This window comes from Hibiscus syriacus, unplaced genomic scaffold, assembly GCF_006381635.1.
Source record: "Hibiscus syriacus cultivar Baekdansim isolate YM2019G1 unplaced genomic scaffold, ASM638163v2 tig00112614_pilon, whole genome shotgun sequence".
NCBI lineage: Eukaryota > Viridiplantae > Streptophyta > Magnoliopsida > Malvales > Malvaceae > Hibiscus > Hibiscus syriacus.
This window is the reverse complement of record NW_024063369.1, coordinates 519,387-658,927: the sequence shown is the minus strand read 5'-3', so window position 1 is coordinate 658,927 and position 139,541 is coordinate 519,387. Positions and strand designations below refer to the sequence as shown.

At 34.3% G+C, this 139,541-nt stretch overlaps 19 protein-coding genes, 2 long non-coding RNA genes and 3 pseudogenes across 28 annotated transcripts in view; 7 read left to right on the top strand and 17 right to left on the bottom strand.

Moving 5' to 3' along the window:
* The window catches only part of LOC120182050 (WD repeat-containing protein GTS1-like), a 2,924-nt gene extending 2,602 nt beyond the window's left edge, over positions 1 to 322 (top strand). The window contains exon 8 of the mRNA XM_039187071.1: positions 1 to 322. This exon is cut by the window's left edge and continues 167 nt beyond it. Within this exon, the coding sequence (XP_039043002.1) occupies positions 1 to 196 (196 nt within the window). The 3' untranslated portion in view covers positions 197 to 322.
* A 137-nt stretch (positions 323 to 459) lies between these two features.
* LOC120182015 lies at positions 460 to 1,306 on the bottom strand. The gene is made up of 3 exons (XR_005521795.1): positions 1,266 to 1,306; positions 754 to 918; positions 460 to 627 (listed from the first exon to the last, which is right to left on the bottom strand). It is a non-coding gene; the product is annotated as an uncharacterized LOC120182015 (long non-coding RNA).
* A 1,987-nt stretch (positions 1,307 to 3,293) lies between these two features.
* Positions 3,294 to 6,227, bottom strand: LOC120182003 (annotated as a pseudogene).
* A 632-nt stretch (positions 6,228 to 6,859) lies between these two features.
* Positions 6,860 to 8,969, bottom strand: LOC120182094 (thiamine pyrophosphokinase 1-like). Of its 2 annotated transcripts, none has more exons than XM_039187110.1 (6): positions 8,687 to 8,969; positions 8,485 to 8,581; positions 8,048 to 8,120; positions 7,754 to 7,855; positions 7,359 to 7,608; positions 6,860 to 7,221 (listed from the first exon to the last, which is right to left on the bottom strand). In XM_039187110.1, the coding sequence occupies exons 1-6, from the start codon at positions 8,925 to 8,927 to the stop codon at positions 7,109 to 7,111; spliced, it is 876 nt and encodes a 291-aa protein (XP_039043041.1). In that variant the 5' UTR covers positions 8,928 to 8,969; the 3' UTR covers positions 6,860 to 7,108. The 2 variants fall into 2 exon arrangements, with proteins under 2 accessions (XP_039043041.1, XP_039043042.1); XM_039187111.1 differs by having other exon boundaries at positions 8,485 to 8,586; positions 8,687 to 8,830.
* A 2,009-nt stretch (positions 8,970 to 10,978) lies between these two features.
* LOC120182044 lies at positions 10,979 to 12,233 on the bottom strand. The gene is made up of 4 exons (XR_005521800.1): positions 12,071 to 12,233; positions 11,644 to 11,703; positions 11,218 to 11,306; positions 10,979 to 10,993 (listed from the first exon to the last, which is right to left on the bottom strand). It is a non-coding gene; the product is annotated as an uncharacterized LOC120182044 (long non-coding RNA).
* A 2,253-nt stretch (positions 12,234 to 14,486) lies between these two features.
* On the bottom strand, positions 14,487 to 15,538 carry LOC120182002 (stress-related protein-like). The gene is made up of 4 exons (XM_039187027.1): positions 15,412 to 15,538; positions 15,325 to 15,381; positions 15,012 to 15,239; positions 14,487 to 14,933 (listed from the first exon to the last, which is right to left on the bottom strand). The coding sequence occupies exons 1-4, from the start codon at positions 15,424 to 15,426 to the stop codon at positions 14,487 to 14,489; spliced, it is 747 nt and encodes a 248-aa protein (XP_039042958.1). The 5' UTR covers positions 15,427 to 15,538.
* Positions 15,539 to 22,235: 6,697 nt separating this feature from the next.
* LOC120182078 lies at positions 22,236 to 26,035 on the top strand (annotated as a pseudogene).
* A 784-nt stretch (positions 26,036 to 26,819) lies between these two features.
* LOC120182093 (heat shock factor-binding protein-like) lies at positions 26,820 to 28,473 on the top strand. Of its 2 annotated transcripts, XM_039187108.1 has the most exons (6): positions 26,831 to 26,913; positions 27,394 to 27,447; positions 27,677 to 27,700; positions 27,766 to 27,808; positions 28,175 to 28,321; positions 28,363 to 28,473. In XM_039187108.1, exons 1-5 carry the CDS (start codon positions 26,905 to 26,907, stop codon positions 28,318 to 28,320), a joined length of 276 nt encoding a protein of 91 aa, XP_039043039.1. In that variant the 5' UTR covers positions 26,831 to 26,904; the 3' UTR covers position 28,321; positions 28,363 to 28,473. The 2 variants fall into 2 exon arrangements, with proteins under 2 accessions (XP_039043040.1, XP_039043039.1); XM_039187109.1 differs by having other exon boundaries at positions 26,820 to 26,907; positions 28,175 to 28,473.
* A 2,381-nt stretch (positions 28,474 to 30,854) lies between these two features.
* On the bottom strand, positions 30,855 to 32,076 carry LOC120182001 (desiccation-related protein PCC13-62-like). Its single transcript, XM_039187026.1, has 3 exons — positions 31,754 to 32,076; positions 31,430 to 31,661; positions 30,855 to 31,360 (listed from the first exon to the last, which is right to left on the bottom strand). Exons 1-3 carry the CDS (start codon positions 32,074 to 32,076, stop codon positions 30,977 to 30,979), a joined length of 939 nt encoding a protein of 312 aa, XP_039042957.1. The 3' UTR covers positions 30,855 to 30,976.
* Positions 32,077 to 35,093: 3,017 nt separating this feature from the next.
* Positions 35,094 to 35,815, bottom strand: LOC120181999 (N-terminal acetyltransferase B complex auxiliary subunit NAA25-like). Its single transcript, XM_039187025.1, has 3 exons — positions 35,736 to 35,815; positions 35,385 to 35,526; positions 35,094 to 35,279 (listed from the first exon to the last, which is right to left on the bottom strand). The coding sequence occupies exons 1-3, from the start codon at positions 35,798 to 35,800 to the stop codon at positions 35,094 to 35,096; spliced, it is 393 nt and encodes a 130-aa protein (XP_039042956.1). The 5' UTR covers positions 35,801 to 35,815.
* Positions 35,808 to 37,852, bottom strand: LOC120182023 (N-terminal acetyltransferase B complex auxiliary subunit NAA25-like). 4 transcript variants are annotated; one of them, XM_039187047.1, is made up of 5 exons: positions 37,596 to 37,850; positions 37,353 to 37,509; positions 37,125 to 37,243; positions 36,941 to 37,011; positions 35,808 to 35,927 (listed from the first exon to the last, which is right to left on the bottom strand). In XM_039187047.1, the coding sequence occupies exons 2-5, from the start codon at positions 37,480 to 37,482 to the stop codon at positions 35,894 to 35,896; spliced, it is 354 nt and encodes a 117-aa protein (XP_039042978.1). In that variant the 5' UTR covers positions 37,483 to 37,509; positions 37,596 to 37,850; the 3' UTR covers positions 35,808 to 35,893. The 4 variants fall into 4 exon arrangements, with proteins under 4 accessions (XP_039042978.1, XP_039042977.1, XP_039042975.1 ...); XM_039187046.1 differs by having other exon boundaries at positions 35,818 to 35,927; positions 36,941 to 37,015; positions 37,596 to 37,849; XM_039187044.1 differs by lacking the exon at positions 35,808 to 35,927 and having other exon boundaries at positions 36,811 to 37,011; positions 37,596 to 37,852.
* A 2,869-nt stretch (positions 37,853 to 40,721) lies between these two features.
* On the bottom strand, positions 40,722 to 41,402 carry LOC120181998 (desiccation-related protein PCC13-62-like). Its single transcript, XM_039187024.1, has 3 exons — positions 41,206 to 41,402; positions 41,062 to 41,128; positions 40,722 to 40,853 (listed from the first exon to the last, which is right to left on the bottom strand). Exons 1-3 carry the CDS (start codon positions 41,400 to 41,402, stop codon positions 40,722 to 40,724), a joined length of 396 nt encoding a protein of 131 aa, XP_039042955.1.
* A 36,937-nt stretch (positions 41,403 to 78,339) lies between these two features.
* LOC120181997 (heavy metal-associated isoprenylated plant protein 36-like) lies at positions 78,340 to 79,517 on the bottom strand. Its single transcript, XM_039187023.1, has 3 exons — positions 79,489 to 79,517; positions 79,300 to 79,340; positions 78,340 to 79,194 (listed from the first exon to the last, which is right to left on the bottom strand). The coding sequence occupies exons 1-3, from the start codon at positions 79,515 to 79,517 to the stop codon at positions 78,554 to 78,556; spliced, it is 711 nt and encodes a 236-aa protein (XP_039042954.1). The 3' UTR covers positions 78,340 to 78,553.
* Positions 79,518 to 81,524: 2,007 nt separating this feature from the next.
* LOC120182045 (dephospho-CoA kinase-like) lies at positions 81,525 to 82,863 on the bottom strand. The gene is made up of 3 exons (XM_039187067.1): positions 82,713 to 82,863; positions 82,473 to 82,618; positions 81,525 to 82,020 (listed from the first exon to the last, which is right to left on the bottom strand). Exons 1-3 carry the CDS (start codon positions 82,818 to 82,820, stop codon positions 81,585 to 81,587), a joined length of 690 nt encoding a protein of 229 aa, XP_039042998.1. The 5' UTR covers positions 82,821 to 82,863; the 3' UTR covers positions 81,525 to 81,584.
* A 2,114-nt stretch (positions 82,864 to 84,977) lies between these two features.
* LOC120182047 (glutathione S-transferase PARB-like) lies at positions 84,978 to 86,022 on the bottom strand. Its single transcript, XM_039187069.1, has 3 exons — positions 85,802 to 86,022; positions 85,679 to 85,727; positions 84,978 to 85,601 (listed from the first exon to the last, which is right to left on the bottom strand). Exons 1-3 carry the CDS (start codon positions 85,949 to 85,951, stop codon positions 85,153 to 85,155), a joined length of 648 nt encoding a protein of 215 aa, XP_039043000.1. The 5' UTR covers positions 85,952 to 86,022; the 3' UTR covers positions 84,978 to 85,152.
* A 2,269-nt stretch (positions 86,023 to 88,291) lies between these two features.
* LOC120181996 (metalloendoproteinase 1-like) lies at positions 88,292 to 88,972 on the bottom strand. The gene has a single exon (XM_039187022.1). The coding sequence runs from the start codon at positions 88,970 to 88,972 to the stop codon at positions 88,292 to 88,294; it is 681 nt and encodes a 226-aa protein (XP_039042953.1).
* A 1,610-nt stretch (positions 88,973 to 90,582) lies between these two features.
* On the bottom strand, positions 90,583 to 91,245 carry LOC120181995 (metalloendoproteinase 4-MMP-like). The gene has a single exon (XM_039187021.1). The coding sequence runs from the start codon at positions 91,243 to 91,245 to the stop codon at positions 90,583 to 90,585; it is 663 nt and encodes a 220-aa protein (XP_039042952.1).
* Positions 91,246 to 95,605: 4,360 nt separating this feature from the next.
* Positions 95,606 to 96,287, bottom strand: LOC120181994 (metalloendoproteinase 1-like). Its single transcript, XM_039187020.1, has 3 exons — positions 96,281 to 96,287; positions 96,093 to 96,217; positions 95,606 to 96,040 (listed from the first exon to the last, which is right to left on the bottom strand). Exons 1-3 carry the CDS (start codon positions 96,285 to 96,287, stop codon positions 95,606 to 95,608), a joined length of 567 nt encoding a protein of 188 aa, XP_039042951.1.
* Positions 96,288 to 97,143: 856 nt separating this feature from the next.
* Positions 97,144 to 100,092, bottom strand: LOC120182031 (autophagy-related protein 18a-like). Its single transcript, XM_039187057.1, has 4 exons — positions 99,150 to 100,092; positions 98,664 to 98,862; positions 97,959 to 98,085; positions 97,144 to 97,357 (listed from the first exon to the last, which is right to left on the bottom strand). Exons 1-4 carry the CDS (start codon positions 99,942 to 99,944, stop codon positions 97,267 to 97,269), a joined length of 1,212 nt encoding a protein of 403 aa, XP_039042988.1. The 5' UTR covers positions 99,945 to 100,092; the 3' UTR covers positions 97,144 to 97,266.
* Positions 100,093 to 101,002: 910 nt separating this feature from the next.
* On the top strand, positions 101,003 to 104,476 carry LOC120181993 (annotated as a pseudogene).
* Positions 104,477 to 109,048: 4,572 nt separating this feature from the next.
* LOC120182022 lies at positions 109,049 to 113,353 on the top strand. Its single transcript, XM_039187043.1, has 5 exons — positions 109,049 to 109,206; positions 109,356 to 109,401; positions 110,169 to 110,618; positions 110,670 to 110,993; positions 111,151 to 113,353. The coding sequence occupies exons 2-5, from the start codon at positions 109,396 to 109,398 to the stop codon at positions 112,936 to 112,938; spliced, it is 2,568 nt and encodes an 855-aa protein (XP_039042974.1). The 5' UTR covers positions 109,049 to 109,206; positions 109,356 to 109,395; the 3' UTR covers positions 112,939 to 113,353.
* Positions 113,354 to 116,562: 3,209 nt separating this feature from the next.
* Positions 116,563 to 118,953, top strand: LOC120182083 (zinc finger protein GAI-ASSOCIATED FACTOR 1-like). Its single transcript, XM_039187104.1, has 3 exons — positions 116,563 to 116,976; positions 117,286 to 117,682; positions 117,810 to 118,953. Exons 1-3 carry the CDS (start codon positions 116,808 to 116,810, stop codon positions 118,819 to 118,821), a joined length of 1,578 nt encoding a protein of 525 aa, XP_039043035.1. The 5' UTR covers positions 116,563 to 116,807; the 3' UTR covers positions 118,822 to 118,953.
* A 1,131-nt stretch (positions 118,954 to 120,084) lies between these two features.
* On the top strand, positions 120,085 to 125,788 carry LOC120181974 (cullin-1-like). 3 transcript variants are annotated; one of them, XM_039187003.1, is made up of 20 exons: positions 120,085 to 120,326; positions 120,738 to 120,872; positions 120,987 to 121,086; positions 121,552 to 121,737; positions 121,835 to 121,882; positions 121,969 to 122,172; positions 122,271 to 122,348; positions 122,694 to 122,783; positions 122,887 to 122,967; positions 123,066 to 123,125; positions 123,463 to 123,492; positions 123,570 to 123,656; positions 123,746 to 123,895; positions 123,969 to 124,024; positions 124,148 to 124,268; positions 124,369 to 124,530; positions 124,634 to 124,777; positions 124,917 to 125,134; positions 125,233 to 125,400; positions 125,493 to 125,788. In XM_039187003.1, exons 2-18 carry the CDS (start codon positions 120,742 to 120,744, stop codon positions 125,121 to 125,123), a joined length of 1,935 nt encoding a protein of 644 aa, XP_039042934.1. In that variant the 5' UTR covers positions 120,085 to 120,326; positions 120,738 to 120,741; the 3' UTR covers positions 125,124 to 125,134; positions 125,233 to 125,400; positions 125,493 to 125,788. The 3 variants fall into 3 exon arrangements, with proteins under 3 accessions (XP_039042934.1, XP_039042933.1, XP_039042932.1); XM_039187002.1 differs by having other exon boundaries at positions 120,703 to 120,872; XM_039187001.1 differs by having other exon boundaries at positions 120,086 to 120,326; positions 120,693 to 120,872.
* A 586-nt stretch (positions 125,789 to 126,374) lies between these two features.
* Positions 126,375 to 135,420, bottom strand: LOC120182085 (cysteine-tryptophan domain-containing zinc finger protein 7-like). Its single transcript, XM_039187105.1, is given in 15 exon segments — positions 126,375 to 126,603; positions 126,768 to 126,848; positions 126,967 to 127,043; positions 127,139 to 127,910; positions 128,378 to 128,526; positions 129,206 to 129,366; positions 129,572 to 129,714; positions 129,801 to 131,566; positions 131,646 to 132,079; positions 132,262 to 133,208; positions 133,211 to 133,417; positions 133,544 to 133,945; positions 134,048 to 134,175; positions 134,285 to 134,357; positions 134,866 to 135,420. Coding segments are annotated over 12 exon segments (4,779 nt in total). The 5' UTR covers positions 135,040 to 135,420; the 3' UTR covers positions 126,375 to 126,603; positions 126,768 to 126,848; positions 126,967 to 127,043; positions 127,139 to 127,715.
* Between the last annotated feature and the right edge of the window lie 4,121 nt (positions 135,421 to 139,541).

The window sequence follows — 139,541 nt, the reverse complement described above, 5'->3', positions numbered from 1 at the left end:
ATTGCCTATGTCGAACATGCAAAGTGGACCTGCTCAAAATCGAGGCATTTTTGGATGGACGGGTGGCGAGGATGGTCGCTTGTGCTGTTGGATGGGCGATCATGATTCACCGGAGATCAGTCGGTCTTGGATCTCAAGTTCTTTGGTCAAGAAGTCACCACGAATTCGCAAAACCTGTAGGCACCAACCGTACTAAGCATATCAATTCCTTTGTTTCTCATGCTGCGTGTCTAATAGCCTTGTAACTTTACTTTTCCCACAGAAATTTTCCAGATTCAGGAAATGCTGTTAATTTTATGTACTGTAATATGAGAGAGTACTTGAAAATGAAAGCATTCTACATTAGTAGCACGAATTTCGAGTTTTGCAACTAAAATATTTAAGAAAAACAAACTGGTTCCAACAAGTTGACATGAGATTATAGAACTTGAATACAGAAATTTAACAGCAAACCGTTCTGAATTCTGCAATGTTACATAATATTGGTTCTTTGGACACCCATTCTGACAGAAAAAAAAACCAAACGATAGAAACTGATTTCGGTGGATTGGATGCAACCTGCTTCTAAAAATAGCAATGTTGCCCAAGATAAAGCAGCACGTCGTCAACCTTAACCTCGGCCACCACCTCTCACCACAAGGAAAAGCAGCAGACCATTAGTCTGAATATGTCGAAGTGTATAACCAACCATGACAACATTATTCAATGACAAAATACACACTATTGTGCAGTTGTTTGTTATAGCAATTTTACCTCTGCTTCCGCTGGTCTTTCCACCTGAGCCACCCCTGGCTCGTCCTCCTGGACCCTTGGCACCATCTTCAAATCCATACCGAGCTCCTTTTGGTTGCCTTCCAGGACCATCTTCTCTACCTCTACCTCTACCTCTACCACGGCCTAAAACAGGAGGCTTCCTATCTGAGAAGGTCAGTAAAGTCAAACAGCCAAGTTAATTACTCCAGTTTTCATATGCAGAAACCTCTAGTAGTATCAACTATCAACCTCAAGGTTAAAGTTATGATAAGTAGGTGCCCGAACAAAAACCAATACGTTGCAAAAAGGACAGTACATAAACAAAAATTACATCACTTTCAGCAAACAATTAACCAAGCACAATTTAATCTGCGACATATGCTTCAGAGATTGCAGTACATATGCTTGCAATCAACTCGTCAGAGAAACATATTACTTGTAAAATATTTTTATATAAATTGAATACCACAATAATTATCCCTCCCTTTTAATACTTGGGAAGAAAATCATACCTGCACGGCTCTTCGTTTCTTCCTGAACTTTATCAATTACCAGAAATTCAATGGTAAAGCTAATAAGATTAGCAGATTGGAGAAATAAGGTATCTAAAATGGTTGGGAGAACGCACAAGAACCATAATAAAAACCAGGCAACAATTTTTTTTGAGGAACTTAAAATTTGAGAAAGTGCAACATGAAAGTCAATAAGTAAAAAGATCAAAAAATTTGGTTTTCCTTAAGAGATGGCAGATGTTCTTATAAAACACCATTTTTAACACCACATTTTTTAATCACTAAAACAAATTATTACACAGCTAGCTCTAGATTCCTAGAATAGGAACACCCTTTTTAACACCAAAAATTTAAGTCACTAAAGATCCACTATAAACCAAGCATAAATTTAACAGACTGGATGAAATTAAAAATGTTATAAATCTTAAGTTCTTAACATAAGGAAACTAAACAACATATACAAGGAGCAAAAGTTACCTCATCAGGAACTCGAAGATACTTGAACAAGCATGCATGAGTTTTGATTTTTAAATAATTTATGTTTTCTATGTCATGTATGTTAAAAGATGTTGTGATTAACATTTTCTAAAGTTTTAATGATTTTTCATAAATGTCTGTTTCTCATAATGAATTTTAGTCAAAAATTGGTTTTAATGCTTTGTTTTTATAAATTTTATTTTTTGACATTAATTTAAATGTTTATGCATGTGATTTTATTGCCTATGATATCTCTCTAACAATTGATGTCAATATTGAATGCATAACATTTTTGAAATGCTTTATGCATATAAGTTATAATGTCTTATTCATGATACCGCATAAAGTAGTTAGACTTAAATATATTGAATTTCATGTGCTACTAACATGTTTGTTCATCTTATCGAAATTCAATATTTTTTGAAGTGTCTAAGTTTTGAGCTAAAATGTGTTTTCGGAATGCATTTGTTGATGGAGAACTTTTGATTTTTTTAAATGATTTTAATGTTAACATTACTACTTACTTTCCATCGTTATTTTATACCTTAAAAGTTTGAATTATTTTTTATATAACAAAAAGAGATAGAAGTATAGGTTTGAAAAATTCAATTTCAAGGATGAAAAAGGATGAATTTTAATATTTTTCTAAAATATTTATCTTTTCATTAAATGTTTTAATAAGGGGGAGCTTTTGCCAAAAAAATATTTTTCAAAGGTTTTGTTATATCAAAAAGGGGAAGATTGTTGAACTTATGTTTTGATATAACAAATAAGGGCAAAATGTTTGTTGGACTAAATTGAATTTATTCAAAGTTTTCAAAAATAATTTAAGGTCCAACTAAATTTGAAATACATGTGTTCAATGTTTTCTAAACTTTGTCAAAACTTTAAAATGAGTCTTTTAAGTTCAAATTATATTAAAAATATCTTTCAAATACTTTAGAATCATTTTCAAAGTTCTATATTTCTCAAAATTTCAAAAACTATTCTTTTAAATAAGCTTTGACTAGAAGTTTCGAAACTTTTACAAGAGTTTCGAAACTTTCCAAGACAGTAGCCCAAAAAGTTTCGATACTTTCATATAGTTTCGAAACTATCTCAATAGTTTCAAAACTTTCATTAAAGTTTTGATACTTTGGGTCCAACAGTCATATTTTTCTAACGGCTCTTTCGAAGAGTTTCGAAACTTTCCCCATAGTTTCGAAACTTTGTGTGCAGGTAACTTAAATGCACGAATTTAAGTCTTCCAACGGCTCCAAACCTTCCACAACGGCTAGAAACGCCTAGTAACTCGTTCCAACATATAAAAACACTCCAAGAACACTTGAAGAATGAGACTACACCTATCCAAGCTTAGAGATCAAGAGAAAATAATTTTCATTCCTATTTCCTTCATTTTTCTCTTGTACATAAGTGTATAAGCTTAATTGAATATCTTTTGTTTTTATTCTTATGAGCTTAAATCTTTGTAAATACCTAACTTGTGAGGTTTCTTGTTTACATTTCTTATCCTTTGTAAAAGGGGAGTGGTTATAGTTTAGGTTTGAATAACTAGAGAATTGTAAAGGTTACTCTTGAGCCTAGAAAAATAAAGACCAAATTAATGAATTTGTTGAAAGACTTAGTGTGGAGCTAACGTAGTGGATGTAGACTTTGATTGAGAAAGTCGAACCACTATAATTTTGAGTCTAATTCTTATCTTTTATTGCTTTCACGATTTTTAAAGGTCAATTCACCCCTCTTGACAGTTTTCGGTTGATCGTAAGAGCCAACAGAAAGTCTAAGTGATGCAGCAGTATAACACCTATTGACAATAATGAAAATCAAATTACTAAACAAGAACTGGATAACAATTTTGCTACTCGGATTGAATCTTTTCATTGACCTTTTCTTCTTCATGCTGAGGAATCTGTAACTAGTAAGCAATACTCTCGACATCCTCTGCTTCCTCTTTGCCAATAGGTCTTGAAATCTAAACCCAAAGATGGAACATATCTTTTTATCAGATGGAGGTATGGCAGAGAATAAAGACTCTAATGTTGGATCTGTCGATCCTTTTTCAGGTACATCCTCATGTTTCTTGTGGAATAAATCAATTAGTTCTTTTCCCGCAGAAGCCACTGTGTTTTCGTGATTCTGTAATTCATGTAAAGGAATTAGCTGAGATCAAAAGAGAGAACATTAACAACTGTTACACATTAAAGTTGATATTCATGGTCCTGAAGGATCGTACCACCATAACCATGATATCTACCTAGGTTTCAGAGCAATGATAGATGCATTGCACATAATTATGGTACATATCTTTTATAACTATAACTAGATACTCATGTTCGTTTGAGGCATCTGATATATGTTTGACTAGGATATGATGGGTAAAAGGAAGAATCGGGTAATAGTTTAGAAAAAAGGTTTTGAAACTGAAAAGCAATATGCAGGTTTTTCCTAAATACTGGTTGGAGTTACTTTTGTTATCAATATGGAATTTATCCACCTTAGTTTTTCTAGTCTTGTTTCTATACTGGTAAAGCAGGACTGAACGAGTTTCGAATAGATAACAGGACCATGTACCTCTCCAGGTTTTCCACCACTAGGAGTACTAGGATTTCCACTTTCACCCAAGATGCTATTTGCTCTGATAAACTTTCTAGGCTCATTCTCATTCAACTTGGTGTAATCATCAACTTGATCTCTTGGGCTCAAATCACACACGTTTGAATTTCTGTTATTTGATTGATAATGAAGACTTTGATTTCTTAAGACATGCCTTTCAGATAATACAGTACTAGTGCTTTCATGTTTCCTCTCAGAGATGATTGAACACAGCCTGAATGACTGTTACAATCTCTACTTATAAAAATTCCTTTCCCAATTGCAATTGAGGGAGATGAAGAATCCTTGTTGACTATACTGTTCATTTGAGTTGTCAAACCCCCATTATTAGATTCTGTAAAATCATCGATCTTATTAGTTCTGTGAACTTGTAAGATGAAGTCCTTCCTCAATGAATCCTCATGGTGTCTAAGGATTGATCATTCTGAAAAATCCTTGTTAATTGTACCATCCATATGACTTGTTAATTGCCCTGCATTAGCCTCTATAACAACATCAATCTTCTTTGCTCCCTGTTCTCCTAGAGTCAACATGTTCTCATGATCACTAGAAACAAATCCTTCTGAAAACTGCGAACTTTGAGAGTTGATTTTAACAGTTGTAAAAGAGGGGTCCCCTCCACAGAATGTTCCCTCGTGGAAACTTTCAAATTAACTCCAGCTGGAGGTAACTTTTCTAGTGAAGGGCAAAGCTCAGAGGATTCAGCTTCCTTAGTGTTCAAAACACCATTAACTATGTAACCAACATTACTCGAGGAATATATCTCCTGCAAACCCTCTCTCAAAGATCGCAAAATCATGCTTTCATCAGAAAAGAACACTTTTCTTTTTTCAGGAGTTAATATTCACATCACATTCTCTAGTTGGAATGATAAAATTCATTACGGCTATAGGATACTGCTTAGAGTTTGCACCTTTATATAATTCATTCACAAGCTTGCTCACCTTAGGCACATCCACAGGTCTACCATTTACAAAGAAGTATTGTCTGTCTCCCAGATTGCGGCCACAACCCTGTCCAGACTTAGAAACAAAACCTTCAATTTTGCAGCTGTCTGATATACCTATAGATACAGGTTTTAAGCAGCTAAATGTATTCACACCTAAAACTTGTGTGATGTTATCTTTGAGGGAATCACTTCCCTGTGTTTGAAGAAACACAGACTTCACATTTTTTCCACTTGTGTTGCTGCAGACTAACCTGACTCCTTTTGCTGTGAGTGCATATGCCTGAATTGAAAGAACATTAGAATAATATCCTTTAATCCAAAATATTCTAGATTAGTGAATGGATGAGTAATAAATTACTCAATGAATACATATCACACCGCTATGATTGAGTATCCCTAACTGTTAACAGAGAAAGGAGAAGAAGAAGAAGAAGAAGCCAAACGATAGTTGTCACAGTAAGAGACCCAAGAGATCACATTTTTTGACCAACAACATGCTGAGCAATACATAGATCCCAGTCATAGTTTATAGGCATTTTTAGTATCTTCTTGAAAATGTAGCAAATCTTACTATAAAGAGGTTCTCATATGAATTTTCCTTCTAAATCAAGGACAAGGACTCAAAAACAGATTGTTTCAAACCCATTTCACAATCTCCAAAGGCACAACAAATGAAGGCCAATCAAAAGTTGTTTTTACCCACACATCAAAATGTGCCGATATAACAAGTAATGAAGTATAAAGCTTTTGACACCCATGGATGCACTCACATTCAGCAAGGAAACAAGTTTGCCATACTCCTTGCGTATGTTGCGATGAAATTCCTTGTTTCGCACTGGTAGGTTCGAGAACAACTTCTTTACGGTGACTGTAGTACCAATTTGCCGTGCAATTTTCTTCTCAGCTATCAACACACCAGTGAAAGATTAACTCCGTAATCCGTATACAATTATACTCTGTAAAAAGGATTATGTTGCAAATACGAGGTTTTATTGATTTTTATAATTAAGAGTTTAATTGATTTACTTGTAAAAACTTTTAATGATGTTTTTTTAGTAAATTATTAATATTATAATATATATTAATATTATAATACTTTTTTAACCTTTTTTTTAAAAAAGTAAATGAATTCTTTCTTTTTAAAAAATAAATAAACTCTAACCGCAATTAAATATCTCCAATATCATAAATTATCATATCATCGTCATTAACCAATTACCACCATAGTTGATGGTTGTCATCTCTGGAGATCTCAAATTCATCTATGGAAATCTCAAATTCGAATACTAGAGACTACAAAAGTGATGAATTTTTGTTGTCAAATTACTGAGAATCTTTAGAATATATACTACATTATAATTACTTTAGACTAATGAGAAAAATATATACCACCATATCAATAAACTAGCCATTATCAGCAACTTTTATCGACCAAAAGATAATATTGATACACAAATTTTCAGAGTTAAATTGATGATAGTAAAGGACATTATTGATTTTGATCAACTAAGAAAATAAAATTAACCCTTAAATCAAAATAAAAGAAAAAATGTTACTGAAAAATAAATCTTTCTCCAACTCATCTTTAATTTGTAATCATTTTCGGATAACAATTACCACATTTTCAATGTGTTCTCATTATCCAAAATGATCCCACTGACACCGACGACAACGATAATGACAACGATAACAAGAACGATAATAACGACGACAACATTAATGAACCCTTCTACATTGCAAATTGCATACAAAATCAAAAGTGAAATTCGCATCCAATTCATAGAAAGCGTAACAGCCGCTACTACTACTTAAGGCAAATGGTCCACAAAAGATCACAATCAGATTGCACCGTCACCGTTTCTCCTTTAACCATATTCGATGTGCTTACTAGACCCCCAAATTTCATCTCCGTGTTATCTGCAAATCAGAGAATCAGACTCACAACAGCAGCAGCAATGAAATGAGTATGTAAGGATAACGAGGCATGATGAAAGGGATGGCATGAATAGAGCAAGATATTATGTCCGAGTAAAATGTAAATGATATATGCTTACTCAGATCCCACCGAAGCCCTGTTGTTGTACTGCTTTTCGATGGCATCCCGATTGGAATTAGTCCGCAATGCGGACCCTCGACAGAAGCTTGAATGTGTATCTCGTGACGGTGAGTCCTCGGGAGGAGATGAATGAGATTATCGTCGGATAAAAGGACTATTCGGAGGGACGAGAAACGACATATGGCATTTAGGTTTCCTATCTCATGGTCAAATCTTCCACCAATTGCTCCAGCAACAAGAATGCAGAGCTGCCATTAAACCAAGAAAAAGGAGAGAACTATCTAAGCACACTCTACAAGATGAAATGCACAGAATCTTTCAATGATGCTCAAACTCTTCATTGTTCTCTAAAATGCCTCTACATAAACTTCAGCACATTCAAGTTTAACTTACATTAGATTTATCCGAAACCGGAGCAAAATCGAGGATGCATGCTATGCATTTATGTAGATCAGTAGAGTCCTGATCATGAGTTTTATCAACAATCCTTGTCCCCTACAACAACACAGCAAGTGAAAACATCTCAGCACTAACAAATTTATGAACCAGAGAGAGCTAACACCTGAAATGGAATGAACAAGAGCCTGATAACATATGAAAACAACTGGTTCATAATCGGCAGTATGCATATATATATAGTAATATTACCAATCAAATTGTGGAAGGAAAGCAAATCTGCAAACTTACAAGGCGGGTATAAAAGTCGTGTACTTCTTTTCGTATCGAATCCAAATCTCCTTTAATTATATCCGGCTTGTATCTGCAACGAATCGAAGCGCCAGTGGTATTATAGCACTTAGTCTTTGCTTGGTACCAACGATGAAAAATTTGTTAATCAAATGATTAAGATTCATGAACACTTTCTTATTTTGAATTTAACCATTCGATTAACAAATTTCCCATCCCCCTAACTCTAAAAACTATAGAACTTGGAAGAAGCTATGTTCTAACAGTTCTACTGCTACCATTGCTTGGACAAAAACATTCGATCAAATTCAGTAGTTTTAACTAATATAAGAATTTAAATCACATACTAAGCTCTACGGAACAACAACTATAAGAGGAATGGAATAAAACCAACAAAAATCAAAGCCTCGAACAATATACGTAAAAAGAAAAGAGACCTGCGTCGAACATCGGAGGCATCTTCCTGAGGGAAGAGCAGAGGAATTTCATCGTACACACGATTGGCACCACCGTCAGCACAGAGGCGAAGCTGAGCTGCTCTAAACCAAAAAAATAAATAAAAAGGAACGCAACATATCATTCTCCAGATGACACAGAATAAAAATTCAAATAAACAGGGAAAAAAGATGCAGTAAAGACCGTGCTTCCATAGAAGAGGAGTGAATCTGGGGAGGTCGTGGTTAAGAACGATGAGGGCGTAGGTTAGAGAAGGGCGCTGGTTTTCAGGGATCGTGGGGAGAAGAAAAGCCGAAGAATGATGCATAATGTCCATGGTCGTTAACGTGCGCTTCACCGAGAACAGAGAGGAGAAGCGGTGGTAAACGGCGTTTTTAGATCGTATTCGACGCAAGTTTCGAAGGAGATAAGCTCTGCGCCACATTTCCCTGTCAGGGTGTTCGTACGGAGCTGTTCCATATTTGATGGATCATAGCGTTTGGCATTTGTTTATTTTTATTCCATTAAATTCAGGTAAACGTGGCCGAACCCAAAAGGCCAAATAGTTTGCTTTTAACCTAAATAATAGTTTAATTTCTTTAAATAAATTTATGAATGATTACTATATAACCGGTAAAACTCTCGAGATAATGTGTTAGAATTATTTATTTTACGAGATAACGTTCTCCTAAGATTAATTACTGAAGTAGGGCGAATTGCACAGTGTTGGCCGTAGGTCGCCATGCCTTTCGGGCGACCTACGACGTGGCAGCTTCAAGCGTCCCATGCACAACCCAACCCATAGGTTGCCATGCACTCCCAGCAACCTCCTAGGTCGCCATGCACTCCGAGCGACCAAGGAGGTCGCCATGTCTCCTTGCATGGCCATGTGATATTTCTGCACGTTCCGCTCTATGGATGCAACGCATGCATAAGGGAGCAGAGGGTTAAAGCTTGGTCGTCGGGCTGGAATCTCCCACCTATGACATGCAGGGCGTGCAGATGGTTAAAAGCTTGGTCGTCGGGCGTGCATGGCGACCTCCTTGGTCGCCCGGAGTGTATGGCGACCTAGGAGGTCGCTGGGAGTGCATGGCGACCTATGGGTTGGGTTGTGCATGTCCCATGCACACGATCATTCCCTCGTCGGAAGCTGCCACGTCGTAGGTCGCCCGGAAGGCATGGCGACCTACGGTCAACACTGTGCAATTCGCCCTACTTCAGCAATTAATCTTGGGAGAACATTATCTCGTGAAATAAATAATTCCAACACATTATCTCGTAGATTTAGCCATATATAACCCCTCTATTTATTATTTTTTAAATTAAACATTATTTTAAACCAGACCAAGTTGAATAAATTTTATACTCTAAAATTTCAGGTTGAATTGGATGGAAGATATTTATTTTTCGGATCAAGCGGAGAATATATAATATTTCAGGTCGGATCGAGTTCGGGTCGGATTGAGTTCAAATGGAAGATATAAACTTTTCAATCATATTGTATTGACCAAAAACCCGACCAATCAGACCCGTTGTCATCCCAACATCGAACTCAAACAAAGAACACAACTTTGTCTCCCCTCATCCATCTAACAATCATTTTGCAGTGGCAATTATTTCTTGGTTTAAGGATAGGATTAAGATTTTAAGATTTACTTCATAGTTATTTACTATTGCATCAACGTTTTACAAAGATGAATTACTATTGTCATCACCATCACAAATCAATGTATATTTAGTTATTTACTAAATAACTATGAGAAGAGAAAAAATTAAGTATATTAAACAAAGATGTAACATTTAGAATCCAGAGAGTTTCAGACCTAATGTTAATGACAAATATTTGGTCACAAACAATAACATCCTACTTCCATCGATTGTCTACTCTTTTTGATGTCCCGGTCTTCACTTCGTTACACCCACAGCCGCTTGGGGGCGTTAGCCTACTGATTCAGCCGACGAGTACCGATCAAACAATCATCCTATTACCGTTAACTACGAGGGAGAACTTCGCTTTTATTTTCATTTCTGTTGCTGTTACATGAACCTATCTAATAGTCGGGGGATGGTCTTTCCCATCTTGCTCACGAATGTGCCTTCGGCCGGAGACCCTTGGGAATGAAGGTATTTGCTCTTGGAGGCATATATTGCTCAGGGCAATGAAAAATGCTTTAAATAGAGTTTTTCTGCTTGTTAAATATATCGTAACATTTCTAAACAATAGAATTCAAGCGAAAAATTAGGGGGCACCTATATGCAACTATTATAATACAAAGAAAGAAGCCAGAACCTGCAATGGAATTCCCTCTCGAACTTGACCTTACCTTTCATGGTGAGAATGAAGAATCAAAGGAAAAAGGAACAAAAATACACCCCCCACCCCAAAAAAAAAAAACTCTACATGAAGTAGCTTAGAGCTTTTTTCTTTCTTGATCCACCTTCTCCATATAGTTCGTTCCACTGAAGAAGCTCACTCATATTTGTAGACTATGATGGCACACTTGCACAAACCTGCTTTCCAGTTCCAGTCAGCCAAATCAAATGTATGCATGTATGTATGTATGTATGTATGTATGTATGCTTGAAGCACAGTTTTTATAGAACAAGTACTCCATAAAAGATATGTTGCTTTCTCACATGCTGAATAAATCAAGGGGAAATTTCAAACTTCTTTGGCCATGGATAATCTGAAATGAAAGATCTAAAAATATAACAATCAAGACTGAATAAGATACCTGTTCATGAGCATATTTAAAGTCATCCATCAACAGAGAACGAATGCCAACACTGCTAGTCTATCCTCAGCCACTGCCAAAGCTCTCCCCTGAAATTTGCACGATATATCAGTCCATTCTTGTACACATAGTAAACTTCCATGAAAAAAAGGTATGCAGTAGATAACAGAATGCATACATAACCTATGGCAGGTGGGTTAAAATACGCATAAAAAAATCCCCAGATAGTAGCACGATTATATTTTACCATCTTGTGGCCTATGGATAACTGCTAGCTACCATAAAAATACAGCATCAGGATTATGCAATGAGCCCGTAGAGCATCTACATCACATATCCACTAGTTTTTAGCAGCAAAATCAACATGGTCTATATGGAAGTACCTGCAACCTATCCAAGAACATCTAAACTAAAATGTTGACTAACCTTCTTTTCCTTCTCCAGATTCTCTCGTATGGGACAATGTGCAGCAGTCACTCACAGGTTCTGCAAACAGAAATTTTATTAGGGGAACATAAGTAAACGATAAAGCCACTTACCCATTTGGATTGAAATAGAAGTTAGAAGATGACTCGGCTAAAAGGAAGAGGGAAGCCTTGCTAACAACCTTGATAAGTAAAAAATTTGTTTTTAACTGGAAAAAGGAAGTTCAAAATTAGTTTAAGCCAGAATTATAAACACCCATATATGAGAACTCATTAAGAATCAAATGTAGCTAAAAGATATAATAACCAATCTTGTTCAATTTAAAATTAGCATATGATTTGCCGTTGATTAATTTTCCTTCTTTAGTTAACAAACTTCACATTTTCAAACAAGACAGTGCATTAAGTAAAAGGATGAAGATATCAACCTTCATGTCACTTCCAGAATATCCTTCGGTCATATTTGAAATAGCTTCCAAATCAATACTGGGTGACAATTCCTCCTTGGCTAATGTAACTCTTATTTTTTTTCTCTATTTGGAGTATCTGGCAAATTAACCATCAGTCAACCTGCACAAAATATTCAACCAGGAAGTCAATGGTGCTTATCATAAGGTCAGACTACAGCAACTCAAACAAAACACAATAAGAAAGTTACCTTCGTGGGCGCCTCTGAATGACTGCTTCATCAAGATCAAATGGCCGGTTTGTAGCAGCAAGAACCAACACTCGTTCCTTATCCCTCGTACGGAGACCATCCCCATTACCATAAGTTCATTCTTCATCCTACGCATAGCCCCATTTTCACCTCAATTTTCCCGTCGTCCTAACATGCTATCAACCTAAAATAACCACCCAAGTCAATATAACTACATACCTTGCAAGAAACAGGAAGATTAAGGAAATAATAAAGGTCAAGCCAACAAAATATTAGTAGCAGTTAGTCTTCTGAGAAAGCAGAAAATACACAATAAAATTAATGAAAATATGAGGAAATAGCAAACCTCGTCAACAAAAATAACACTAGGTGCAATTTTACTGGCAAGAGAAAAAACGGCTTTAACATAGTTCCCTCCTTCACTAAACCACTGCAAGACATATAAATAGGCCATAAAATCTATTTTCTAACGGAAAGGAATGTGACACTGTTTCTTCACACGTTAAATACCTTCGAAGTAATGCTGGACGTCGATATGTTGATAAAGTATGCACCGGCTTCAGTTGCAACAGCTTTAGCAAGCATTGTTTTCCCAGTACCAGGAGGCCCAAACAGCAGTATTCCTTTGCTTTCCCTCATTCAACGATCTTAAAAGATATAAAATTAAAAAACAAACGAGTTAATCTCAACCTTTAATTTTTTCTTATTCAACGATCTTAAAAAAATAGAAAACTAAAAATTTTACACTAGGTTAAAGTGAATATTAACCTTTAATTTAAATTTAAACTTCAATGAACATTGTAATTTTTAAAAATTTCACAATAAAAAAAATAAAGTATTAAAATATAACATTGTGAAAACCGAAAAAATCATGGGATCTCATTTATGTAACGATCAGTTTATCGCTCATATATTATATAATAAGATGCAATATTAAATATAGTTAAACGTTTAATATTTTTTAATTTATAAGTTGAAAGATACGTGAGTAGTATGGATATTTAATTAAAATTATACGTTTAATAAGGTTTAGTGTGATAGAACTTAATCTAAATATGACTTCTAAAACTATATTTTCATCCATAGATATTGAAAACAAATATTCTTCTTAAAGAAATTAAATCCTTTACCACTTACATTATTAGTTGACCCTATTCCCAAATATAATAAGATAAGAGGAGGTAGGGTAGTAGGCTGCCCCCAACGCTAGGTTGAAAGCAACTTTCATAGAAGATCTCCAATTATGAATTGACAACCATGTGACTCGATCCCACGACCACAAGGTTAAGAGCCTTGTGTTCTACCAACTGAGTTGGACGGGAACGCTTTACCACTTACATTATAATACATATATCATATACATATTTATTCTTAAAGAAATATTCTTCTTTGAGGGCTACTTTTAACTTTGTTTGAACATTTAGGTAATTTGTTTACCCTTAAATTTCATTGAAGTTTGCCTCTTCCCACCACACTTACAGTGCCATGTAGGCATGTAAACAATTGAACAAACACAAATGAGAGTATGTTTATTTTTGTTTGTTTAACTATAATGGAACAAACGAACGAACACAAATAATTAAATGAAAAAAAAATATTATTTTTTTGTGTTCGTTCATTAAGAAATTTAGCTTGTTCATGTTCATTTATATTCGTTTGTTCAAATGATAAACAAACACAAACGAATGAACGTAAACAAACACAAATAAGATCAATTGGTTTTATATTTAAGAAGAGTTTTTTTTCTTCTTTTCATATATTTTTAGGATTTATATTTTATTTAATTGATTTGCATATTTTTTATTTAGGTCTAAAACTAATTGGGTTTTAAAATATTAATGAGTTTAAGGCTAAAATTTATTAAATTTTAATATTTCAAATAATTTCAGAGATTGAGTGGAATATTAACGAACGAACATAAGTGAACACATTATCAAACATTTAAGAACGTAAATAAATCAACAAACTCTTTATTAGTGTCTATTCATTTAATTAAACGAACATAAAATTTTCTTCCTAATGACACGTTTAATAAATAAACCAATAACAAACTTCGCGGAATGATATGCAGATTCGGACTAGTGCCACGAGATCGAAATATTAAACTAAAAACAGAGAAGGCCGACAACGGAGTCCATGACACCAGTTTTCAGGTAAGGAAGCTAACCACCTAATCCCCCAAAACCCTAGCTATTCCATTGCCCGCGAACCGATTCCCCATTACTCGAAGTGGAAACCACGTGTCCCTCTCCGAATACCTTTGCGAATCTATCAGTCGGAATCAACGGTAGATACGAAGCCACCGCGTATCCCTTCTCTCCGGAGAGACGGACCACCTGATTGTACTTCTGCGAACAGTAAGCACCCGCGGGGACGACCACTCTATGCGCCACTCGAGGGAAGAGCGGGAGACGGTTAAACGACCGCCAAGCTGAAACGGCGTACTGTTCAGCCACCGGTTCGTACGTGCCGTACATCTCCTTAGCCGTCGGTTCACATTTGGTGTAAACGTCCCTCGTGATCGTCTTAGCCGCGCCTAGAACACCGACTCGTCGGACCTCCGAAGCCATTGTTCGAGCTAGGCATGAAGCCTGCTTTACGATAGACGGCACGTGACGTTCCAACTCGTCCACCTGCAGATCACGTGTCAAGAATTACGGTTACTTACCAAAACGGACCTAATCGCGGGGCATACTGTTGAATGCACATACCTTGCGATCGAAAAACTCGAGGAGCCTGAACGGTACGTCGTGGAATTTGTCGTAAACGGGGCCGATGAAGGCCTTGACGGTTTTTTCGACGGTGTTTACTCCCGGTTTAAGTGGACCGGAGTTTCCTTTAACGTACTCGTAGATGCTTGATACACAAACGACAGCATAAATTGACGCCACTTGAACGAAATCTAGATACTTGAGCTTCTTCTGTATATTCTCTTCGATCTACATTAGAAGAAAAATAACTTCTTATCAATCAAAAAGAAAAGGAGAAATTCAATTATCAAGAGATGCTTCTTCTAGCGCTCACCGCCTCTGTTTGTTTAGGATCCGAATCGGACGTTGATGATTTGACGGTGGTTTCCGCCTCCTTTGGCTGTTTGAGATCTGTATCCGCCGTTGTTTTCACCATTTTCGAGAATACTACTGAGGAAACAAAGTTTTCTTCGAATATAACGGAAATGACAAACCCGAGCGTTGTAACAACTCCCCTTTTTATAGCAATTCCTCTATCTCGGGCGTTGATTCTTTTATACAAGATCGACGGTAGTGATGCATTACTATTCCATGTGGCACGATATTAGAAGGGTTATGTGATCAGGAGGAGTAAGACTTGACAATTTTGGAGGCTGCATAATTTAGGCCTAGGGCAAATGTGGCGAGCGAGATAACATAGCTTTTCATGGGCATTACTATTGGCATGCATAACGGACATAATAATTTGAGTTAGGGTTCAAATATAAATGAAATAATTAAATAAAATAACATGAATAATCGAATAAAGGGTTCGTTTATTTTCGGTACACGTTTGCTAATCCATTCATTAATTTATGCTCGCAGTTACGATTGTTTATATTAATTCGATTATGTTCAATTTAATCGTCAAATCTATTAATATTTTAAGATTTAGTTAATTTTAAACCAAAATAAAAATATCTAAACCAATAAACTCTAAAAAAATTTGAATTTTTTCCCTTACATATAAACTCAATTAATTCTATTTTCATTCTTTCTTAAATATAAACTTGGTTAATCTTGTTTTTGTTTTTGTTCGTTTACATTCATAAATTTTTATTTGTTTATCATTTCCATCCTCTTCTCTCGCCTGCTTTTGCTCTTCTTGGCGGTGGTAACGCCGGGATCATCCCTGGGGCTGGAACGTTGTCTAAGATTCTGGGAATCCATGGGAGAAAGCAACGGAGATCAATCGGAGCATGTAGTTTTATGATGGAAGATGGGATTCCGGCAGGGGTTTGTTGGATCATAAACTTGATCCATTATGGGAGCCTAAACCCAAACCCAAACTAAATTGATGTCATTACTTACATCATTTAATTAAAGATGTCATTGCTTACATCATTTAATTAATGATGTCATTGCTTACATCAATTTAGTTAGGTGAGAGTTAGATATTTGTTGAATTTGTAATGGTTTAAATTAGTTTATTTGTGTGGTGTAGGATTGTTCTTGAGTAGTATAAATACCCCTTCCCATTTTAGTTTTAAGCATCAAGAAAAATTAAGAGCTTCTAAGTGAGTGAAGAAGCAAAGTCTTATAAGAGTGAGTTGTAGTTCTTGTTTTTGAGTGAGAGTACTCTTGTAATATTTGTTTGAGTTTCAATAAAAGTTATTTGTGTGAGTGTTTTATTTCCAACAAAGTGGCATCAGAGAGAGTTGGAAAGATCGAAGGTCTCGACGAGAGGAATACGACGCCGCCAGAATTTTCTCAATCTGAGTTCTGACGCACCGCCACGCACCGCCGGAAGACTGCTGCCAGAAAATCGAGTTGACTCACCGAGTTGAGCCGATTCAGCCGAGTTGGAGCCCTTGACCGAGTTGTCCAAGTCCCTCCAAAGTTTTTTTTTTCATCGTTCCGGATTCATCCGTGCAATCGATTTTACAAAATCTCATTATATTGAGAGATATGGCAAATGGTATGGCACCATTCCAAGTTCCGACACTCAACAACAACAACTACGACAATTGGAGTATCAAAATGAAGGCACTTATTGGATCACAAGATGTGTGGGATATCATAGAGAAAGGCTATAATGAGCCTGCAGATGATGATGTTTTTGCTACTCTTACACCAGATCAAAAGACAACTTTGAAGGATTCAAGAAAGAGAGACAAGAAGGCTCTCTACCTCATCTATCAAGCATTAGATGATGATCATTTTGAAAAGATTTCAAGTGCAAGCTCTAGCAAGGAAGCGTGGGAGAAGCTGCAAACCTCTTACAAAGGATCCGAGCAAGTGAAGAAGGTTCGTCTCCAAACATTAAGAGGTGAATTCGAATCCTTAAACATGAAAGCATCTGAGTCTATTTCAGATTATTTCTCAAGAGTAGTAGCTGTTTCTAATCAATTAAAAAGAAATGGTGAAAAGTTAGACGATGTGAGGATAATAGAGAAGATACTCCGTTCGTTGGATCCCAAATTTGAGCACATCGTCGTGACGATTGAAGAAACTAAGACTTGGAAGAAATGAAGATCGAACAGCTCCAAGGATCATTGCAAGCATACGAAGAGAAGCATAAAAAGAAGCATGAGTTTACTGAGCAACTCCTCAAGCTGCAACTCAAGGATATGCATGAGAGCCAACGCAATGATAGAAACCAACGTGGCCAAGGCAGAGGTAGAGGCCATGGACGAGGTGGAAGTCGAGGTCGTGGACGAGGCTGGAATTACAACAATAACAATTCCAACAACAACTATGAGAAAGGAGAAAGCTCAACACGAGGCCGTGGAAGAATTAATCCAAACTCAAAGTATGACAAATCTCAAATTCGATGTTATAATTGTCAAAAATTTGGGCATTATGCTTCAGAATGTAGAGCTCCCAACAACAAAATTGAGGAGAAGGCCAATTACGTGGAGGAAAAGACAGATGGCAAAGAAACTCTTCTTCTAGCACGAAAGGAAACTGATGGTGGCCAAGCAAATTCCTGGTATCTTGACAGTGGTGCAAGCAATCACATGTGTGGAAGGAAAGACATGTTTGTGGAGCTAGACGAGTCAGTAAGTGGAAATGTTTCGTTTGGAGATGATTCCACAATAGCAGTGAAAGGGAGAGGTAACATTCTTATCCGTTTGAAAGATGGGAGACATCAATTTATTTCAAATGTCTACTATGTGCCCAATATGAAAAGTAACATTTTAAGTTTAGGGCAACTGGTAGAGAAAGGTTATGATATTCATATGAATAATTATAATCTTTCTATAAAAGATGATAAGAATAACTTCATTGCTAAAGTGCCGATGTCAAAGAATAGAATGTTCTTGATCAACATACAAAATGATGTTGCAAAGTGCCTGAAAGCTTGCTACAAAAATGCATCATGGCTTTGGCATCTTCGATTTGGGCATCTCAATTTTGGAGGTCTAGAGCTATTATCTAAGAAGGAGATGGTGAAAGGACTACCTCACATCAACCATCCTGACCAACTCTGTGAAGGGTGTCTAGTCGGGAAACAATTCAGGAAAAGCTTTCCAAAGGAGTCAGGGACAAGAGCTAAGAAGCCACTTGAGCTCATCCATACCGATGTGTGTGGACCGATCAAGCCAAGTTCTCTCGGTAACAATAACTATTTCTTCTCTTCATTGATGATTTTTCAAGAAAAACCTGGGTATATTTCTTGAAACAGAAGTCAGAAGTTTTGAAGTATTCAAGAAGTTCAAAGCAGCAGTGGAGAGAGAAAGCGGTAGAAAGATCAAAGCCATGAGATCCGATCGAGGTGGAGAATTTACTTCCAGGGAGTTTCAAGAGTTCTGTGAAGCAAATGGAATTCGTCGACCAATGACAGTTCCTAGATCCCCCCAGCAAAATGGTGTGGCAGAAAGAAAGAATAGAACAATCCTCGACATGGCACGAAGCATGCTCAAAGCAAGAAACTACCCAAAGAATTTTGGGCGGAAGCAGTATCGTGTGCAGTCTACTTGTCAAATCGATCTCCAACAAGAAGTGTATGGGGAAAGACACCGCAAGAGGCATGGAGTGGAAGAAAGCCTGGCATTTCCCACTTGAGAACCTTTGGAAGTATAGCCCATGTTCACGTACCAGACGAGAGAAGAACGAAGCTTGATGATAAAAGCGAGAGTTTTATCTTCATCGGCTATGATGCTAATTCGAAGGGCTACAAGTTGTACAATCCAGACAATAAGAAGTTTGTGATTAGTCGAGATGTGGTCTTCAACGAAGAAGGAGAATGGGATTTTAACTCTCATACAGATGACTTCAATTTCTTTCCTCAGTTTGAAGAAGATGAGCAGACAATGAGGGAGCAACTAGATGAATCTCAACAAGAGCTTGCAACTCCACCCACTTCACCAACATCAACCACTCAGGAGACTCATCACCTTCATCATCGTCAAGTGGGAGTCAAAGTGAAAGAGTTGTGCAACGCACAAGAAGCCTTAGAGATCTCTATGAGGTAACTGAACGACAAGATAATCTTACATTATTTTGTCTGTTTGCTGATTGTGAACCAGTGAGCTTTCAAGAAGCGGTACAAGAAAAGAAATGGAGAGATGCGATGGACGAAGAAATCAAGGCCATCGAGAAGAATGACACATGGGAACTTACCTCACTTCCCAAGGGACATAAGGCGATAGGTGTCAAATGGGTGTACAAAACAAAGCAAAACGCCAAAGGAGAGATTGAAAGGCACAAGGCGAGGCTAGTTGCTAAAGGCTATAGTCAAAAGGCTGGAATTGACTATGATGAGGTATTTGCTCCTGTTGCTCGATTGGAGACTATCAGACTAATCATTTCTTTGGCAGCTCAAAACAAGTGGAAGATACAACAGATGGATGTAAAGTCCGCCTTCCTAAATGGAGTTCTTGAAGAGGAACTTTACATTCAGCAACCATCAGGCTATGAAGTCAAAGGGCATGAAGACAAGGTGTTGAAGTTGAAGAAGGCTCTTTATGGGCTAAAACAAGCACCAAGGGCATGGAATAGCCGAATCGACAAGTACTTCCAAGAGAATGGCTTCAACAAATGTCCCTACGAGCATGCTCTATATATCAAGATCAAAGATGAAGATATTTTGATCGTGTGCCTCTACGTGGACGATTTGATCTTCACTGGAAGCAACCCAAGCATGTTTAATGAATTCAAGGATGTGATGATGAAAGAATTCGAGATGACAGACATGGGGCTCATGGCGTACTACCTTGGCATTGAAGTTAAGCAACAAAATGATGGAATTTTCATTTCACAGGAAAGCTATGCAAAGGAGATACTGAAGAAGTTCAAGATGGAGAACTGTAAGCCAATAAGCACACCGGCAGAATACGGGATCAAGATGACCAAACATGAAGAAGGCGAAAGTGTAGATCCAACATTCTTCAAAAGTTTGGTAGGAAGTCTACGCTATCTAACTTGCACGAGACCCGATATTCTTCACGCAGTTGGATTGGTTAGTCGCTACATGGAATCCCCAACAACCACCCATTTTAAAGCCGCAAAGAGAATTCTTCGCTATCTGAAAGGTACAATTGACTTTGGCTTGTTCTATTCAGTTTCTAATGATTACAAGCTTGTTGGATATAGCGACAGTGATTGGGGTGGAGACATAGATAATCGAAGGAGCACTACTGGATTCGTATTTTTCATGGGAGATATTGCATTCACATGGATGTCAAGAAACAACCGATTGTCACATTATCCACTTGTGAAGCGGAATATGTTGCTGCTACCTCATGTGTTGTCATGCAATTTGGCTTAGAAATCTATTGAAGGAGATTGGTTTGATACAAGAAGAGCCTACCAAGGTTTGTGTCGACAACAAGTCAGCCATTGCCTTAGCGAAGAATCCAGTATTCCATGATCGAAGCAAGCACATTGATATTCGCTACCACTATATAAGGGAGTGTGTTGCAAGAAAAGATGTGGAAGTTGAATATGTGAAGTCACAAGATCAAGTTGCTGATATTTTTACCAAGCCACTGACCAGCGAAGACTTCTTAAGATTAAGGAACCTACTAGGGGTCACGAGATCAAGTTTAAGGGAGGGTGTTGGATCATAAACTTGATCCATTATGGGAGCCTAAACCCAAACCCAAACTAAATTGATGTCATTACTTACATCATTTAATTAAAGATGTCATTGCTTACATCATTTAATTAATGATGTCATTGCTTACATCAATTTAGTTAGGTGAGAGTTAGATATTTGTTGAATTTGTAATGGTTTAAATTAGTTTATTTGTGTGGTGTAGGATTGTTCTTGAGTAGTATAAATACCCCTTCCCATTTTAGTTTTAAGCATCAAGAAAAATTAAGAGCTTCTAAGTGAGTGAAGAAGCAAAGTCTTATAAGAGTGAGTTGTAGTTCTTGTTTTTGAGTGAGAGTACTCTTGTAATATTTGTTTGAGTTTCAATAAAAGTTATTTGTGTGAGTGTTTTATTTCCAACAGGGTTTATGTAGAGGAGAGCAACATTTTCGGAAGGCAAACAAAGAATGACAGGTGGCGGAGAAAGTGTATGAAGGGTGGACACTGGAAGGCGATGGTCACACACGTGGATGAGGAACGTGGCCATCCGGTTTTGTGGGGACGGCTTATTTTGTCGACATAAATTAGCTGATCCTATTTTCATATGTAATGGGTAAGGAGAGGTAGGATAGTAGGAATAGTAGGTTGCCCTCAACGCCAGGTTGAGAGTAGCTTCCGGCAGTCAGAATTATGAATTGTCCATCGTGGGCACGACCACAAGATTAAAAGCCTTATGCTCTACAAACTGAGCTGGACGGGTAATTATTTTGTCGACATAAAGCGGGGTGTTAATCGGTGTGTAAGAGGACAACATTTGATTAACATAGAAAACGACTGGATAAGTTCTTCTGCACTTGCTACTTTTGGTTTTGTACGTCTTTTTAAGCGGTTCAAGTTTCGTTTCGGGTTTCGACAAGTATATATAAATAGAATATTGAATAAATTATTTATGAACCATCTATTTATATTTTTAATTAAATTAAATAAATGAATATAAATAATAAATTTATGTTCATTTAATAAATAAACAAATTTAAAAAATATTGTATTTAAAAGCTAGTTTATTAATTCATAATCAATTCTATTTTTTATTTTTTAAATATTAGTAAAGTTAAGGATTAAATTGTACATATTATAAATTATGAAGTTCAAACCCAAGCCACAATCAGACGGATCTATTTTTAGTCTAAAGCCCAAACCAGACGGTCCACAATCTAACTCGAGTATCCTACTACTTCACCACCTCCACTTTGCTTCGCCTACTCCAATTCCCTTCTTTCACCTCCGTCAAGAAACAAGCCAATACAAATTCCACTCTCCCCCCCCCCCAACCCCACAGAAAAAAAAAGCCATGGCAGTGAAAAATTCCGCATCAGTTCATGGCAAACGTTCGAGGAGAAAAGCTGATGCTTCATCTTCCCTGATCCCCAAACTTGTGAAAAACCCAAAAACAACAATGGCTTTAGCTTTACTCATCATTGACTCCCTCCTCGTTTCCTTCATCATCGCCTACGTCCCTTGTAAGATCCCGAAAATCCCACTCTCTTACTGTTATTTCCCGCTCTCTTCCACGTATAATTGAGCTCATGTTTTTTAATTTTCAGATACAAAGATAGATTGGGACGCTTACATTTCTCAGGTGTAGTATTTTTATCCTAATCAAGCTAATTTCCTTCCTGGGTTCACTCGTCTGTCTGTTTTTATTCAATGGGAATAATGTAGAATTAGTGTTTATCAAGATGACAGGTTAGTGGGTTTCTTGGAGGTGAAAGGGATTACAAGAACCTGAAAGGGGACACTGGGCCGCTTGTCTACTCAGCCGGTTTCCTTTATGTTTACTCTGCTATTTAGTATGTTACTGGAGGACAAGTTTTTCCTTCTCAGGTGATCTTTGTAGCTAGGCAAACTGAATTTTCTTGTCTATGACATTTGCTTATGTAAACCAGCTATGTATGCTTACAATTTTGTTTTTGTCGTTGGTTGCAGATTTTGTTTGGGATTTTATACACCATAAACCTGGGAATTGTCTTATTAATCTATGTAAAGACTGACGTGGTATGGAATTTAGTTTTGTTTATGGTTCAAGCACTAATATCATGTAAAAATCATAAAGCTGAGAAATAGATGTCTTTAACTGAGTGCTCTCAATGATGGAAACTTGTATACTTGAGAATTGGGATCACTTGATTTCAGTTATGATTCTCTGATACCATTTTCACACTTAAGCGCTGCTAAAGTTTGTATATTTTCTCGTCAGAAACGATCATATCTCTGGAAAAGGAAACTGTTCTTTGTTGTTAATGTTTCTAGCTCTATTTTATATCATTATTTCCTTTTTTTATTAGCATTTATTTTTTCTTAAATCGTCTTGCAGCTTCCATGGTGGGCTCTTAGCTTGCTTTGTCTTTCAAAGCGAGTTCACTCAACATTCCTCCATGCTGCAATGGCATCCATTCTTTTTGGATGGTGGCGATTCGGGTTGATTATTTTTAGGTAGTATGCTTAGTTTATCAACACAATTTCTTATTCCCTTTTAAGAAGGAATAGAAAGAAGTTGATCCTACTTTCTCTCTTTTTTATATGTAGTGCTGCATTTTCAATAAAGATGAATGTCCTCCTCTTTGCTCCATCTCTTTTTGTACTCATGCTAAAGGTGCATTAATGACTGCTTGCTTGATTATGTTTTTCTAGTAATTAACAACTAGATTAGTTATTTTACTTAAACAGTTGCATATTTCTTTGTTATCACCTCTTATAATAGGCTATGAATATCAATGGGGTAATATCAGCTTTAGCTGGTGCGGCACTTGTGCAGGTGTGTCTGCTATTCCTTTTTGGCCCTTGACGACTCATTATTAGAATTGAAATTTCCTGATACTTGTGACTTCTACTTCTAATTACCTTGCTTTACCGATAACACGGGAAGTAAATATAAATCTCCATGCATCTTAACTTATATTCAATGTGGTTAGGTGAGTTGGACTACTGCAAGTAATTTCGAGGCAGGCATTGCCTGTCAATATATTTATTGTTTTCTTCATGCTCAGTAAAAGGTTCTGCAGATTGTGCTGGGGCTGCCATTTGTAGTTTCATATCCAATTGAATATATATCACGTGCCTTTAATCTTGGACGCGTTTTCATCCACTTCTGGTAATTTTATAGTGTTGAAAATGCTTTCTGTTCTCCTTAGTTGCCAGTTACTAACACATTGACAGGATTAATCAGTAGCATCTTTTCTGAATGGTGGTAAATGGAAATATTGTTTATGTAATTTTTCTTGGATTATTGATATTTCAAGGAATATCAGCTTCATAGTTCATCAACAAGATTACACTTTAGATTTTCTTTTGCGCATGGGACTACAGATTAGATTGGATTGCTAGATCAAATTTGACCTGAAAGAATTCTGAAGTTGAGAAATTTGTTGTTTTTCTCTTTATAAATCCTTTTGATAAGAAATTATTATATTTGGTTTCCTCAAGGATTGTCACTTTGTATGTTGCAGTGGTATTTTGCGAATAGCTCTATACTTTATTGTTTTCCCGACAATGCTTTTTTTTTAACTTGCACAACAATGGGTGTTGTTGAGGTCTAACCTTGACTTTTAATTTTTGCCAGCTCAGTTGGTAGAGCACAAGGTTCTTAACCTTGAGGTCGTGGGATCGAGTCCCATGGAGGGCATTTCATAATTTGGAGGTCTCCTACGGAAGTTGCTCTCAACCTAATGTTGGGGACAACCTACTATCTTACCTCCCCTTACCCTATTACATATGGGAACAAGGGACAACCATTTTTTCTGTCAACTTCAAGTTCATTCCTGAACCAATTTTTGTGTCGAAGGAGTTTGCCTCTCTTTACTGATTGCTCAACTTGGTTTGCTTATAGTATTTGCTCATTATAAATGGTGCAAGTAAATGAAATGGCTTATGTTCTCTTGGTAGTAAATGCTGAATGCATGGTCACAGGATTTTTTTTTTCTAGAAAAAGAGTTAGTTTAGAGAATGTTTGTGCTGTTTATCATAAAATTTATAGATCCAACCTTTTAGGCAATATTTGTTGCCGTGTAAGTTATAGAAATAATTTTGGTTGCTCGTATATATACGGCTTGGAGGCATGAAGGTGGACTTTTTAAGTTTTTATATTCGAGGATTAGGTGTTGTTTGTCATTGTCCAGCTCAACATGGCCAAAACTCCTCAAGAAAGAACGTAAGCCCTTCTGTGAATTTTTCCTCTGTTCCTGTCCTCTTCATTGCAATATTAAATTTGGTGGAAATGAATCTACAGATATCGTGACAACCATGTTTGCTGGAAACTTCATTGGCATTATATGTGCTCGTTCATTGCATTATCAATTCTACTCGTGGTGAGTGTCCTGCTAGTACAAGTGCCTTGAATTTGATATTCATATCTTCGACACCTCCCATGATACATATTATTATGGGCAATCTAGATAAGTTCTTTTCTAGTTTGTATATATTCGATATCTGCTCTACACAATCGTTTATGTAGAATCATACTTTCAGATCCCTCATCTGGTCTTAACCAGTCTCTGGGTGCAGGTATTTCTACAGTTTGCCTTAACTGTTGTGGATAACACCTTTCCCTACATTGCTTTGGTAACTTCTTTACCCCCAACGCGGATTTGGATAAATATGGTGCAGTTAGTTGCGTATAATAACTCGTTAATCTTTCGCATGTTCAGCATGCTTATTTTCGTTGGAGTGGAGCTGTGATGGAATGTGTTCCCATCAAACTTGTATTCATCTCTTCTACTCCTTTGTCTACACTTAACTTTTACTGTTGGGTTTGTGGTATTCTACGCCCGAAAATCCTTACGCGAGCGAGAAGTCGGTTAGTCGAAAGGAAAAATGAAGCGCCCAACCCTTGTATGAACTTCCTTCATTTCATCTAATGGTGAAATGATGAATCCATTCATTTCTTAAAGGTTTAATTATACCCCCACCCCTTGTATTCTAAAGATCTAGAAATTTTAGTATGCTTTGAATTCCTGTGAAGTTGGTCTCTTGTTCGATTTGACGAGTAAAGTTTAATTAAATTCCATTGTGGCATTTTATTATTCAAATTAAAATCTAATGGCAGAGAGTTTGTAGTGTTGTTACTTGGATAGAAAGATTAAATTTTCGGAATAAAAGGTTAGGACTAAATTCAAAAGTCCTATTAGTAAGGGTACTGAGAGTATATTTAAACCAAAATAAAGTACAAAGGCTGATTACTTGTTTTTTGAAAGAAACACAAAACGCAGATGAGACTTTCTCTTGAAGGGATCCATTCCTGTGTTTAAATTTTGAATTCACTCGGCGCTCCATAACTCCTTTATATACCCTTCAATTTTCACAGTTAAAGATTATTTATACGAATTAAACGATCTCGTAAAAGAATTGTTGTTATTCTTTGAGGTCTCGAGTTCGAACGAAAAAATATTAGAGATGCGAGTTTTTTATATCAAATGATTAAGATTTATTTTTGAACACATTTTTATGTGTTTTAAAAATTAGTATAGTTGTATGAATCCAGTTATTTCAATGATTAAATGAATGATTGTTATAACTAGAAGTCTCGAGTTTAAGTACCAACGATTACTTTACATTCATTGTAAAGTGATTGAAAATCTTGAAAATAAATACTATCACTTATAATTATTTGAGATTAATAAAAAAAATTGATATATTATATTTTCATTCAAAAGATGTATTATATTTAAAAATAAAAGTTAAAAAAAGGTTGAAGAGTGGCATATAGGTAAATAAAGGTGTAAGCTGGGATGAAAAAGGAATAGATCATGCGCCTAAAATTTCCTTCAAACTTTCCCAGAATTTTGAATTGAAGCTAAGCGTCGGGTTAGCAGCTGAGGAGCACATCCAAGATCCACTGCAATGGTTAACGTTATTTCCTTTCCTTCTTCTTTCTCCATTTTAGCATCGTTGGAACTGATAATCTTCCTCGATATCACTTTGTTCCTATCCTTTTTAATTGCTCAGAACGCTACGATCTAAAAGTCATATAATTTTCTTCATAAAGGATTTGGAATAAACAGCGGCTTGTTTTAGATCCGTCCTTTTAAACTCGAGGGTCTAGATGATTTTTTTAGTTAGGGATTTTGATATTTTGTTTCTGATTCAATAATGTTTTTTGGGGGATTAAAGTTGTTTGGGCGCTTGAAATGCTGGCGTTCGGGTTTAATACATGGGCTCTGTTATCAGTCTTGGTGTATTTTGAGACTGAAACCTTAGTTAATGGCATGCAATTGCTTGTTCTTTCTGAGTTTTTTTTCATAATTCTTATGCAGTTTCTGTGATTTTTCATAACTCATATCAACTAATGATATGTGATATGAAAGCTGAATGCTATACTTTTTTTTTCAGGATGATCATAATTCGGACGAGTCAAAGCAAAACACTGCTGATATGACTGTTTTTGTGAGTTCCTAACCTTTTCTTCGTAAGATGAATGAACTGCTTTTAAAGTATGATGTTTATGCTAGTACCATGATGGCATAATCACTGCCGATTTTGATTCATTTTGAACTGTTAAGATTGCCCTTGTCGGACAAATCTCTCTAATGGATGTAAATCAGTAATCATTGGCTTTGGCTTTGTAATTTCCTTTATTATAAGCGTTTGATAACGATTTCTTTGGTTTTTATAGGTGCAAAATCTTCTTCAACAAATGGTGAGTTATAATTGGAGCCTCCTTTGTTAGATTTTTTATTTGTGTTGACGGAATTTTGTTTGCAGCAATCTAGGTTTCAAACAATGTCTGATTCCATTATCACCAAGAATATCCTTTCAAGTGTTCTTTCATAAGATACAAACTTTTGTCAACAATGTCTGATTATGTAAATAGTTTGTCATAAATGTTCTGAAAATATTCTCTCTTTCTTGTTGAGCTTCTAGTTCTATTGTTACGTGAAAAGATTGAATTGTGTAAAGTAGTCTTTAGTTTAGTTATACATTTGCAGGAATTCCTAGACTATAAGATTCTTTCTGAGATAGTGATGTGAATCTGTATCTAATAATTGCTATGATGGCCAGATTTGAAGAAGTTATGAAACTTTATTATGTTTCGATGGTTTAGCTCAAGTGAAAATAGTTATGCATTACTGTCAAGTATGGGACAGCTTTTGTTTACTTAACTCCTAAGCACTCGACGACATGGGAAACCGTATAAACGAGTTGGAGCAAAGCATCAATGACCTAAAAGCAGAGATGGGAGTGGATGGCTCCTCATCCCCGTTAGAACCGTCAAAGCAAAAGTCGGATGAAGCAAAGCATGATGAAGGCTCAGCATAGAACTCGGCCAAAGACTATAACTTCGATGTTGATTGTGATTTTAGTTGGTTATAACTGGTTTTGTTTGAGAAAACTATTGTCGAGAAAGGGACATTACTGGGAGTCCCAATTGTCCTTTGTACTTGTATTAAGTATTTATTCGATGAACTGTGATGGTTAACATTCCCACTTTATTCATTGGACTTGGCCAGTTGTTATGCAGTTCCTTAGCTTTTTTGGCCATCCTCTATTATGTGCATAATGATATCATGAGCATTTCTGATGTGCAGTTCTCATGGGATGCTGTGATCTACAATGCTTCAAAGCTCTTCACTAAGTTTTAGGGCAATAATCTGTCGGGAAAGTGTCCCGTTGAAACCTCTTGGAATCGTTCCACCGGCCTGGTCGTGTTGCGGCCAGCTGCAAATACGATCCAACCTCAGACCATGGGTTTGCAAGGTAATTGACATCAGCTGGTATGATGTTATTGGTCGTTCGATTCTCAGCTCCGAGTTGCACTCTACTATACCAATGCAAAAAAATGAATATCTTCATAAACATGTAACAATTTTTTCTGCAGTTCTTAGCCTCTGATCATTTCTGATAAATATTTGAACATGTTATGTCCCACACATGCTATTCCAAAATCTTCTATAATCTTATGGGTGTCGTTATCGAGAACGGAAAGGGTAGCTCTGGTCGGAACGAGACCTTGGACCAGACCTAGTGATATATGATTGATTCCACGACCAACCGAAGTACGCAGAAAAAAGTTCTGCTTTATATACGATCAAGTTAAGGAGGAATTGAAACAGCTTTGACGATGGAGCCGTTACGGTCTCCACTGAGGTCGAGAAAGAACAATATTAGTCTTAATCATGGTGGATTGAAATGCTATGAGTCAAATAAATGCATACAAACATGAACAACTAGCCATTTAGTTTGAATTTCTTGATTAAAATTCTGGTATCCCGTCATGCATGTCACGACGTACACATAGGTCAGGCGAGTGTGCCATTTAATTGAGGGTAAACTACTTGGATGACCACTAAGTTATGGTGTCGGTATCGAAATAATTATAATTTCAAATTTGTGTCAATATAACCATTGAACTATTTAAAAGGATTCAATAAAACCACTGAACTGTTTAAAAGGATTCAATATAACCACCATAAGTTAAAATCTAATGGGTGATGTGGCAGTTAACAGAAATTTGTATAATTACACATTTGATCTCCAATACTTGTATATTTTATCAATTTAGTCATAATTTTAATTTAATTCAAAAAAAAATTAACCTTCCATTCAGGATGTGTCACGTGTTAACCGATTATTGAGATATATTTTAATAGTGACACGTGTCAAAATCTAATTGGAGAGTTTTTAATTATTTCTAATATTTTAATTAAATGAAGTTTTCCTCTAAAAAGACGTGTCATCATATGATTAAAGGAAAAACAAACCAGAGAGAAATAATGCAGGTTCGGAATCTTGAATCAAGGGTGGGCATGCCCAAAGCACTAAGCCAAACACAATATTTGGTATTAGTTTATCGAAACTTTTATTTATTTTGTTCTAGATTTTACATAAACAATTAAATTATAATATTCTAATAAATAAATTATAGGATAAACTTCTTGAATGACTACCTAAATATGATAATTGAATTAAGTTTTTAACCTAATTAATAATTTTAAAATTTTATGTTGGTATATAACATTATTTTTATAAATATATAAAAATATTTTAATTTTTAATTTATTAATAAAATATACTTCAATCACATATGCAGAGATATGGTTATAAATAAATGTAAAATCTATTTTATTTTATTTTTATTCATATGTAAATTTATTAACTGGTGTTGTGATTAAAATAACTTATTAGAAAAAGGTGTTGGACTCAAATGATCTCTGAATTGCTTCCCTTTTTTTATTATTTTATTTTATATTCAAATTGGTAAAAGGTAAGTGTCTTTATTAATATTTGAATTTTGGTTAAAGTATAGTTTGAATAATTAAGTTTTTAATATTAATAATGTATTTTATTAGAAGATGCCGATTTCATTTATCAATTGATTCATAAATTTTATCCTTCAAGTTGATTGAATATGTGATGATGCAATTAAGGATGCAGTATAAGCATTTCAATTTAATCCTAGTCTTAATGATATTGTTTATAATCGAGCCTAATAAGTTTAGTTTCTTACAATTAGGTCCTTAATCCATTAAGTTAGTTAAAAATCCTGACAGGTAAGTTAAGCATCTTTCGAGTCTTAAATTTGATTAATAAGATCGACTTTAATATCTTAATTGATTTTGATTTGGGCCTTAATTATTAAGTTTTAGTTTTTATTCATCATTTTTACTAACTTCGTCCTCGTAGTCATTTTTTATGAGACCGCACAATATCTTTTGGATTTTGGACGCAGCGAGAGTGCTTTAACATTCCCAGAACGTAATCGGCTTATTACTCCATGCATAGAAAAGAAGAAAGAGAAGGTTCTTAGGATAACTACATGCATAGTTGATGTTTTTCTAATAGCATGCGGGTTTATTTCCAAACTAGAAGGTGACTTATTACTATAAGTCTCTCCATTTTATTTTTCGTCTACGTATGACTTGGCAAGCAGATATTATAAAAGCTAGCATTCATGATCCCCTATGCTTCAAAGCTGTTAGCTTTGGTTCAGGGCAAGAATCCGTTGATAAAGCGTCCCCGCGAAACCACGCGGATAAGCTCCACCGGGCCTGGTGGCGTTGCCAGTTGTAAACACGATCCTCAAGATTTCCCGTTCAGTCCGTTTATATGCAAGCGAGTTGACATCTGCCGCTATGACGTTAGTGGTAGTTCGACCCTCAGCTCCGAGTGGTGGCGGCACAATCAAACCTTCGTCTTTCACTCCGCAGCCCCCTAGTTGGTTCCCAATTTGTGCAGTGAGGTTGGAAACATTCTCCACTGTGAATGGATAAGGCTGCACTGTTGAGTTAGCCCTGTCGTAGAGTTGCGATCGCAGAGCACCATATGATGCAGCCTCGTAGAGCCCGATTCCAGCCGCCAACTAAATAAGTGAAAATTATTAAGAGTAACAATGATTTGAATAGATTATTCCAAAGAGGAAAGGAGTTACCTCTCGTTCAGTGTTGCCGACAATCGAAGACATAATCCCAGCGTAATATTGTTTTAAAAGATAAGAAAAATAAACAGCTGCGAAAAGAAAGCTGTTTGTGTTGGCGTAAAAATTGAATGGAGGATCCAAAGTGACATTTAAAACGTCGAAAAATCCGGAAAATACTTGTGCGCTAAAATTCAACAGCGGCCTTCGAAGTGGAGCCTCTAGTGATGTCAAGTTTACGATAGCCCTGCAAAATTTCAAAACTTTTTTACAACATATTAACTGCATATATATCTTAAAATCCCATATATAGCACGGAAAATATGAAACGATACGAACCTGATATGTCCGACGCTAGCTAAACCAAGTTCCTCTATAATCTTTCTGGTGTCGTTATCGAGATCAGCAACGGCAGCTCCGATGGGTGCGGGACCTTGGACCAGACCTGGTGATATATCGTTGATTCCACGACCAACTGAAGAACGCAAAAAAAGTTCTGCTTTAAGAATGTGCAAGTTCGAAGCGAATTCGAACTTTTCTCTTGTAGAAGCCAGTACTGGCCTGCAGCGAGGTGGAGGAAGAACAGTGTTGGCGTTCATCATGGCGGATTGAAATGCAACAAGTAAGAGAAGAAAAACACTTAAGCATGATGGAGTAGCCATTTTTGTTTAAATTGCTTGATCAAACTCAGTTGTAGGAGATTAGGGATGGGTTCTTCTCCTTTTATAGTGGGGGGAATCTGGTATCCGTTCATGTATGTAAGTTTGGTTTAACGTGAATTGCTTAATGACTTTTAAGTTAGGTTTAAAACATTTATTAGTTAGCAAATTGCATGTAGATGCTAGATATTTAGTCCACTTATCTTTTTTTTCAACTATAAATTTCTATAAGCTTATCCTAATAGGAACGTTTTTTTTCCCATTAGGCATCCTGATTTTTTATTTAGTCCGTTAGGGCACCCAGATATTTAATTTGGGATCTACGAATTTTTTTTACAGTATTTATGAAACTCGTCGTGTCGAGATAATGAGTTCCGATGAAATATATTTTTCCCATGTCACCTTGAAGTTTGAATAAAAAATATTTTATTGGAACTCGTCACCTTGACGTGATGAGTTCCAAAATATTTTTCGGGCTGCCTTATTGGGCCAAAAAAACCAACATGAATCGATATGCCTTGACATGAACCGGCCTGGGTTGTAGGTGGGTTAGCTTGGTATTGGTTCGGGTTAACAAGGTTTGAAGCGGGTTGGGATTTGGGCCGAATTTGGGATTGTGTTTTGGCTTATATTACAAATAAGTACTTAAAGTATATATTCTTTTACATTTAAGTACTTAAAGTATTTTTTAGTCAAAATAAGTACCTAAAGTTATATTTTTGGTTAAAATAGGTACCTAAAGTATTTTAGGTCAAAATAAGTATTTTAAAATGTAAATTTTTAAAATTATTTTATTTTTATTCATTTGTAAATTTATTAACTTGTGTTGTGATTTGTGATTTAAAGTTTCTTTGTAAATGAACATTTTCAGTTCATATAGTAATAAAAATGAAGGATATTATATTAAAAAAAATAGATCTAATTGCATCACACTTCCTTTAATTATGTCCCTTATTTTAAATCGGTCATTAAACTTTTAAATATTTTAATTTCATACATAAGCTATTATTATCATTCTAAATTAGTCCTCAAACTTTTGAACATTTTAGTTTCATCCTCAAACTATGATATTCATTCTAATTAGTACCCAAACTTTTTGAACATTTCAATTTTATCCCAAATTATACGTATACACTGATCGCATCCCCTGTTAATAAAATTGTTAAGCCAACTTATATTATTATATGTTTGAAAAAATTACAATTTAGGTTAAACTATGATTGAAACTGATTACATATTAGGATGAATTTTGAGATGAAATTGGAAGATTTGAAAGTTTGTGGATCAACTTAAAATGAGAGTCATAGTTTGAGGGTGAAATTGGAGTGATCAAAACTTAAAGAACTAATTTGAAATGAGTCATAGTTTAGGGATGAATTTAGAATTTTTAAAAGTTTAAGGATTAATTTAAAATGAAGATCCTAGTTTGAGGACATATGATACAATTAACTCCAAAAATTATATTTTATATAAATTGAGTTTACTTTGATTGGTATTATTGTTAATTCATCATACGAGAGAGGACATGAGTCGAGTTACTTCAAATATTTTAAATAATAAATTTTATATTTTATTTGTAATATCAATTAATAAAAGTCATTAAAATATTTTAAAACTAATCATCTTAAATAGTTTTGATTAAGACCTGAATGTCAACTCTGTTATTTTTTTTGAATTAATCATTGGTATTCGATCTATTAACCGATTAATTCAGATCGTGTACTGCTAAGACGAAGGCAACCCTCACAATTCAGTTTGCTCCATTCGCAAACGCCATGATTCGAACCCCGTGACCTTGCTTAAGGGACATAGTATCTCATCTCATTAGACCAACTGATTGTTGGTGTTAACTCTACTATTTATACACAATAATTTCACCATTAAACTTGGAAGAGAAACTGTGGTCCAAGAAATTAAATGTTTCCATAAAAAATCTTAAGTTCGAATCTGGATTTGTACAATCTTGTTTATATATTTTAATTAGTAATATATTTGTACATTATAATGATTATTTTAATTATTCAATAGTTTATACCATTTCCCATGGTAAACCTGGCCTCTTGTCAATGAAATCTTGGAATTGTTCAATTATTTGTTAAAGTTTTACAATTAATTCAGTGATTTGATTTTTCTAACTCGTGGAAAATTTGCAGCCATAGAAATTTATGGGTATTCAATGCACGTTAATTTCTTTTTCTAAAATGAAAATTAATAAGATAAAATTAAGAGAAAAAGTAGGCGGAGGCAACTCTGGGGGGGGGGGAAATATAGTATTAAGTAATTCATTTATTATTCTTAGACTATATTAAATATAAGGGTAAACTACATCAGGTACACCGAACTAAATAAAGAGAAAATTAGAAAGTGCAACAGTGCCGCAGCCCCCTAGTTGGTTCCCAATTTATGCAGTGAGGTAAGAAACATTATCCACTGTGAATGGATGGGGCGGCACTGTTGAGTTAGCCCTGTCGTAGAGTTGTGACCGCATAGCATCGTATGATGCAGCCTCGTGGAGTCGGATTCTAGCCGCCAATTAAGGGTCCGTTTGTTTTACTGAAAGCAGTTTCCGAAAAATAAAATCTGAAAAATGAATTTTATTTATGAAAAACATTTTCCAAATTTTTTTTTCAGTGTTTGGATGTTACATTGTAAAATGTATTACAATGTTTGATTAATTTTTCTAAAAACAGTTTTTAGAATCTGTTTTTAATAAAGAATCATACATATTCGATATTTTTTTATTCTTTACCTTTTGGTTTTATTAAGTTCATTTTATTTTTTATATAATTATATTTTATAAAACTTTGTATTTTTATAAGTATGTCAAACTAAATTTTTAGATAATATTAAGAATTTATGTTGATTGTGTTATAAATAGACTATTTTAGGTTTAAAATCTTCATGATGCTTATTCATTAGTATTTTTAGAAATGAATTTCAACGTACAATTAATGTCATGTAGGTTTATTTGATATAATATTAATAATTTATTAAAAATATATTATAAAAGTTTATAAATATTATGTAGGTTTAATTGATATAATCTTAATAGTACACCACATTAAATCATCATTGTTCTTCCTAAACAGGCATTTCCTCCTTTCAATTTCAAGATGTGCCAGGAATGGATTTCTTAAAGAATCATTACTAGTTTCTGCTTGTAACTTTTGTACAAATGCTGATGCATTTTCCACACAAGAATCGAACTGTAGAGAGACCAGATTGGATTTTATTACCATTGTACAAAACTACATGAGAACTAACAAGTATAAAATCCAGCAAGCAAAATTCAAAAGTTATAATTAATATACCACTTCATCTGTCAAGTGAGCAAGCTTGCATTCCACAAATTTTGGGGGATTAATTGAAACATTGATGGTTTCACAGGACCAACTGCTGTCATCCTCAAATAAACAGCCTAGATAATGTAGGAAAACCTCCCAATCATCCCCACCGACAGTTACAACGAAAAGAAAGAAATACCACTGTTAAAGACAAATGTTTAGGAATGAATAATTCAACTCAAAACCCAAGTCCACACTAGTAAACTGCCATAGTTACTCATGCAAAGTTGTGCTGTAAATTTCTGTAACATCCATAAGCATACCATAGTTACTCATGCAAAGTTGTGCTGTAAATTTCTGTAACATCCATAAGCATACCATAGTTCTAAGATTTTCTGGTAACATAGTTTTGATAAGAGAAGAAAAGCAGAAAATCTCCACATGAAAATAATGTTCAATCATTCACATAACAGTGGATTTTGAACAGGCGACATCAACGTCCAAAATATATTTCCAATATCAATACTAATATACTCTCAACAACTTCTCTCCACCGTTTCCACAAAGAACCTGAAGAAGTTCAGAGCCCACAAATTAAGCAGTAGAAGTAGACATATTCTACATTATAATTAGCTCTGAAACATCTATATCACTCTTGCAGAGGCATTCCAGTATATGAATCCTTGAGATAATCAAGTAGACTATAAATAATATCAAAAAATAAGATAAACCAAGAGGGCCTGAGCTGCAGCCTGACATACATTTCAAATAAACACGTGACATGTCTGTCCATTTTTTACGAATGATGTAAAAAAAATTATGGCCTTCATATCCCTTTGGATGATATGTTACTCAATAGTCTTCCAATGTTCTACAAACAAGTAACACTGCCAAAAAATAGATCTTCATATCCCTTTGAAGAATAGAACTTCCGTTAAACTATTGAAAACATATAAATAAATCCCAGCAGCCTCTTTATGCACACAAATACCAGAATTTTCGGTACATATTTTATATTTCTTAGCAACTGGTTTCTACAGAGGTAAACTTCACTTCACTAAACTGACACCATTCATCAAATCTTCTTTACAGAAGAAACTGCAACACTTTCAAACCTGAACCTAGATCTGACTGTTTTACCAGTGCAACCATCTACAAATTCAATCTTGGGTATGGAGACAGTAAGTTTTTGATGTAACCCACCTACATATAAGATATTCTTTCAAGATATTTTTATTTGAAAATTATGCTTTATTTTAAAATTTTAAATTGGAAAGATTATTTCCAATGTTTTATTTTTTACATGTTTAGTCATGGCCACAACTAGAAGAAACAATGTGCAAAACTTTAGTCAGGACCAATCAAGAATGGATGGCAGTTTGATTTCATTTCCAAAATTGGGTAAAATTCATCTTTCTCAGTAAATTGGAAAGATTATTTCAATGGTTTTATAACTTTTTCATTCTATTTATGAAGAAGGCACTAATTTCAATTCATATTTATTAAGACCAGTACCAATGGAAGACAGGCTCAACAAACTGGGGGAAAAGGAAAAATGGGGCATCAAAGGAAACCAGCAGAACCTGCAACCGGATGCTACAAATTGCCCAGAGTAAGAACCTTTCTTCGCCAACGAGCTTGTACATTTTGATGGCTGTCTGGCGGAAACATAAAAACCGAATAAGTAACACAAATTATGCGTTCGTCTTCATAGAGAGATATGCCCGTAAAGGAATGATAGAATTTAAAAAACAAGAAAACACGAACTTGTTGCTGCATTACAAAGGAATACTCTCCAACATAACAGTTGAAAAGCCCCATCATTAGTTCCAAATTGTTTGGGAATTTCCCGCAAGCATGCTCGTAACAGCTAGTAGCCAACTCCACTGAAAATTACCAAAAATGTCATAAAAAGATACTTATAGGCAACTGAAAAACTACGGGGAACACAATTAATGAGTCAATCGATTTAGCCAAAAAGAAAAGAAAACTAACGGTGATCGAGTCGTTGGAAAACAATCTGCAGAGTACTAAGAGTAAGATCGTCCATCAACAAAGACTCATTCTTATACAAAAGCTCTTTCGCATTTAAACAAACAGACAGTGCTTCATCGGGTTTTCCCATTCTTTCCAATATCAAAGCTTTTAGAGCCTGCAAATAATCAAATCCGAAAAATATGACTACTAAAGAAGAGATCATACTGCGAAAGAAGATGCTTAAACCGATTAAAAACGTACAAGAGCGTACGGAGAATTGGGATGTTTGGAGAGGAGAGTCGTAGTGATTTTGAGAGCATTTTTGAACTGTCGAGAATCGATGGCGTCCCAAATGGGTCGAACCCGACGCTCCGGAATTCCACCAGCTAAACCCCAAACTTGGAAGCCATCTTCTGCTCAATTCCGGGGAATCGCTATCAAATAAACGCCGGTGAGAAGAAGGCCACTTGATCGAATGATTTTGGGTGTGGATAGATTTAGGGAAGGGAAAATGACTCCTTTTTTTAACGGTAAGTTGTTTTACGGGGAGGAGGAGTTAATTTTATGTTGACCGTAAAACATTTTCAGTTGACTTCGTGTTTTTTTAACCAAACATAAGAAAATTTAGAAAATATTTTTCGTAAAATGTTTTCTCCATACAAACGGAGCCTAAATAAGTGAACATTTGTATACCTCTCGTTCAGGGTTGCATACCCAAACATGGTTGGATGTATGTGGCTCCCTGAAACTACTGTACATTCATTATTTTGAAAAAAAAATTCTTAAATTTAATTTAATCTGTTAATGAAAATAGAAAAATTGAAATTTTTTTGCAAACTCAAATTTTTTAGAATAATTTTGTAGACTAAAAAATTTGCATACCCAAATTGGGATTTTGCCGAAGTTGGGATTGTATTGTTTCGGCTTATATCACAAATAAGTAATCGGTATATATTCTTTTCATTTAAGTACTTAAAGTATTTTTTGTCAAAATAAGTATTTAAATTTATCCTTTTGATCAAAATAAATAGTTAACTATTTATAATTTTTAATCTAAGTTTTAAAAAAGTTGACATGTGACATTAATTAAAGAATAAAAATTAGCTGACCCTATTCCCATATGTAATGGGGTAAGGGGGAGGTAGGATAGTAGGTTGCCCCCAACGCTAGGTTGAGAGCAGCTTCCGTAGGAGACCTCCGGCAGTCAGAATTATGAATTGCCCACCATGGGACTCGATCCCACAACCATAAAGTTAAGAGCCTTGTGCTCTACCAACTGAGCTGGACAGACAATTCATTGACATTAATTAAAGAATATTTTAAGTATATAGATAAAAAATCAATACTTTAGGTAATTATTTTGACTAAAAAATACTTTAGGTACCTACCTATTTTAACCAAAAAGATTTCTTTAAGTTCTTATTTTAACAAAAAAATACTTTAGGTACTTAAAATAAAAATATAATATATTTTAAATACTAATTTATTATATAAACCTTCTGTTTTTAGAAGAAAAAAATTGATCGGCTTTTTTTTTTAACTAACCAGCCTCTTTCTTCAAAAAAACAAACCAATCCCAATTTCGGCCCAAATCTCAAACCGGATTAATAGGTCCGAACCGGATTAATTTGGTGTCTAAAAACGCAACTTACCACTAAGATAAATTCGATTTTTGGTTTAGGGTTAACAAGATTTTATATATAAGTTCAAATATATTAAATCACAACAGGTAGATATTAAATAAAAAATTATATTTTTTATGATTTACAAAAATTATATTTATGTTAAAATGCATCTGATACGTTTTTTTTAATATTTTTAAACTAAATTAAATGTTTTATCACCTTTTTAGTTTTACAATTATATACACACACACTAATATGATAATTGAATTAAGTTTTTAACCTAATTAATAATTTTTAAATTTTATGTTGGTATATAACATTATTTTTATAAAAATATAAAAATATTTTAATTTTTAATGTATTAATAAAATATACTTCAATCACATATGTGTAAAATTTTAAAATTATTTTATTTTCTTTTAATTCATTTGTAAATTTATTAACTGGTGCTGTGATTTAAAGTTTTAGATCGAAATAATTTATTAGAAAAAGGTGTAAGAGGTGATTTTTATTTTTTTACTGTTACAGTTTCTACAACTATTGCATAACGATCATTTTTAACAATACAACAACAACAACAATAAAACCCTATTCCCATATACAATGAGGTAAGGTGGAGGTGGGATAGTAGGCTGCCCCCAACGCCCGATTGAGAGCAGCTTCCGTGGAAGACATCCGGCAGTAAGAAAATTAAAAATAAAGATAAGATACAATGTCTGCATAAATAAATCAATAAATACATAGTTGAACAGTCTTCATATGATGTCTTCATATCTGCGTCTGTAATGGTTAGTAAATCCCTGCGAATAAATCCCTGCGTAAAAATCTCTGCTTATAGACAGAAACGTAAGTCCCGGTTAAATATAAAAAGAGGAAAAATGAAGATAAGGATACACAGGAGTTAGCGATAGCAAGCTACTAGAAGGAATAAAGTCAAATGGTTTAAAACCTAAACTAAGGCAACACTACTCCGTTATCCTAGTTCTAAGCCTTCATGAAATCTAATAACAGAAACGTATAAAAAGTAGAAGTCATGGAGATTACTACAAAGACATTAAAAGGATACAGAGATGCTACACCCTATGGTTGTGGCCCACACTACTCGACTACCCTGGTCTTAAGTCTCCATACTTTTCTATCAGAGGTCATGTCCTCGGTAAGGGCTAATTCCTTCAAATCAGATCTCAAACAGTCTACCCACTTCCTCCTTGGTCGTCCTCTCCTTCTGGCACCGTCGAGTGTAATCGACTCTACCCTCTTGACCGTATCCGACGTTTGTCGCCCAAGGACATACCCAAACCACCGTAGTCTTCCCTCTCTCAATTTCCCTCTCTCAATTTTTAACAATGAATATCATTATAAAAAAATTATGTAACAAGATTGAAGTTAAATTCTTATAATTTAATTATTAAAAAAAATTATCGTCTACGTATGACTTGACATGCAGACTTCCAGTTATTATAAAAGCTAGCATTCATTGGATACTAAGATCTCCAATGCTTCAAAGCTCTTAGCTTTGGTTTATGGCAACAATTCGTTGATAAAGCGTCCCCATGAAACCATTCGGAAAAATCCCACCGGGCATGGTGGCGTTGCCAGTTACGAACTCGATCCTCAAGGTTTCTCGTGCAGTCCGTTTATATGCAAGTGAGTTGCCGTCCGCCACTATGACGTTAGTGGAAGTTCGACCCTCAGCTCCGAGTGCAAGTGGCACGGTTAAACCTTCATCTTTCACGCCGAAGCCACCCAGTTGGTTAATAATTTATGCAGTAAGGTTGGTAAAATTCCCCACCGTGAATGTATAAGGAGGCACTGTTAAGTTCTCTCTATCGTTGAGTAGTGATCGGATGACACCATATGATGCTGCCTCGTAGAGAGCGATTCCGACAGCCAACTAAATAAAGAGAGTGATTTGAGATTAGATTATCTGAAAGAGGAAAAGGGTTCAGAGTTGCCGATAATCGAAGGTATAATTCCAGCATAATATTGTTTTGAAGTATAAGAAAAATAAACAGCGATTGCCCTGCAAAATATTGAATGGCGTAAATGTTGAATGGAGGATCCAAAGTAACATTTAAAACGTCGAAATATTTGGCAAAAACTTGTGCTCTTAAATCTAACTGTGGCATTAAAAATGGAGTATTTAGTGATGTCATGTTCGCGATTGCCCTGCAAAATATATCAAAACTAATTTATAAACTTTTTACAACCCTAACTTTTTACTTATAATATGAAACGATATGAACCTGAGATGTCCGAGACTAGCTAAACCAGATTCCTCTATAAACCTTCTGCTGCGGTTATCGAGATTGGCAATGGTGACTCCGATGGGAGCCGGACCTTCGACCAGACCTGGTGATATATCGTTGATTCTAAGACCAAATGAAGAACCCAGAAAAAATACAGCTTTATAAATATGCAAGTTCACAGCGAATTCGAACATTTCTCAGGTAGAAGCTAGTACTGGTCTGCAGCGAGGTGAAGGAAGAACGGTGTTGGCCTTCATCATGGTGGGTTGAAATGTAACAAGACAAGAAAAACACATAGAGAGAAACTTTTCTACAAAGTTTTGTGCAAGCAACCAGAAAACTTACAAAGAGCATATAAGACGTTCAACATCATTTTAAAGCAATTGGGGTACCTACTAGTTTGTCAGTTTTTATTCCATACATATATCAGAGGTGATTATCCCATGTAGTATGAGTTTAAAATATTTATCTTTATATTGTTAAAATATATTATTTAATTATTAAAAATATTATAAAATATATTATTTTAATTATTTTAAAATATTAATATATTCGGGCCAAGTAGGGGCATAGTTTTAGTTTAAAAATCGGGGTGGGTTCGGAGCAGTAGAAAAGTAAACAAGATCATGGCGAGGCAGGGCCAGGTATAAGCTGTAGATTTTCGGGTCGGGATCGGGGCAACCAAAAAACCAGCCAGCCCCACCCTGTCCCATGCCCATCTGTTGAAAACATTTTTGATATTTCGATATAACAAATTAAGTTAAATGAATTTTAAGATTTTACAAATGATTTTACAAATTATATTCGATTCAATTAATCGAATATCAAATTATTACTCCAAGTTTTTCAAGATCAATTTTAATCCTTACTAAATGTGTAAAATTGTGATTTGTACTTAAACTATTTTTGAAACAATTTTCACAGTATTTTGAACCAAAATCAAGCCTTAAATCAATTTTTCAAAGGCATGCACCGATGCATTAGTCCATGCATCGATGCACCTATGATTTAATTGAACATCGAATGCATTTCATGCACCGATGCACTCTCCATGCATCGATGCACTCTGGCTATTTTTCAAACATCGAATGCATTTTATGCATCGATGCATCCTTAGTGCACCGATGCACTAAGTGTCCCAACGGTCAAAATATTTGAATTTTACACTGATGCACTGATGCATCCTTAATCATGCATCGATGCATGAGACGCTCCACCCAGAAAAATTAATTGTTTTCACACTTAAACGGCTATATTATCTTCATTAATGATCCCCAACGTTCAGAAGTGATTCAAGGTGTATTTAAGCAAGCTTAGAAGCCATTGATAAAAAACAAGAAACATCAAGCAACTAGAATCAAGAGAGAATCAAAGAGAAAGCATCAAACCTCAAGTTTGAGCATTTCAAGCCTATTTTCATTCAATATTTATTTTGCTTTCAAGAACATATATTGTGCTCAATTGTATTCATCTTTGAGTGTTCTTTTCTTTGTTCTAGAATTGTGCAAACATCTTACCTTGTGAGGTTTTCTTGTAAGTTTGCAAATTTGTAATCTTCTCTTTGAGAAAAAAGTATTCTCAAGAATTGGGGTATATTCTTGAGGGAGTTGTAAGGTTATCTCTTTGGCCTCAAAAGAAAGAACAAATTAGTGAATTTGTTGGAAAATCCTTAGTGTGGATAGCTAAGGTAGTGGACGTAGACTTTGGTTGATAAAGTCGAACCACTCTAAATCGCTATGCAATTTCTTTTAATTTTCTGCAAAAGCTTCCACCAAAATTTTAATTGCCAATTCACCCCCTCTTGGCTGATTCCGTCAATCGATTAACTCAACAATTGGCATCAGAGCCTAACTCATTTGAAGGTTTAATCGCCTCTTGAGTCGATTCGGGAAGAGTTATATCGATAATCAAAGTCATCAATGGCCTCCGCTTCAAACTTCGACTCCGGTCTCGATTCGATGCCCGTCAACAAGCCTCCTTTCTTCAATGGGGCTAACTATGCCTATTGGAAGAATAGAATGATGTATTTCATTCAAGCAAGTGACATGGGGGCATGAAATGTCGTAGTAGAAGTATACATCAAGCCTCTCACTCATCCAAGATTGTGGAGTGAAGGAGAGACAAAAATGTTCCAGCTCAACTCCAAAGCCATCCATATCATTTTTTGTGCTCTTGGACCAGAAGAATATGGAAGAGTTTCTTCTCGTACAACCTCCAAAGAAATATGGGACAAACTTTATGTCACTCATGAAGGTACCGATGAGGTAAAGAAATCTAAAATTAGTATTCTAACGCATAACTATGAAAATTTCAGGATGAAACCAAATGAAGATATCAAAGCTATGACAGATAGATTTTCAACGATTGTCAATGGTCTCAAATCATATGGAGAGATCATTTCAAATGAAAATCTTGTGAGGAAGTTAGTCTACTCCCTCCCAAAATAATGGCAATCAAAGAAGACGACAATCATAGAGTCTAAGGACCTAACATCCTTAACTCTTGAAGAGCTAATCGGTTCACTCCTCACCCATGAAATGATGCTTGAAGATGAGGTGGACCTTGATAAGATTGAAGAGACACCAAAGGAGAAGGAGAAGGAGAAGAAGAAAAATATTGGAGTTGCTCTCAAATCCACAAAAGATGAGAGTGATTCGGATGAAGATGATGATGACGAGGAAATGACATTGTTTGCCAAACGGTTCAGAAAAATGATGAGACCTTACCGAGGAAGAAAATTCAAACAAAATGAAGGCCTCAAAAATGAACCAAAAGAAAAGGACCCAATCATTTGCTATGAATGCAAAAAACCAGGGCATGTCAAATATGATTGCCCACAATTGAAGAGGAAGGGCCAATCGAAGAATAAACACAAGGCTCATGTGGCTACATGGAGCGATGAAGAAGGTTCCGATGAAGAGGAACAAGAAGTAGCAAACTTATGCTTGATGGCATTCGGGGAAGATTCTAAGGTAACCTTTAACTCATCTGATTTTGATGATTTATCTTATGATGATCTATTAGAGGAATATAATGGGTTGGCTTCGGATTATGAGAAATTGTTTTTAAAATATAAAAATGATGTTTCAAAATTGAAAAATGAAAATAAACTCATATCCAAAACCAACAATGATCTTGAAAGTAAAATCAAAGATTTGCAAATCAAACTAGAAGAGTTTGAAAAGAAAATTTTAGATTTGCAAAATTTACTTTCAAAGGTCAATGATGATCATCAAAAGAAAATTGACGATCTTAAAACTTCTTTTGATAAAGTTGGAACAAAACGTTTTGAAATTGGAGAAAATTCGAAATCCAACTTTGTTAGAAAAAGTTTTAAAAACTACAATCATAGAGGTCCCCAAAGAGCCTCTAATGGAAAAATCGTTAGAAGTATATGGGTTCCTAAAGAACTCATTACTACTAAAGATAAGGATATCCTACACAAATGGATACCTAAGGGGACTAGAATTTTGGAAACTAATGAATATGGACCCAAAAGAATTTGGGTACCAAAAATTAGAAATTAATCTATGTTTGTAGGAAAAGGAGCATTGCTACAAGGCACGAGAAACAAATTCAAACTCATGGTACCTTGATAGTGGATGCTCAAGACACATGACCGGAGACAAAAGCCGGTTCATTAAGCTTAACGCCAAAAATGGAGGAGAAGTGACTTTTGGTGATGATTCAAAAGGTCACATTGGAGGTATTGGTACTATTGGTAATACCTCTTCCATACAAATTAAAAATGTTTTATATGTGAATGGATTAAAGCATAATCTATTAAGTATTATTCAATTTTGTGATAAGGGATTCAATGTCATGTTTGATATTAATGGTTGTAAAGTCATTGACATTGCATCTGATCAGATTATGCTTGTTGATCATAGAATAGGAAACATATACATGGTGCATTTAGATTCTATTGATATGACTAATTTGTGCCTAGTTGCTAAGGATGAACATGATAGTTGGTTATGGCATAGGAGACTAGGACATGCTAGTATGAGTGTTTTACAACGGCTAATTCAAGGTGATTTAGTTTGAGGGTTGCCTAAGCTTAAATTTGATAATGATAAAATCTAGGATGCTTGTGCTAAAGGAAAACAAAAGCGAGTTTCTTTTAAATCCATTAATGACGTATCAACTAGTAGAGTATTACAATTGATCCATGTAGATCTTTTTGGGCCAACTAGGACTACTAGCTTGGGTGGAAAACAATATGCATTTGTCTTGGTAGATGACTATTCTAGATATAATTGGGTTCTATTTTTAAGTACTAAAGATGAAGCATTAGAACAGTTCATCACATTTTCAAAAATAATCCAAAATGAAAAAGGTTACTCTATAACTAGTGTTAGGAGTGATCATGGTACTGAATTTGAAAATCTTGGATTTATTGAGTTTTGTAATTCTAATGGTATTAGTCATAATTTTTCAGCACCTAGAACCCCTCAACAAAATGGAGTTGTTGAGAGGAAAAATCAAACTTTAGAAGAAATGGCTAGAACCATGCTTTGTGAAAATAATTTGCCAAAATATTTTTGGGCGGAAGCCACAAATACCGCTTGTTATGTTGTTAATCGAGTAATGATTAGGCCAATTTTAAAGAAAACTCCATATGAAATTTTCAAAAATAAAAAGCCAAACATTAGCTATTTTCATCCTTTTGGATGTAAATGTTTTGTTTTAAACAACAGTAAAGAAAACCTTGGCAAATTTGATGCTAAAAGTGATGAAGGAATTTTTCTGGGTTATTCCTTAAATTCTAAAGCTTATCGAGTATTTAATAAAAGAACTTTAGTTTTAGAAGAGTCTATACATGTTGTTTTCGATGATAATCCCCTTCCAAGGAAGGATTCTTGTGTGAATGATGATGTAGATATTATAAATACAAATGACGTTAGACATGAAGTTGGAGAACTATCATCAAATGAAGAAACAAAAAATGAGGAAACTCATGATCCTCTTGAGAATCCAACCATTGAAGAAAGGGAAGTATCTTATCCAAGAGAGTACAACTATGTCAAGGGTGGTGAGATTATAGGTGATCCATCCAAAGGGGTAACAACTCGATCTTCTCTTAGAAATATTTGTAATTATGTTGCATTTATTTCATGCATTGAGCCTAATAATATTAAAGAAGCATTAAATGATGAATATTGGATTATGGCTATGCAAGAATAATTAAATCAATTTGAGAGAAGTAAAGTATGGACATTAGTTGAAAGGCCTAGTAATAAATCTACTGTAGGTACTAGATGGGTATTTAGGAATAAGCTTGATGAGATTGGTAATATAGTGAGAAACAAGGCTAGACTTGTTGCTCAAGGGTATACTCAAGAAGAGGGCATATACTATGATGAAACATATGCTCCCGTAGCTAGGATGGAAGCAATTAGAATGTTATTAGTATTTGCATGTTTTCATGAATTTAAATTATATCAAATGGATGTTAAAAGTGCATTTTTAAATGGTTTTATAAAGGAAGAAGTGTATGTGGAACAACCTCCAGGTTTTGAAGATTCAAAATTTCCGGATCATGTTTTTAAATTGACAAAATCTCTTTATGGTTTAAAACAAGCTCCTAGAGCTTGGTATGAAAGATTGTCAAATTTTTTAATTGAAAAAGGTTTTTCAAAAGGGAATGTTGACACTACATTGTTTTTAAAGCATAAAGGTAAAGATTTATTAGTAGTTCAAATTTATGTTGATGATATAATATTTGGTTCTACTAATGATGTTCTTTGCAAAGAATTTTCTAAGCTAATGCAAAGTGAGTTTGAGATGAGCATGATGGGGGAGCTCTCATTTTTCTTGGGACTCCAAATCAAGCAAAGAAAAGATGGCATCTTCATTAATCAAGCTAAGTACGTCAAAGATATGCTCAAGAAGTTTGGACTGGAAAATGGGAAACCTCATGACACTCCAATGAGCTCTTCAACAAAGCTTGACTTAGATGAAGGAGGTAAATGTGTAGATGTTAAATTATATAGGTCAATGATTGGCTCTTTTCTTTATCTAACTGCAAGTAGACCGAACATTATGTTTAGTGTTTGCTTATGTGCTAGATTTCAATCATGTCCTAAGGTATCACATTTACTAGCTGTTAAGAGAATCTTTAGATACCTTAAGGACACTCCTAGTTTAGGACTTTGGTATCCTAGAGACTCTAGCTTTAGCTTGCATGCTTTTTCTGATGCGGATTATGGAGGATGCAAATTAGATAGGAAAAGCACCTCCGGTACTTGTCAATTCCTTGGAAATATGCTGATTTCTTGGTTTTCAAAGAAACAAAATTGTGTTGCATTATCTACCACTGAAGCGGAATACATTTCAGCCGGTAGTTGTTGTGCACAAGTTTTATGGATGAAACAACAACTTTTTGATTATGGAATTGAAGTAGGTACCATTCCTATCAAGTGTGATAATACTAGTGCTATTTATCTCACTAAAAATCCCAACCAACACTCTAGAACTAAGCACATTGAAATAAGACATCACTTCATTAGAGACCATGTCACTAAGGAAGACGTAGCTCTAGAATTTGTTGATACTTTGCACCAATTAGCGGATATTTTTACAAAACCCTTAGATAAGGAAAGATTTTGGACACTTAGGAGAGAATTAGGTTTAACTGACCTATCTTCACTTAGTATTTAAAATAATTTTAGCACTTTTAATAAATATTGAAAAATGCTTATAATAATAATTTTTGATTGCATTCTTGCTATTGGTTAGGGGGAGCTTATGATTCTTAGTGAAAATTAATTTTATGTTCAAATAATGTTTAAAGATTAATTTAATTGATTGAACATAATTAATTTTTGATATATGAGTTGCCAATACCACTAGAGCCTATTAATTTAGCATTTTTAAGCGTTTAAAACGGATTTTTGACATTTTTGTGCTTAATGCACCGATGCACTTAACAATGCATCGGTGCATCCCTTTGAATGTGCATCGATGCATCCGCATGATGCACCGATGCATGCCTTGAATATGCATCGATGCATAAGACCATGCACCGATGCATCCGTCGGGTTTTAGGTTAAATTGCTTCATCTTCTTCATTATTCTAAAACCCCAAAACTCTCCAAACCAGACGTTCAACCCTTCTCTCCCTCAAATCTCTATTTTTGCTCAAAATCTTCGGGAAATCATCGGATTCTTCAAGATTTTCATCCTACAAACCTGCTACAATCATTAAATCGCGCAAAACAACTCCTCATTCCCCTCAAATCCAAATTTTTCAAGGTATTTTTTTTACAAAAACTCTATTTTATTAATTTTTGAACTTAGGACTAGTTTAGATTAGTTCTAGTTTGAAATAATTATCGGGCATTGGTTATATGATGATTATAAACTAGTTTCTACAACGAATTTCATCAAAAACACATAATTTTTCAAAATTATTTTTAAATTTCGAATTTTAAAAAAAAATTATTATTTTCGAAAATTAAGTGATAGTTTTGATTTAATTGTGTTGTTTTCATGAAAACTATACATATTATGATATTATTTTAAAATAGTTTTTCAAAACTTTGCCCATTAGGATTATGTTAGAGAACCTTGAATTATTGAGGACTCATTTGAGTTTTGGGATTGATTTTTGTGCATACATGTGTTTTTAAATTGCAGGTGATATTTCTTTTCCGATTTCCCTAACCATATCTAATCCCAAACGCCCTAGGTCATCCTCGAGTCGGTCTCACCAAAACCGTCCTCCCGCTCTTAGACCCCAAAATCCATCCAATATTCATTCATCCCTCATTAGTACTTGTTTTAACATGCCTGAAAACCGTAGGGATGAATTGTACTCTAGGTACATGAACTCCTTCCAATCCTATCGTATTAGGGAAGAACGTATTCCTTCTCTACAAGCTATGATAAAACTTGAATTTGAATAACTCTCAATTCTTCGCCGATGGAAGTTTGATAAACTCTTTTCTCTTCAACCCATCGTCTTTCACCAACTTGTCCGCATTTTTTATTCCAATGTGGTTTGTATTCAGAACACAACTCAGTGCGGTACTATAGCGATTAGATCCTATCTTTTAGGACAATATATCGCTATTACTTCTGAATATATCACATCTCATTTTGGTTTAGATGACGAGGGTTTATTTAATGAGAAGGAAGATGTGGAATATACATATCTCCCTAATGCTAGTGTCAGTACCTTTAGGTCTCACCACGATCGATTTCTTCACTTAATGATCTCTTGGTGGTTTAGACCATCCGCAGGTCGGTACTCCACACTACGTACTAGAGACTTATGGTGGATGCACTGTATAAAGAACAAAAAGAAAATCAATTTTCCACATATTGTCTTTAGCGCGCTTGTCGATATCATAAACATCATTCCCTCAAAGCATGTAGAAACCCTACCTTATGTTGTCTACTAAGCAATTTGTTTATCAAACTCGGCCTAGATGTCTCCCTCGACAATCCTATCCCACTCCAAAACCCAATCAATATCACATCCTTAAAGAAATCGGATTGGAAATTGGATGAGGACACCGGATTATGGTCTTTTCGACCCGGTAAGCAAACCCCGGGAGCTAGTTCTTCACGAGCTGCTCCTAGCTCTTCTCGTGTTCCACCTCCGGCTGCGGATGACGATCCCGAGCTTCAAGGGATATTTCAAGATATTGACGATCCAGCTAATGCACCGGAACCCGCTCGACAAGAAGATCAAACACCACCTTATTTCCGATCCTTTTTAGAGGCGTTTGATCTACGATTTGCTTCCATGGAGTCTCAGATTACTGAGTTTTAGAGGGAGATGCGTGATCGTATGGATGCTCTTACTCTTGAAGTTCGAGCTCATTATCCTCCTCCTCCCGATCCTCCGATGGAGTAGATTTGTATTTCTTGTCATGTTTTCTTAAAGTTAAAACCTGAATTGATTTTGATATTTTTGGTTTGCTTGTTTTTGGATACTTTAACTTTGTTGGTTGATGAATGCTTGGACATATGAATGCTTGAACTTAATATATATATATTTGGTTTGGTTAAATTTTCTTATTTTTTGCATCATTAGACATATATGACCAATTATCCATTGCATGCTATATGAATATTGATTTATGAAACTAATGGTTAATCTCTCTTTTGATTGTGATCTTAGCAGCTTAAACTTTATTCGATTGGCTACATGATTTCAAAACCTTGTTTAAAATCTTTTACGAGTCTTTTTGATTTAACAAAAAGGGGGAGAAATGTTAAAGTAAGGGGGAGTAATTTCAAAACTTGATTTTAAATCTTAAAATTACTAAAATGTTTTGTTATATCAAAAAGGGGGAGATTGTTGAAAACATTTTTGATATTTCGATATAACAAATTAAGTTAAATGAATTTTAAGATTTTACAAATGATTTTACAAATTATATTCGATTCAATTAATCGAATATCAAATTATTACTCCAAGTTTTTCAAGATCAATTTTAATCCTTACTAAATGTGTAAAATTGTGATTTGTACTTAAACTATTTTTGAAACAATTTTCACAAAGTATTTTGAACCAAAATCAAGCCTTAAATCAATTTTTCAAAGGCATGCACCGATGCATTAGTCCATGCATCGATGCACCTATGATTTAATTAAACATCGAATGCATTTCATGCACCGATGCACTCTCCATGCATTGACGCACTCTGGCTATTTTTCAAACATCGAATGCATTTTATGCATCGATGCATCCTTAGTGCACCGATGCACTAAGTGTCCCAACGGTCAAAATATTTGAATTTTACACTGATGCACCGATGCATCCTTAATCATGCATCGATGCATGAGACGCTCCACCCAGAAAAATTAATTGTTTTCACACTTAAACGGCTATATTATCTTCATTAATGAACCCCAATGTTCAGAAGTGATTCAAGGTGTATTTAAGCAAGCTTAGAAGCCATTGATCAAAAACAAGAAACATCAAGCAACTAGAATCAAGAGAGAATCAAAGAGAAAGCATCAAACCTCAAGTTTGAGCATTTCAAGCCTATTTTCATTCAATATTCATTTTGCTTTCAAGAACACATATTGTGCTCAATTGTATTCATCTTTGAGTGTTCTTTTCTTTGTTCTAGAATTGTGCAAACATCTTACCTTGTGAGGTTGTCTTGTAAGTTTGCAAATTTGTAATCTTCTCTTTGAGAAAAGAGTGTTCTCAAGAATTGGGGTATATTATTGAGGGAGTTGTAAGGTTATCTCTTTGGCCTCAAAAGAAAGAACAAATTAGTGAATTTGTTGGAAAATCCTTAGTGTGGATAGCTAAGGTATTGGACGTAGACTTTGGTTGATAAAGTCGAACCACTCTAAATCGCTGTGCAATTTCTTTCAATTTTCTGCAAAAGCTTCCACCAAAATTTTAATTGCCAATTCACCCCCCTCTTGGCCGATTCCGTCAATCGATTAACTCAACATCATCCCTAACCCTCGTCAAGTTGTGGCTACGCCATTGATAGTCGCTTGAGATTCTAGGATCATATCACACTCAATAGATTAACGTTCAGCTTAAAATATCGTCAATTTTTTTAATAAAAAATGATAAGTTTGGAATATAATGAATAATCGGGTGATCATTTTGTAACTTTTAATAGTCGGGGACTTAAAATAGAAAAAATAAATAATCTATAGTTGGAGGATCATTTTGTAACTTTTAATAGTCGATGGACTTAATAAAATAGTATTCTATAATAAGGGGATCATTTGTATACTTTATCTTAAAAATATATAGCGTATGCCATTGAAAATATATGGATGTCTTTAGGGTGTGTTTGGTTCACGGAATGTAAGATTATCAGTGGGAATGTAAGATTACCAGGAAATAAGATTATTGGGAATATTGTATTTTGTGTTTGGTTGGCTTAGCAGGAATGTAAGATTACTATATTTGGTTAAAAGAATAAAAGATTATTGAAATGTATATTTGACCAAATTGTCCTTATTATATATTTGTTTTTTATCAAGTTGGAAAAATATTTATATATTTTCTTTAAAAAATTTAAATTCATAAAATTTATATAATTTTTTAACCCCTGAACTTCATATAAAACTTTAATTATAGATTTTTTTTTAAAATCTAAAATAGTTTAAGAATAAATTTGTAATTTAACTTTCGTAGAATTTTTATTATTCAATGACAGAAGAATGATATTTTTGAAAGGAAAAAAAAATTTAAGGACATTTTAGTCCAAAACGCCGGTAATCCAACAATACCTAAGAAAATGGGGGTAATGACATTCCCGGTAATATACCCAAAAAATCCACTATTGGTAATCTTACATTACCGGGAATGAGATTCTCGAACTAACCAAACGGGAGAATGTGAATTTCATTCTCATAGGAATCTCACATTCCCCCATCCAAATACCCCTTAATGTGTATGGTGTAATTTCAAATTGCATCATTTTAACGAGGCTTACAGTTTAGATTGTTGCTTTCTGCTAATAAATTTTTTTGCCGAGAAAAAAGAGAAAACAATCCTATGTTCAGTCTTGAACAGTCTCTCCTCCCCAACCCTTATAAGAAAAATTGTCAATATTATCTTTAGTCATAAAATTTTATATACACACAGAATTTATCCCAAATATGACATAAAATTTCATATTTACACGACATAATTATATATGTAAATTTTTAAAATTTTATGAGATGTTTAACTCTAATTTTAGTATTTATAAATTTAAGTTTAAATAAAGTAATAAAAATACATATTTATAAAAGATAGTGAGATAATATTTTTTAAGGTGAAGTACACAAATGGTCTCCTAACTATAGGATATTATTTTGTTAAATCCCTTGACTATTAAAAGTTACAAAATGGTCACCAGACTATTCATTATATTTCAAACTCGTCATTTTTTTTGTTAAAAGACGGTATTCTAAGCACTATGTTAACTTGTTGACTGAGATATTCTAAAATATGATCTTATAACCTCAAACAATTATCATTTTCCAGTTAGTATGTTAACGTCTAACTTAGATAACCGTTAATTTCTTAACGGAAAATGACGAGTTTGGAACCTAATGAATAGTCAATTGATCATTTTGTAACTTTTAATAGTCGAGGGACTCAACAAAGCAACTCCCTATAATCGAGGGACTGTTTTGTAACTTTTAATAGTTAAGGGAATCAATAAAGCAATATCTTATAGTCATGAGACCATTTGTGTACTTTACCCTATTTTTTGTGGATTTGACTTAAATGATAATCCCAGAGCTGTATTATTGATATTCCAAAGTTTAAGATTACATATTCATATAGTGCATGCTTTTTAATGCTTTATAACATGCATAGTCTTATAACCAAACTAGAAACTTAATCTATTATAAGTCATTTTACTATTTCATCTAAGGTGCAAGCAGGTGATTATGATAGGAGGTAGCTCTCATGGGATGTTGTGTTCGACACTGATTCAAAGCCTTTAGCCGAGTCGTAGGGCTAGAATCAGTCGAAAAGCTGCACCGAAGAGACCCGAAGGAAGAAGGCCGCCAGTTATGGTGGCGTTGGCGGTTGCGAAAATGATCCTTAAAACCTCCGTTTCGATACGTGTGAATGCCAGGGAATTGACGTCTGCCGGCACGACGTTAACGGTGGTCCGATTCTGCGCTCCGAGTTGGAGCGGCACGATCAGACCTTCCTCTTTCACGTCGCACCTCCCACGTAGGTTAACAGTTTCTGCAATAATGTCGGTGAGATTCCTCACCGTTAGTGTATAAGGCGGCACCGTCGCGTTGACGCTGGCGTAGAGTTGGGCTCGGATAACTCCCAGTTCCGCCGCGTTGGTACGTTCGATTCCAGACAGCAGCTAAATCACGGAGAAAAACCATGGCATGCACTGAGTTTGAATCGGATTCAAAGGAAGAAAGGATGGGGAGAGAAGAGAAGAGTAGTTTACCCGTTGCTCATCGTTGCCGATAATCGCAGGGGCAATCGCACCTTCATATTGTACCAGAAGATTAGTTAAAAGGTTGGCTGCGAGCAGAAAACGGAGCCTGTTATTGTAAACATTGAACGGAGGAACCAAACCCCCGAGACCCAAAACGTTGGCGAAAGCTTCCGCCCTCACATCAATCAGTGGCCTTGGGAGCGGCGGATTTAGTGCTGTGACGTCCACGATGGCTCTGCAAAAATCAAATTACTTTCGACGTTATTCCACACCCTAAACCCTGTCAGTTCAAATGAACAGGGTTATGGAAAATAGTAAAGGATTAGAACCTGAGATGTCCGACGCCGTTTAAACCAAATTGCTCGATAATACCTCTCGTGACATTATCGAGAGTGGCGATGGCGGCTCCGATGGGAGCGGGGCCGCCTTGGATCAGACCTGGTGATATATCATTGATTCCAACACCAATTGAACTTCTCAGAAGGAATTCTGTTCTCAATTGGATCAATTGACTAAGGAATTCGAAGCGGGCTAGGGTGGCAAATGATAACTGTCTGCACTCACGCGGAGGAAGAGGAAAAATATTTGCCCTAATAATAGGGGATTGAAATGCAAACACGAGGAAGAGCAGGAAAGCACACAAACATGATCGAGTAGCCATTTTTGTTTGATTTACTTGCTTATCGTGCTCTATTCAGGATGGGTTTGAATTTGGTGCCACCATGAGTATCCTTTTATAGTGGGAAAATCTTGGTATATACCCGGCCCTTCATGCATTGCATGCGACGTGATATCGCAAGTTTGGCCATCATTCATTGCTTAACGAATGCACATGTACGTTGATAAGTATTAGATACCTACTCTAATTTTCTTTCTTTCTTTTTCCCTTCAAATTATGTTCTATTTTCCCCTCTTCCTCTGACTCTTTAATTTATTATTTATAAATGTTGTATTTCATTCCCCATAGTAATAAAACTGAAGGATATTACATAAAAAATTATGGTCAATGATTTTTTATAGATGAATTTTATATTCAATATCAATTGAATTTAATTCATTTAATATTATTATTAATACAACAAAAAAACATATGAAAACGAATATAATTTAAAACTCATAATAAAAAATAACTAAAATATATTAAAATATAAAAAATTTTAAGAATACGATAGAAAAGGTAATTATGTAGATGGTGAGAGACTTTACTCTCGTTTTTGTGATTTATCTTGTGAGTCAGATTTTAAATTTTATTCTTATATATTAGTACGTGTATTTCTATACGTCACCAATTGTGATATATATTGACAGATATTTAAATTGAGAATTTAATTAATTAGCTTTTTATATGTTCCTAAGCGGTGACAGATCACCGTGAAATTTAATTTTTTTATATTAGTTTTTTAATTTACTAAAGGTGTCCACCCTGAAATTTTATTTGTGCTCAGGTCACACGAAAATATTTTATTTGTGCTCAGGTCACACGAAAATATTTGTTGTTCTGAAAAATATTTTTGGATCCGTCACTGCTATTCAGTTAACCTAAATAGCTATTAATGTTTTAGTTTTTTCCCATGTCTCTTTTGTTGCCTTTATATCTTAGTTTAATCAATAAAAAATATTGTAACTATTTTAATGTAAAAGCATTAATAAATCTACAAAATTATAATTAATATTATTAATAGAAATGTTGCCAGTTCTGTCTTTCATCTATTCTGATCTCTTGGACCTTCTACTTCAAGGTCGCGAAATGCTTCATGTTATGGCGCCGCTTATTCTTTTTCTCCAATAGAGGCACAATGAGCCTCACCCGCTTCAAGGACCTTTTACATTTGAATTGTCCTGTTTGAAAATGCTTTTCTCTTTCTCTTATTTTAGGGAGTAAAGAATGAAAGAATCTTATAAAACATTGTCCCTTAATTCAGACTCACAATCAAATCAAATCATAAACATGAATTCACAGAATATCAAAAGAATCAATAGCTCTTTAATGTTTTCAGGGTTATAAATCTTTGACAAGTGTCAAAATTGAGGGGTTGGTTTTAGGTTGGCTTCCTATTTCTAAGGCTTCGACCACCAAAATACCATCTCTTTCTTGATCGTTGTGACCATCACAACATGCCCTTCTTTCTTGGCTTGGTATTTTAATCGGATGCGGACAAAATGACGCAAATAGTATACTCCATTACTAGACTTTCCAGAACACTTCCATTTCAGTTCTCTGAAATCTTCCATTTGTTCAAGCTTCGTAGACTCCTCTAACCAAGGTAGTGTAGAAATATCGATCTAAAAATGAAATTTCTGAGTGCTCGTGTGAAATTGACTATGACAGGTGTTCCTTAACTCCCTTAGTCCATTTTTATCGCACTCCTTATTTAGATAAACTTGATTTAATTTGCCATTATCGGGCTAGCTGAAATCAGCCTTATTGTAATTTGCCTTTATCAGGCTAGCTGAAGGGTTCATCTCATCACAAAATCTTTGACTTGACAATCACAGTGGAGCATACACCGAATTGCCAGGTACCCGATCAAGGTCATGGTTTGAGTATAATCTATTCATAAAGCCAGGGTTTTCGAGTTTCCTCTATAACCAATTGCCTTAGTGGAATAGCTCAGCTTTATTGTATACATGTATATTATATATTTTGATGAGTATGTGGATTCAATTTCTTAAGCTTGTCAAGAAGAACCTGTCATAGTCTAGGTGTTGTTGAATGTCAGAAAATCTCATCGTTAGAGTTCAATTTCCAAGCAACTGACCTAAACTAGATTCACCTACTCGACTATTTCATCCGTAAAGATCATAATCATCATCGAACGTCGTCAACAAAAATGGTCTAGTCAATTTTGTAATGTCATACGCAAAAGATGCCCCATGTTGTCCGCTCCTATGCATACCTGAATACCAAGCCTATGGTTCATTCCCTTATGATAGGAGAAGGCTATATCGGTTCCTGCAAGAAAAGGGTATGGTGTTCGATTGTATCTTCTGGGGGTAAGGTCAAGGTCCTTGTTTTATCGGGTTTCAATCTTGTCATTTTGTCAAAGATTTATAACTCTAATCATTAAAGAGCTTTTAATTCAATTGATATTCAAAGAATTTCAAGTTGAAAATTCGATTCAATGCTCACCATCCTTAAAGTAACATGAATTCATTTAAAATATCCTTACAAACAGAAAGATGAGAAAGTACAAAAAAAAAACATGTTCAAACAAGATGCCGCAAATGAAAAATGCGATTGTGGTGGAGCACAACCTTCACTTGTTCAACCAAAAGGCCCTACTTTCCCTAGAATAGCGGGTGCCCCATTGGATTAGGGTTTTTACCCTCACTTACTCCCCATTTCTCGATCACTTCTCTTGTCAGGACTCCTTTTTCAACGAGCCTTTCTATCTCTTCCATCAATGGTATACACTTATCAGTGTGATGGCCCAATGCCCCTAGATGAAAATCGCAAGCACTATTCGGGTCATAGCCATAAGCGGATGGGCTAGTCTTCATTCTTAATGGCCTTGGAGTGAGGTATTGATTCTTGATTAAAGGGGATAGCAAGTCAGAAATGGACACTTGAAAAACCTTGAGGGTCGTATTTTCCCAAGACATCTTCTGCGGCCAGTCTCGGACTACCTCTCCTTTGACTTTTATCTTGTCACTTCCCACTTCTATCTTCTTTTTTAGTGTCAGAGAGGTCTCAAGAGTTGGGTAATTTATCTCTGCTTCACATACCTCGATTTCCTTGACTTTGCTCTTCTCTTTTTCAACACTCTCTTCCGTATGTACTTCACTTGTTTTGACCCCGTCAACTCTATTCTGGGGATTGACTTTCAGCTGTTTAGCATCCACCTCTATAACTCCTTGAGCCAAAGATCTCGGACTTGTCGTTTGAAGTTGCTACAATTATCGATGGAGTGTCCTCGGGCTCCCGCATGATATTCACAGGAAACTTTCTCATTATACCAACTCGGATAAGGGGGCAACAAAGGCTTGGCCAGACGTGGAGCAATCAGCTGGGCTTGGAGCAACTTGGGATATATCTGGCTATATGAAAGCTCTTTTGACCCTACTTTCTCCTTGCCGTTATTATGATCATATTGAAGACCCTGTGACTGACCACTGGAACGTTCACTTTGAAGGTTTAACGTTTGACCAACATCTTGGGAGAGACATTGATTTGCATATCTCCCTTCATCGACAAGTTTTGAGCTTCCGGGGAGCTTAGGTTTTCCATTTTCAAAGCATAACAACCCTTCCGTGATGAAGTTTTGAACTTTATATCTCAGGATCGTACAATCTTCTGTAGAGTGACTAACTCTTGAGAATGATAACCGCATGATCTTTTGACACCTTGCCAGTCTGGACGCAAATAAGTATTATACCTCGGAGGAAAAGGCTTTAGGAGCCCACTTTCAAAAAGAAAGGGTAACAAGTCTGAATATGAGATCGGAATCGAAATCAGAGACATCCCCTTCTTCTTCTTTCTATTCTTTTTGGCCTTCTTCACTGGCATTTGAACATCCTCTATGCCTCTCTTCTTTGAGTCCGGCTCCACTTTCGTATTAGAAGTTTCACCCTTAACTTCTGCTTTTCCCAGTATGATCTCCGTAGCATCTTCTGGAATCTTACTTGATTTTGGAGTTGACTTGAATTACCACATCCCCTAACAGGTTCTTGATCATTTGCTATCATCACATTGGCTGCAGCGCTAACCTTCAGATTCTCACCCGAAGTCTTCATCTTTTCTTGTGTAACAGGGTCATTTGATGATTTCTCCCCATATATCACTGTAATCATCATGATCATCAACTTGGACATTTGTTCCCTAGATTCAACTTGGAACTTCTTTACTTCATCAATCATTTCTTGTTGGGTCTTTACGAGCCGTTCTTGAATTCTCTCGATCCTACTAACTCGTGCTAATATCTCATTCATTGCTCTCTATCTTTCCAGAAACACGTCTCGGGGTAACTTCAATTTGCTTTCAGAGCTTCTGCCCCATCATCATTCACGAGTTACTCTCATATTTTCATGATTGATGCATGTAAAAATGCTTAAATTAATACATGCAATGCGAAAATGCAAAATGCAAATGCAAATGCACGAGGTGTTAATCCCAAAAGTGACCACTTAAGAACAACCGTTCACTTAGACAACAAGAATTTCGTAAGTACACCATGTAGTCAAAATACAACTGCGATTTTTCATCTCTTCATTTCCTTGAGTCGTACTCTTCATGGGATCTGGTATCGCACCTCCAAAGTTGTTGGCGTATTTCATCACCTTTGATGACGTCGAATGTCTTGAATCTTGAAATCTTTATTCTTATCTTCCATGCGATGTGGTCTTCTCATTTTCATGAAGGGTCTTCTCGTCTTGATGAATGGCATTCTCGTCTTGATGAATGACATTCTCGTCTTGATGAATGCTCTTCTCGTCCTTGGTACGATTGTATCTATCCCTTGACTCAACATCTTGGCCTTTACAGTTTCTTCAATCAGCTTCAGATTTCTTCATTCATCGGGTGTCCTTCATGGATCGTTTGAACATCTCTGGATCTCCTGGTTTAGACTACATAGTGGAGAATTTCTTGCCTCAATATGGTCAGCCTTCTTGTTAGTCAATCACTTGTGAATTAACACCCCTCGATGACATGAGGATGCAAATGCAATAAAATCACAATAAAACAGACATAGAACAAAAACGGGTTAGTACACATAAGATAAACAACAAGATAGTGGATACCGTAAACATCACATAAAACCTACCTTCACATGCTGGCTACCCAATCATGCTTTAGTAGATCCTACCCGACATGATATCTACCCACATGTTTTGTCATTCATAAAAGATCCTAACCGCATGGTATCTAATTCACATGTTTTGTGCGAAAATATAAAACCTAACCGCATGCTTTTCTAGTTCTCATACTTATTGCAAAAAATAAATTCGAGGAAAAGGTTAGAATGAGTTTCCCCTTCGTGTCTGCAGACAAAAATTCAACATAAGATGGGAAGAGTTTCAGTATTTCTAAAAGGGTCCTCGAATTGTCCTTTGCTGGTGCCCCCTTAGGCTTGCCAGACCCTCGATCCTCGTCCATTATAGGCTTAAAACGGATCAAGTTCAATTTCGAGAGGATACATTTCCCTATGTCCATGCGAGGAAACTCAATGTTTCACTCGTAAACATAAGGCATGTACCCCAGAGGTTACTAGCTAAAGCCCATGCGGAGAAAAGTAATTTTTCTCACGTAAGCGTAGCTTTCACCCCTACCTAACGGGACAGAGCACAGTTAGAATGCTCTAAATATTAAAGGTTTACAACAACAGTGGAGAAACTCATAATCCTTTGCCTCGATCCAAGAGAAACAATAGACTAAAGTGAAAGTCAGAAAACTGAAAACATGTAGATCACACATTAGTACAACTATTTACTCATTAACCCAAATTACAAATTAAGATGCACACAAAACAATTCAAACAAATAAGGGATCAAAAACCAAATCAAAGCGAACTTATAACTTTCATTTGCAAAGACAATTAATTAATCGACTATAGGCCTGACTCTCTAAAAGTGTCCCCAGCGGAGTCGCCAAGCTGTCGAAACGATTTTTTTAACCGGGAGCGGGGGCGAGATTTTGAAAACCGCGTCATTTTTAATTATTTTCTTTATGATTGAATTTTAATTAAAAACAGTGCGATTTTAGAAAACCTCTCGTTTCGAAAAATTGGAAATTCCTTTACGATAAAAATATAAGGTTCGAGGAGTCGCCACCAATCTTTGATTAGGGTGTGATTGGGCACCCAAAAACGATTTTGTCATTTTAAATAAAAATTAATTTTAATTAAAACGACAAGTAGAGGTCTGCGTTATCAAAATCTGAGTTCGGGAGTCGATTACGTGTGGGGAAGGATTAGCACCCCCACAACGCCCTAAATCGGTACCTAGTCGATTAATTATTGTCTTTGCAACGAATTTCACAAGTTCGAGTTTAACTGGATTAATGATCCCTTAAAACCATAATAAATGCAAATTTTATAACATTCAAAAAGTAACAAAATAGGTTAAATTAAAATTACCAAGCCATTAGAAAGATAAAGAATATTCGATTATTTACAAATATTGAGACCAGATCTTTAGGTGAGTTCTAACGATCTTTTCTCAAATAATTTAAATAGCCGAATATTTCTTTTTCTTTCATTCCCAAATTTTAAAGTAATTAATCCAAATTTAATTAGGCGTTACTGGTGGGATATACTTTTAATTTAAAATCGTCAAAGCGGATATCTAATCAGTTAAGACAACCACTTAAAACAATTTTAAATTAAAAAGATATTACCCTTAATTAAATTATGTAAATACATCGAGTTATGCACACAAGGTTAACACACGATATTAAAAATTATCTAATTAATAAATAATATATGAAAAACTAACGTGCACTAACATTACCTAACATGTTAATATGTAACATACTAATGGGACTTAAATACAAAAAAATAAAAACATAACATACCAAACTATACATGTTACACTAAAAACCAGATCACATTAAATCAAATTTTAATATCCAAAATATAAACAAAATAATCATTGAAATGAACATACGAGTAGTACACATAGTAAACAATGAAACCAGAATAAAACAAATCATCACCATAATGGACTAAAATTATAATAAACCCTAAACATACATAGGACTAAAAAGAAACATGCAAAACATTCAAAGTCAAAAGTCTAAGAAAACAGAAACTAAGTATATTACCACTCAGGACTAAAATGCAACATGCAGAACACGAGGGTCAAATGTTTAAAACAGTAAAGATTCAACTACAACACTACTTAGGACTAAAATTAAATGTGGGTAAAATAAAGAGACAAAATTATAAACATGCAAATGTTGATTTATGGACTAAAACGAACATGCAACAATTCAGAAGTTAAATGTCTAAAGTAACAAAGGCTAAATGACACAACATTTGGGACTGAAATTAAATACGGGTAAAATATGGAAACAAAATTACAAACATGCAAACAACGGTTTATGGACCAAGATGCAACATCCGAAAATAAGAAGGCCAAATTACTAACAAAAAGATTGCATTCGGGGACCAAAACGAAACAGGTTAAACATACAGGACCTCGCGCTAATAACCCCTAAAACACGATGACATATAGATGATTAACCCTAAATTTCTAATATATATTCTAAATATAAACTAAACCTAACCTAAACTCACACTACCCCAGCCGTTCCTCTCATCTTCTCCCTCACCACTTTCATTCTTCTTCTCTAATGGCCGACAGAGAAACTCGGAACAACCAAAGCCGGCCGCCGCCGATCGGTGGCCGTTACGCCTCCGACTACCTCCCAAACCAACGACAAAAGAGGCCCCTAACCTAAAACCCAACACCTACGAGGATAAAGGTAAGCAGATTCAGACCCCCCTTTACTCTTACTCTTTTTATTTTTTTGTTTCTTTCTTGATTTAAGAACATGCATGTAAAAAAACAAAATAAAAATAAAAATTGAGATACCTCTGATTTGAAACGTTTCTATTGCTTTCGAATAAGACAGGGAAGACCCCTATTACACCCTGTTTCCGTGGGTTTCATAATACCCTCATTACAAGAACAAAGCTTGATTTTCGTGTTTCTGACTTGCTCTTGTTTCTGTTTTTCTGGTTCGTAATTGCTTCGTGGTTCTGTTCTTTCTTTTTCTTTGTGTTTGATTCTGTTCTTTGCTTTTGAACTCCGGTGATGTTTTTTCTTTGTTCTTGTTGGCCGAGTTCTCTCGTTATGATTCCCGGTTGTCTGTCCACTGTGCTCCTTTCAATTGTTAGTGATTGATGGTTTCTGGTTCCTCTCTTGTTGATGGCCGATGGATATTTTTTGGTTGAGTTCTGTTTTTTTTCGATCTCTCCTTTCCCCCCCCCCCGTTTCTGATGAATGAGAGATCCCCTTTTGTTGATGAATACTCTCCCGTTCCCGATGATGGTTTATGTCCCCTTCCAATCTAATGGTTACCCCTCCTTTGTTGGTGAATTTTTGGTCCTCTGTTCCTCCCGTGAACTCCTGCTAATTTTTGTTGTCTTCCTCTATTTGTGCATGGTATGGGCACGAGATGGACTGGGCAGTGGAGCAGGAGCAGCAGGGCACGGGTGTTGGGAAACCGAGCTGCTCGGTCATAATGCTGGCAGGGTGATGTCCGGTCAAGCATGGGCTTCCTTGGGAGGCATGATCTGCTGCAGTGGATGAGTGCTTCACATTGGGTGCACGTGGGAGGAGTCTGCTGTTGGGTGTCTCCTTCACGTGGGCAGCAATAGCACCGTGTTAGAGCTGGAAATGGTGCCAAATGGGTCGAGTCTGGTGTAATGGGTTTTCATTTTGAGACTGCTGTTGGACTTGAATCTCGAACTTTCATTTAATTTGGCTTGTAATTGGACTTCAAAGACATAAATGGTCTTTAGACACTTAAATTTGTATTTGGGATTAAATTTCAAATTGTGCCTTAATTTCCAAAACGAACCTATACGACTTAGTCCAATTAAACACCTCAAGCTTTCAAACGTAAACTTCCGTGATTTATCTTTTGAAATAATTCATCATCAAGCACAAACATCTTCAACTTAATTCTCGATCGTCTTCAAATGAATTTAAATGGCCCGGACAAAATTAGGGTATTACAATTGTAATAGGTTAACATACGGTTAACCTGTAACCGAACCGTTAATAACAGTTAACCGTTAGCGATTAACCATTTCTTAATGGTTAGGTTACGATTAAAAAAAATCTCATAACTGCTATAACGGTTAACCAACCATTTAAACTAAATAGTACGATTAACAGTCCATGAACATCTAATAAAAAGGTGGGTGAGATGATTGAGCTGCCGCCTTGTGGGAAGAACTTGGAGATTAGTGGGTGAATTTACGTTGATATTGTAGTTAAGTTTGTTATTTTTGAAAATGTTGTATATCCATTTTATTTGCTATAATAAAAATGAAATTGGGACAATTACAAATCAACTTCATTATTTATTTCATTTTTTAAAATAAAATATTCAAACACAATTACATATCATTTTTATCCACCTATGCATACGTGTGCGGTGTGGCCTGCAGGCTGAGGCTGAGGCATACAAGTCGAGGTTGAAGAGTACCGATATGTAGTGGACGTAAACAGTGAAGTCGGTATATAATTCGACCGACTTCACTGTGCTTGAATTTTGATTTTGTATTATTAAAAAATTCAGTTTGTCCCAAATATATGAGAAAATATGATATTAGGTTTCCAAATTTCAGTTTATTTTGATTTTGTCCCTTCATTTTTACGGTTAATTATATTTTATCCTCTCATTTTCTATGATTAATTATACTTTGTCCCCTTAAGTTGGAAACTTAGCTCCGTCCCTGATTCCAAGTACGTACACATTTAGGAGCAGCCAACCCTCCACTTTCCCAGCAGCGTATACGTTAAACTTTCTTGTTTTTAACTATAGATTAAATAGAAAATAATCTAACTAAATTATTTAATATAATTTACATTTTGTAAAAATAGATGTGATTAAAACATAATTTAATTTAAATTTAAATTCTTCATAATTTAAATGTTACCCAAATTAAAATTTGACTTCTATTTTTTCTCCTTTTTATTAATATTTTTTCTCTTTAAATACTACTTAAATCGGTAATTTATTTATCCCAAGCATTCTATTTTAATTTTGCCTTTGTTTGAGTGGATTGATGAATGAAACGATTTAGGTTTCTTTTCAAAAGGTTGTGAAATTGATGAAAATTTGATTCCAATATTAGGAACAACTTATAAAATTTTATAGTTAAAATAAATAAATAAATAAATAGACTAGAGATCTAGTATCTCAGCGTTGTAAATGAATATATAAATCATCTCTAAATCAACGTGTTCTTGAATACATAAGTAAATATCTTCACGAACATTAAACGAATATGTTCTTGAATAATAAATAATGGAACACGAACACATTTAAAAAAAATAAACGAACACGTATATAATATTAAAATTTTAAATGAACATAAACACTTCAAAAATAATCAAACGAATATGAACACAGTCTTATTTGTTGATATTGAATAAAAAGTAGAATCTATGTTTGGTAAATAGTATTTATAATATGTGCCTATGTGGAATATATTAATTAGATTAAAAAATATAAGGTAGAGTACACAAATGGTCCTTCGATTATAGGGTACTATTTTATTAAGTCATTCGATTATTAAAAGTTATAAAATGATCATTCGACTATAGAATATTGCTTTGTTAAGTCTCTCAACTATCAAAAGTTATAAAATGGTCACTGGACTATTCATTATGTTCCAAACTTGTCCTTTTCCGTTAAAAATTGATGGTTGTCTAAGTTTAACGTTAAAATGATAATTGGGATATGATAGTCGTCAGTGGCGGATCATAAAATATTTTTGAGGGTGGACACACATATGTTAGCAACATAAAAATTTTAAATGAGATGGATACAAATACAATATCAAATGAACACCGTCCGTGAAATAAGTAACTAATCGAAGAAAAATCAAATTTTAGGGTGGGCACAAAAGAATTCAGGGTACACATCATCAATAAAATAAGTAATTAATCGAAGAAAACTCAGATTTCAGGGTAGGCACATATCCGCCCTCACTAGGGATGGGTCAAAATATCATAACCTGACCCTATAGGGGTGGTTTTTTTAATTTGGGGTACAATGCGAGGTCGGGTTTAAGGTGAAAAATTATCAATCCAACCTAGTTATATATATATATATATATATATATATATAAGATTTTAAATATTTTATCTTTATATTGTTAAAAAATATTATTTAATTATTAAAAATATTATAAAATATATTATTTTAATTATTTTAAAATATTAATATATTCGGGTCTAGTTGTGGCAGAGTTTTAGTTTAAAAATTGGAGTGGGTTCAAAGCAGGAGAAAAGCTGAAAATGATCAGGGCGAGACAGGGCCAGGTATAAGCAATAGATTTTTGGGTCGGGATCAGGGCGACCAAAAAACCAGCCCGCCCCGCCCCATGCCCATCCCTAACCATCTTCAAGTTGTGGCTTCGCCAGTGATAGTCGCTTGAGATTTTGAGATCATATCACACTCAATAGATTAACGTTCAGCTTAAAATATCGTCAATTTTTTTAATAAAAAATGATAAGTTTGGAACATAATGAATAGTGACCATTTTGCAACTTTTAATAGTCGAGGGACTCAAAAAAGAAACAATTTATATTTGAAAGACCATTTTATAACTTTTAATAGTCGAGAGACTTAATAAAATAATATTCTATAATCAGGATACCATTTGTATACTTTATTTTAAAAATATAAAACGTATGTCATTGAAAATATATGGACGTCTTTAATGTCTATGGTGTAATGTCAAATTGCATCATTTTAACGAGGCTTACAATTTAGGTTGTTGCTTTCTTCTAATAATTTTTTTTTTGCCCAGAAAAAAGAGGGAAAAATCCTATGTTCAGTCTTGAACAGTCTCTCCTCCCCAATACTTATAAAAAAAATTGTCAATATTATCTTTAGTCATAAAATTTTATATACACACATAATTTATCCCAAATATGACATAAAATTTCATATTTACACGACATAATTATATATGTAAATTTTTAAAATTTTATGAGACGTTTAACTCTAATTTTAGTATTTATAAATTTAAGTTTAAATAAAATAATAAAAAATACATATTTATAAAAGATAGTGAGATAATATTTTTTAAGGTGAAGTACACAAATGGTCCCCTAACTATAGGATATTACTTTATAAAATCCCTTGACTATTAAAAGTTACAAAATGGTCACCAGACTATTCATTATATTTCAAACTCGTCATTTTTTTTTGTTAAAAGACGGTATTCTGATCAATATGTTAACTTGTTGACTGAGATATGCTAAAATATGATCTTATAACCTCAAACAATTATCATTTTTCAGTTAGTATGTTAACGTCTAACTTAGATAACCGTTAATTTCTTAACGGAAAATAACGAGTTTGGAACTTAATGAATAGTCAAGTGATCATTTTTTAACTTTTAATAGACGATGGACTCAACAAAGCAACTCTCTATAGTAGAGGGACTGTTTTGTAACTTTTAATAGTTAAGGGAATCAATAAAGCAATATCTTATAGTCATGAGACCATTTGTGTACTTTACCCTATTTTTTGTGGATTTGACTTAAATGATAATCCCAGAGCTGTATTATTGATATTCCAAAGTTAAGCTTACATATTCATATAGTGCATGCTTTTTTATGCTTTATAACATGCATAGTCTTATAACCAAACTAGAAACTTAATCTATTATAAGTCATTTTACTATTTCATCTAAGGTGCAAGTAGGTGATTATGATAGGAGGTAGCTCTCATGGGATGTTGTGTTCGACACTGATTCAAAGCCTTTAGCCGAGTCGTAGGGCTAGAATCAGTCGAAAAGCTGCACCGAAGAGACCCGAAGGAAGAAGGCCGCCAGTTATGGTGGCGTTGGCGGTTGCGAAAATGATCCTTAAAACCTCCGTTTCGATACGTGTGAATGCCAGGGAATTGACGTCTGCCGGCACGACGTTAACGGTGGTACGATTCTGCGCTCCGAGTTGGAGCGGCACGATCAGACCTTCCTCTTTCACGTCGCACCTCCCACGTAGGTTAACAGTTCCAGCAATAATGTCGGTGAGATTCCTCACCGTTAGTGTATAAGGCGGCACCGTCGCGTTGACGCTGGCGTAGAGTTGGGCTCGGATAACTCCCAGTTCCGCCGCGTTGGTACGTTCGATTCCAGACAGCAGCTAAATCACGGAGAAAAACCATGGCATGCACTGAGTTTGAATCGGATTCAAGGAAGAAAGGATGGGGAGAGAAGAGAAGAGTAGTTTACCCGTTGCTCATCGTTGCCGATAATCGCAGGGGCAATCGCACCTTCATATTGTACCAGAAGATTAGTTAAAACGTTGGCTGCGAGCAGAAAACTGAGACTGTTATTGTAAACATTGAACGGAGGAACCAAACCCCCGAGATCCAAACGTTGGCGAAAGCTTCCGCCCTCACATCAATCAGTGGCCTTGGGAGCGGCGGATTTAGTGCTGTGACGTCCACGATGGCTCTGCAAAAATCAAATTACTTTCGACGTTATTCCACACCCTAAACCCTGTCAGTTCAAATGAACAGGGTTATGGAAAATAGTAAAGGATTAGAACCTGAGATGTCCGACGCCGTTTAAACCAAATTGCTCGATAATACCTCTCGTGACATTATCGAGAGTGGCGATGGCGGCTCCGATGGGAGCGGGGCCGCCTTGGATCAGACCTGGTGATATATCATTGATTCCAACACCAATTGAACTTCTCAGAAGGAATTCTGTTCTCAATTGGATCAATGACTAAGGAATTCGAAGCGGGCTAGGGTGGCAAATGATAACTGTCTGCACTCACGCGGAGGAAGAGGAAAAATATTTGCCCTAATAATAGGGGATTGAAATGCAAACACGAGGAAGAGCAGGAAAGCACACAAACATGATCGAGTAGCCATTTTTGTTTGATTTACTTGCTTATCGTGCTCTATTCAGGATGGGTTTGAATTTGGTGCCACCATGAGTATCCTTTTATAGTGGGAAAATCTTGGTATATACCCGGCCCTTCATGCATTGCATGCGACGTGATATCGCAAGTTTGGCCATCATTCATTGCTTAACGAATGCACATGTACTTTGATAAGTATTAGATACCTACTCTAATTTTCTTTCTTTCTTTTTCCCTTCAAATTATGTTCTATTTTCCCCTCTTCCTCTGACTCTTTAATTTATTATTTATAAATGTTGTATTTCATTCCCCATAGTAATAAAACTGAAGGATATTACATACAAAATTATGGTCAATGATTTTTTATAGATGAATTTTATATTCAATATCAATTGAATTTAATTCATTTAATATTATTATTAATACAACAAAAAAACATATGAAAACGAATATAATTTAAAACTCATAATAAAAAATAACTAAAATATATTAAAATATAAAAAATTTTAAGAATACGATAGAAAAGGTAATTATGTAGATGGTGAGAGACTTTACTCTCGTTTTTATGATTTATCTTGTGAGTCAGATTTTAAATTTTATTCTAGTATATATTAGTGACGAATTTAATTAATTAGTATCCTAAGCGGTGACAGATCGTGAAATTTAAATTTTTTTTATATTAGTTTTTTAATTTACTAAAGGTGTCCACCCTAAAATTTTATTTGTGCTCAGGTCACACAAAAATATTTGTTGTTTTGAAAAATATTTTTGGATCCGTCACTGCTATTCAGTTAACCTAAATAGCTATTAATGTTTTAGTTTTTTCCCATGTCTCTTTTGTTGCCTTTATATCTTAGTTTAATCAATAAAAAAATATTGTAAATATTTTAATGTAAAAGCATTAATAAATCTACAAAATTATAATTAATATTATTAATAGAAAAGTATTAAAATAATAATATTTTTTTTAAATTATTTTATTGATACACGTTAGTCAAACCGTTTAGAAGGATAATTGATCGATTTCACCACTTGCCCATGCAATTAGTTATATAACTATATGGGAATTTAAAAGAATGGGGAATTAATTATTTTAATTTGACTCTTCTGACCTTAAAAAGTACATATTATGCCTTATTTTTTGCCTTAAAAGTAATAAAAATATAATATTTAAATTATTTATAATTCTCTATTTCAAAATTATTATAATTCTCAACGGAATAATCACGTTAAAGCACGCACGACAATGTTATCTTAATTAGTGTCATTAGGAAATGTCAAGAAATGTCTAATGTTATTGGCATACGATCACATATTATATTATATATACTATCATTTTATTAAATTTAAAATATTTATAAAATTATTTATCGATTGAGTTCAAAACTTTAAAAATAACGATCACCGATTAGGAGCTTTAGATTTAAAAAATAAAATAAAATAGAGTCAACCATAAAAAATATAAACAAAAATATATATGAAGCCGAAGGAAATTAATTAGTAATTGATTGGTATTAAAAACAACTTTTTTTTTTGTGCCAATTATGGTTTTCCTAAGTGCCACAACTTTTTGCCCTAGAAAAGTCATTAACATTTAAAATCTTAAATTAATGAGACATTTATATCGGAACTGGGAAAGAGTAACGAAACGAGAAAATAAAAAATAATCTCAACTAAATTATATAGTTTAACTCAATTCGAGTTTTTATTTATTTTGTAATTCGATTTTGATTCTATTTAGACATCTAATTTCACAACATGATTTGATTTTAGCTTTATTATGTTCAAAACGTTTGTTAGAAATCAATCTGAATTAATAGAAAACATAATGATCTAAATTAATTTATTTTGAATGAGTTAAGATAGGTTTAAGTAAGTAAAATTCTAAAACTGATAAAAAAATTTTGAATTTAATCATGTGTTTGCAATGTTTATTTTTTTCGTCGAGTTTAAAAATGATGAACAATTAAAAACTGGTAGATTGAATCAACCAAAAAAATTTATTTTTTATGTCATTCGGTTTTAGTTTCATTTATAAAATTATTTATCGATTGAGTCCAAAACTTTTAAAAATAGCGAGCATTGAACATTTTTTTATTCTATTTAGGTTTAGGAAGAATTTTTAACGAGGCTCATGTCTTTTTCTTAGTTTTGTATTTGTGTACCGTTCAATATAATACAAAACTCAGTGGCGGAAGAAAATGGAGACTAGTGGGGGTCATGGCCTCCAAAATAAATTTGAAAAATTATAGTTTAAATCTTTAGATTTTTTAATATTTTGATTTGACCCCACAAAATTTTTAAAATTTCATATTAATTTTTACTTTTAATGTTCTTAATTAAATACCTCCCCAAATTTGTGAAAATTCTCATAAAGCCTTCAAATTTTCAAAAATTTAAATTATACCCCAATTTTTCTGATTTTTTTTTTAAAATTGAAGCCTTCAAAAATTTTAAGAATTTAATTTAAATATCTAAACTTTTAAGTTGTCATTCCAAACTCTACCACAAAGTTCCGCCACCGAAACAAAACTTCCCTTTCAAAAAATTAAAAATAGAGTCGACCAATATAAAATAGAAACAGAAATATATATGGAGCCGAAGGAAATTATTTAGTAATTAATTGACATTAAAATAGAAAAAAAAGGATTATTTTGAATGTGATATAAGACAAATTTAAGTAAATAAACTTCTGAAACTGATAATAATTTTTGTGAGTTTTAACGTGTTTAGAAATTAATAAAGAAAATAGATAATTATTTTAACGTATAAATATTTTAAAATAATAATTTGAAATAGTTTTGAGTTAACTCCAACATTAAACTTGGAAGAGAATTTGGTCCCAGAAACTAAATGCTACCAAACCTCAAGGCTAAACTAAAACGAATAATAAAGCTGTTAATCTACCATTTATTTATTTGTTTGTTTTTCCTTTGTCTGCCCACTTGGAATTAGCATTTTTATGTAAGAATTATACAAAAAGAATTAGATTCAATTCTATATTTATATTATTCGATTTATATATTTCAATATATTTATACATTTCTTTTATCGGAAAAAAATATTTATAGAATAAAAATTTCCCTAAATCTAAATAGATAAAAGAGTACTCCTAATTAAGGGGCTGTTTGTTTGGCTCTGTATGGAATTATTCAACGTTGAATGCTGAACCGTTCAACATTCAGACTGTTTGTTTCTCATCTCTGAATGATTCAGTGCTGAATGATTCAGCATAGAAGTACATTTTGAATGATTCAGAGTCATTATCAAACAACATGTCACATTCAGAATTAATTCATACAGAGCCTCTGAATCATTCAACATTTGAATAATTCAGCGTTTAATCATTCTGAAATAAACAAACAACCCCTAAGACAATAACAACTCTACAGCAGTTTACGCCGCGAAATACCCACACAACACACCATCACCAAGCTTATGGGTTTTCATTCTATATATAATATTTGCCGATCAAAATATATATACACATAATTGTACATTATAATAATTGGTTTTAGTTATTTAATTATTTATACTATTTTTTCCATAATAAACCTTGCCTCCTTTAAAATAAATCTTGGAAAATTTCAATTATTTGTTAAATTTTTTAATAATTAATTCAGTGGTTTGAATTTTCTATTTAGTTGGAAATTTGTGGCCATTAAAATTTATGGGTGTATAGTAAATTTAGACATTCTTTTATAGTAAATTTGATGTGTATATATATATAAATCTGATTATTTTGAATACAATGTTGAAAAACAATTAAATCATGACCAATGTTAAGAAAATAATAGACAGAATACGAGTACATTAATATATAAAAATAAAATTTTAAAAGTTATTTTTTTATTATACTTTATATTTAAAATTTCATAACTCAAATAGTGATGGAATTAGACATTACGACGTGATGTTTAATTAAATTCTAACCAGTAGATGGAATTAGACCAGCAAGAGATTTGGTCCCTGCCAGTTAAGTTCCGTTAATCTTAATTAATAATAAAAGTTGGATAAATTACAAGTTTAGTATCTATATTATCAGTTTTCATTCGTTTTAGTATCTCAACTTTCTTCTTTTTTCAAAATCATACCTAAAGTATAACTTTTATTTTATTTTAGTACTCCGTTCAAAATTTAAAGTTAACTTTTAAAAGAATTTGAAAGTTTAGGCACTAAAACGGGTCAAAATTGATAGTTTAAGTGCTAAACGCTTTGAATTTTTAACGGCGGGATACTAAAATGAAACAAAAACTAAACTTTATGTATGATTTTTAAAAAAAATTAAAAATTTAGATACTATAACGGACCAAAACTGATAGTTTAAGTATTAAATGCATAGTTTACCGTAAAAATTCATTTTTCTGAGAAATAAATAAAATAATTTTTACCTGCCTCCCTCAATTGAAAAATTATATTTCTAAAAGTAAAAAAATATTTTTGACACTTTCTTTAATAAATTCGTAGTTCCGTCATTTCTTTCATTTTTGTAAATTATAGAAGCATAAGATTTAATTCATTTAACTAATACGATAAATTCAATTAATTTAGTTATCTCGTATTTTATTAATAATTTATTTTCGTACTCCTAAAATTTATAAATTTATTTATGAAATAGAATTATGTGCTGTATTCTAGGTTTTTCGAAGCTCTTAGCTAAGTCCTTGAGCTTGAATTCGTCTGAAAAGTGTACCATTGAAATCAGTTGGGAAAAATCCACCCGGTCTGGAGGGAATTACCGGTTCCGAATAGGATCTTCAAGAGCTCCCGTTCATTCCGTGGAGATGCAAGGGAATACACGACGTTACCGGTGGTCCGATTCTCCGCTCCGAGTTGGAGTGGCACCATCAATCTTTCATCTTTCACGCCGCACCCCGCAAGTTGGTTAACAAGTTGTGAAATAAGATCGGTGAGATTCGCCTCCGTGAATGTATAAGGCGATACTGTTGAATTCGCCCTGCCGTACAATTGTGCTCCGATAACTCTGAATTATGCCGCAACCTTGAGAGAGATTCCGGCCACCGGCTAAATTGAAAATGAAAAAAAAAGGTGTAAATTATACTGATGGTCATTAAATTTTAAGACGTTTTAGTTACAGACGCTAAATTTTAATTCATTTTTAAGATGTTACCCGTCGTTCAGCGTCGTCGACTATGGAAGGAATAATTCCGAGCAAATATTGTTGTAAAAGAGAAGAAGTATCGGCGGCAACGAACAAAAAGTTGGTGGTGGCACCGTAAACATCGAATGGAGGAGTCAAAGGATAGCCGTTCAAAACGACGTCGATTAAGTATGAAAAAAGTTGTCTGCTGAAACGAGTCAGATCACATAACTAACTTTGGTGGATGAGTCTCCATGTGAGAATTTTCTGCATATCCAATGGCTCGAACTCAAGACTTACTTAAATGACTTCATAGAAATCCCTCGTTACACGGCAAAAGCTCTGTTAGAATCATTGAACAAACATATTCACAACTTGTATGAAGTAATAAGAAATTGATTATCAATTAATCGACATTAAAAACATCATATTAATTGTGGCGTTCTTAATTATCTGCTACTGCTTTGCTATGGAAAAAAAGTCTTATTAATATTTTTTTTTTGATAATGTAACTTCCCTAAACTCGGGTTAGTAGTTCGGGTCAACCCGAGACCCATAGTTGAACTCAAAGGATTTATTAGAATAGCTTGGAGCAAGTTTAGTTGAGTTGGTCTTGTGTTGGGCCTAAAAGGATTATCGAAGGATGTTGGGTATTAATTTAAAGGTGACTTTATGATCAGATTGCGATGCCATTTTGGGGTGGCAGGTGAGCGGTCTAAGATTTGCGTCGACGACTTGTGAAGGACTTCGACAAAATAAACCCGTCGCCACCACTTTGGTTGAGGCACGCTGCTTCCGTGGCATTTTGGATTTAAAGAATCAAAGAGGAGAACAAATGATTTTTAAAAAATATTTTTAAAAATAAAATTATTTTTTTTTTATAAATTTAAAGAATCAAATGGTAAATTTAAAATTTTTTAGGGACCTACCAATATTTTTAATTAGCTAAAACGTGGAAGTTTACAGTATATATTACCAATATTTGAAGCCTGAGGTCAAGCCCTCTAAAAACATGGGCCTTTAATGGATTGGTCGTAGTAGTCCAACTATCAATTGGACGTTCTTAGGCGTTCAAAACAATAGATATACGTATAAATATTTATTGTTCGAATTGATCATTGAGGTTCATTCAAGGCTTAATACACTTTTTTGCATTAACCAAACAATACCAGGGGTAAATGAATTGTTGTTATTCCTTAAGGTTCTAAGTTCGAGCACTATGAATGTCAAAGGTGTAAGCGCTCAATGTCAAATTATTGAGAGTTATTTTCGAACGGATACTTTGGTGCCTAAAGAATTTTTTTTTCTTAAAATAGGTGTCTAATATTTTCAATGTTACACTTTTAGGTGTCTGAACTGTAAAGGACCATAGATTTGACTATTGTCTGATACGTATCACGCATATAAAATTTAAAAAAAATATTTAAAAAAGTTACAATTTTAGGTTCGTAAATTATACCTCAAATTAATTTTCGATACATAAAGAATTTTTCGTTAATAATAGGTACCTACCATTTTCTCCGTTACACTTTTAGATGTCTACTGTTATATTTTTTATTTTTAATAATAAAAATATTGTTTTTAAAAAAAAATCAAACCATCTCTATGTCTTCCTCTCCCTCCCATCCCCACCTCCGGTGAAGACTAAGGGTCGCCATCGAAAAAAGTTACAATTTTAGGTTCCTAAATTATACCTCAAATTGATTTTCGATACATAAAATTTTTCGTGAATAATATGTACCTACCATTTTCTCTGTTACACTTAGATGTTAATGATATTTGTTATTTTAATAATAAAATATGTTTTTTTAAAAAAAATCAAACCATCTCTATGTCGTCCTCTCCCTCCCATCCCCCACCTCCGGCGAAGACAAGGGTCGCCACCGACTGGGTTTTGTTCGAGTAGGGCGAGAAACTCAAGGTAGTGATCGTGTAACGTACGACCACTGTATCCATTGGAGTCATAAAAACAACGAAGGAAAACTTAGAAAATGGTGACCCTTCATGGCGCTTCCCACGACAATCGATGTAGTTTCAAGGTGGGTAGAGTACTAGGTTTTTGTTGCGATTGCTAGACGATTCTGATGGTGTCAACAATGATGGTCACAGACCGATGGTGGCCGAGTGGTGATAGAATTTTGAGATTTTTTTAATATTATTTTTAAAATATTTTTTAAAATTTTATATGCGTGACATTGTTAGATAATGGTCAAGTTTAATAATATTAGGGTCCAAGTTAGGCACCTAGAAGTGTATTAAGCCATAATAATAAATAAATAAAATATAACAATAGTATGTAAGAGTAATAAAGAAAATGTTAGATACCTAAATTCTTTAAACACCAAAAGTCAATTTGAGGTATAATTTAGACACTTAAAAGTGTATTATGCCTTCATTCAATATTACAAATTTTTTTAAAATAATTATCGATTAATTTAATTATTCAAAATACTATTATATATATATATATATATATATGTATGTATTTTTTAAACCGAGACCTATTAAAATTTTAAGATCATAATATACCCAAATCCAATGAAAAAAATACTCATAGATTATAAGTTATTTAACAAAACTAAGGAAAATACTCATAGATTATAAGTTATTTAACAAATAATTAATTTCAATTGTTCGATTTATAATTTCTTGCATAAATTATGAACCGTTAATGTAATTATAAGTAGTTTATATCATGGCATGGATTTTTTTAGTGAAAAAGGTGAGATGAATAAGTTATGACCAAAGGAGAGACGAAAGTTAAAATGGTGTAATTTTGGTAGGTGAGGGTAGGGGTAAATGAACGAGGTAATTGTGACTTATTTAATATCGATTCGGTCAAATTTAATAATACACGATTTGATTGGACTTGACTCGAGCTCGACTCGATTCTTAATGAACCGAAACGAATTACATGATACTCGATTAGAAAAGCTCACGAACAACTCAAAAAATATAATATATGTGATTTTATAAATCATTTTAAATTTTTGAATCAAATTAAACACAATAATATTTGAATTCAACTCGACTCGTTTACGAAACGTGTGTGAGGGAATAAAACAAAGCAGATACATTTGGGAGCAAAGATTCCCTTTGCCCTAATTTTTGTTCTCCTTTGTTATTATGAACTGTCCTGCATTTGCCCAGTTTCAGGCTTTCAAATCATAAATCTTACAATCTTGTTTATGTTGTCCTGTCCCTTACTCGTCCAATTTTACTACACCCCACTTTTTCAGTTCGTCTCGACTTGGCAACGCATTGTGTCATTATTCCCTCAACAATCTGTTAAGTGTTAATTTATGATTTTTTTAAATAGCGGATGATTATAATATAACATATGTTTATAATTATTTGGTAAAGAGTTACATTTGTTCTTATAGTAAATTTAATTTTTTTTTCTTTATTAATTTAGCCCTCGAAGTTGTCTATGATGTTCATCATAGCCTTCGAATTGTCTATGATGTTCATCCTAGCTCTCGAAGTTCATTTTGACTAACATAACCATTAATTTTCTATATTTTTTAACACCAACAATTTTAAGATCAATCAAATATTACTGACTGGCTTGATGATGACGTGATGTTTATTAAAATAATAAATAATAAAATGTTTAAAATAATTACTAAATACAACGGTTAAAAATCCCCAAAAATTGACTTACTCCTTGTCTCACTGAAAAAATAATAAAATTTTGGAATTTGTTCTAACCAGAGTGTTTAATAAATACTTTAACTTAATATCTTAATCCACAAACGTAGAATATTCAGTTCTGTTAGTTAAACAGTCAATGGATTCAAGGGCTAGATGAACACACAGACAACTTCGAGGGCTAAATTGATGCAAAAAAAATAGGGTGAAAATAAATTGAGTTTACTACAAAGATACAGTGACCCTTAGTCTAATTATTTTCAGCTATTGACAATGCAGACACAAATGATAGAACCTAAAACCTCTAACATGATATTATTTGTTACATGATAAAAGGCACCTGTTTTCTATTTAGTATCTATTTATTTATTGCAATAACTATGAGGAACTTTGATATTTTAAATCTTAGGAATACAGGAATCAAGCAAGCTGTGTTTTCTACAAGTGATGGAATTGGAGAAGAGACAAATAAAGGTGGGTGCTTGTCTAGATTTTATAAATCATTGTCTAGAAGAGGGCCCAAAAATTACCAGCACCATTATCGTTTCATCTTTGACAATAGTAGATTAAGTACTAACCCTTTTCTTTATTGTGAAAAGAGCATTGGAAACCAAGTTATCATCTTATGATTCAATTATTCGAACATGTTTTTGTAGGGCCTCGATTGCTAAATCCGCGGAAGTTTAGGGCTTCGATTGCTAAATCAGCTGAAGTTTAGGGTTCAATTATTCAAACAATGGACTTGCATGTTCTTTATTTCGGGAGAAGTGTGGGAACCTACTAATTCCCTTAGTGTTGAAAGCAAAAGACATTCATTACAGTACAGAATCTTCAAGCATTTCTTCATGTGGGAAAATGAGACCAAACTTAACAAAATTCTTAATTTATAAATTAAGAAAAAGGAGGGGAAGTGAGAGATTTTAAGGCCCTACAATATCCCTTAAAGAGGGCTTATAGTGCTCTTAATAACGAAACCCTAAAAGAAATTACAGACAGTACGTAAAGACAATAACTGTAAGACCCTTCAAACCCCAATAAAAAGTAAAACAGCTTTTTGTTTCACATGATTGAGCAGCCACTTTCATCATTATCGTAGTAGTAGTAATGATCTTCACTGAATTTATCGTTCGGATCAGACGGTGGAGCTGGTGGCACGTAATGCATGGTAGGGCAAATACGAAGAGGTTGAGTTAGGGCAAGTGGTGTAATAATTGCTTACCCCACAAAATGGAGAGCCGTAGAGAAAAGGTTTTGAGGGTACATTGGCTGATTCGGAGGGCTCAGATCGATTGATGCATCGGGTCGGGCATGGTCGCCACCGGGTGGTGTATCGGCCTTGGGACCAGGGTTGCCTTTTTGGCCTGAATTTTTCTTTCTTTTTATTGCCTCCACAAGTACTTTGTGGGTCGGTTCCTCGCTTTCGCCTCCCCATTTGGTCCCCTGTTGGATGCTGTTTATCTCTGGCAGAGCCTTTAACAGCAGCGGCGGCGGATGCTCCGCCGTTTTTGGAAGCGGCAGGTTTGGGTTTCTCAGCTGAGTTATTATTCTTTCGGCCATGGTTATCATCAGCACCGGCTTCTACTCCACCGTCTTTTTGTTTGTCGTTGTTATTAGTTTTGCCGGGCTTTTTGTCCTTCTTCTCAGGCTTTAATTCCGGCCAAAGCTCGACGTGTTTCCCCGACTTGGTCAGCCTCTTAATGAGCGTTTCTGCATCCACGCTGCTAATGACCGTCACCTTGTGCTGTTGAGAATCTATCTTCGTCTCATAAACACCTGAAAAGAATAAAAAAAACATAATATACACTGACCATTTTCCAAGAATCAGCAACAGTAATGTGTAAACACATTTTAGCTAGCAATACACACACACGTACGTACCATCATGGCTTGAAGAACTTTCTTGATTTTCTTCTTGCACCCTTCACAATGGATGAGTACTTTCAAAACCCATTTCTACAAAACAGTGAAGAAGCCAACTAATTTAAAAAATTAGCATAAGATGCATTAACTGCACCAGATATAATATATATATATATGTCTGACCTTATATTTCAGTGCTCCTCCTACAGCATCTTCATCAGCACTTTAGTAGCCATCTCCGGGAGAGAATGGAAGGAAAGGAGTGCTGAGTGAAGCACGGGTAACGACTTTATAAAGGAAATGAGAATGATTAAGAGTTATAAGTATATTTATGGGTAAATTTTACGTTTAATACTTAAACTATTAATTTTGATCTATTTAGTACTTTAATATTTTCAAAACTATACTTAAAGTTTAATTTTTATTTCCATTTTAGTATCCCGTTCAAAATTAACATTAAGTTCGAAAATTGAAAGTTTTAGGTACTAAAACGGACCAAAATTGATAGTTTAGATACTAAACACGTTAAGATTTTAACAACGGGTGTTGAAATGAAATGAAAACTAAACGTTAGATATGATTTTGAAAAAATTAAAAGTTTTAGGTACTAAACAGAGTAAGACTAATAGTCTAAGTACTAAATGTTTAATTTTCCCTAGATTTATAGGAGGGGAATTCAGCTAAAAAGTAGTTTGTAGTGATAAATTCTGAGCGAAGAGCTCAAACGCACGAGCCTAGCTTATTCACGTGACTTTCAGACCTCTTGATTTCTACTTGAGACGTGCAGTTATAATTAGGTTTACTTTTATAATATCGGATCAAATGAGTCTTAGACTCTAATCACTTAACGTTTTTATTACATTGGGTTAATTTTTATTTAGTTTTCTTATAGAACAATTTTCAAATGGATTTGATTATTTAAACAAATTTAAATGACCAAACACTTCAATTCTCAAAACCACTCGTCTCGTTTTAACAAAGATGTGATCGCTCAATATTAACAGTCGTTATACCTTTAGCGATAACATAAATGACCAAAGTAACAAGTCTTAATAACAATAAACGTGACCAAATCTTAAAGAAAACGAAACGAAAGTGATCAAATTTTATGTTTTTTTTTATTCAACGGGGAAGAATTTATAAACTAAAACGAAAGTGACAATTTCTATGGTTTACTCTAAATAAAATATTCCGGTTGAATAATATCAGATTTTAATTAAATAATTACCACTGTTTTTAACCTTAAGTCATGTTAATCAACAGCGAATAATAATTAGCAACCATTTTGCCTTTGCTCTTCTTTTGGTTGCTCAAAATCATCGCATGTCCCTTTTTAGCAGCTGCTCCAAAACATTACAGACCAACAACTAAAAAAGCTACAGTATAAAACCTCACATTACACGGCTTTGTCATAGGCGGCCGGTTGTCGGGAACACTACAGAAATAATGCACAACAAGAATGTTATCATCATTAAAAGTCTATCATCCAAATCTCAAAAGAAAAAACCCAATAAACTTTATTGCAGCAACAACCTTGATGTTGTATACGGCCGCACTGAAGGGGGCTTATATCAGGAGTGGACCACACAATATAATAATGCAAAAAATGGATAAAGTCCCACTGCTAAAAGTATTACTATTCAACTTGGCCATAGAGGGCACATGGGGATAGAAGGAACTTACAGAATCATTCCTAGAGAGTAATCCGCAACCAACGATACACTATGCACGAGTTATTAGCAACTAAAATGTCGGTTAGGGAACCAAGCAAGCTTAAATACTTTTCCACTACAATCGATGGACACTCTTCAACCTGGTGTGAACCCGGTAAGCCTGCAGTAGCAACATAAGGTACCTACTTCTATGGCCCTAAAATAATGGAAAGGAAAAAGAAACAAATTCCATTTTTCCATTCTATTGTCTACAAATCCTAAGAGGCAAGTTCAACTTAACATCAGAGCTCTTTGTCTCAGTAAAGATCTAGTCAGATTCACATCCAAATAATTAATGGTTACTCATACACAGAAATTTAAAGAGTTTGAAAGTAACTCTTAGTTTAATGGTATAAAAAGCATTCCATCATACCAAAAGGCACTTCAATATCTAACAGTAAGCAATCAAGAATACAATCTTTAAGTAAGAGACCCAGATATTTCTTATATATAGATCTGGCAACAAGAGTAATTCACCTTATTTGCAGTCATTTAAACTACAACATCACTTCCTTATCAAGAAATGACGAGAACATAACCAATTTTAAACCACAAGATGATGATGATTGTATATGTGTTACAGATAAATTACTAAAACGTTTTCTTGACCACAAGAACACCTACTATCACACCAAGAAGAGCTGACAAGGCTCCATCCCTGGAAAGCCAGAATTCAGTCCATGTCAAGGGCCTTTTGACCAGCGGCAGTACCTCGTTGAACCTTTCCTGCAAATCCCGAAGTGATCCGGTGTTATCTATCACTATATCTGCACGGCTCCTCTTCAAATCTAGAGACATCTGAGCATTTATCCTATTTCTGGCATCCTCCTCTGTTGAGTTATCTCTTTCCATAAGTCGTCGAAGCTGTGTTTCAGGATCAACCCATACAACAACAATGGGTTTTGTCCACTTATCCAACTTGGCCTCAAACAACAAAGGAATGTCGAGAACAATCACCTTATGACCTTTTATCCAGAGCTTCAAAATTTCTAAAAAGATGCCAGAAGATATATAGGGAGCCAATAACCTACGAGAATAAAATTAACCAAATTTCGGAATCAATACTATCCGCAATTCCAAGACAAGGTAAATGACGATGATACATAATCAAGCACTCGTCCAGATTACCTCCAGGTACAAAAGGACTCTAACATTCCTAGCATTTAGGCTACGTGAAATGAAACATCAAAGTAATAGAATTTGACCTGCACGAATTAAGGATCAGAAGACAACGTAACTTCCAATTGCCGTTAAATCATTAAAAAGCACTCTCCTAGGAACTCATGGTATCGATTTGCTATGATGTCCGCGCCATAACAGTCTACTTGAGAAAATCATGTTACAAAACCACTTAAAGGATACCAAATTTTACACCACAAATGCCAATAAAATTTGCATCCTAAAGGTAAAATTCCGACCTTTGGAACTAGTAGGCAACCGGAATAAGCATAACAGAAGAGGAAGTTATGAAAATTGTACCGATTGAGGAGTTGACGTTTAGCGGCATCAGAGAATACGATTCGGCCCAATTTCAAACGATCAACATGGCCATCATCTTGTAAAATGTCCGGCCCAAAGGCCGCCACCACCTTTTTGTACCCGCCGGAACCCTTCTTCAAGGCATCCTGCAAAAAAAAATAGTAGTACCATTTTCTTTTTTCTAATTGTAATTTCATCGAACATGTGATGGGCGAAGCAAGAAAAAGGTGTAGAAATTACACGACCAATGACGTCAGCATCGACAACAGAAATCTTGTCGTGCTTGAACATGGAAGAGACCGTACTCTTCCCAGATGCAATCCCTCCAGTTAGCCCAACCAGCCTCATTTTCACTCTCTGCTTCAGATCACTCAGTTTGACCAATCCCCCCCTGTTTTCTTCGCCGCTTACCTTACCTACTTTTGTGAAAACCTAAAAAACAATTAATAAAGTGGCAACTGGCATATATATATATATATCAACTATATTAAAAAAAAGTTATATTGAATACCTATCAAAGGAAAACGAAACCCTACCGTTTGGGCCATTTGGCTCACCATTTTGCCCAAAATTGCTCAACTTGATCACTTGTTTATTTTCCCCGAGCTGAAAGTGGAACTCTCGCGCGGTAATTAATGCGGTAAACGAGAGGAAACATATTGTTAAGTTATTTAAAATTAATTTGATGGAAGTTTGATAAATATCTGATTTGAATAAACTTAATTGAAATTTAAGTTTGATTTAAGTTCATAACGAGTCGAAATACGTTAGTTGATATTCAATTTAAAAAGTTCGTAATCACCTCGAAAATATATATTAAGATTTTATTTTTTAAAAAATTTATTGATAATATTAATATTATGTATTGATTTTAAAAAAAATACAATAAAAGATTTTCATATATTTAAAGTTCAGGTTCAAATTTAAGTTTTAGACTTTGATCGAGTTAAGATTTTTTTCTCATTTCCAGCTTTTACGAGTTTTATTTTATTATTTTGAGTTCGAGTCAAATTTAAAAATTTTAAGTTAGAAAGTTTTCGAATCGATTCGAACATTATTTTAGACTATTTAAATCCAATCAAACTTAATAATACTCTAATTCAAATCTGCCCTACTCGTTTATGACCTAGCGATAATAATTCCATAAATTCGGGGCTTTAGAATCGGTCAAAGAAGAACAACTTCAATCATTTCCACTAGGTGTTGAAAACAGTAGGAGTCATACTTTATCGGGTAAACACTCTCATTAGTCACTATATTTTTGTATGTATTCTTTTTCAGTCATCAATCTAATTCTTTTTGTAAATTTAGTCATCATTGTTACAGTCTATACATTTTTAATAAAGAGATCATTTATGTGCTAGATTTTTGGTTGCGGAAAGGATAAGCGACCCAACGTTTCAGGATCAAATTGAAGTAACGTTGGATAGTAAAATCATATAATAGTAAAATGCATTTAGTAAATTTAGTAAATTTGTATAATAGTAAAGAATTTCAACAAATAAAAACTTTAAAAAAAATATCATGACTATTTTGATGTTTTCCAAATATATATTTCATTTGATTTAATGGGGTTTAAAATTTTATGTTTTCTATATTAGTAATTTTCTCGTATTTACTTTAATAATACTCTTAGTCATTTATCTAATAAAGGATACCGTGATTAAATATGTTTTTGAACTATCGATGCAGGTTTTTTATTTGATTTTCTTCTCTGTTTACTATTTTACCTGAATACATGGTTGTTGTTTTCTATATGGTACTTATGTTTGTTTGCTCAATACAATTCGTTGATTATCGCATAAAGGTGATGAATAAGATTATTGTTAAGGGTAAATTATTTTTTCCGTTGACCATTTTGATATTTCTTGAAGTTTCTCTCCTCCATATTTAATGTTCGGAGTCGTCGGTATATTCAATTTTTATACATCGTTGCTTTACTTGTTAATAATTTTATTTTTAGATTACCTCTAAACGATAATTGTTATATGTTATTTTTTTCGATAGTCATAAATGTATTTATTTAGTCAGACACAATTTTAATAAATGAATATCCTTATTATTTAAAAAAATAAACTTAAAAGAATGTGATAAGCCATATTCCTTCTACTTTCCTTACGTTTTCTTAAATATTCATCCACTAGGATGCAAAAAAGTGACCTCGAATCGCACTAGTATAATATATAGTACACACATGAAATAAAAAATAAAATAAAAAAAGTAAAAGTAATACACAAATCATCCATCGAATATATAATTTACTTTTTAAAATTTTAAATTATTAAACTTTTAAAAATATTATTAATTATTAAAAAATATAAAATTATTTTAAAACTTTTAATGATAGAGATTTAATAAAATAATATCTTACCGTGAGGGGCTATTTATGACTTTACCAAAAAAATAAAATAATAAAATTACTATATAAAACAGATTTAGGGAATGAGAGTATTAAATTGTAGTGATATTGGCACTAGATGAGATGAAACACAAGCCTCACATAAAGAGAGAAACACGATAAAATAAAAGTCCACAAAGGCGTTAAATCATCAATCTTCCACATGGAAGATTATTGAAGAAAACGCTGCACTGAAACCAAAATGCAAAATATTACGACAGTGCCATTATTCATTAAACACACCACTACTACAGCATGGGTGAATGCCAAAAGCACTTCTTTCTACTGCTTTTGCATCGCGAGGACCTTGGACCACGCCGGCCTAGCGGTGATATCCTTTACCCAAGCGTCAATATGAGGCCGCGATTCTAGCAGCTTCTTCGCCGGCGTAGACAACAGGCACTGGATGTTGGGGAGATGGTACAGATCGGCCAAGGTGAAGTGACCGGAAGCCAAGTACTTTGACTGACTCAACCGAGTCTCGTACACATCGAGAACTTTCCCGAGCTTGGCTTCGTTTTCCTCCACTTTAGCGGCGTCGGTGGCCTGTCCAAAAAACGGCTTGTAAAACAGTTCCCAGGCCAAGGTTGAAGACGGAGAATTGAACTGCTGAGCTTCCACCTCCTGCCACAATGTTAAGACCGCCGCTTCCTTGTTGGAGCCGGTGATCAACAGCTGGGTCCCTTTGCCGGTGTATTCATGGGCCACGTAGTGGGTGATTGCTCTTGATTCTGCATTTCAAAATAGGGTGTTAGTGGAAATTGAAAACTAAATATGGGTTTGGGTCATGATTCTCATGAAATTGTACCGAAGAGCTTCAAATCCCCATCTTCGAAAGCTGGAACTTGACCGAACGGCTGTGTGAATGACGGGGAAAATTAGTTTCTGGGAAAAAACTGATGAAAATATTAAAAAGATCTGAGATACTTACGTTGAGGGCAAGGAAGTTGTCGGATTTTTGTTCACCGGCGGCCATGTTTATAGGAACAAATTGAAAATCGACTCCTTTCTCGTAAAGGCATGCAAGCACCCTCTGAGTAGCTGTGGACAAAGGGCTTCCATGGACTTTAATGGCTGCCATTGTTTCTTGATGAAGACGACGACGTCTCAAATTGCTCAAGTATTCTGTATCCTTTGTGGGTTTTTGAAGGAAACTATTGCTTTATGTGTAAATATATAAAACGGGGAAGGGGAGACACCTTTCCGTCATTGTGGAACGTTCCAGTATAATTAATTTAAAGAAAAGTCAGTATTATCTTCTTATTTTAAAAAAAAAATCGTATCCATTTCAGATTTGAATAAACTAAAGTTCATTTTGAAAAATAAATTATTAAAATATTTTTTATATTTATAAAATTTAAACGTAAAATTTTAAAATTATCCTTTCTTTATTAAATTTTTTTATTAACATAAAGTTATTTTATAATTCCATAATAAAATTAAGGATTAACTATATTATTGACCACTTATATTTGTGTTTTATTCATTTTTCTTATTGATTTCAAAATATATAATATATGGTCAATTTTATTTTTATTAGTTAAGAAATGATCATTTTCGTTTTTATTTAATTAAGACATAGTCACCATGAGTTAATTGTCGTTAACAATTAACATATTAGGTGATGTGACAGTTAAATATTTTGGTATAATCACATATTTGATCCCTGTTATTTACTACATATTCTCTCAATTTTTCGATAATTATCCAATCGAATGATACAACATGTCACCATTTGGTTGGATGACTAACTTTATTATATATAAATTAAATGGAATATGTAAAGTAATAATGACTAAATATCTGATTATACCAAAATACTTAATTCTTGCATCACCTAATCTGTTAACTATTAACGACAGTTAACATATGGTAAGCATATCTTAATTAAATAAAAACGAAAGTAACCATGTCGTAATTAAATAAAAACGAAAGTGACTACATATTGTGTTTTTTTAAATCAGTGAAGAAAAAATGGACAAAACATAAAACATAAGTGGTTGATCGTGTAATTAACCCTAAAACTAAAATTTAATTATTCATTAATTTAGTTGAACACTACAGTTTTAAATTTTAAATAAACAAATAATATTTTAATAAATAAGATTATATAATTTTAAAAGTATATTGCATCATATAGTTTTTTTAAAAATAATACTATTTAGGAAGTAAACAATAATCCATATGATATAACTCTGGTTGCTTCAAGTGGTAAGCAAACTAATATTGCTTCAGTATATTTTGAGATCGAGTTATAACATACGTAGAAAATCTTAACTAAAATAATCACCAACCAAAATCAAATTTATAACATTGGCCGATGTAAATTAATCAAGATAAAAATTCGAAGAATTGAGAGGGAAAAAACAACAACACATCATATGTTAAAATAGTGGTTGGGTTGTAACGTTGATTTTTTTTGCCTTCTATTTTTGTTATTTGAAAGTTTGAACGATGTTTAGAGGAAAAAGTCAATGGTTTTTATAGGTCAACCAAATCACCGAACCCACTACTTTTGTACAATAGAATAACTAAATATAAACTAAATTATACATTTTACATAATTTTTTATTTAAATTTTATTATCTTATCATTTCATACTCTATTTATAAAACCATACATACTTGATTTCGAATAGGATAAAAAAGTTGATTTCTTAATTATAGAAATTAGACGGTACAACAATGGGCCGAGCCTGGCCCTGGATTTTAGCTTCCGTGACTTGGCCGAGATCTCATCGATTTATCGCTTGTTTTGGCACGAGGGACCCGATGATCGATCGGTAGAATATACGGGTGATTATAGGAATGATAATTTAATTTGAAATTATTAAATTTTGATTTTATTTATTTTAATAAATTTGATTCCTTTTAAAAGAAAATTTAGATCGAGCCGGGACATATTTTATATATGATGAGGTGAGTTGGATTTGGGTTGAAGTTGAAAAATCTCTAACTTGACCCAGCTTGATTGTAATTTTATCTTAAAAAGATAGGGATAACTACTATAATACTCTCTCTATAATTTTTTAATTAGATCCTTAATTTATATTGAGTGGGATAAGGTCTGACTAAGTTTATAATCTAAACATTCGGATAAAATAATATTCGAGTAGAGACAAATGATCTTTAGATTGAGTAAAGAGTATATGTTTCTCGGGTCATATTCGGGGATAATATATATTTTTGGGATGCAATGAATAAAGAATTTGAGAAAATCGAAAGTTAAATCAAATGCTATTGTTTTTTAGCGATTAATAAGGTATATATAAACCAAACCAAACCAGAACACAGAGCCGCTGCCACAATGACAAAGCAACAAAAGATGCACGCCTACATGTCACTTCTTATTCTAATATTCCAAACTGTGAATAATCACTTATTTTATACGATAAAAACAAAGCTTCCCATGGTCATGAAAGCTATTTAGGTTTCACTACATCGAGGTATGACCGGGAATAATATATAGTCTGTATCTGATAAATATCGTCGTCGCTAAGGTCCCTTTTGAGACTTCCATAATAAAGCGTAGGGTACATGACCGCACTCGGGTCTTCACTATGCTCAAGGCCGAGCGTGTGCCCTATTTCATGCATGGCTCCGGATTGCAGGTCCAGTTCGTCCCATGCAGGATTAGAATCAATGCTCCATTTTGTATGATCAACGTCAAGGTAAAGCCTCCCATCGGGTGGATAATAGCCAAAACCATAATACTCGGGGCTTAGTGGAGCGAACTCAATTTTGATATTAGCGTTTTCGCCTGGGTATACCCTTTGGAACTCAAACTCAGGGACAGCAGTTTGCCACTGTTGGAATGCTGCGTCGATGGCGTCGACCACCGCTTGAGGATCCAAACCTGCCGGCAGGGAAGAAGTGGATTGGAATCCGTAGGTCACCGGAAAGTCGTACCACCTCCCACTGGAAAGGGTGTTGTTAACTTCCAAATGAAACAATCCGTCGGTGGTTGGTCGGCCGATGTCGTTTTGGCTACCAGAACTTCTTCTAAGGTCGAGTGTCACGGGTCTGGACTCAACCGCAGAAGGTTGTAATACAAGGAGCATAAGAAATGCTCCGATGAGCTGATGGGAAAACTGAGGTGCCATTGCATATGAATTACTAGTCTATGTGTTTAGCGTGTGTTTTGATGTTTGCATTTGCTCCCATTTATAACCAAAAAAAAAATGGGGAAAATAGTTAATTACAATTTGATTTCTCCCATTTTTTTCATTCTAGCTTTGTCCTTATAAAAATTAAATTTAGAATTTTATTTGAGCAAGCAAGCAACCATCAATAAAATAATTATTATCTTGCGGAATTTAGCTTTATAATACGAATAAATAAGAAATACAATTTTATTCAAAACTTGACCTACAAATCAATTAAAAAATACAATTAAAACGTGGCTTATAATTTTCCCTAGTGTTGCTAATTAAAAAAGGAAAACTAATTGCCGCAGCCATAGGGACTCAACTGAAAACATATATAAAAAACTTGGGAAAATTTTGACAAAATTATTTAAAATGATTGAAAATATAAGCACCTAACTGCAATACAATCACTAAATTTTTAGTCCGTTTTTAGTAACGGCCCTTACATTACCTCCCGTTAGTTTAATCTGATGTGTCATGTTACCTCCTATTAACTATTCTTCTTCTTCTTTTTCTAGAAAAGAAATATATGCAATATGATGTTCCTCGCCCTTCTCTTCTTCTTCTTCATCTTCTTGAAAGGAAATATATGCAAATATGATGTTTCTCTCCAGCTGGTTTATGTACGATGGTCTATGTCCGTCAAGCAATTGTAGCTTATGTTTCTATTGCCTTATAGGTCAATTTTCAAATATCATGCATTCATTAGTATACTAATTCGACACATCAAACAATAACAATATTCTTTAATCAATTACGACTCAAACAAATGAATAAAGTAAAATTGTTTAATATTGTTTTCATTACAACTAAAATTGTTTTTTTTTATAAAAAAATATTAGACATATGTGAAAGTTGTTTACAGCTATTATTGAAAAAAAAATATAAATGTTGGGTAGGTTCAAGAATTTTATATATTTAAAATCATTGTTCTGGCCTCATTGATCTTGCAACTTGATGGCTCAATAATTGGTATAATAAGTAATGGGCATAAAATTTGAAAAAAAATGGGTGAAATTATAAAATTATACGAGTGAAAATATATTATTAATAAAAAAATAAAGAAAGTATCACTCCGTCAATCTCCTTGATCCATCGTGGATATTAAAAGTTAAATATATTTATATAAATATAAATATAATTTATACCAATAACTAGATAGTATAATGAGATAAAGTACTAGATCCTTTTAAGTAAGTTTAGGTGTTTGAACCCTGACGTTTGTAAATTGAGCAAATTGGGTTGGGAGGGTTGCTCTCACCTCTGCGGTACTCGATGTGAATTAGTCGCAATAGATTAGATATCAGTGATTAATTAAAAAAAGAGTTATGTTAACTATTTAGCAGAGAATAACTGTATTAACACTAAATTTATAAGGTTTTAAATTTTATGATCAAAATATAATATAAAAACGAAACCGCACATCAATCATCATACATATCAAAAGCAACAAGAGCTTTACGCCGGCATATCACTTGTTATAATTAAAACATTGGTGATCACTCATTTAATATGAAATAACTTAGGGTTTTTCCAAAGCCATGAAAGCCTATGAGTTGGCTAACTCATGGTGTGGAAGGAGAATATAAGGCTCGTAAGTTATTAATGTCCAGTTGGGTAAGCTCCCTTTTGATAGTTCCAAAAGAGAGTGTAGGATACATGACCGAAGCCGGATCGTTGGAGTGCTTAAGGCCGATAGTGTGGCCAATTTCATGCAAGGCTGTAGATTGCAGGTCAATTTCGCCCCTTGCAGGATTAGAAGCAGTGCTCCAATGGGTGTGGCTATTATCAAGCAAAAGCATGCCCTTAGGTGGATAATAACCAACACCAAATTTCGGGGACTTTATTGCAGTGAACCCGATTTTGATATCAGAATTGTCGCCTGGCTGTTCTCGTTTGAAGTTTAGTTTAGGGACGGCAGCTTTCCATTTTGCAAACGCGTCATCGAAGGCGCGAGCCACGTCTTGAGGTTCCACACCCGACGGCATTTCGATGCCGGAGTAGAAACCGTAGGTCACCGGAAAGCGATACCATCTCTTTCTGGAAAGGGTTTGGTTAGCAGCTTCCAAATCGGAATTTGGTCGACCGACGTCGTCTGGGCCACCCCTGCTTCCCCACCAGTCCGGCGGAGATTCGAGTTTCACGGTTCCGGATTTAACAACAAAAGGTTGCAGCACAAGGAGCAAAAGAAATACTCCTAATAGCGCGTGGGGAATTTTACCTGCCATCCGTGGAAACAAGGATTTAAATAGCGATCCGCGACGGTGTAACGTCTGATACAACGGTAATACTGTCCTCCGTGACCGTTACTATATGACTGTGATACCCGCAATCTCCACGATAACACCCGTTATATCTGCAATCGCGACAAATACGACGTGACCGAACACGCGATCGCAACCGCTATTTGAATCCCTGTTGGAAGTGCGTAAGATAAACTATTGTTGGGTACGTTTTCATATTTGCCTTGCCTCCTATTTATACCAAAAAAATAAAATAAAAATATATAAATTTACTTTTTTTAGAAATTTTTGAATATTTAAATTCAACAAAAAAAATAGATAAGTTGTTAATAGGAACGGATCGTAAGGAGCCAGAAGGGATTTAACCCCCAAAACTATATCCCTAAGAACCTATTTATAGTTCATGCTTATTACAATAAACAATTATTACGAAATATTAAATATGATATGATACATAAACAACATAATTATTCTACATCCACATAAATATCTTAAAATTTGTATAATCCAAATAATAAATTAAAATATATAACTATTAAAAAATATTATTTTACATTCCAAGTATTTTTTTGAAATCATACCTTCTCTGAATATTTATTTTGTTTATCGAATATTGATGTTTTCAGAGTTTTTTTTTTGGATTCTCTAGAGTTATATATCCTTCGAACAGTTGATATGACGTTTTATAAACTCACATTATTTATCATAATTAAATTTATTGTCAGAAGATCATATCTATTTAAACTTGTCATCTTACGAATATCAGTCATGATCTTATGTTTGACATCATCACTAAGGGTCTCTATAAATAAACCTTACGCCAGTTTAATATGACTCTTCTTCCTCTTCAAACTTTCTCGACCACTTTAATAAAATGATATCAATTATTTATAATTTTACTATAAATCACCCACTATAATTCTTTGCTTAAATTAGAAAAAATAAACCATCAATTGTTCACATAAATTATTCTTTCCTATTAATAAATAGTGTAACTACGTATTTAGTACTTAAACTATCATTTTTGGTCTGTTTTATTACCTAAACTTTTAATTTTTTTAAATCATACCTAACGTAAGCACATTGCCGAACCTCGTAAAATTCTCGTGTTCTTTCATTTTCTTTACCCGTTTACGCCAACACGTTTAGTTTTTGTTTCATTTTAATACCTCGTTAAAAACTTAACGTTGAAGTTCTGAAAAAATTGAAAGTTTTGGTACTACAATGGAACAAAATTGATAGTTTGGATACTAAACACGTTAAGTTTTAACAATTGGGTACTAAAATGAAATAAAAACTAAACGTTAAGTATGACTTTTAAAATCATTTTCTTATTTGTAAACCCATAAAATTTTGTTTCGAAAATAAAAAAAACAAAACATTCGTTGTAATCTATTACAAAGTTATAACTTAAATACATTACAGAACATTTTTCTTAATTTCATATACATGCCATCTAGTTATCAAAAGAGACATAAATGTCCAACAATTATTGATGAGTTAACCTTTGATTGATGATCTATGTTGCACTCCTTACTCTTCTAGTCTTTGTTCTTACCTACGTGCGAAATCAACACATGCTAAATATTTACTTAATGAGGCATAATAATGTAAATGAACTGCAATTCATACATAAGCATATCATGGCTATTGAAATACAAACTAAATGTAACTTCATAAAAATCAGTTAACCATCTTAGTTAAACCAAGTTTCTTTCATATAGTCATCAAAACTAATCTTAGTATGCATAACATACCTATTTTTCTGTATATTGTTTTCAATTATTCTTTATTTTGCCCAATGTATGTTAAATGAGAATGTAAAGTATATGCATTGCACCGAAGTGCCGAAATGATCATTCACCTTTTATGAATGCCATGAGTGACACCTTTTATGCCGATAATGCACGGTTATGCATTTTCATTAGTGGCACCTTTTATGCATTGGCACCTTTTATGCTGATAATGCACCGTCATGCATTTTCATTAGTGGCACCTTTTATGTCGATAATGCACTGTTATGCATTGTCATTAGTGGTACCTTTCATGCCGATAATGCACCGTTATGTATTTTCATTAGTGGCACATTTTATGTAGATAATGCACCATTATTCATTTTCATGAGTGGCACATTTTATGTCGATTCATAGATTTAAACATTTAGTTTGGCAACATCGATAACCATTACACAACATTAACATTCATTCATTCATTTTAGAGAAGTTCATACTCTAAAAACTTATTAATAATATCATTTCTATATACATTATGAAAATATACCAAAATGCTGTAAAACATATATTTAACAAAACATTCGAGGTTGACTCATCGCGAGTCTTCCTCTTTTCATACAAGTACAATAAATGCACTTACCTAATAAGCCTCACTAGTATGTTGTAATGATGTTCGACTATTAGGCAACTTTATCTTTGCCATTTTTCTTGCTTGACTCAAGAGCTTGGTTATGATATACACAAGCATCCATTAAGTACACATACCGTACCAATGTTAGTTTACTCTCTAACATTTATACTTTTAATAAAACTCAAAAGTACTATTACATTCAATTTCTATCAAAATTCCTCATATCTAAAATTTCCAAGCTCAATAGTATCAATACCCCTACCATGGTATCGATACTTCTATACTATGGTACCGATACTCCCTTTCAGTATCGATACCATTTCTGCATTCTGGAATCCATGGTATCGATACCTTCCTCTTAGTATCGATACCCATAGCAGTATCTATACTAATTGCATCAGTATTGATATTGTTCATCGTAATTCTTTAAATTTAAACATATAGTATTGGTACTGTTCTTCTAGTACCGATACCCTTACCCATATTTTCCATTTTCAGCTTGATTTTTACCCAATTTTCATTTAAATCTCCTACTTTTACCTCAAACAATACCCAAATAACTTTCCTCCATTTAGCTTCTTATAACATCCAATACTTCTAGTCTCTTATTTACTTATTTGACAAGTCAAATATACTAGCAAACCTCAATAAAAACTCATATTTACTTATTTGACAAGTCAAATATACTAGCAAACCTAAAAAAAACTCATATTTCAGCATATCTTTCAAAAATTCATTTTCTTCAATCTCAAATAAAATCATCCATCTCTTAGTTTTAATCCTCTTTAATTATTCCTTAAGCCTCTAAAACACTCAAGGTTTCAATATCAACCATTAAACTAAAGGAAAAACCAATTTGGAGGAAACTCACCTTTGGCTATGGAGAGAACAGGCACACGGGAAGAATGAGAGGAGAACATAACTTAGCTTCCTTTTTTTCAACTTTCCCCTTTTTCTTACTCTTAAATACTTAATAAAAATGAATTTTAAATTCATTTCCCTCTAAATGACTAAAATACCATTTCATTCTTCCATTCTTACTAATTGATCTTAAACACAATTTCTAAATTATTTTCTTAACTTTACCATTTACTCATTTTAATCCTCCAAAATTTTAAATCCTTTCAATATAGTCACTGACCTGATATTTGAGATATTACATGAGACCTTAAAAAATAATAACAATTCCTTTGCCACTGAAATCACTCGATACGGGCAAGAATATAGAAAGTTAAATTATCGAATTTTATAGATAAATAAAATTATCGAATTTCAATCTTAGCCGAAGTACAAGTATATAAATAAATAAATAAATAAAATTATCGAATTTCATAGATATTATATTTTACATCTTTTATGCTTGCGTGACATGTTTCTTCCTTGTTTTGAATGTTTATTAACTAATTTATTTTGGTTACGTACTTATGTTTTTCCGTTAATAAGTTAATAAGTAATGGACGCAAAATTTAAGAGGTGAACTTATAAAATTTTAAGAGTAAAATATATTATCAATAAAAAATACAAATAAAATATTAAAACTATATGAGAATTTGAACTTTCAGAAAGATCAACCACTCTTTCAATCTCTTCGATCCATCCTGAATATTAAAGTCTAAATATATTATTATATACATATATAAATCACACATCAATCGTTATATGTATCAAAAGCAACAAGAGTTTTTGACGAGGCACTCTCCCTTGAATATGGGGTTTGTTTTATTGGGTGATTTTGTTGTTCCGTGTTGACTCTTTTTATATTGTCAGAGAGAATGTACTCTTTTCCTCATTTTAGGATTAGGGAGGTTTTTATCGAGACATTATCCCTTGACTATGGCTTGATGGTTATTTTAATAAAAATAATAATTGCCTGAGGAAAAAACAACAACAAGAGCTTTACGCTTGCATATCACTTGTTTTATCTAAAACTGTGGTAATCACTTCTTGAAATAACTTAAGGTTTTTCCAAAGCCATGAAAGCCTATATAGAGTTGGCTAACTCATGGTGTGGCTTGGAACGATATAAAGCTCGTATGTTATTAATGTCCAGTTGGGTAAGCTCCCTTTTGATAGTACTAGAAGAGAGTGTAGGGTACATGACCGAAGCCGGATCGTTGGTGTGCTCAAGGCCGAGTGTGTGGCCAATTTCATGCATGGATTCAGATTGCAGGTCGAGTTTGTAGGGTACAGGGTTAGAGCTAGTGCTCCAAAGCGTGCGGCTAATATCAAGCAAAAGCCTGCCATCAGGTGGATAATAACCGAAACCATAATATGGGGGGCTTAGTGAAGTGAACCTAATTCTAATATCAGCATCGTCGCCTGGGTATAACCATTGGAAGTTCAGTTTAGGGACGGCGTTTTCCCACTCTGTGAATGCGTCGATGATGGCAAAAGCCACATCCTGACGTTCCATGCCCTGACAACATTTCGGTGTCGAGTAGAAACCGTAGGTCATCGGGAAGTGATACCATCTCCCACCGGAAAGAGTGGTTAGCAGCTTCCAAATCGAAAGTTGGTCGACCGATATTGTCTGGGCTACCGCTGCTTACCCTCCGGTCCGGTGGAGATTCGAGTTTCACGGTTCTAGATTTAACTACAAAAGGTTGCAGCACAAGGAGCAAAAGAAATACTCTATATAGTGCATGGGGAATTTTACCTGTCATTGGTGGAAGTACGTAAAATGAACTATTGGTGTGTGCGTTTTCATGTTTGCCTTGTCTCCTATATATACCAAAAACAAAACAAAATAATATCTAAATTTAATTTCTTTTACAAATTTTTAAATATTTAAATTCACAAAAAAGGTAGATAAGATGTTATAATATACAATAAGGACAGATCACAATTAGCCAGAGGGGATTTGGCCCCCAAATCTATATCCCTAAGAGGAGATAGTGTCACACTTGCTCACACATTTTATTTTACCATATTAGTGAAAATTGATATAAAATGTACAGAAACTTAAGTATTTATAGTTCATGGTTATTACCATAAACAATTATTAAGAAATATTAAATAGGGTAAACTATGTGGATAGTCCCCTATGTTTAACCCGACTTTGGTAACTAATTTAAAAATTAAAGGGAAATGGTCCCTAACATTATCAATTCGTTCGATTTTAATCCCTCAACCATTAATTTTTGTTAACTCCCTTTTGTTTAAGTCGCTAACATGATCGAGGGACTAAAACAAAACGAGAGTTAACAGTTGATGGACTAAAATCGAATGGATTGAAAATGTTAGGGATTAAAATCGAATGGATTGATAACATTAGAGACCATTCCCCCTTAATTTTTAAATTGGTGACCAAAGTCGATCAACCGAAAACATAGGGGACTATCTGCATAGTTTACCCTATTAAATATGATATGATACATAAACAAAACAATTATTCTACTACCAAATAAATATGTTAAAATTTATATAATTCAAATAATGAACTAATATATATACCTATTAAAAATATTGTTCGACATTCTAAAAACTATACTTAAATATATAGCAAGTATATATTTACAAATTAGTCAATGCATAATGTTATTTGTGGGAAATTAGGGAGAGATTACAGGAAGTTGAACCGTGGGGAGATTACAAGGCCAAAGAAATAGAGGAAAACATACACATAAATATAATTGTAAGTCTTCAGAAAGCTGCCTCTGGCTTCAAGAAGTTGTGATATTCCAGCTGAGTCATTTCACCACCATTAACCGGATCAAATTGGCATCGGTAAAAGCTGTGCATTATATTCAATCAATTAGCTCTTTTCGACACTTAATATCACAGCAAAGATGATAAGTAACAATGTCAATCTAATGTCATGTACGTATTAAGTGCATCTAACAATTCCTATATCCGTATCATGTCGGTTTTTATCTTGTTGTGTTTGTATTATCTTGTGATTGTGTTGTTTTTACAATTGCTGCATAGAGGAGGAGAGGTAAAGAACATATTTTGACCACCTCAGGGGGAACCATCTTGATGACAACTTGCCTACATGCTTCAAGGAAATTTCCCAAGAATATACTTGTGCAATATTTACAAATTATGTTCTAACAGGTAAGGAAGTAGTGGAGTCTCACAATTTCCTCTCACAATTTCCTATGAAGTTGTGGACAACAACACTCCTATGTCTAGGGGCATAGAGTTAATTATCAAGAATGCTGCTAGGTCACCTAATACTTCCCAAAGTTGGTCCTAAACGTGAGTTTACCAATTCGTCAGCATGTTCAAATTCATCTTAAAAGAGAAACAACAAAAAATCGTATACCGAATTACTGATAGTTGTTCTAACCAATTTTCTTTTATTCCACTAGCGTTATTTGTATTTTCCTTACCTTCCATCAATGCCAAGAATTACCACTGTATTCTTTTGGTGACCGAAGGCAACAATGTAGTGAGAACCTTCAACCAAGCGGAACTGAGCCACTGACCATTCTGAGCTGAAGTACTTTGGTAACACCCCTGCATGTGGAAAGATATTTAAATGATGACCATGGTAAACTAAACTCCCCAAAATAAAAATCTCAAACAACTAATCTTTAGACAAGATAAACGCAATCTAGTTTAATTCGCATCCTATTGAAGAACTAGTTTCTCTGATGCCTGAAGTAGGAGATTAACTCTCCCATATGCAGAAAATCATTTTAAATGTTCATCATAGTTGCTGAAAAATTTTGAAGACAACTTCAAATATGTATTTTCTAGAGCGAAAACAGAAAAAAAATTGTTTAATGCTGTTAGACTGTTATTTCGCGGACTAGGTGTAGTTGTCATCAAACTGAATTAGTATTGTTTCATATAGCTTGAGTGGCAAGTATCTCGGATATCAAAAAATGAAAAACATAAAAGGGGAATTGACATGAATTTTCTCGTCCCATGATAGCTTCTATTACTATAATTCAGTAGAGGGAAGCGTGAGCATTTGCATAATCTAATCCTAGGAATAGAAAGTGGAATAGATCAATAATGTCACTTTTCACAGTTATCCATTGTCTTTAGACACGGCGAAATTATCTAGATCAACAAAAGGAGAACTTCACCTTTGATAAAAGAAAGAGACGAATGGGGTGATGCAACAGGATCTGTTGCACTTCGTGACTGGGTAGAACTAGGAGATCTGGCATTAAGTTTAAGGCCGAAAACATGGACAGTGCCTTTGTCACTTGAAACTGCTAACCACTGGGCATTTGAAGAGAATGCCAAACTATATATTTCAGCTCTATCTGCACCCCTCCTTACCTACATTGATATACAAGAGAACTTTCAGAATATCAGAATCAGAGCATGTTAGATAATATCATGTTTAATTATAAGTGCTAAACAAGATCAAAGGACCATAAAAAACACCACAGTGAACATCAACTGCACATAGAAAATTCAAAAGAAAGCCAACATTCATACAGTGCAGATGATAGTGCAATAGGAAAGGCCATGAGAAAGTTGGGTTTTTTGAGTTGCATAGGAAACGAAAAGATCACAACGATGAACTCAAAATAGAATAGTGTTTATTGCAATTAATCGCATACCTCTTGCAGCAAGCTCCCGTCAGCAGTATTGTAAATGCGAACCAGCGTCCCTTTCGTGCTCGCGGTAGCAAGCAACTGGCCATCCTGGGAGAGAGCAAAGCACGCAATTCTTGAATCATGAGCCATAATGAACTTAGTCCTCTTCGAAGCGTAATGCTCCACCCTAACTTGCCCCTTTTGCAATCCGGGGCAGACCAAAACCAATGATCCCGCCCCTTGAGACACCGCGCAGAGTCCCTTCGGATTCACGATGGTCTCAATCTGGTGCAGAAGCTTCAAATCAACAAAATTGTAAACGAAAATCTTCTGTTCCAAAACGACAATGATTCGATCCCTCCGAAGCCGAACAGATCTTACTTCGGACCGAAACGAAAGCTCGCTGATGCATCGGCTCTGGTGATCGTCCCAGATCATAACCTTATTCAGCGGGTACTGCGGATCGGGTCCGCCGCCAACGAGAGCCAAAATATTGCACCGGAAAAGCATCTCGACAACCCCGATGCCGCCGCCGCGATCAAAATCACGGCGAAATATCTCGCGTAATGGATCGCAATTGTAGATCCTGAAGCCATGGTCAATTCCGGCGGCGAAGCAGCCATGATCCTGGTTGAAGGAGAGGTGGAGAAGAGACGGCGGAGGCACGGATGGAGCAACCGACTGGGGCGGTTTCGAAAGTGCGGAGTGAAAATTGGGGTCCGGTTCGGAACAAGATTCCCGATCGAGGTTAGATTGGTCGGAAGAAGAGAGGAAATTGGTGTTAGGGTTCGAGTTAGGGTAGGCTGAGAGGGTCGCCATCGGAGGTATCTAAGATGAAATTACGGAGAATTTTAGGGACCGGTGACGACGAAGGTAAAAAACTAAACAATCAGACCGAAATTACGATGTTGTCCTTTTAGAAGAAGAATATGAAGGACTGTTGTGTCCTTTTTTGAGATTAATGGTGAAATAAGGAAGAAAACAGTTGGAAATAAGTTTCTCTAGAGTTTTATTAGATGACACGTGTCTGAAAAAAAGGCTTAATACACTTTTAGGTGCCTAAACTATATCTTAAATTGATATTTGGTACCTACAGAATTTTTTATTAAGTGTCTAATGTATTCCTGTTATATTTTTAGGTGTCTACCGTTATTTTTTTAATTTTTTAATAATAAAAATATTATTTTTTAAAAAAAATAAAAAAAAATCAAACATTCACGTCGTCTCTCTCACTTTCATCTTCCTACTTGAGACGATAATGAAGGATGATCACTAATAGGATTTGTTCAGAGTCGGGCGAGAAACTCAATGGTCGTAGTGGTCGTGTAACGTATAATCAGTTATAGCAGTCGGAATAATCGAAAAATAGTGCAGGAAAACTTAGAAAACCAATGACCTGAGTTTTGATCGCAGAGACGAGACGATTCTGATGGTGTCAACGATGACGATCAGGGGGTCGATGGTGGAATTTTGGAGATTTTTTAAATTTCTTTCTAAATTATAATATTAAATATTTCTTAAAATATTTTTCTGAAATTTTATATATGTGTTACATGTGAGATAACGGTAAATTTTAACGGTCGTTACATCCCAAACATTTAAAAGTGTAACATTCAAAACATTAGAAACTTACACTTAATAAGATATTTCTTAAATGCTAAAAATTAATTTAAGATATAATTTGTACCCTTAAAATTGTATTAAAAAAAACCGAGAGTTCGCTTCGTGCCGACGCCAACTTCGTTAAAACTAAGAATATTGTCTTATTTTCTCATCAACTTCGTTAAAACTAAGATATAATTTAAGATATTCTTTAAAAAAATGATTGAGATCGAAGCCCAAAGGCCCCGAATTAGCTAAACATTACTCTGGGGCCAATGGCACATCAACAGTCTCTGCTACATTTAGGTGTATATAGTTACGAAGAAAGTAGTCGAGGTGTAATGACAAAAGATCTTGATGGCAATGCAATCGAAACAAAGTTGGTTGAACATGGCGACGAAAGAGACACGGTAAGATTAAGCCCAAGTATTGGCTTGTTGCGACACAGCATCGCTGGTTGCCGGTTCTCCGACAAAAACTACAACTCGATAATCATCACTCATCTTTGATTATATTTCTTTGTTGTCATTAAACTTTATAAGACTTCAATTTGATCGTTTAACTTTTGACATTGTTCTCTTTAAGAATCAATTGAACATAAAATATATCTATATTTATAATTATATATATAGTTAAAAATAGATCATAAAAGAATTAAAACACTGTCAAAATATATTTATAATTATATAAACACAATTCTAAATAATAAAATTATAGATAATAGATTCAAGAAATTTTTACATCAATCATGTATTTTCTATTTCTTTCTTAATTTATTTTTTTATTAAACGAAAACTCAACCCATAATGTGATTCAAAGTGGTCACATATTTCATAAGTTTGATTTAAAACAATTTATGTTGGTGACGGATGCAAGTACGATTTAAGGTGAATAAAAATCAATCTTAAAATTTAAATTTTTTAATTAATTATCCTTTTTAATGAAGGTATTCGTCTAAAAATTTTACTTTTATTCGTATAAATCGTTTATTGAAAAAACGCCACTATAAACAACTCTATTGCATCGTTTGAGCTATAAACGCCGCTAAATTACCATTCTAATGTGATATTTGTTTAAAAAACGCCGCTAAAGTATCATTTTGTGGCGTTTGTATTGTAAATGTTGGGAAAATAGACCCTTGTAATCCAACAATCCCTTTAGATCACAACATTAACAAAAATACTTGAAAAATAAAAGAGAAAAAACACAATAATTTAACGTGGAAAACTCCCAAATGGAGAAAAACCACAAGCGTTGTCAAAAGACAACCAAGAGAAAAAATATTTACTATGTGGAAAATTATTACAACCACACTACAAAATATTTAACTCTCACACATGCCCAAAAGCTAAAGTACACCCCAAGAGAATTTCCCTTTAAATTCTCTACTAATATAGCTAATAGCTTTCTAGTACACCACTTGTATTTTGGTGATGGACATACATTTAACCAAAGGGAAATGTTCTATTTATAGGCTAAGAATTTTTTCATCATTTATTCATTTCCAGTGTGGGATTTGGCCAATTTTTGCCAAAAAACTAACAGTAAACGCCGCTACATGCTTAAATTTTATGGCGTTTTCCCTTAAAACGCCGCTAGAAACGCCGCTAGAAACGCCGCTATATAACACTTTTGCTGGTTGTTATTTTCGGCCAATGAAACAGCGGCAAAAGGGTTGATCGATGTTTTCCTTTTGATTAGGGGGCACATTTGCACTATACTCGTCTCCAGCTTGAATTGCCGGTTCTCCAAATTCTTTCTGTTGATCATCACCATGCTAGGCACTTCCATGGTCATCGGCGATGGCGTCCTCACCCCTTGCATTTCGGGTTCACCTTCTTCTTCTTTTCTATATATATCTTCACCATCCATTCACATTTCTTTATTGTATTCATTCACTTCCATGGTCACTGCAGTGTTGTCTGCTGTGGGTGGCATCAAGAACGCTACATATGCAATGACAGACGGTCAATATATATACACTGCAACTCAGTAATTCACCTCTTGCTTATTTGATCTTTTCATTTTCTGGAAAACTGTTGATATTTGGTGCAAAACAGATAGGATTGTTTGGATATCGACGGTAATCTTGGTGTGCCTCTTCATGGTTCAAAGATTTGGAACAGACAAAGTGGGCTACACCTTTGCTCCCATCATCTGCGTCTGGTTCACACTCATCGCCGGGATCGGGATTTACAATTTCTTCAGATTCGATCCGTCAGTCATCAGAGCCATGAACCCTAAATACATCGTATATTACTTCCGGAGAAACAAAAAGCATGCATGGGTTTCCCTTTGTGGTGTCGTCCTTGTCATAACAGGGACGGAGGCATTGTTTGCCGATGTCGGCCATTTCACTGTTCGCTCCATACAAATAAGCATGTGCTCGGTGACTTACCCGGCTTTGATCATGGCCTATACGGGGAAAGCCTCTTTCCTTCGTAAACACGAAGATTTAGTCTCGGATACTTTCTTTAAATCCATTCCAGGTGATAACCATTTATTTTTGTTGTGATTTTGATCAGTTCCATTTGTAAGGCAGCTAAGTGTGGCGATTTGCAGGCCCTCTCTATTGGCCGATATTCGTGACGGTTGTGGCGGCTGCGATCATTGCGAGTCAAGTAATGATTTCTGGGCTTTCTCTATAATCCAGCAATCACTGTCGTTGGGGTGTTTCCCTCGCGTCAAAATTGTACATACATCGGCCAAATACGAAGGTCAAGTATATATCCCTGAGGTGAATTACCTGCTGATGCTAGCCTGTGTTGGGGTTACTCTTGGATTCAAAACCACAGAAAAAATGGGCAATGCTTATGGTAATGTTACTCAAACCCGAGACCTCAAACACCGAGCTCTTTACTACTCGATTTGATAATCGTTGGTCCATTCCTTTCATTTCTTGTTGCTCAATCTTCTACTCATATGCAGGGATTGCAGTGGTGTTTGTAATGGCTCTAACATCATCTCTACTGGTTCTCATCATGATCATGATATGGAAAACCAATATACTCTTCGTAATCGCCTACGTTCTTATCATCTGCTCGGTTGAGTTAACCTATTTGAGCTCCGTCCTCTACAAGTTCGATCAAGGCTGTTACTTGCCGTTGGCTTTCGGAGCTCGACAATAAAATCTCTCGAAAGGTTAAAGGAGATTACGTCCGACACTAGCTTGTGTAGAATCTACTTGCCCTGTTTAACTCGGAGCTTGTTCAAGGCATTCCACCTATATTCGAACACTATGTAGAAAACATACAAGCATTGCATTGGGTCCTTGTTTTCGTCTCCATCAAATCGCTACCGATCAGCAAAGTCCCGGCCGAGGACCGGTTTCTTTTCCGCAGAGTGGAACCGAACGAGCTGAGCGTTTTCCGTTGCGTCGTCCGATACGGGTACACCGATATCCGCAACGAAGAGGACTCGTTGGAGCTGATTTCAGTCGAAAAGTTGAAAGAGTTCATCAAGGAAAACATATTGTTGGCACATGTCCTCGATGGAAAGAAGGCAAACGGAGGCGGGGAAGTCGACGACGAGTGGCGAGAGATAAGGGTGGTGGACAGAGCATCTGAAGCTGGCGTCGTACACCTGATCGGCGAAAGCGAGGTGGTTGCAAGCAAAGGGAGTCGAGTTGCTAAAAGGTTATGGATAGATCATGCTTACAATTTCATGAAGAAAAACTAGAGACAAAGCGAAAAGGTGTTTGATATCCCTCACAGGCGTATGCTAAGGTTGGCATGACTTACGAGTTGTAGAATTAACTATCCGGTTTACATTTGATGTCGGAAAGTATAATTTTATGTACCTTTACATAAAATTATATATTATCAATATATCAAATATAAATCTTTAATTATCGTATACTATACGAATAAATTAGATATACAACACTATACTACTTTGTAAACTGCTAATGCAGCATTACAGTATCACAAATGTTCGCATGAACCAAATTATCTCAATAGCTAAAGAAATGATTATTGTTCTTAGAGATTCTGATTCAAGTACTAGCGATAGTAGCAGGAGTGATTGAATGTTCATTAACAAATAGTTAAGAGTTCTAAAATACTATTTTATAATCATCTTAGATTAATAAGAAAAATCGGAATTGATACATTATAAATAAAGTGATAAAATATTTATATTTAAATCTTTAACAAACATAACTTTGATCGAGGGATGTAAACGAGCCGAGTCGAGCTCGAGTATTGCTGAGCTCGACTCGACTCGGAAATTATGAAATGGAGCTCGACTCGACTCGAAAACTCGTGAGCTTAAAATTTTCAAGCTCGATTCGAACTCGAAATCCTGAAGTGAAGCTCATGAGCAGCTCGAAAAGGCTCGAAATGAAAAAAAATTCTTAAACTTAACTCGATTGAAGCCTCAAACTCAAACTCAAACTCGAACATGAACATTAAATACATGAAATCTTCCTGTATTTTTTTTAAAAAAATACATTACATAAAAATTAATATTATTATTAATTTTTTTTAAATAAAATCTTAATATATTATATTTTCGAGTTGCTTACGATGAGTCGAATATCGAGTAGCTCGTTTCAGCTCATTAAGAACTCGAGCCGAGTCCATTCGATCCGAGTATTTATCGAGCCTTGATCGAGTCGATCTCGAATAGCTCGCGATTTGTCTCGTCTCATTTACAGCCCTACTTTGATCACTAGGTCTAGAAGTATGATTTTTAATCGTATTATTTAAAGATAATGCAAAAATATAAAATATAAAATTGATGTAATATAATATTTAATTAACATTTTAAAAATTTAGTACCTAAACTATCAGTTTTGACATATTTTAATATATAAACTTTCAATTTTTTAAAAATCATATCTAACATTTAGTTTTTATTTTATTTTAGCACATCGTCACTAAAAACTTAACAACACTGTATTTTTATGGGCAAATTACATCAATAATCACTCAAATATCTTCTACTCCTATTTTGGTACTAAAATTTAAAAAAATTTAATTTAACTACTCAACTTTCAAATTGCTCTTATTTTAGTCACTCAAATTTATTTTATTAATAATTTTTGTGACATGATATTTTTTATTATTAGTTTATTAATGTATAACTAAAAGTATAAAAAAATTGAAAGTTAGAGTGATTAAATCAAGAGTAATTTAAAAGTTAAGTAATTTAATTAAAAAAATTAAATTTTAGTGACCAAAATAGGAGTGATAAACTAGTTTAGTGACGAATTATGTAATTTGCCCATAAAAAAGGTACCACATACTAATCACTTATTAAGTTCTTTAACGGTGAGAAACTGAAATAAAACAAAAACTAAACGTTAGATATAATTTAAAAAAAATAAAAATTTAAGTATTAAAATAGACTAAAATTAATAATTTATGTATCAAACGTGTAATTTACCCTATATAATATAGAAAAAGTGACGAAAGTATCTAAACAACATGATAAATTTGAGAGAACAGTGATTGGTTGGTGGCTGACTTTTCATGATTCTCGAAACGGTCTCCCAAGTTGGGACCCTCGCAGCCTCCAGACAGCTCTTTCTTTCATCAGATTGAGATATTTTATATTAATTTACCTCAAAAGTATTTTAATTTATCCAATTTCCAAGTTATATATGTATATACTTTTTAAATTTTAAAATTAAAATTTAGAAATTAATTTTTTTGGATATGAAATAATCAAATATTTCTAATGATAAACAAAAAATTAGGAAGCTTTGGAATAAATTAGGTACAAAATCATGGTTTAAGGGCCTATTTGATGTTTTAGTGACTAATCTGTCATATTTGTTAACTTTAATGGTGAAAATTAAAACTTATTCAAATATTAGTGATCACTTTTATAGTTTACCCTTTTTAATTTTATAAATTTAACATATCAATAATTAAACCTTCAACTACCCATAAAATAGTTAATTAATTGTATCACCTAATAAAAAAAATCTAAAAGAGAAAAATGAAGATCTCAAATCTCAATGCATACATATGTTTCTTTAGATGGAATCTTAGCCATTAATTTCTTTATATATATTATACACGAATTTTATATATGAACTATAAAATACGTATAATAATTAAAATAATATTTAAAAATAATGTATTAAAAATATAATAGTTTGTAATGAATTACTATTTTTATTTTTATTTGAAAAAAATGTGAACGATTTTAATATTAGTGCTAGTTAGATTTTAATTAATTAATTTAATTTAATTAATATATAAAAAGTTCAATTAATTTAAAGTAAAGCATTGAAAATTATATTCTTATTACTAACCAACCGACTATTCAATTGACTAGTTCATATGATCATAAAATAGGATAAAGTATACAAATGATCCCATGATTATCGGTTACTTATTTATTAAGTCTCTCGACTATTAAAGTTACAAAATAGTCCTCCAATTAAATAATATTGTTTTGTTGAGTTCCTCGACTATAAAAAGTTACAAAATGATCACCCAACTATTCATTATATTCGAAACTCGTCATTTTCCGTTAAAATATGACGATATTCTAAGTTGAACGTTAACATGTTGATTGCGATATGATGAAATCTGATTATAGAATCTCAAACGACTGTTATATCTCAATCATTATGTTAATATCCAACTCTGACAACCGTAAGCTTCTTAATAGAATAGGATGAGTTTGAAACATAATGAATAGTTGAGTTATCATTTTATAACTTTTAATAATCAATAGACTCAACAAAATAATACTCTATAGTCGGATGACTATTTTATAACTTTTAATAGTAGAGAGATTTAATAAAATAGTACCCTATAATCGGGAGGTCATTTGTGTCCTTTACCCTATAAAATAATATCTATGTTTGATTTTAAATTTGAATAAATTTATATACTTGCAAGAAATATTTTAAGTTTTTAACATTTCATCTTCATCATATATTTTTTAAAACTTTTTTAATAATTCGAGGTGATTATAAGTAGTATATATATTCATACATTTTTAATCATTTACAATGTATACATACCTTACAGACAAAGTTTTTAGACCCTAAAACCTTATAATAAACAGGGTAAATTACGCATTTGGTATATAAACTATTAATTTTGGCCCGTTTTAGTATCTACACTTTTAATTTTTTCAAAATTATACTTAACATTTAGTTTTTGTTTCATTTTAGTACTCTCGTCGTTAAAAACTTAATGCATTTAGTAACTAAACTATCATTTTTGGTTCATTCTAGTACCTAAAGTTTTCAATATTTTTCAATACTTAACGTTTAGTTTTTAGCGGGGTTATTAAAATGAAACCAAAATTAAACTTTACGTATGATTTTTAAAAAAATTAAAAGATTAGATACTAAACACATAATTTACCCTAATGACACTCTCTTATATCACCAAGATTGCTTCGACGGATTCTCTATGCATCACATTAAATAAATATTATATTCATAAAATATAATTGACTATGAAGATGACTCAGCGATAAAATGGTTGACACGTAAGACTCAAAATATCGTGCTAAAGAGTGTAAAGGTTTGAATCCTCTTCAAGGTATAATATAATTGGAATGCTAATTAAACTGAAATAAATTTGTCACCAGATCACGAGATTTTGGTGGTCTTCTCTAATAAAACGTGGATTCCACTTTGAAAACGTTCGTCTGCACACATCTCGACTATAAAATCAAAAATACATTTTAAATTTAATTTAATTATAAAGTAAAAATAATAATTTTTTATATAACAATTGTTACTTAATTTATTAATTCAAATAAAATATTAAATATCATAATTTAAATCTTATTTAAAAAATTTAATATCTCGTATCAATAAATTAATTGATAATTAATAAATATGTGCAAATTTTCTATTTTCTCTCCACGGCCCTTTTCGTCTATTGAATTATTGAAAACAAACAAAACTTTTGTAATTGTTTTTTTTTTAATTTAGGTGCTGTGAATGTTGATTTTACAGTGAGAAAATATTTATTATATTCAAATTTAAGACATAATTCAAATAATATTAATTTTAAAATTTAAATAAAAATATTCCTAACTTGAAAATATAATATACTTCACCATTATATACAGGAATTATTAATTTTATTTCCTTTTTATCCATTAATCGAGGCTTGTTTTTAATTTTCCCTTTTCCTGAAATAAAAAAACATTTGAATTTGTATATGTTTATGCTCGGAAACAGAACTCAAAAAACAAGACACTGCCCCGAATTTCCTAAAATAGGATTGTCCAAAGGCAACGCGAGGCAATTAGACATGTCCCTTTTGGTCATTTACTCCACGTATCAAAACCTACCTACGACCGCGTGTGGTCTCAACTCTCATAAATTGAACCGAACACAAGCGTTAATCTTCGTTTTTTTTTCCCTTTTAAATTAGCAGCAAAAATACAGAGAGAATTTTCCTTTTTGCTCTCTTATTTTTATCTTTCTCTCTGCTAAGTCCTCAAGAATTCAACTCGTTTTCGTATCCATGGAAGCTAACCACTCTTTCACAAGGTAACCAAGAACTTTATTTTGTCGGGTTTGTTCTTTTATTTTATTTATTTATTTATTGTAGTTTTATTTACGGTAAAAGAAAAGTAAAGAAAAAAGATGCGTAAATCGAGGTTTATATGTGTATAACAACGAAAACCCATTTTTTTCAGGTTGGTTCTGATACGTGGAATTTAACTTGGATTTCCTTATATGAAGGTTAGCTATATTTTTTTTTTAAAAAAATCCTTCTTTTTTGCATGTTTATTATACATTTATTACCAACTGTTTGTCAGTTAACATGTCTTATTTTGCTGTTTTCTCTGATTGTTTGCTTTGTTCTGTGTTTAATCAAAGGGAATTGCATGTTTGTTTTTCACTGAAACAATGGACATGTTACTCTCGTGTTTCGATGAGATTGTTCGACATTGACGAACCGACAGCTATGTGTCGATCGGGTAGCTTAGATTTAGATTTAAGCTTCTTGTTTGTTTGTTTGTTTGTTTTTAATCTGCTGAATCAGTATATGAGTACGTGCCTTGGCAGTTCTTTTGGTTCTCTCTATTGATAGTTTAGATTACTAGAAATATGAATGGTATCTGTTTCGATTGAAATGATGAGGCTTCATGCTTTTGGATCGAGGGCTTCCGATTTTTCGGCTTCGAGAACTATGTTGGAAGTTTCATCGCTGATTTCGGTTTAATTTTATGTATCTTTTGAATGTATGTTCATGGGATGATTATGATGTATTTTTTTTGATGAACTTAGTCTGCGAAAGTGTGTTTTTCTTTTTGATGAATGCTGGTAATTTTGATTTTTTCACGCATCGAACGATTCCTCTGTTTTTTTCGATCTCGAACAAAAATTGTTGCTTTAGAGAGATGTAGGTCATTTAGCTTCAAAGGAGTTTACTTTAGCAGTTACATGTTGGTAATGGCATAATAAAGTATTAAAGTTTAATTATTTTTGGCTCAAATCTTGAGCAGATGGACATCACTCTTTTGGATAATGACGTGGAGGGCATTGAATATGAACCATCTGGGAAATCACTTGCTTCGTGTTCCCTTTTGGATGAAATTTCCGGAGATCCACAGCTGATTCCTCGTGTTGGAGATCAATACCAAGCAGAAATTCCACCTCTAGTTGGCGAATGTCGGAGTTTACAGGTTGTAATGCAGCCAGTGGATGCGAATGTCATATCGAATGTCCTGAACCCTTTTACGGCAGGGTTGCCTATCCCTCTTTTCTGGACAAAGACTGAAGTTGAAAGCATAAATGGTGCTTCTGAATTTGAAAACATTGATGAGAGTCGCATTACTTCGAGCCATGGCTGTGGAGAGTATAAAGTTGAAAATCTATATCCTACATTAGGTGATAGGAAAGGCATGGAAGAGAATTCTGAGCTTCAACCTATAACTGGGGGTAAGATGGATTCCGAATTACTCCTCCCACTGGAGCCAAAATCTAAGCTGAATCAGGTGGAAAGAGGTGCTTGTCCTCGCCCAGGCTCTTCGAGTGAAGTATGGAAGGATATCGAACTTGACAGTTTTCTTCTCGGGCTATACATCTTTGGAAAAAACCTTATCCTTGTGAAAAATTTTGTTGAGAGTAAAGCCATGGGAGAGATATTGTCTTTCTATTATGGAAAATTTTACAAGTCCGATGGATATAGTAGATGGTCAGAATGCCGAAAGTTACGAAGCAGACGGTGTGTTCATGGACAAAAGCTGTTCGCTGGGTGGAGGCAACATGAATTATTATCTCGATTATTTTCTCATAATTCAAAAGAATGTCAAGATATGTTGCTTGAGGTATTTTCCCTACTTTTCTGTACTCAATACCTACTCGTATGATCTTATATTCTCGATTTACTGCTGAACTTTTGAACATGATTTTGCAGCTATATTTAGTCTATTTTCCCAGAGAAAATATTTCACCATGATGTTTTATGAATTCTGATTGTTATAGGTTTCTAATAAATTTGGAGAAGGAAAAGTTACCTTCGAGGAATATGTATTCGCTATAAGGAACACAGTAGGTATTGGTATGCTCGTAAACGCCGTAAGTATTGGCAAAGGAAAGCTAGACCTCACTGGCAATGCTATGGAGCTAGTAAAAGTGAATAATGTAGTTTCTTTTCGTCCCGAAATTCCGGTTGGCAAAGCTTGTTCTAGTCTTACGTCAGCAGAGATTATCAAGTTCCTGACTGGAGATTTTAGGTTGAGCAAAGCTAGATCTAACGATCTTTTCTGGGAAGCTGTTTGGCCTCGACTTTTAGCTAGGGGTTGGCACTCTGAACAACCAAAAGATCAGGCCTTTTCTGGTTTAAAGAATTCTCTGGTGTTCCTTGTACCTGGTGTTAAGAAGTTTTCGAGGAGGAGACTAGTGAAAGGTGACCATTATTTTGACTCCATTAGTGACGTTCTTAATAAAGTTGCATCGGAACCGGGCCTTCTTGAGCTTGAAAATGAAGGGCCAAAAGGCAGCGGAGAGGACCTAGAAAATAAGTTGGACCCTGTAATAAAACAAGACCCTGATACTAATTCTCCAAAAGATAAACGTAATTGTTACCTCAAGCCGCGAAAATCTGGCTGCAACCGAGATCTAATGAAGTTTACTATTGTAGATACTAGTTTGGTCAGAGGGGCTGAACGATCTCAAGTTAGAGAGCTCAGAAGCTTACCTGTTGAAGCTACAAGCTTATCCACCCCTTCTAGTATTTCCAGCGATTCTGAGGAGGATACATCGAGTGACTCTGAAGATGAAACAGAAGAGACTAGTACTACAAATGCCCCAGAAGCTGCCATGGTTAATGGGGGAGAATGTGTCGACATTTCGGATTGTGTAAATAGCAACTCAAATATTGCTATTCCCCACACCTCTGATAGAAGCTTTATATCAGTGGAAAATCGAGAAAACCGCAACAGAAGTCTGCTTCATGACTTGGAAGAAAAGATTGAGAAGAATGATTTCAGCCAAAAGGTGAAGCGTAGCGATTCAAAAAATTCAGTTCCTGTTACTAAACTGAGGGTATTGACCGATTGTATCAATGGAGAATCTAGCTGCAGTGTTGAAAACATTTCAGTTGACAGGATGTTAAATGAGAACAATTCACACTGTAGGTCTAATTCGCCCGATGCTTGTGAAGATATGGTTATTCAAACGGGATCACAAAACTTGTCACCTGCGAGTTCTATGTCTAAAGGCAGTCCTGACCGGAGAAAGGAAGGCGTTGTTTCTGAAAACCGCTTGCATGTAGAAGGATTTCCGACAAAGACTCGGTCACATATAATGATAGACTTAAATGTTCCTCAGGTTTCAACTGGGTTCGAAACTGATGGACCCTTCTTCTCAGATATGGTGCAAAACAGTGACAATTCTTGTTCACAGATATCTTTCTTTCAGTCTGAGATAACAGTGCAGCCCGAGTCATTGAATTCGAAGATTCCCGATAAAGGTGCTGACGTCAATCAGCATCCTTCATCGCAAAACCGGAGGCAGAGCACTAGGAACAGACCGCTAACCACAAAAGCATTAGAAGCTCTTGAATGTGGGTTCTTCAATCCCAAGAGGAAGAGAAAGACAGCAGAGGCTTCCCAGAATAACTCACGACGAGTACGTTCGAGGCCTCATGTTAGTGCCCATTTTAGAAACGGTGCTAATAACCCCAACATGGGTGGAACTAAGGATGGTTTCTGCAGTGCCAAGAACACAGCCAGTCAGTCTCACATCACAATCCGAGACACTGAGAAATGAGCGGTGAATCGCAACATACAAACTGTTCCAGAAAGAAACCACACACCCCCACCATGTCCTCCGAAGCACTGCATTTTTCGGTGATTGCTCATTTCGATTTTTGTATTTCCCTAGTCAATCATGTATTCACTGCAACTGTCCGCATGGTCGCTACCAATGTCCGGCGAAAACCCGGAAGTTCAAAACATGTTCATCTTAAACATAAGTCGGTTTCAACGAATGTTGATCTGATTTGGGGTCATAATTTCCAGCCTAAAAACAACTAGCACAGGTGGTTCTTACTGTCTTCTTCATAATTTGACCTGCAAACAGATGACTGTTATTTTTCCAGTTAATTTATCTCTTTCCAATACAAAATCATGTTGTCCAACCTTAACAAACTCGTCCTGTTGTTAAGTAAAGCGTGTTTGGTCTTAGAAAGCTTTCTTAGTTTTCAAGAAAAAACAGTGTGTATAAGACATGGTCAAATGCATGGAGGGACCATGCATTGGGTCCATTTCCATTTTGAGCGTAGCTGATATTTCTCTGCTCACATGGGTAAGGCTTGAGAGACCCCACGTTCATTAGGCCGGTGGTGAATTGATGCTGATGTTAATCGTTAATTTAATCCTATATTCTAATCCCAAATTGCTTTGTTAGTTTAATTAAATAATGCCCTTTTTATATTTATCTTTAAAGAGTCAAAGAGGTATTGGATTAGAAAAGTTTTCTTTTTCTCCCTCCAATTAATCTCCAATTCCTTGGTTGAAAAAATTATTATATGGATCTTATTAATTACCCTAGTTACGGTGTTTATCAGTAAAAGCCCTAGCCGCTCTCTCTTTTTCCTCTTTCTTTTTACTATGAGTTTATGTCATTTTTATAGATCATATCAACTTTTTCTTTAATTTTATTTAACCGGCGATGATATCGGTTTTAATGTTGATTGCCAACCGCTAGTTCTATTCTTTCTATCTTTTTTAATTTTTTAAGAATAATAATTTTGTCTTTATGACACGTTTATCTCTCTCTTTGTGAAACATTTATCTTTATCCTGTGGTACATTTTTCGTTCTTTTATAGGTCATTTTTCGTTCTTTCATGTGTCGTTTGACTGTTCTTTTATTTATGTTTACTCAAGGTTGAATTTTACGACGTAACGTTTGATCAAGATGACGCTTATCTGAAATCTTGTTGATCTTCCCTGCTATGAATCTTCAGATTAAATTTGGATTATTGATTTTACGTTCGTGAATAGTTACTCATGACGCTCGGCTCTGATTTGCGGTTCTCGGTGGTCTTTCAACAGCTTAATTCCCTTTCGTTGTCTGCATGCAGATGCAATTAGATTTGTTCGCATCTATTTTTTGTTCGAGTCTTTTGGTTGGGCTTTTAACCTTATGTATGATCCTTATATGATTTAAAGTGACTAGTTTTAGTGTTATTTATGTATTTAATTTACGAAGATAGGCATAAACTCTTATTATTTACGCTCGTCTGTGATTTACGAAGATTATGGTGTGTATAAAATTTTGGAAGAAAAACATAATATAAATTATCAAAATTATTTGAAGAAAATCATTGTACTCGAGATCTGATATTGATTTTAATCATTATAAGATGGTATAAAAATGTATTTTAATACTGGTTATATATTTAAACATTTATTGTCAAATAATTGAAAATATTTAAAACATATATCATTACCGGTAAAAAACGCGTCCATTTCATAAAACAAAAGAATAATCACTAGTGTGTATTCACCTCGATCAAACCTCACTTTCATGCGAAAAATATATTCTAAAAACAAGAAAGAATACAACGCCATCTTTGTCTCTTGTTTTGTGTTTCTGCATGGGGCTGCTTGGCTAATGTCGATTAGCGACCTGGTTGGTTCTAAATTATTGCAGCATTTGTTACATTCCGGCATCCGATCAAATTGTGCTTACTCTTGTCCTTTAGTAATAATAATAATAATAAAAAGAACATCTGTGTCTTGACATTGTTGTGTTTCCTTCATAAAATATATCGATCAGCCATCGATGATAACTAAGCAATTCTTGTTTATTTATTTATTTATTTGTAACTATTATAGTTGGTGATGGAGATGTTGCAGATGCTTTAAAAAATTGGTATTTGAAATATATGATATTGACCATAGTTTTATAACTTGGCCGATGCTTCTTCATTCGTCTTTCTGTCTCTTTGTTGTCTCTCTTTCTAAAGCCAGTCTTCTGGTGATATGTGTTTAAATATTTGGGTAAGTACTATCACTTTTAGTACTTAAATTTTCATTTTTTTAAACTTAACGTTAAATTTTGAACGGGATTACTAAAATGAAATAAAACTAAAGTTTTTAGCGACGGACAAAGTTTCAAATAGCGGTCGAATAGCAGAATTACGACCGTTATATAGCGGTCGCGGCGGTGTCTGAAACGGCTATCACGGAAAATAACGGTGTGGAGCGGAATCACACCAATAGCGGCGGATCGCGGCCGCAATTTAACTGATCGCGGTCAATCGCGGCAATAGCAGACCGCTGTTCCGCTATTATTCCGTTAATTTAATTTTAAAAAAAACATTTTTTTTATTAAAAAATCAGCTCATTCGAAAAAAATTCACGATCGCGATATCCGCAATGATCGCAATAGCATCCGTTATATCCGCAATCGTGATAAACGCGACGCGACCGAAAACGTGACCGCGAACGCTATTTAAATCCATGGCGACGGATACTAAAATGAAACAAAAGCTAAATTTTAGATATGTTTTGAAAATATTAGAAGTTTAGGTACTAAATCAGACTAAAATTGATAGTTTAAGTACTAAACGCTTAATTTATCCACTTCTTTAACACAGTTCAATCAATCTCTCTTTGAAACTCAATCTTGTTCTCTTTAAATTTAAGATAATCGATCATAATTCTCTGTACGATTCAAAAGAAATAAATTATAAACTGTATATAAATTTCCTTCATTCTTAATCCATTAAATCAGTAGCAACTTTTAACAGCAAAATTGATTAAATGAGGCGTCATATGGAGTGGTGGGAGAAATATTTTTTGAAATAGGGTGATTGTTAAAGAGTCGGGAAAGAAGTACGGATTATCTTGTGACTTCCCCATATTTTATATAATTGGAACGTCAAGGCCAACAGATTAATAAAATAGAAGACACATTGTGATTGTCACGTCTTTTTGAAGACGTATCGTGTTCTTGAGTCTTCTTGTGACACTTAATACTCATACCATCTTAAAAAATATTTCTTCAACATCTCATTTGATAATTTTGCCACTTTTAACCCATTAGCTGAACATCAACCAGAAGACATAAGAAATTAAAACTCTCAACACTAAATATTTGATAAAATAACAATTTTAAATATGTGTAAAATTAAAAGAATTTTTCATTATATATATATATATATTAGACTTAAGGTCTCTATTTGAGTCTTTGATGTTGAAAAATAATATTGAGAGTTTATTTTCTAAAATAAGTTCAAATAAAGAAATGGCAATGAATTAAAAAGAGAGAAGAATGAGGGCAAATGCGATGGAGTTGTCCTATTCCAATTTTGACCATGTTCATATATATTTATATAAAGCCAAATAAGGCCTGGTTCCAATGTTACTTCCTGTGTCAGCTAGAGCTCTCTCTACCTTCACCAGACGAAGGAGATTTCAATTGCCTGCCTTTTGTTTTGTCTTCCTCTACACTGACCCTGATTTTTATGTTCACCAAAAAACAAGCCGAGCCCCACTTTTTGATCAGTTACCACCAACAGCAGCAACGGATTTTGGAGCCAAAGGAAAATCAAAGGAAACAGACAATATTGTTTGTGTTTGTGTGCGCGCGTGTGTGTGTATAATCGTCAACTCTCTTGGTTCGAATTATGTCGAATATTACAGGTGATGATGGAAGCTTCTCTTCGGGTAACACAGGAGAGGAAGTTCAGCAGAAGCCACAGCTGCAATCGGCTGCTTCAAACAGCAATGGCTCTTCTTCCTCTCAACAGCCACTTCAAGCAGTCAAGAAGAAGAGAAATTTACCAGGAACACCAGGCAAAGATCCCATTTTTTCTATGCTGATTTCATGTTGTTTTCTTTCATATGATATTAGGATAAAAAAAACATGGCTTCGGGTGTTGTATGCTTTTGTCTGATGAGGGTATCTTCAAGCTGATGGCTTTTTTGGAAGGTAGAAAAGGGTTCAATTATTGCTATGAGATTTACAATAATTTGCCAGGAAACTGTTTGTTTGATTGCACTTTTCACTTCCCTTTTTGTTTCGGACTGTTGTTATATGGGGCCATTGGTTCTTTTACTATATACAGTTCCCAACAATTCTTATTTAATTTGGTTCTGAACCAGATCCGGCTGCTGAAGTTATTGCTCTATCGCCGACAACGCTCATGGCCACGAATCGATTTGTATGTGAGATATGCAACAAAGGGTTCCAGAGGGATCAGAACCTGCAGCTGCATCGGCGAGGTCACAATCTTCCGTGGAAGTTGAAGCAAAGGACGACGACCGAGGTGAAGAAACGAGTCTACATATGCCCCGAGCCAAGTTGCGTGCACCACAACCCGGCTCGTGCACTAGGTGACCTTACCGGGATCAAGAAGCATTTTAGCCGTAAGCATGGCGAGAAGAAGTGGAAATGCGACAAGTGCTCGAAGAAATACGCGGTTCAATCCGATTGGAAAGCTCATCAGAAGACCTGCGGTACCAAGGAATACAAGTGTGACTGTGGTACCATCTTCTCCAGGTTTAATTTACGTGCTTAATAAACTTTAAGACATTGCATTGATTATATGTTTTTAAGCTCTGCTAAGTGCTAACAAATGTTCTGTTTTCTTGTAAAGATCTTTATCCACTGCTTGTTCTTTATGCAGGAGAGATAGCTTCATCACACACAGAGCTTTCTGTGATGCATTAGCCGAAGAGAACAGCAAGGTAAACCATGGAGCACCGGTGAACAATATAGGATCATCGAACCAACTGCCGGAGCTGATGCCAACGAGCAACGCGAATGCATCTATGGGAATATATGATTTCAACAACTTCGACTCGAAGAACACCCTCAAATCCCTTCCTCAAGAGCTAGTGCCGGTGCCGTTTAAGTCCATGAACATGGGAGGAGGCATGTTTTCGAGCAGCTCGGGCAGTTTATTCTGCTGTCCGAGAAGCATTTCCTCGTCGCCCTCGAGCTTACAACTTAGTTCGAACAGCTCGTCAAGCTTCAATTATTTACTGGACAGCATAAGTGGTTGCCAAGTTTCCGGGTCACCCTACATGTCTGCAACAGCTTTGCTGCAGAAAGCAGCTCAAATGGGTGCAACCGCAAGTAATAGTATAAACTCACCCATGATGCAAAAAAGCTTTGCTAGTAGCATGGAGGGCACCACCGACCAATCGATCCGACCATCGTCGTTTAACGGGATTCAGCAACAAAACACATCATCATACGATCATTTCCCATCACACGCCGATCATCATTCAACCATGGTTGAGATCAGTCAAGCCCCCAACGAGATGGCACAGCTTTTCAATGTCACCACAGGAGCAATGACTGATATGGGAATGTTCACCACCAACATATTCATCGACGGAGCCGAACGAAACCAAGGCTTGATGAACAGCATGGAACACGGAGATAACAGTGATAGCTCCGGGCTAGTACTACAAGGGAGATCTCAAGCAATGGAAAGGAACTCGACGGTGCCGCCGTCGATGTTCGGAGTGAGCGGTGGAGGAAGTAACATGACGACACTCGATTTCATGGGGATCGGAGGGTCAAGGCCAACCAATTTGCATGAAGAACACCTTCAGCAACATAGATTGCCGATGATAAACCCTTTCCAACAACAGGATTCAGTCATCGAAAAGCCCATCTGGGATGTCTGAGAGCCTACAGGCTACAGCTTTTGGCTTGAAAGATCTCATTTACTCTTTTATGGTGACAAAGCTTATATTCAAAGGGTCCACTTCCCACTTATTTTATCATCAAATAACCAGCTGGTCTCCATCTTCTTCAAAAAGAAACTGAAACAAACAACAAATATGGAGCTCCTTTCGTCTTGTAACTTGTAAGCTACAAGCTACAGAAAATTTGTGTTGAGGGAAAAAAAAACAAAGAAAGAAAGCCTCATAAGTAATCATAAAGTGTAAAACCTGTTTGGACCTCTTGCCTTAAAATAAATTCTCCACGTGCTCCATTTTTCACACACATTTTAATATGAAAAATAAGATAATTTCAAATATAGGTTAGAGTTAGATTATTGCATATATATATATATATATATACAAATGTCTGTGTATGTTGCTTAGATTTAGGATTTAGTGTGTTTTTATGATAATGTTTGTTTTATAATTTATGTTCAGAGTTAATAAAAATAATTGACCACATATAAAGATAGACGTAGGATTTTAAGTTAAAGAATGAACATATAAAATATTAAATGAAAGGAAACTAGTAAAATTTAATGAGAAGAAAATAAATTATAAATAGAAAATATACATATAAAAATCTAATATATAAGAGAATTTGAAAATTTAAAATCATGACTGTCACAACCTACCCTCGATTCATCCCAAATCATATATATATATATATATATATATTTCTATAATCTTCTTAATACACCTTAAATTCAAACCTGATCCTAAAAGAATAACTTGACCTAAAAAACTAAATTTCTTAAAAAGATTTAACAAAATTAGATCAATGGCTCAAAACTCATAAGATATAATTTTTTAGGGTAAATTACGCGTTTAGTATCTAAACTATCAATTTTGATCTGTTTTAGTACCTAAACTTATTAATTTTTTAAAATCATACCTAAAGTTTAATTTTGATTTCATTTTAGTACCCAAATTCAAAATTTAATGTTAAGTTTAAAAAATTGAAATTTTACTTACTAAAACAGACCAAAACTAAAAATTTAGGTACTAAATGCGTTAAGATTTTAACTTAGATACTAAAATAAAATAAAAACTAAACATTAGAAATGTTTTTGAAAAATGAGAAGTTTTAGGTTCTAAAACAAAACAAAACCCTTCTTTAAAAAAATGATATTTACTAACTCTAGTCTATGCTACAAGTCTTCCCCGACCCAATGAGATGTATAAAACAAGTAGGACGAAAGCAGAGCTCTGAATTTCTTCAAATCCAAGCCCAAAGCTTTTAACCAACAAAGCAGCGAAGACGAAACAGGGGAGGTGAAAGCACAAAAAGGCTAAACTTTTCATTTGGGGTCGAAATATAATTATTTTCAAACGAATTCTCGTAAAAGAAAGGCCCTCTTTTCTTCATATACATTCCTTTCCTCCAATTCCGCTTTCCGACTCGATTCTTCTTTGGCGATAGCTTAGGGTTTCTTTCATTGAACCACTCCTCGATCGTGTTTCTGGTACGCCTTTTCCGTTTATTCTCAATATATCTTTTGTCCGATAGATTTTTTTTATCAATATTTTCAATACTTTCCGATCATTTCTATTTCTTTATGTTGTTTTTCTTGATCGATTATTGGGCTATGTTTTATTTGTGGGCACAGCTTCGTTTGAGGTGACATTGTGTAAAAATTATATTTTTCTTGCTGGTTCTTGGGCTAATTTCGCTCTTTTGTTAGGGTTTTTTCGTCAATGTTTGACCTTCATCTCTTGATATATTATTATTTGGTTTATATATATCGAAGGTTGAGTTGTTTATCTTGCAAATTTGATGCTAATGTTTGATTGTTTGGTTTTCCGTGTTTTTTGTCAATTGTCAATGCTAGGGCTTTTCAGGTTTTAATTTGAAGAAATTTTTGCTCCACTTTTAGGACAATGGAGCGCAAGATTATTGAATTGGACCAGGGATGGGATTATATGCATAAGGGGATCACAAAGCTGAGGAGGATTTTAGAAGGACTGCCGGAGCCTCAATTTAGCTCAGAAGAATATATGATGCTTTATACGTATTCCACATTACTTATTTTTCAAGTTTTTCTGATTTTTTTCGAGCTGCAGTTTATTTTTAGTTATCTGGTATCTCGGTTCTCATCATTTTTCAATGATTGAAACTACTATAGGACCATCTACAACATGTGCACTCAAAAGCCCCCACATGATTTTTCTCAACAGCTTTATGACAAGTACCGTGAGGCATTTGAAGAATATATTACTTCAACGGTAAGGAATTTGTTTTTATGTTAGCTAACATATTTTGTGCCGACTACTTGTCTGTCTTGCTCTTTTTATAGATTAGTGTTTTACGTGAAACTAATGGAACTGGTCTTCTTTTTGTGAAATCTTATGGAAATGCTTATTGAAAGAGAAATGAATTTTGCAAACTTGTTTTATTGTGCCTCTTCATGGGGCTGACAGGAATGATGCGTGTCAATTGCTTCATTTGAACTTCCACGCTCAGATAATTTTGGTTGCATTTGTCTGATATTTCAGAGATTATATTATTCTTTATATTATAGTTTACAAGTTTCTTTGGTAATTGTTTTTAAGTTTTATGCTTCTGTTGTTGGATACTTTGATAAACTCTAGTTTTAATAGTTTTCCCCGATAGAATATGAAGACTTTTTTTCTACTTGTCTGTGCTAATTATGCTTTGTCTCCCTCAAATTTCCCCTTTTCTAAAACCAGGTATTGCCGTCTTTAAGAGAGAAGCATGATGAGTTCATGCTGAGGGAGCTTGTTAAGAGATGGGCCAACCATAAAGTAATGGTCCGGTGGCTATCACGTTTCTTCCATTACCTTGATCGCTACTTCATTGCCCGGAGATCACTCCCCGCACTCAATGAAGTTGGACTGACGTGCTTCCGTGATCTGGTTTGTTATTAGTTCTTCGAGTGACCCCTTTATGTGATACTGATTCTGCTATGATGAGTTGGATTTTGACTTGTATTATATGTTTTACTCATTTCAGGTATATATGGAAGTGCATGAAAAAGTCAGAGATGCTGTAATTGCCCTTGTAAGTTTACATCATTGTGTCATTGTTAATTGTATTTAATTCGCATTTTGAATATAAAATTTAAGTGGAATGATACTTCATATCAGATTGATAAAGAGCGTGAGGGAGAGCAGATAGATAGAGCATTACTGAAGAATGTCTTAGATATTTTTGTTGAGATTGGCATGGGACAAATGGATCATTATGAGGATGATTTTGAAGGAGCCATGCTTCAGGATACTGGTGCTTACTATTCACGAAAAGCATCAAGCTGGATTGAGGAAGATTCTTGTCCAGATTACATGTTGAAGGCAAGTGCTAAAACTTTCCTGCATTTTTGTTTTCCATAGGTTTTTGCCCTGATTAACACAGATGGTTCTTATAGCTTTTATTTTAATGCTAATTGCAGTCTGAAGAATGCCTGAAGAAGGAAAGGGACAGAGTGTCCCACTACCTGCATTCAAGCAGTGAGACAAAGTTGTCAGAGGTTAGTTGAATTGTTGTAAATTTATATGTTAATGATGAGCTCTTTCTCTGATCTTACGTTGGTTTGAGGGGGTGCACTTTCTTGTTTAGAGAAAATCTTTTTGATTGTTTGCCACAAGAAGGGGACATAAATGAATACTTCTTTATGTGTGAAAGTTGTCACTAAGATTTTACAATCGAAGTTTTGTGAATTCTCTTTAGGTGGAATATGTATTAAATGGACATTCCACATTTTTGACATATTCAATGGCATGGAATACTGTAATAAGAATAAAATAGAGTTCCTAAGAAGACAATTCTGTAACTCCTAGAGCACTTTATTAATAGCAGTTTATTCTGTTTCTAGAAAGTGCAACATGAGTTGTTGGTCGTGTATGCAAATCGGCTACTTGAAAAGGAGCATTCAGGATGTAGGGCCTTGCTTAGAGATGACAAGGTATTGTGCAACATCATTTTTTTGCTAGCAAGGCTTAGCTTCTGGCTGTTTGATTTAGAAAATATATATCAGATATTTATTTGACCTTGTTTACACTTTCTAGGTGGAGGATCTTTCTCGAATGTATAGGCTTTATTGTAAAATACCCAAAGGCTTGGATCCCGTTGCCAGTATATTCAAGCAGGTCTGAATTTCTGTTTAATCTATTCTGCAAGATAAAGGACCGTCATTCTTATGTTATTCCTTGATTTTACTGAACCTTTCTGAGTGCCTTTTTTTCAGCATATTACTGCTGAAGGTAACGCCTTGGTCCAACAGGTTGAAGATGCGGCAAATAGCCAGGTTTGTTTTGTTGTTGTCCTCTGATTGCTAATATGATTTCTAAATACATTTATTGATATTCTTCTGTACTGAAGTTAATTCATGAAGGTTTTTTCTGGATAAAATTATTTGTTTGTTAGGATTTTTCTGTACTAAATTTATGTACCCTTTTGACTTGCCAACTGCAACTTTCCCTTGTTAACTCTCTTTTTTTTTGGGGGGGGGGGGTAGGGGGACCATATCCCTACGACTACAGACTAATATTTCCCCACCATCGAGAGAAAAATAGATGATAATTTTTGTTTCTAATACTCGCCTGTTTCTGGTTTTAAGTGCTAATAGTCATTCATTACCACAGGCCTCAAGTTCTTCAGGTGCACAGGAACAGGTAAAATCCCAACTTTTATTGCCTACTGATTCTCTTGAAATCAATATAGATGTTAAGAATTTGTATGCAATTACCAGGTCCTTATCAGGAAAATAATCGAGCTTCATGATAAGTATATGGCATATGTGACCGACTGTTTTCAAAATCATACTCTCTTCCACAAGGTTAGTGTTCTAAATTGTAGTCCTAAATGTCTATTAAGGATCATATCCCATGATTTCCCCTGACCCATGTTTTGTTGAAATGTTCATAGGCCTTGAAAGAGGCTTTTGAAGTATTCTGCAACAAAACTGTTACTGGCAGCTCAAGTGCAGAGCTTTTGGCTACTTTCTGTGATAATATCCTCAAAAAGGGTGGAAGCGAGAAATTAAGTGATGAAGCCATTGAAGAAACACTTGAGAAGGTAGCTTTTCCATTTTATGTTAAATTTATGCCGATTTGGAATTGATTCTGAAATATCTTTTTGGTTTCTGTAGGTAGTTAAGCTGCTTGCCTATATTAGTGATAAAGATCTCTTTGCAGAATTCTACAGGTGAGGCTATTAATTTTTTTTGTCAGTTTCATATCACTTGTCAGGAAAGGGAGGAAAACCAGTTACAGTGAACTTCTTATTGCTTATTTTGATACTACGTCTACTGTGTGCGATCATTGACAGGAAGAAGCTTGCTCGCCGATTACTTTTTGATCGAAGTGCTAATGACGATCATGAAAGGAGTATTCTGACAAAGCTAAAGCAACAATGCGGTGGACAGTTCACCTCAAAGATGGAGGGCATGGTGAGTTGGCCTTTATTTCTCGAGTTCAGTATTTGTGTGGTTTGTTTTTTCCTCTTAAATTTGTGATGGAACTTGTGTTTTGCTTTTGCCTTTCTAACAGGTCACGGATCTGACATTGGCAAGAGAAAACCAAGCCAGCTTTGAGGACTATCTTAGGAATAATGCTGCTGCACATCCTGGGATAGATTTAACAGTTACTGTTCTTACTACTGGGTTCTGGCCAAGTTATAAATCTTTTGATCTTAATCTCCCTGCTGAGATGGTAATGGCTTCGGACATGTTATTTGCATGATGACCGAACTAAATATCTTACTCCACTATGTGTTCGAAAGTTTTATTTATATTTAGGAATACCATTGTTTCAGGTGAAGTGTGTGGAAATTTTCAAAGGATTTTATGAAACAAAAACAAAACACAGAAAGCTTACATGGATATACTCGCTGGGTACTTGCCACATTAATGGCAAGTTTGATAAAAAAAACATCGAGCTGATTGTTTCAACATATCAGGTAATAAACAGACTCTTGAACTCTGCTCTATTTAAATTAGAAAAAAAAATGTAGTTTGGGTTCATGTCTGTCTCTTGATGTGGTATCTGAATTTCAACTTCAATGGTAGAATCTGATTTCCTGTTGCCTATGTAAACAGGCTGCCGTCCTTCTGCTCTTCAATTCTTCTGATCGGCTGAGCTATTCAGAGATTATGGCCCAGTTGAATTTGACCCATGATGACTTGGTTAGATTGCTACATTCTCTGTCATGTGCCAAGTATAAGATTCTAAGTAAAGAGACAAACACAAAAACCATCTCCCAGAGTGACTACTTTGAGTTCAACTCCAAGTTCACCGACAAGTGAGGAGGATTAAGGCCCGTGACTGCCTTGCAATTCCTTTCTTTTATAGTATTATTGCCATTAGCATCTATTAGTACGAGAAGATCTCAACTTTGTATATTATCCTATGTAGATTCCCCTCCCTCCGGTGGATGAAAGGAAGAAAGTTGTTGAAGATGTGGATAAAGATCGTCGTTATGCTATCGATGCTGCAATTGTGCGCATAATGAAGAGTAGAAAGGTTTTAGGCCACCAACAATTAGTTTCAGAATGTGTGGAGCAGTTGAGTCGCATGTTCAAGGTATTAATATATGCTATATAACCCTGTTTATCTATATGGTCACATTCTAATAGTAGATTGATCAAGACGTGGATGTGAGTCGGGTTTTGCAGCCTGATATTAAAGCCATCAAGAAGAGGATGGAGGACCTCATCACAAGAGACTACCTGGAGAGAGACAAGGAGAATCCTAACACGTTTAGGTATTTGGCCTAAAATTTGGTCGGTGTCTTTTCGAGAATGGAACATAACAAATGGGATTTGTTTAAGTGATATGTTGAGGGTGGTGGATGGATATTCAAAAAGGAAAGCCTTCTTTTTTCATTTGTGGGATTAGTTTTATGTAAAGTTAAAAGTTCATTACAAGGATTAAAATTTGATTAGTATTTCACTTCAGATTTTCTGTACGATACGAGTGGCCTTTGTTTCCCAATAAATTTTCACCTCAAATGGGACTTTTGTTTTGTATTAAAATCATAACAAGATGTGATAAACGGAATATTCAACCGGTGTGCTTATAGGCACAATTAGGAAGGATTAAACTTCGATTTGAAAATAATTGATTATTTTAAATTATCTGAGTAATTTAAATTTTTGACTCGGATTTCGAATCGAGTTTTAAATTATAAAATTATTTCTTTAATTAAACCATTTGGTTGTTTTTTTTATTTGTTTAATTCCTTGTAAGTTTAGTTTTGAATAAATTTAAATCACATTGTTTAGCCACTTAAATTATCTGTGGAATCTTTGATAAAAGATTACTTATTTTAGTTTAATGACATTTCAAATAAATTTTGAACGATAGTGGTAACTTTAATTAGTTCAATTTTTTCCCATCCATGGCAAAATGACCGCCCAAAGATGATGGTAATTTTTTTTTCCTTTTCTAAAACCTTGTCCAAGGCCTGCAAATTCGGCTGTTACATGCGAGTATAGGAGCCGAATGAGCTGGAAATCCCACCTAACTCCAATTTCATTCTACTTTGAATCCAAAAAACAATAATAAAAAAAACCCCAGTTTTATTGACAAATAGCTGAAACAGATGTCATTGCTATATACACAGAAGAAAAGCTGTGAGAAGTTCAAAATTTTGTTATAGAAACGACACCTGGAGATGCGTAGATAGTTTGCAATGAAATAAAGGTAAGGTTAAGTCCCCATTTTGCTACAATGTTTTGATCCACAACCAGCTTGCTTCTTATGCAACTGCGCGGCTTATTCAACCTGAAACCAAATAATATTGTATGTTTAGCATTCGTCAACGTGCCTAAATGCTTAACAAATAGATTCAAAGCAGTCCATTCTACAAACAAGATATCATATTTTTCAAATTTTAAATGCCAAGAAAATGAGCATTAGAACAATAACGACCAGTGAAAGAGTTTTACCTATCAGCATCAAGAAGGCCACCTTTAACATGATAGAATGATCTCCCACGGACAAAAATGCTTGCTACAATCCACAGACACCTACAAAAAAAATTATGTTTATGGTACATAAAAACATATACAGAAACAAAACAAGAACGTTGGAAACAATGGTAGGCCAAAGCAAATATTAAGCAATCACAAACAAAAACATACCAACCTTTAAAACCACCAATTTTTCCCCATATATTTTCTCCCAATCACAAGTATATACAATGACAGACTGCAACAGCTGACCTGCACAAATACGAATAACAAAGGTGAGACCTAAAACAGATAAATGGAAATGGAATAGGACAAGGTAAAAGGAAATGAATCCAAGCGTAGCAAACCTGCGACTGCCAACTACAATGCTCTGCTTCATAGTGTCTGAACTGAGAAAACAAGCGCTGCTGCATATTCCAGTATTGTGCTAAATAGGTCTCTAACTATTATAGCATGGATAAATTTATGTCAGGTGAACTAAAACAGCCGTTGGGGAACAATGAGCACAAAATTCTACCAATCCACCTCAATCTACAATTGTCATCTCCATATTTACACAATTATTTCTTCAAACACTTCTTTTTTAGTATAATTTATACAGCTTAGATCGATCTTGCATATAAACCTTATTAATCCTGTATCCTAAATACCATCTCAAGAAGGAAATTAAAGCTTGTTCCATGTCAGAAAGCAGTTGAAGCTTGTGAAAAAATGTACTGAAAATCCCAGATTTGTCTTGTATAGCACACATGTACAGTGAGTGTTAAAAAAGCCCTTGCAAGCTTGGAAAGTGTTCAAGATCAAAGCAGGAAGAAGTTGCCCACCCCTCTTCTTTGTCAGATCTAGATCTTCATAGCCTAGGATAAACCATCAAAACAAAATTTCCTGCCAGTACACAACCATCCTTACCGACCAGATTTTTCCTTAGTGGCTAATAGCTTCCATTGCCACTCGTATCAAACGTAGCACTCCCTCTACATCTTGGAAGCTAAAATCAAGAGCTTTCTTCACAGATGATATAGCCTCCCCACTTTTAGCCCCTTCCAAACTTGAACTGGCAGCCGCAAGAGTAGCTCGTGATTTCCTTGAAGCTTCCATTGCATGATTTACATCCTGTGTCTGCAAATCATTACATTTGAATTTAGTTAAGTCTCTAAACCCAAGTACCACAATAAAGAGCACGCAATAACATGAAATATTACACATAATAATAATAATAATAATAATAATAATAAGAATAATAATAATTTATCCAAAGAAGAAAGATAATACATGAAGTTGATTGAATAACCACAAAAGTCTGTTTAAATGTATAAAGCTGCTAGGACACGAACAATTTTGAACATAGAGCAACCAGAAGCCTTTAAGTCAAGGCATAGGGAGATAAAATGTTGAGAGAACGCCAGAACAGCTTATAGGGCATTAGGACAAAAAGAAAATTAGTTTTACTGATAAAGGTGTATATTAGCTTTGTCGGTTTGGGAGGAGGGAGGGGAGGATGTGTTGAAGAATGCTTTACCTCCTATGCTATGTAAAAATACATGAATTAGACTTTCAAAATTATATAAAAGGAAAGTTAGACTTACAAAATTCAGCAACCGAACAAAGTTAGGACGGTTTCGAGAAGAAATAACATAACTTTTGGCAATCTGGGAAGAACTAACACCTTTTGGAAAAGCAGCCTTGTCTGCTGATGTTGGTTGGTTGTTATCAACATCAGAAGCAAGAGACTCACCTGATATGAAACAACCACCGATGTCAAGAAAAGAAGTTAAAATAAACTCAGTTTGCCCCAATAAATGGGGTATTAACTAACATTAGTCATAAAGAATCTCCTGTCTACAAAGAAAATAATAAATAAAAATGGTGATTAAAAAGCTGTGGCCTGCAGGACACAGAGAGACTGATGAGCAGGCAAACTAGAAAATATCTATTTGAATGCATGCATACCAACAAGGCCGATCTCCATTTTGCAAAATCTAGTAAAAGTTGCACGTCAAATGCAAATTAGAACACTGATGATTTACAGGCTCATGTCCTCCACCTAAAACAGAAGAATAAATATAGATGTTTGTGTGAATGAAAGACAACCCAAAACAACATGAATAACAGATGGGCACTCCTGAAGATTCTCAGATATCAAGATGCCAAATAAAAAATTCACAGTCTCTAAAAGTAATCTAACCATCCATGCAGTACATTTAGTTTCAGCTATGCTTCTAACATGAGCTATGCTTCTAACATGCAATCGTCTAATGTGCAAGGGTCTTTTCACAAATAAAGCAACCAGAGATGATTGACTCTGTGCCCGATCACTGAGCGGTGGAAGGACCAGTAAAAATAATTTAATTTTATATACTACAGAGACCAACAGGAAGGGTTTCAGCCAGTATGATGATTGTTCTTTGAATTACCAGGAGGAATCATTTGTAAAGCTGCCTGCAACTCATGCCGATCTCTACTAGCATTGGCATGACAGGAATTGATAACTCTCATATAAGCCACCTCCATACACTTGTAGGCCAAAGAAGCAGCAGCCATTTCCTTCAATCTCTCATATTCATGGGCACAAAACCTAAATATTGATTGGTAAACAAACATTAATAAAATCAGGTACCACAAAAAACAAACCATCCCAAATAAAATGCAATAACAGAAGATTTCCATGTTACAGGAATTTTTTCAACTAATACAAGATCAAGCTCCAAGAAATGTATAACAACATAGGTTTACAAAAGCAAGATAATACCAACTAGAGCACCAAATAATATTTTACTTACTCGCATAGTTTTGCAGTGCTACTATAAATTTCCACATGTTTGATACTCTCATTGTTGCAAGATTCTAGTAGAGAAGCACTATGAAGAAACTTCAGTGCTGCCTGGAAGTAAAGTGCTGTGCTCTCCGCATTTGATCCAGAATTCTGAGGGAATGTTCAGAAGTTATAAAAAAATGCTAGAGGCTAGGGGAAAAACAAAATACAACAAGATCAAGAGAACAAGGAAAAACCTTCATACGATCAGCCAGGTGCTTTAGATCTTTAGCCTCCTTCAAGGCATTGGTAGCTGCCTGACTTGAGGAATCCTTTCTCATTGGACTAGGGGCACCAACATCCCCGATACGTCCACCTGCTGTAGTATGTCTAGAATTATTCTGCTGACTCCCACTTTGACAATCAGCTTTCTTTATTTGTCTCTGTACCTTGAGTGCATCATGAGCTTGAGACCCACCAGATCCATTTCCCTTTTGGGACCCAGAAAGGGCATTGGGATGACGAGTCAGCATCTCATTTTGAGTTCCTCCAGAGGGTGGTAGTGATAGTGATTTCCCTCTCTCAGAAGCAATTTCTGCATGATCAGCGTTTTTAGAGTGAAACCTCTTTGTATATTCTTCTTCTTGACCTCCAGTGGCAAGCAGTTTAGCATCTGACCGACCATTTGATTGATTCTCTCTTTTACCAATCTCACCAGACAATTTCCCCAAAGGTTCTTTATTTTCGACAAATCTTTTCTCAATTTCATTAGGTTTCACTCCAGTGCTCTCCAGAAATTGATTTCTACAGTCCCTAGGTTTCATGTCATATGAAGGCACATGATCTTGTTGTACATCAACAAAACCAGATTTAAAATTACAACTCTTGTCCTTTGACCGTGAAGACCCTTTGCCTGATTTTCTTGGATGAGAGACATTGGCAGTGCCATAGTCTTCCTCATCCTGGTGTTCATTTATTGTCGTTGATTTACCAGAAAATTGGACCTCTTGGCCTAAATAATCATCAGCGCCATTCACAAACTGCCATTTTCCGGTATCAGGGGAAGGTTTAATTGGTGCCTTAGCTTTACTACTACCTAATTGATCACCATCCTTATCCTGACTATCAAGTCGTGCTGCAGCTGAAGTATTTTCCTTCCTTACTGTCCCTGACTTGTCATTCTTACCATTATCTTCACCATCTGAACATCTTCTAGGACAATCTAAAGCAAAAAGGTCAGTATCACAGTACTCATCTTTCCCTGCAACGTTCCTTGTCAATGGAAGTTTATCAAGATTAGGAATTCTCATGGGAGATGAGGAAACTGATTCTACTGATGAGCCTTTTGTTTCATGGAAGCCAGGTTTTGATTTATTTGAACAAGAAACCTTAGATGAGCTTGAGGTAGAAGCTAAAGAAGGTTGGGCAGATCCCGAATCCCTTTTCATTGTTTTCAATGAATCCTTACCATCTAAGTCCCGTTGAGACAGAGAACTACCTAGATCTTGCCCACTTAGGTGCTTCTGTTTATGTTTACTATTTTTCTCTAGTTTCCCACTGCTTTTAGTAGCAGAAGAATCCTTCCCTCCAGATTTGGATACCCTGGCCTTCTTTTCCCTCCTGTTTTCATTCTCACAGAACTCTTCCTTCACAAAAATGCTGTTATCCTGGAGGGGATTACTCGCACGTTCATCATCTTTCCTCTTTCTTGAAGCTTCCACACCATCACAATTCATTGGATCCAATGGACCATCAGTTAAGGAAACCTGAACTTTATCCTTTAGTCTTTTGTCAGGGACCTGTTGCCCGTCCTTATCAGACTTTGAATCCTTATAAGAAAAAAGTTGATTGTGTTTAGGCTGATCCTTTCCCTCCAATGTGCTAGGCCCAACTTTGCCAGCATGGTCAAACATCCAATCTTCGTCAGCAAGATGCAAAGTTTCACCCTTAATTTTCTTGGAGGCCCTTAAAGAATCTTGATCAGGGATCCTTTTGCCTTTCATCTTTGAAGTTTTTGTATCACCTATTTGCATTTTTAAGAACAATAAGTATCAGCTTAAAAAGAAGTTTAAGTACAATAAGCATCAGCTTAAAAAGAATACCTCCATCACAACTGTGTTCAGACAATTTATGCTTCTCATTCTGATTAATTTTGTGTTTCTCAACAGGTAAATCACATTTAATTAGAGGCTTTAGAGCTGGCTCCCCAACAACAGGAGATCGAGACACATCAGTCAGGCTTCCAGATTGGACTGATAACTGCATGTTCTTCATAAAAATCGGCCCATCTTTATCTGTTGCATTTGATATTTCCTTTAAAGCATGTTTCTTCCATCCACCAGGGAGCATGGAATGTGAACCTAGCCTTAGTTGGTGTTGGTCAGCTTGCAGGGCATCAGATGAGGCTGATATAGGCATGATATTGACAGGATTACTTTGCAGATTAGTTTGACTCTCTACAGCAGGAACATGATACAATGCAAAAACAGCTTTTGTAGTTTCTTCCTCCTCAACACTGCAGCTATTCATTGCAGGCCTAAACATTTACATGACAAACAGTTTTGAAGATTTTAGCTAGGAAGAAGAGATCTCTTGCCATGATTTGTCACAAAGTTTAACCTATCAACATATGTGGTTCATGTTCAATCTAATAAAAATTTTACAGCCACTAATAACATTCAAAAAAAAAATTAGAAGGGGTGATGATAAAGAACTTACAGCCAGTTAAGCATGCTGCACAACCACTTCTCAGGTAAGTCAAACGGGTTTATGATTATTGGGAGAAGGCGCCACTTTTGGCATTTATCACAACAAACCCAATTTTCTTTTATCAATACAGGAGAAGCAGTTGCAAGGGAAGTTCCAGAAACATTCTTATCAGCAGAGTTAGAATGTGCACCCATAGTTGCTCTGGGGCACGATCCAGTTGCAAATACACTTACACCCTCAATTTTCTTACCACTTAGTCTATCACCACGTCCATTGTTTATGGCCGATGTGCTTTTTTCAATCTTATCAGCTATCTTCGGCCGATCTTTAGAAAGAATTTCCAAAGAATTTGCTTGGTTCTCTTCTTGTTCTGATTCTCCGATATCTCCAAAGACATCTCTATACATATCTTCAGCCTTTTGAAATGAACTCTCAAGTTTTTTGCCCCCTATTTCCTTTTTGTTAGTATCACTGTTCACATAAACAGTCTGCTTATTATTCGGCAACAAAGACGAACCCACCCTCGAGCTTTCTTTTGCTCCCTCGGCATCTAAACCACCATTACTGTGACTACCTTTCGATTTTCTTTTTCCACCAGACGAGGCATGCTCCCTTGCAGAAGGCAACTTCATATTGGCTTGCTCATGCGTAACTCTCTGGATGGCCTGATTGGGAGGATCTACCACTTCACTATCTAGAGCTTTGCTACCTTTGAGGGTATTAGCGTCAGCTTTGACAGAATAATAAGTTTTTTCTGCATTATTATACCCACATTTTTTCACACAACCTGAAATATCACCCAAAGGACTTGTCTTTTGTTCCTCCAAAACCTTTCGAGCTAAGCCAGCCCTTGGACTCTCCAGGCCAATCTCTTGGACAAATCTTGACTCCACCAACTCCTCAGCTACATCATCGATATCTACTTCCTTCTTTGACACAGCACCAATGTCATTCCTCATTTCCCTGTTATTGTTACTCTTCCTTTCTGCAGGAAAATCATTTTTCCCCACCGACTTCGCTTTCTTGCCTCCAACAATATTTCATCACCATTTCCAGAATCAGATTCATTCTCTTTTGGAACTTTTTCCTTTACAATCAAGTTAAGAAGATGATCCGGGAGAGGTGATAGTAGTGCCTCGCCAGCTACTGGGAAGGAAGTCATAAACTGCTCAAAAAATTCAGGAAAAAATATATATTCAGATCATTTTAGCTGCATCAAATGCAAGAAGATATGAGAAAAGAAACATTATATTTATGAGGCGAATAACAAAATAGTAGATGAAGGATTTACTCGAAGAATACTGGTTGGAGATTCAAACAATGGCCCTTGAGTCTCTTGATACATCCCTTTACTTCCTGAAGGGCTCTCATCTAAGGAGGAAGATGGTGAGACATCAAGGCCAAGACCACTGTAGATTGCAGCATTCTTTTTTGTGGATAAGTTGTCTGACCCCACTTTGATTCGCACCTTCAATATTTTCTGGTCTGGCATATTGGCAGCTTTCTTGTTTGCAGGTTCGCACCTAGAGGCAAGCTCATCAGCACCACCAGGTGTTATGCTGACCACTTGTTCAATTGAATCATTCGCAGACGACGCCTTCAAAGCAGGGAGGGTTCCAAAATTTATAGGTGGTGGTCCAGCATTCCGTGTCTGTGAACCACTTGCCCAATACGTCGAGTTATGATGGACATCCTATATAATAAAACAAAGATAGAAAGATTCCTCACTCACATGAAGTAAACTATACTTCATGGGTGGGGGGGGGGATGAGACAAATTTGAGAAAAAATCTTACCTCCAATGCCATGCTTTTTGGAGATCTGGATGCATTGCAGCCCTGACTTGATGGGCTCTTTGGATGAGGCCAGCTAGGTGAACGTGTATAAGTCGGTAAGAATGATCCATAACCACCAAACTTTGCCCCTGCGGCGATGTCAAAAATCCCAAAACCATCAATTTAGATTTATAAACTCCAATTTATGGTTACTCTTGACGTCATAAGAACCATGATTCTCTTACTGTTTTGACTTACCCAGATTCTCTGCAGAAACTCCACCTTCAAAATCTTTTTGAAGATGTCCCAAAACATGTTGAATTTTCTCATCCTTCAAGCACATTACAGTAACCACGTATCAGTATATCACTAAATGATAACAAAACAAATGGAAGGAACTAAGAACAAGCATCAGACAAGTCACAAGTGATAAAACATAAAGTACTGCATTGTAGAGTTAGGGGCTAATCCTCTAGAAGCACTAGTAACTCCATATGCTAATGAATGTGCTTGAATCTTACTCTTCCTACTTCCAATTACAAAATCCCCAGTACAACAGTCAAGAGTACCAAATAATACTCCCAAGATTATAATAAAAAACTAAAATGCCAGTATTCCAGTTCATATATTATATTTCTAAAAGCAACACAATTAAGCAGTAAAGGCGTTTAAATTGAAGTTAAAATATCCAACATTACAATTAATCAGCATAACCACCTTAAACTTCGAAACTACAACCCAACGAAAAAAAAAGTCAACACAATATAATTCAACAAGGAAAGCTAAGGTAATCTAAGCTAAGCTAATCAGTTAAGGGGAAAAGAGCCAAATGTTCTTACTATGTAAGCGAGAGAAGATAAATCAGCCTTGGGATCAGTGGACGCATCATAATCATCGTTAATGTTATTATAGGAGCAAGCCTCTCCTTCCTCAAGCTCAGCCTCTTCCATTTTTCTTCCACCAAACTCTAACCCTAGCCCCTTCCTCGCATCGTTACTCCCTAATGAAATCATTCAACGAGAAAAATTCAAATAAAAAAGGGTAAATCTCACCCCCCCCAAAAAAAGTAATTACCAAGCTCGAAAACGTAATTTTCTTTTATTCCAAGGCCAAAGGTTTCTCCCAACCATTTTCCACGACACCTTAAAGCCCAGCAAAGGAAAGACGACTTTTTCCCTAATTTCGACCAAAACTCGATCACGAGCCTGAACACCTAACCGGAACTCCAAACGGTTTGATTTTCGAAAGGGGTCGCGATTCGAAGACAAGGATCTCTCGAGAATTTTAATGTTGATTTAGGGTTTCCGCGTTGAGATTCTTTGTTTTGTTTGTATTTGGGTGCGATCTCATTAGCTGGAATTTGATAGCACAGAGAAAGGGGAGAAAGAGAAGTACTCTCTCTGGTCTTTGGTGTACGCGGCAGCCGCTTTTTTATTTTTTATTTATTTCTGGTTTATTTTTTGCTTAAAATAAATTTGCATAAAATCAAAAAAAAAATAAACATAATGTAATAGATAGAAGTACGTTTATTTAATTTTTTTGTATAAAATATATATTCTCTAAAATATTACTATTACATATTTATTGTAATAATCCCATTCTGTTTAAAATATTTTTGTTTTTTTAATAAAATTAGATATATTTTGATTTGTAAAAATTAATTTATCTCAATGGTTAAAAAAATCATTATTGTTTCTAGAGGTCATAGATTCGAGCACCATCGATTACAACAGGGTAATTGAACATTCGTTATTAAATGGTTAAGAATATATAGAACAAATACTACTATGTAATATAAAATTAAAAAAAATTATATTTTGATTTTTATAAAATCATAACTTTTTTATTTTTATTCTCCTAAATTTAAAAAAAGTGTGAATTAAAATCCAATTATTAAAACTTTAAAGTAAATAATATACACAAACTATTAATTAAGATATAAGTTACTTTCATTGTTTTTGTTAAAAACATATCATAAAATATTTAAATTATAATTCATACTTACTATTCAAAATTCATATAGAAACTCAAAAAAAAAATAAACAAAGTATTACTATTATTTATAAACCAAAATTTTAGTTTTATACTAATTTTTCTTTTAAAATTAACTCATAAATTGATTTTTGAAAACATTATTTTTTTATTTTTGAAGATATCGAATATTTAATTCTAGTTCGAGTGATAGATAAAGACGTACTTTTTATTGAGATAGAATTAAATTAGTAATTTTTAAAGTATGAAAATAAAATCTTATTATTACTTTAACTTTTTAATTACATATTTTTAGAAACATTTTTACCATTTTCAGAAATTAAAAGGAATTGAAATTGTTTTCTATTAACAAAAGTAAATAAAGTTTATGCCTTCTCTTAGGGGATTAAGTTTGTTAATATTATGAATTTTCTTGGTAATCACAAAGTCCTACTTTTCATGGGTATTGTTTGGATAAACAGTGAAAAAAGAGAATGTGAGGAATTTAAGTTGAAAAGTGAGGTCCCTCACATCCAAACACGGCACATCATGAAAACTAGTGGAAGGCATTAAGATAAAGACTAGTTTGAATTGTCGTATCCCAACCGCCAATCAGATGCTTGCACAACACAACCATGTGTACAACTGTCTTCTTAAAATGTTTTAAATGAGAAGCATGGGAACCGAATCCGGTAATAACCAAGAACAAGGGGGCAACCGGGCAAGGGATATAAAAGATGATAATTTTTATATAGAGATTATAAAAAATAAAAAAATAAAATCACAAATAATCTCTAAATTATAGAGTATTATTTTTTAAGCCTCTAGATTATAAGATATTGTTTTATGTAGTTTTTATATTATTAAAAGTTACAAAATTATTCTTCGGTTATAGAGTATTACTTTATTGAGTATATTGACTATTAAAAGTTATAAAAATGTCATCTGACTATTCATTATGTTTCAAACTCGTTTTTTCGTTAAAAAATGATGGTATTCTGAGCGGAACGTTAACTTACTGATTGTGATTTTGATAAAATATGATCCCGAAATCTCAAGCGACTATCATATATCAGTCATCACACTAACGCCTAACTTAGACATCACCATTTTTAACGAAAAATTATGATTTTGGAACATAATGAATAATTAGGGGAATATTTTATAATTTTTAATAATTAAAGGACTTAATAAAATAACACTATATAATCTATAAACCATTTATGTAGAAAAATTACAACCAAGTTTACTAATGAATTGAGGGTAAAATTGATGTTCTTCTTGATCGTTATATATCTCATTTAAACATTTTATGTTATTAACATATGTTTTCCATCTTAAAAAAAATAGATCTGTCACTGCATCTAGTTGTAATAACTTTGATAAATTTTATTGTTCGGTTCCAATTTTAATTATATGCAATGAAAAAACTTCAATTTCTATTTCAAATATCTTTTTTAATAGTGGAATAAATTCTTTATTTAAACTGAAATCAATTGGATGTTCGATATTATGTGTAGCTGTTTTGTTTTGTTTTGTTTTTGTTGTTATGTTTTTTACTCATTTTTCTTTCAATTAAAACATGATGGCTCAAATATAAAATAAGTGGTCAAATATAATGTTTTTCACAAATTAATGTTTAAAATATTTTTTTAATCATTTAGGTACCTACTACTTTAGGTGTCTCGATTTTAAAGGCAGTTAAAAAAATCCATTAAGTGATACGTGTAGTGACAGGTGTCATAATTTGGTAATTTTGGAAATTTATTTAAAAACTTTGAAATATTTTATTTTCGGAAAAACTTTATTTTTTTCTAAAATGTAAAAAAAATGTGACCGACCATCCACTGATCGATTGTCACAACCCTTGATATCATCTCAAAACCAAAAATCATAAATCTGTACATTTCAATCTTTAATCCCTAAAATTCCAAATACTCAATCCCTTAAATTGTTTTGGTCGACCGCGATGATCGACTATTTAACTGAATGTGACAACCAATAATTTGACCATTTGGTCAATCGTTTAATGAAAATATAGAGAGGAAAACCATGGAAAAAGCATGGGAAAGAGAGGGGGTGAGACGTTGGTTGGGGAAAAGGTTTTTTTAATATTTTTTGAGAAAAATAAAAATTTCAAAATTCTAAGATTGTGATACATGTCATTTAATGAGGTTTTATAACAATTGTTATGGCTGAAATACCTAAAGTGATAATTTATAACGTTAGACACCTGAATGATTTAAAGAATAGTTTAAGCACACATTCGTGAAAAACGTTATAGTTTGGACACTTCTTTTATACTTAAGACAAGCATGACGTGTGCCAATTTTTATGAGAAAAAATATCACGCTAAATAAATTAAAAATAAGAAGAAAAAACTCTCTAATCAAATTGTGACACGTTTTATCATTTGATTAGATGATTAAATTTATTAAAGTGAATTGAAATTATCACGACCGGTGATTTGATTGACACATTTAAATAATTATGTGATCTAATTGATAAATTTTCAAATTGATGATCAAAATAATATATATATATATATATATATATAACAACTAAGTAGTTATACTAATAGTTTATTCTTTATATCATTAGTAGATTTTTTATAAATGGTCTTAAGGTTATAATAATTATGTTTAAATACTTTTAAAACCATTAAAGTAAATAAATATAATATTTATATATATCGTTATTTTAATAGTTTATAAAATTATTTTTAATAATATGTCAAGTAACTCACCGAGAGGTCCTAATAAAATAAATAAATATTATTATTTTTAAAAGTCATGAGATCATACAATTATGTTTATAATATGTACATTTATTGTTAATAAATTTAAAAAATGTAAATAAATTATATCCGTTATTACATCAATTATTTAAAAAAATATGTCAAATAATAATTTTGAACTAAAATTTGGTGGTTTCGCTTGAACGAAGTACAAGGATATACGGGTAATTTCAGTTTTTAAACAAGTGTCGGTTACTTGTTTTACCCTACAAGCGTAAAACATCCGCTAGAAAGTTTTACAAAACACTCTTAACAAACAGTTAAAAAAATACTATTAGTTTTGTTATTATTTAAATAATAAAATAAATAAAAAATTACTTAAAATATTATTATTTTAATATAAAATATTAATATTTTTTAATATTTTTGGTAAAGTGCCTAACAATAACAAAATCGGTAGAAAAAATAACAAAATCGGTAAAGTACCAAATAATAATAAAACTGGTAGAAATAATAATATTTCTGGTAAAATTTTATCGGTTTTTTATTTAAATAATAAAAAAACTGATAATACATTTTTTTAACAGTATATTAAGACTGCCGCACGTGATAATTTTCCGGATCCGCTAGACACAACAAAACAACAGGAATGAAAGTGGAATATTATAGGTGAAATTAAAAATTTTGGTCCCTCTACTGTAAATATAATAAATTTAAATTTTGAGTTTATATTTTAATTAGACGTTATTTATTTCTTTACTCTTATAATGTTATGTATTTAATCCAAAATATAATTCAGTTAACTAT

Coding starts and splice junctions, on each gene's coding strand:
- LOC120182031 (XM_039187057.1), bottom strand. CDS start 99,944: ATGGCGACCCTCTCAGCCTACCCTAACTCGAACCCTAACACCAATTTC. Junction 98,863..99,149: donor ACGGGAGCTTGCTGCAAGAG/GTATGCGATTAA, acceptor ATATCAATGTAG/GTAAGGAGGGGTGCAGATAG. Junction 98,086..98,663: donor GTCTCTTTCTTTTATCAAAG/GTGAAGTTCTCC, acceptor TTCCACATGCAG/GGGTGTTACCAAAGTACTTC.
- LOC120181996 (XM_039187022.1), bottom strand. CDS start 88,972: ATGGCACCTCAGTTTTCCCATCAGCTCATCGGAGCATTTCTTATGCTC.
- LOC120182002 (XM_039187027.1), bottom strand. Junction 15,240..15,324: donor ATCCTAAACAAACAGAGGCG/GTGAGCGCTAGA, acceptor CTTCTAATGTAG/ATCGAAGAGAATATACAGAA. Junction 14,934..15,011: donor TCGAGTTTTTCGATCGCAAG/GTATGTGCATTC, acceptor CGTGATCTGCAG/GTGGACGAGTTGGAACGTCA.
- LOC120181998 (XM_039187024.1), bottom strand. CDS start 41,402: ATGTTCGAATTCGCTGTGAACTTGCATATTTATAAAGCTGTATTTTTT. Junction 41,129..41,205: donor GCTAGTCTCGGACATCTCAG/GTTCATATCGTT, acceptor TATATTTTGCAG/GGCAATCGCGAACATGACAT. Junction 40,854..41,061: donor AGTTAGATTTAAGAGCACAA/GTTTTTGCCAAA, acceptor CTCTTTATTTAG/TTGGCTGTCGGAATCGCTCT.
- LOC120181999 (XM_039187025.1), bottom strand. CDS start 35,800: ATGTGGAGATTTTCTGCTTTTCTTCTCTTATCAAAACTATGTTACCAG. Junction 35,527..35,735: donor CAGAAAATCTTAGAACTATG/GTATGCTTATGG, acceptor TGTAACTGTCGG/TGGGGATGATTGGGAGGTTT. Junction 35,280..35,384: donor CTCACTTGACAGATGAAGTG/GTATATTAATTA, acceptor GTCTCTCTACAG/TTCGATTCTTGTGTGGAAAA.
- LOC120182047 (XM_039187069.1), bottom strand. CDS start 85,951: ATGGCAGCCATTAAAGTCCATGGAAGCCCTTTGTCCACAGCTACTCAG. Junction 85,728..85,801: donor ACAACTTCCTTGCCCTCAAC/GTAAGTATCTCA, acceptor TCATTCACACAG/CCGTTCGGTCAAGTTCCAGC. Junction 85,602..85,678: donor TGGGGATTTGAAGCTCTTCG/GTACAATTTCAT, acceptor TTTGAAATGCAG/AATCAAGAGCAATCACCCAC.
- LOC120182093 (XM_039187108.1), top strand. Junction 27,448..27,676: donor CTGCTGATATGACTGTTTTT/GTGAGTTCCTAA, acceptor TGGTTTTTATAG/GTGCAAAATCTTCTTCAACA. Junction 27,809..28,174: donor TGATTCCATTATCACCAAGA/ATATCCTTTCAA, acceptor ACTCCTAAGCAC/TCGACGACATGGGAAACCGT.
- LOC120182001 (XM_039187026.1), bottom strand. CDS start 32,076: ATGGCTACTCCATCATGCTTAAGTGTTTTTCTTCTCTTACTTGTTGCA. Junction 31,662..31,753: donor GCTAGCGTCGGACATATCAG/GTTCGTATCGTT, acceptor GAAATTTTGCAG/GGCTATCGTAAACTTGACAT. Junction 31,361..31,429: donor TCGGCAACACTGAACGAGAG/GTAACTCCTTTC, acceptor TCACTTATTTAG/TTGGCGGCTGGAATCGGGCT.
- LOC120181997 (XM_039187023.1), bottom strand. CDS start 79,517: ATGGCTACTAAAGTGCTGATGAAGATGCT. Junction 79,341..79,488: donor AAAGTGCTGATGAAGATGCT/GTAGGAGGAGCA, acceptor TCCATTGTGAAG/GGTGCAAGAAGAAAATCAAG. Junction 79,195..79,299: donor AAGTTCTTCAAGCCATGATG/GTACGTACGTGT, acceptor TATTCTTTTCAG/GTGTTTATGAGACGAAGATA.
- LOC120182023 (XM_039187044.1), bottom strand. CDS start 37,482: ATGGGAAAACCCGATGAAGCACTGTCTGTTTGTTTAAATGCGAAAGAG. Junction 37,244..37,352: donor TTTCCAACGACTCGATCACC/GTTAGTTTTCTT, acceptor GGTAATTTTCAG/TGGAGTTGGCTACTAGCTGT. Junction 37,012..37,124: donor CCTTTGTAATGCAGCAACAA/GTTCGTGTTTTC, acceptor TCCGCCAGACAG/CCATCAAAATGTACAAGCTC.
- LOC120181994 (XM_039187020.1), bottom strand. Junction 96,041..96,092: donor ACTCTTTCCGGTGGGAGATG/GTATCACTTCCC, acceptor AAATGTTGTCAG/GGCATGGAACGTCAGGATGT.
- LOC120182045 (XM_039187067.1), bottom strand. CDS start 82,820: ATGAGGCTGGTTGGGCTAACTGGAGGGATTGCATCTGGGAAGAGTACG. Junction 82,619..82,712: donor ATGCTGACGTCATTGGTCGT/GTAATTTCTACA, acceptor TTTTTTTTGCAG/GATGCCTTGAAGAAGGGTTC. Junction 82,021..82,472: donor AAACGTCAACTCCTCAATCG/GTACAATTTTCA, acceptor TTATTCTCGTAG/GTTATTGGCTCCCTATATAT.
- LOC120182083 (XM_039187104.1), top strand. CDS start 116,808: ATGTCGAATATTACAGGTGATGATGGAAGCTTCTCTTCGGGTAACACA. Junction 116,977..117,285: donor AAATTTACCAGGAACACCAG/GCAAAGATCCCA, acceptor GTTCTGAACCAG/ATCCGGCTGCTGAAGTTATT. Junction 117,683..117,809: donor TGTGGTACCATCTTCTCCAG/GTTTAATTTACG, acceptor TTCTTTATGCAG/GAGAGATAGCTTCATCACAC.
- LOC120181995 (XM_039187021.1), bottom strand. CDS start 91,245: ATGGCAGGTAAAATTCCCCACGCGCTATTAGGAGTATTTCTTTTGCTC.
- LOC120182094 (XM_039187110.1), bottom strand. CDS start 8,927: ATGTGGCGCAGAGCTTATCTCCTTCGAAACTTGCGTCGAATACGATCT. Junction 7,609..7,753: donor CGGTTTCGGATAAATCTAAT/GTAAGTTAAACT, acceptor GTTTAATGGCAG/CTCTGCATTCTTGTTGCTGG. Junction 7,222..7,358: donor AGGGCTTCGGTGGGATCTGA/GTAAGCATATAT, acceptor TCTGATTTGCAG/ATAACACGGAGATGAAATTT.
- LOC120182022 (XM_039187043.1), top strand. Junction 110,619..110,669: donor CTGGGGGTAAGATGGATTCC/GAATTACTCCTC, acceptor CAGGTGGAAAGA/GGTGCTTGTCCTCGCCCAGG. Junction 110,994..111,150: donor GTCAAGATATGTTGCTTGAG/GTATTTTCCCTA, acceptor TGATTGTTATAG/GTTTCTAATAAATTTGGAGA.
- LOC120181974 (XM_039187003.1), top strand. CDS start 120,742: ATGGAGCGCAAGATTATTGAATTGGACCAGGGATGGGATTATATGCAT. Junction 122,349..122,693: donor GTGAGACAAAGTTGTCAGAG/GTTAGTTGAATT, acceptor TTCTGTTTCTAG/AAAGTGCAACATGAGTTGTT. Junction 122,968..123,065: donor TTGCCAGTATATTCAAGCAG/GTCTGAATTTCT, acceptor CCTTTTTTTCAG/CATATTACTGCTGAAGGTAA.